Here is a 120,629-nt window from a genome sequence, read left to right on the forward strand (position 1 = left end):
CTTTATATTGTCTGCAATGTTCTGTATTCAAATAGCTTTACGGATTTGCCCCATGCCCACAAGAGGGCAGCAAGCACTATGGGGGCAATTGACTCGAGCTTACTGTATGTGGATATGCACACACCATGCGTGCCTCAGGGATGTCTAACTCACAGAGGCATCAAATGCTACATGGCCATTGAAAGAGTCTTTTAAAATACTGAATGTTGACATTATGAGGTGAATTACCTTTTTTGTGTCAATATATACACTGAAAACTTGTATTATTTTCTGAGTTTCTAAATGAGCATTCCATAATTCTGAAAAACAGCAGGCCTATCTGTGACCTCTGTCAGCAATACCTCTTTTTTAGATGCTGATGCATTTATTGTTCTTGCCATAAAAGATATTGATCCACAGAAATAGACAGACAAACAGACAGGCAGACCGACAGACAGATAGACGGATAGATAGAAATATTAGACAGACAGACAGACTTGTTTACAATTAAATATATAAAGAATATGCATTGCCTGAATATAATTTTTTTAATCTTTTATCTTCATTAATAAGATATCATTTTACAGTAAAATTGTATGCAATTTAAAATATTTTTCACCATATATGGTTGGTTAGGTAACATACAGTTAAGTATGCATGTAGTAGCCTATGTAGTTAAGTATGTATGTAGTACATTAATTACAGTAGCATTTTGCATTCCTCTCCCTTTTAAAAGTTTTTGCAGTGTAAGAACATGCGGTTTGCCCTCTGTAAGTCTCACAGATAAACCCGTCATCACGGGGATGGGGGACACGGGCGGGGCTTGCCTACAAGCCACACCCTTTAACTTTTGAATATTAAAATTACGCATGCGTTTGCCACCCCCATTAACTGAACTTGAAGTATTGAATGCGCAGTCAGTCAGTCGCGGACAAACGCTCTCATGGCTTCTGTGTAATGTATACCCGCCGCTGAGAGAGAGAAGCAGAATAAGAAAGATAAGAATTTCAGATACGCTTGGATAATAGGAGGCACTTTCCTACACATTGGAAAATAGTCTTCTGAAAGAAATAAAGTTGTTCTCCACCCGTGCATGTTAAATCGGGGAGTACATTAGAGCCGTGAGGCGGCTAGAACTTCTGAGTCTCAACGCAACACCAACAAGAAGGCATGATTGTGCGACGGAGTTCAGTATTTTCTGCTTTTTACCTTCATGCCTTTTTGTTATGCTTGCCGACGAAGGTGAGTCCGTTTAAAATCATTTTTAAGAAAATATATCTTTGCGTTATGTAGGCTATATAAATATATAAGTTATATATTTAGAAAATAGTATAAAGGCTATTGTATGTCTATCGTAGCCTATACTTTGTCTGATATAAAAAACAACAACCTTGTTTGGACTCGCAGCACAAAAGTTCAGTATTTTTCAATTTGTCATTGACAGATTGGCAGACACTTTGCAAACAGTTTTTGCGGTTGAATAAAACGAGACAAATTTGATTTCACTGTACGTTATATAGGCTACATGGATTTAAAGTTTGTTCTGCTCAACAGGTGTCTGACGCATCGGGGCACTTCGAGCTGGAAATCGTATCGATGCAGAACGCGAACGGCGAGCTGCAGAACGGCTCGTGCTGTGGCGGCGCGAGGAACCCGGCGGATCGCAAATGCACGCGGGACGAATGTGATACATATTTTAAAGTTTGTCTGAAGGAATATCAATCGCGAGTTTCCGCGGCCGGGGCTTGCAGTTTCGGAACTGGATCTACGCCCGTTCTCGGTGGGAATAAATTTTCGACCAAGGGAACGCAGAGTGAAAAGTCAAGGATTGTTTTACCCTTCAGTTTTGCGTGGCCGGTGAGTAACGTTAGACGCCCCTTCTTTCTCATCTCATGGCGATTTCTGGTTTTAGACTAGCATATTAATGAAGTCATAGCGTGTTATGATGACGCAACGTTGATTATACAGTACATCATAGCAATATTTCGATCCACGTGTGCTGTTTTCCCTCGAGTTTATAGCTGCTCGTTTTAGTCGTGTGCGTGCACTGCAAACAACAACAACAACAACCCTCTAAAATCGAGAACCTAGTTTAATCACAGCATTGCATTCAAGGGTGGTGCCAAAGTTCATTACACTTATTTGAATATATTTACTGATAAAGAAAGACGAGTTGAATGTTAAAATACAATTTAAATGTTAAACAAATGAAAACAAAGATGTTTTGGGTTATAAAACAGTTATAAATGTCTTGATTAGCACTTGTTGACAGTGCCTTGCAGTAAATTCACTCCTCATGATGATGATGAGCATCAGTGGCTCCTAGATGTTGTTTCTGGCAGTCAGCTAACTTGGTAAATAAATATGTCAAATAAACAGTAATCTTGCACCTACTCAACCTCTTAACTTGTGTCACTGCATTAGAATGCAAATAAAAGAAGATTTGTTTGGTGTGAAGCACATGATCTGAAGCTCCATAGAGGAGAGATTTACCAATGTTTGTCTTGCAGCTCTAAAGAATTTATGAGTTGACCGTGATCTCTTGAAATGGTAGTCATCTGTTTAAGGGGCTTTTATAACCTGTGTTATCAAGCTGGTGATTTGCAGTAAACCTGTGTGTTATGATATGCACCAGTATAATAGAATCCCTACTGTAGTATGTAGTGTGATGTCTGCCAATGTAAGGGTCACATAGGCCGTATCAACTAAAAAAAATTGTGGGCCTGTGGATCCCTGGAGGTCCCTGATCTTACTCCAGGGGGCCAATGGAGAATGTAAGGTAGATAAAACATAGAGAACTTGGACAATTCGAACTATTTCTAATGATCTGTTAACCATTAAATAATGCATGTCTGATAAAATCTAGCTATTTTTATACTGAGGGTCACAAGGTTGGCTGAGAGTCTGGTTGGGGATCGTACAATTTGAAAACCTTGGAGTAGTGTGACCTTAAACTGCTTATTTTGGTAACAGTACCTTAGTTGGAGTTATTTTAGTGGTATTAATCTATATAGTTTTTCAGGAATGCCTGCTCAGAAATAGCTTACTGAGATATGGTTCCCACGGTCCTGGAAAACATGAAAATGTCAGGGAAAATGATTTTGAGGCCTGTAAAAGTTATGTAAATGAGTCAGATCTTAAAAGTCATGGAACAGTTGTGAAAATACACTGTTCAGAAAGTGTGGGAACCTTGTATTCATGTTAATTTCTCAGGAGCTCTTGACTGTGGGGACGTTGAACTGTCCTTTCGCACGTTCTGTTGGCGTGTGCCTTCGTGCACCTGCTTGCTTGATGATGTCATTGTGGATACATTCTCAGCGGGGTCAAAATGATAAAAAAAAAAAATCAAAGGACAAACTGTCGGTCTGACAAAGCGAACGTGTCCCTGTTTGAACTGTTCGCCCAGTGAGATGCCCACCTGTCCAGTATGTGAACTAGACGGCCAATGGGAATGTGTTGATCATATGACACTTCAGCTATTTTTGTGATTTGCACTTCTAAAGCATACTGCGAATGGTTTCTTTTAATCATCCAAATTATGATTAAATCTAAAATGAAGTTATAGCACACTTCAGTCAGTCACTAATTATTTTTTCGGTTGGCAGCTGGGGATAGTTGAAGTTTAGGCTTTGTGTCAGTCACGGCTGACTGGAGACGAGGTATGGCACCTTTTAACTTTGCAACCCCTGGTAATTACTCTCAGCAAGTTCCCAGACACAACAGCCAAATCTCGTCGCCAAACGTTAAATGTTTCATTTACAGGAATGCCACCCATTTATTTCGCACCTTTTACTGCATTTGATTGCCCTGTGCTTTTAGTTTTAGAGAGGGGTATAGAGAGTAAAAGAGAGCGAGGGTTTTAGGCATGGCCCACCCAGACAGAGCCAGCTTCAGCGAACATGAAACAGGGGGTGACAATAGCCGGGCCAAACTGGCTACAGGGAGGATTACTGTGCATAATGGAGCCCATCCAGGAATAATGCCGGTCCAGGGCAAGCAACAGGAAGCTGCGCTCGACTCAGCAGTGATGAGATCGGCTCCTAGACAAACCCGCCCCAACCCTGACCTTACTTCTCATACTGGCCGTTTCAGCAAATTACAGCGCTGCTCTCTGGCCCCGTGGCCCTGAATGCACCTGGGGGCCTGTCTGCTCAGCATGAGCCAAAAAACTGGTTCACCAACAAATTGGATAATTCCTTTTTTCCTGTCCCATCTTCCATTCGTTTTAATGGTCTGTGAACCAGTTCCCTTTCCCAAAACCCAAACTAGTATTTATGTGTGTATTTAATGCATGTCCATTTCAAAGTAAATACAAAAGCAATCCAAACCAATTCATTTTGCTTTTCTGAGTGCGTTTTCTTATGCTTTTCGGATCGGATTCTCTCAATTTGCCTTATGCCATTGTACTGTGAAAGATGATTTATCGAATTTAAAACAAAGATTATTGGTGCGTTTTACAAGAAAATACTATTTTAGTCTTTATACTTCAAAATTTCTCATTTAATTCAATGCACTACTTGCCGATTCTTTGTAATTATGAGTGAAAATTGTTTCGACACCATTTTTTTGGTTTGTGTGGGAAAGACAGCAGGCTGAGGGTTGGTGTGAGAATAAGAATGCAGGTGAACCGTCCGAAAGCCTGAGGGAAAGCACTACCAACAGCTATGGGATAATGACATGTTTGCTTTATATGTTCCCCTCTGATGTGGCACTTAAGCGCACATTACTCAAGCCATAGAGTGTGGAAATGCATCGTTTGTCTTTTTTCTCGCCCTTGTTAAGGTCTTAAATGAGGTATTGTTAGGCCATTGTAAAGTAGTGGAGTACTGTGCTTCTAATGTTCTGTTTAGCTAACTTTACTCACACACCTCACACATGACTTACTCGGTTCAGAATCATGATGTTACCAGGAAACATTTTGTTTTATTGAGATATCTAGTCTTAAATACTCACCTTTCGAACTAGATATCTGACAGCCGATGTGCCGTTTGATCCGATTCTTTTCTGAGTCCCTGCCTGTGATCACCTTCGTGAGTGACAGGAGATTAGACGGCCGCCAGTAGCGCTTGTGTGCGCACAGGTGACTGACAGACCTTTTATCAGGGAAGCCTGTCTCATTTTCCACGCCAGAGAGAGCAGTGAAAGATTGCTAAAAGCTTTCCCTGCGAGCCCCGCTTATCTCTGGCCACCACTCCTGATAGGAATCTCCTGGAAAAAAAAAAAGTCTTCCTACTGTGATTGCTACTTCTGAGAGGCAAAAAAGGGTGTCTGCCTTCTTGGTCATAATCTAGTTGTCCGAGCTGCTAATGTAAACCCTGATGACTTTGATTGATTGGAATCTGGCGGAGTATTCAGAGCCATTGTTGAGACCATTTGTCACTCTCCATGTCAGCCTCTCCTTATTAACAATCACACTTTTACCAACGGAGACATCACTCGACAGATTCCCACAGCAAGTGGGTGTGATAAAAGCACAAAAAAAAAACAAAAAAAAAACACAATACTAGGAGCCTCAGCCGTTTGTGGAAGCCAAAAACATCAAATATCAGAGATCAGGTTGGTTGGGAGCAAGTGTAGACCTTTATCAGATGCAGGCCCCAGAGTGATAAGACAAATACAATGTAAAGTTTGGGAGACTGGTACCGGGGATAGTTAGGACTAGAGTTCAACGATGACACTGAGGTCAATGATAAGCATGGGAAAAATGAACCTGGCGGCAGCAGGCATTTAGAGCTGATAACCATATTGTGAGTTATGGAGTGAGATCCATTGCGGCCCCTTTCCCTTCTTCTGACCCCAAAACTGCACTCTTGTTATATGTGATTGTTTTTCATTCATTTAGCCTGTTTATTTCTTAATTACTCCCATTTTGTCCTTTTATTTTTGATGCTGTGGCATCAGCAGCCAGTGAGCTTGCAGCTTCAGCATTCAAATACTTTGCTGTTAGCAGTCTGCAACCCTCCACCTTCCCCAGCTCCACCTGTATAGATCTGCTGTGGGGGTTATTTCATGTATGTAACATGTCTTACATGCTCACAGCAGCATGTCTGTGAATGTATCGGCAGTAGCAAGTCTCCGTACTTGCAGAGTCTATTCCGCCAAGACCAAATACATGAACATTGCCACATCCATTACCATGCCAATCTCTCCGAGAGTTGTCATGACAGAACTACATATAGACAGGTAAAACAATCACTGAGGTTACTAAGTCCTTAACTTTTTTTAGTCACTGTGATGTTTCCCCTGGTCTTATGGAGGTTGTGCTAGCTCATGCCCGGACATGTTCGTAATATACAGCAGCGGGCACTTGAAAGGACAGGGCAGTTGAAATCAATGAGCTGTGCGCTTTGTATACATAAACTGGCAAGATTTGACAATTTAATGGGGGCTGTGAATCAACAGCATGTTTGTGTTCACAATGCGTTCAAGTATGGAGAAGGAGAGGAAGGACAAGGTGTATCTCAACAGCTTGCAGAGGTGACACAGCTTGCATCAAATAAACTGATATTTGCACATAAACATGGCAACTGTAAAAGATTTGTGATGGCTGAGTATTTGTTTAGTGAGTTTGGTATTGGGTATTTGGTATTTTTAATGCTGGTTCTTTAATTTGTGTGCTGTGCTTTAGCACAGTAAAATCTTAGAGAAGTCTTTTAATTCATGCACTTGAAGCTCCATTGCTTACACTGCTGTTACATGCAGATGGATGTCCTTGGCTGTTGCATCTTTACTTTTTATTTTATTTTTTTATTGTTTATTGAGCATCTCAACCAGAACCTTTTAGGGATGCACGATATTGTATTTTTTGTATTTTTGCCCATATCCAATATGCCGATATTTTTCATCTCATTTTGGCCAATAGCTGATGCCTATACCAATATACATTTCTTTGGTTCATTATGCAGACTGTATTTTTTTAATTCCGGTTTCAGAATTCTGCTTTCTCCTTACCAAAAGGTTGATAAAGTTATTTTTATAATGAGAGTACATTTGATCATTGCTGTTTTTTTCCAGACAGATGCAGTTGTAACCTAAACATATTATTTGTGAATTTAACATTTGTAGATGGTCAACAGCAATGCAATCGTCAACACATAAAGCACGGGTAGATTAACCTCAGTTGAAGGATGCCACCTTTAGCCTCGGATAAAAACACTACAATTCATTTAGAGCTCCTTGGATTCAAGTTATTTTCATCATCCAGTTGAAAAATCACTTGCGCACATGTGAGTTATTGCAGGCGCACAATCAACACATATTATCGGGTGGCATACCGGCATAATCAGGCCGATGATTACATTTTAAGTCTTTATTGGTGAATCCCTAATCGGCACCATAATGGTTGTGTGACAGTGATATTAGATATTCAATGATATTCAGATATTCAATTGTTAGTTTTACATTTAGATGTGTAAATTCATTTATAGCATTTCAAATGATTGATTTCAGCTTTTAGTGTTTCGTTTTTAAAATAGTATAGAATTTTAATATTATTGGCCATTTATCAGTTATTGGCTACAATTTTGATAGCTATTGGTGCATCTCAAGTGCCACTTGACATTTTCCACTTAAGGGGTTGCTTTGTTTTGGCGCGATGGTTATCTTGATATTCTTCAAGTCGTCGAGATCATGACTCAAACTAATTTTAGCTCTTTGTACAGTGAGAGGTGCTGCGCGTTGGTTTGTTTCAATGGTCTGGCGTGAGGAACTCTGGGTCCGTCGTCGCTGCGAATGGACAGTGAGAACCTTGGTGATGTTGGAAATTCCGTGGTGCCTCGTCAAGAGTACGAGAGTGTGAATCTGACAAGTGGGTGCCAGAAAAGAGACGCTTCAATTCTGGCACAGGCACGTTCACACACACGCTCGTTTTCTCTCATATACTTCTGTTTTTTTTCGTTCAACTTCTAACACTGAAATCTAGATATGGACGCACATTTTATTCTCTCAGGCGGAGTAATCTCTCTCTCCGTGACTCTTGTTACCTGATACCGGTGAGAGCCACGATGACCTTAAGTCAGACAAAGCGTTTCAGAAGTGCTGAAATGTAGCCAAGCCCTCCAGAGATCTCGGCCTGCATTGGAGTCATGCTAAAAGCAGCGCACCCCCCGCAACTCCCTCAGATCCTCACTCCACATTCCTCTCCGTGGGGAAAAAGAGGAACAAAACGCAGCACACAAAAGACCTGAAAGAGAGAAGTGAAAGGGGATTTTTGTGGGTTTTTCAAAGAAAAAAAGTCCACTTTCAACCTGCTGTTTTCTTCTCCTTCTCGTAACTCTTTCTGTCAGATATGTGAGGTAATTATGCAGAAATGGACATTAGCGGGAATATGTTAGTATGTATGCCCTTTACTGTAAAGCATTCAGTCTATATAATACCTGGAGAAAACCATTCCTTTTGCTCAACTGGTACAGAAAAGAAGCCTACAATTTGAATTTGCACTCAGATCTGCATGCATACATTAGCCAATAACCTGAACCATATATGTAATTTGACTAATCGCATGGTCTCTGCGACCGGCAGAAAAATAGGCTACATCACAAAATGGCACCACAAAATGATTGCACAGTTCTAAACCATTCACTAACTAATGATCCTGCTAATGGTGTAGTTACTACATCTACCAGTAGGGGGTCACTTGGTCGTGATAGCCAGCTAAACCTTGACCTCTTGGGTAAAACCATGCTATTCTTGGAGTACCATGTAAATAATGTAGTACATGAATACAATAGTCATTCAGCATCATGGTATATATTTAAGAAGTATGATGTCTCCATCCAATTCCATCAATGTGTTTCCCAACCATTCATAATAGTATAGATGTTTTCTTACAGTTTGTCAGTCTGCAAATTAAATGGCTGCTTAATATTGCATAATGCATAATAAAGCTATAGTTCTATGATAGTAGGGCTTCTTTGAATGTACAAAATGTTGGACCTAATGTCCTTACAATGACCGCTGAACTGATGCCACATAACTGTCAGTGAGACTAACAGTGATTCAACTCTACTAGATCCTCACACATAATAAACACACTTTAACGTCTGAGCTCTGTCATTTCTGGAAATTTCATTATTATTTAAGAAAAAAATTCAGAATGAAAAGGAACAGCCTGATGCTGCATTGTTCAAGAACAATGACAAGCCTAAATCTGTTCAATCTGTTGTTGTTGTTTTTTTTAATTATTGCTTGGTTTTAAATTCCATTTTTCATTAAGAAATTAGTTGATTAAATAATGTTATAAAGTGTCACTGCACTATAAAAATTATGGTTTGTTTACACGACAGCAATGTCAGAACGATCCCCGTGAAAACGACTAGAAACGCTGTATTATTCATGTCAGGCCAGTAGTTGGCTTTGTCACTTTGTAAAGAAATACATTTTTGCGCGTATTGACTGAACACATAATACTCAAGCGCATGACGTCAACGGTTTCGTGTTTTTGTAGTTTACACTGAGACGATAACGTTGTTTTCAAAAACTTGCACTTTAAAACCTGTTTTCAAAAGTTTGCGTTTTCAGGTCCCCAAAACGCCTTTGTCGTTTAAATGAACGACTAAAAAGCATACATTTTTTTCTGTTTTTAGTTGATAATGGTGTCGTGTAAAATGAAAATAATATATTTATGGAACAGATCTGCTTGGTTCTTTTGATTAGCTGAACAATAGTCTCCCACAGTCAGATTACCAAAACAAGAATGCTTGTTTGTCTATAAAGATCTATCTATAAAGATGGTGATACAGTATCTGACCAAAGTTTCAGGAGAGCACTGCCAGATAAGTTGAAGGTTGAGTTGTTCTTCTGATCTTTCACAGCACATTCCTCAGCGTGTCCCAATGGTCATATTTTGTCATTGGTGTTTATTGGTTACAAGTCAAGGTCCCCGACTAAAGCTCTGTTGATGTAGAATGATCTTTGATGTTTCTTTGTTTTGGTTTCATTGCTAACTGCATGTGTGTTTTTCTCTTGCAGAGGTCCTACACGTTGATAGTGGAGGCCTTGGACTTCAATAACGACACCGCCATTGAAAGTGAGTAGCAGGATTTTTATACTCACTATCTGTTGCTCTTTTTTGTTTGCTTGATGTTTGTTTGTTTTTTTGTTTTTTTTTGTTTCTCTTTAATATTTTGTTTGTTTCTCTCTTTTTTTTTTTTTGTTGCTTTGTGTCTATTTGTTTCATTTGTCTCTATTTTTGTTTTGTTTCGTTTTGTTTATTTTTTCCACTGTTTAAACAGTGGAAGAAAATGGAACAAATTGAAGTTTTCGTGCCATTTCCGCTCATAGCTCGCTAGTCTTTAAACCAAATGTGCTGACAGGTGTGTGTGACAGGACAGGGAAGAGAGAAGAGGAAGACTGTGTGTGTGTGTGTGTGTGTGTATGTGAGAAACATTGTTGAGGGGGCCTCATGCTTATGAAAATGTTTCCGAATACCTGATGACTAATGGCAGGTGTTGGCAGTCAAGGTCTCACGGCCTCTCTGTCACGGTGCATAGCTCAAGCGCAAGGTTATGTTTGCTATAACCTCTCTCTTCTTACACCTCAACAGGGCTTAACACTCCAGAAACAATCCCATTTAGACACTAAACTGAGTCTGGCGGAGTTCATTTGAATAGCTCTTCTGGGTTGTGTTACCATTAACTTTGATATAGCGACTTTCAGCTATGTCCAGATATCTTAAGTTCAAAGTGGTCGTTGCAGAAAAGCTTACATGTTGAAGTTGTGCTCATGTCTTGTGTGTATCAGGTTATATACTGCATATGCTAATGATTTCTCTGAGGCTGGATCCTGTCATTTTTTGTATTTTCAAATACTTCTCATGTGCCCCTCGAAAGTACATTTTAGAGGTATTTGTTTCTGTTTATTGGACTTTAAATCTTTGAATGAAATATTAGAATCTGGAAATCCCCAAATCTGCTGACAATTCAGCCTCACCTTCATTTGAGATTTTGCTGTGTTTTGAGAACTACTTTAGTTTTATAAATATTGTAAAATAACATTTTGTCCATCAAAGGCAGATTTAGGTCTAAGCTTTGTTTCACAGACAAGGCTTAAATCTAGTCCTAGACTAAAATGCATGTTTGAGCTGTTTTAACTGAAAGCAACTTGCACTGACATATCTTAAAATATGTCTTTATGTGCTATTGTTTTGTCTCAAGATGCACACCAGTACTGTTTTGTTCTAAGGGCATGTTTATAAAAGCTACTTAAATATCCTAATTGAACTCAGGCCTAATCCTGGCTAAATCTAAACCCTGTCTGTGAAACTTGGCCTTAAAGTTGTACCAACTCAAACAGTAGAACTTGGCGCTAGCAACACCAAAGTCATAAATCGGATGTACAGTAAACATTACCTTAAATGCATTATAAGTTGCAAATGTGTCTTTGGGGCTGTTCACACAGAACACGTTTTTCCATTTCAATGCGCTACTTTTCCATTGTTTTACTATGTAAACATGGAAGACGGTGCATGTTTGCAATGGCATTTTACGTCTTTTGCAGAATTTCAACTTTTACACGCAGTCACATTCATCAATGTCAGTTCCAAAACAGTGGACCAATCAGAAGACTGCGGAGGCGGGGCAAGCGTTGCAAGCTTTTGTTTACAGTAGCAAGTTAGCATGGCAACTGTTTTAATGGACATTACTCCAGTCTTCAGTGTCATATAATCTTTCAGAAATCATTCTAATATGCCGATTTGGTCCTCAAGGAAACATGTATTATTATTATCAATGTTGAAAACAGTTGTGCTGATTAATATATTTGAAGATAAACCTTGATACATTTTTTTCTGAATTCTTTGATGAAGATGATTCATGTGATTAGTCAAAAGTTCAAAAAGAACATGTAGGGCCTAATGGAAATCTTTTGTAGCATTATGTCTTTACTGTCACTTTTGATTAATTTAATGCTGAAAACCTTCTGACCACAAACTTTTGAACAGTAATATAACCATCCTTAGTAGAATACATTAAGTTTGCTAGCACGTCTCCTTAGTCTCTGCCCTGAGAGCGCAGAGGATTCTTCTGTCAGTTTAATGTGACTTCCTCACCCCACAGTGAAGTGGATCAGGCTGCAGGTAGTAAAGACGTGACACTTGGCTCTGGCCGCAGGGCTCAGGGTGCAAGTGAAATGCCACAACGACTCTCTGCATTCCAAAGTCATATGAACTATAGGCCCACCTGGCCTCCATAATATCATCTCTTTTCACTTATTCTGCCTCTGGGAATGAGAGTAAAATCCACCCATGATACATAAGTTTGCAGAGAAACTTTCTTGGTCTGAGAGGTGAACTTTAAAGATAAGTGTTTATGTGAAAGGGAGGAATAGACACTTCACAGTCCCTTGTCCTAGTCAGATTCGGGAGTGAAATGTTGAAAGACATGAGCTGTCAGTTTACCTCATCTTCTGTGGTTAGAAACAGCACAGCTGGGAATAGAGATGGGCGGTTCTGGTAGGAGAAATTTCACATCACTGTAACAATATAGATTCTTTTTTAAGAATTCAAGGATAAAATCCGTGTTTGTGTGTGAGTTTTGATTGTGGTCAGAGAGTTTGAGGAAATACAGGTCAGTTTATTTAGTTTACTAGTATTAGCATTAATCTTTTCCAGTAAGTGTCTCCCAGATGCTAAATTTAGTGTTACTCTTTTAATCCAGGGGTTTTCAAAATTGATGCCAAGGATGATCCCAAAGGACCGCCTTCCAAAAATATAAAAGCTGCTATATATTTTAAGAGGCCATTCACACAGAACATATTTTTCCATTCTAAGTGAATGGCTCTTTACATTGAAAAATATTAAGTGTGATGTTATAAAGACAACATTTTGTTTAAAAATTAAACATTTTGTCCCAAAAATTAAATAATTGGGATTACATTGCCATTGTAATAATTCGAAAATAAATAAAAATGTTACTGGAAAAGTTCAAACCAACTCAAAATGATTAATTATTTAATTAGAGAGAGAGAGAGAGAGAGAGAGAGAGAGAGAGAGAGAGAGAGAGAGAGAGAGAGAGTGAGAGAGAAATTGAGTGAGCAAGACAGTGTTTATTCACTGATGTCATGAGTGCTGGCTGCCAGTGGGATTACTTATTATATAATTACATTAAACTGACTTTAAAAAGGGGAATCTTGTATAACTTATAAAAAAAATTGAAAATTGCTTAACTTTTGGTGAGTTAAAGCAATGTAAAAACATATGTTGTCATAAATTATTGATCATATATTTTTTTACAGTGAAGACATTACAGTTTCCTGGTAATAGTGTGTGGTGTTGTTTTGTGAAACCCTTTCTGACTTTCACACACTGACTGTTCAGGTGGAAAGCTGATCGAGAAAGCGTACCACTCTGGCATGATCAACCCAAATCGACAATGGCAAAGGCTAACCCATAACGGCCCGGTCGCCCAGTTTGAGTACCAGATCCGGGTAACCTGCGACGAACACTACTACGGCTTTGGATGCAACAAGTTCTGCCGGCCACGTGACGAGTTTTTTGGACATTACACCTGTGACCAGAATGGGAACAAGACCTGCCTGGAAGGCTGGACAGGTCCTGACTGCAATACAGGTGAGCAAGTTGACTTTGTTATCCTGTTTCAAATACACATGGTTCCTATGGTCATGAAAAACCTGAATTAGGGAATTTTAAAATTGGATTTTTAGACCTGGAAAAGTCATGGGCATTTCTATAGTGAATATACACTAAATATATTTAGAAAGTTTGTGGTCCTAATTATTATTATTTTTTTTTTATGTTTTTGAAAGAAGCATTTTATGCTAATCAAGGCTACATTTATTTGATTAACAATACAGTAAAAACAGTAATATTGTGAAATATTATTACAATTTAAAATAACTGTTTTTGGCTTTAATATAATTGAAAATGTAATTTATTCCTGTGATGGTAAAGCTGAATATTCTTAAGTGTCTTAAGTGCCACATGATCCTTCAGAAATCATTCTAATATGCTGATTTGTTGCTCAAGACACATTTCTTCTTGTTATTATTAGTTTTTAAGGATTCTCTGATGAATAGAAAGTTCAAAAGAACAGCCTTATTTTTTACAATCATGAAGGCAGGAAAAGTCATAATATTTCATTGATTTGGGCATTCCTAAATACATCTGATAATTTAATAAAATGGTTTGTAAAATGTGCTTCATGTTGCTGATTTTGATTTCTATGTTAATTTCGCGATTTGAATGCTTTCAATTCAGACAGTTGCCATTTTAAGAGGCTGATGGGCGAGGGTAGTTTGAATAAGCTGTGAATGGAGAGTGCAGAACCCAAAGCCTGACGACAGGCCTCAAATTAGAGTAGGATTCAGTGAGCTGATCTGGGGTTTGAAAGATTCCCACCCCATACATTCCCAAAAAGTTTTCATGGGTGAACAGGGGACATTGAGGCCCACGGTGTTATTTTACACAGCCCAAACTTGCTGTTGTTCATCCTTTCCCTTTTCTCTGTTTTCCAGCTATCTGCAGACAAGGTTGCAGCACCGAACACGGATCCTGTAAGCAACCAGGTGGCTGCAAGTGAGTTATTTGCAAATGTATTCTTCATTCCTATAACATTTTGTGCCATTTCCTGCAAGAAAGTAAGTTTTACACTGTCAACGGGCTTATTTTGTCCTCAGCCTTACTCTTTAACTTTTTGAGCAACAAGTCAAGCCTTGTTAAAGAGTGAAAGATGCAACAGTGCAAGCTTTGACCGCAACTAAAGGCTCATGGTTAAATCTTGTTAGAATCCATGTGTCCCGTTTGACCTGTCAGGGTCTGATAGCTCAAGCTCAAGACAATGAAAGCACAGATTACAGACATTCACCTACAAGTATTCCAACATGGCTAGCGTTTTAGCTCTGAGATGGTGCAAATAAGGCCATGTTGTGGAGACAACTGAAGCACAAAGCTATTTATAGCTATTTAATGTTTTGCTTTTGTCTGGCAAGATGTCTAGGCCTTATCTACAAACCATAATCTGCCAAGTTGAACCTTTAATTGGCTTTTAAAATGCACTGCTTGTTTTACTAATGATGTATGAATTTGGCCACAGGGGAAGAGAAAGCGATGCATATCTTGTGTGTGTTCGTATACAGCTATAGCTCCCGAGTGCATCATAAATACTTTTGTTCTCTTTTGAAACACTGATGCACATCAAAAATAACTCATAAACCCAACTGGCGTGTCTAATATGAATTAAAATAACATGGTGGTTTTATTCTACAACTTGTGTTGATTCCAGAACAGAATTAAGCTATTTTGCATTTTTTTCATCCTTTCATAGTCAAATTTTCGCTAAGGAGCTTTTTTCTTGAGTTTTGTTCTTGAGTAATGTTTTGCTTTTGTAATATGTGCGATGTAAAAAAAAAAAAATGCAGAAACGAGGCTGTCCACAGTTATTTGCGTCGTCATAAAGGAATGCATCATGTGTAACTTATTTGTTTTGAGTAGGGCATCGAGTTAATGAAAATTTAATTTCTTTCACAACAAACTGATCTTCTATTGCTTGGAGCAAGTCATGGCAAGTTTTGGATTGAGATTTTTCTGTTTTTTTATTGACTCGTTATAGGTTTTTACTTGGGTCTGGTCAACAGCCTGACTTTGGTGATGTTTGGTTATGAAGTTCTTGTTTGTTTGACTAATTCTTGCCATTGTACCAGCTCTGATAGCATTCAAGATCAATGCTAGAAGTCTACAGAATTCAATGTATACTAAAACCTCAGCTCTTTGTTGCATTTGGCATGATTATATCCCATTACCTATTCATCTCTCACTAAAAGCTCGCCAGAACACACAACCATGCAATTGTGCAACTGTTGTAACAAGAGCTCTTACTGTGCTATATTGGAACCGTCAAGGCCTACAGGGTGAAAATGTCTCTCAGCCATACGGATTTAACGTTTCTGCTTTATTATCATACAAAGGCACTTCTAAGACCTTGCTAACCTGTTTTGTGAACGTTTCTCATAGTGAAATCTTCTCGCACGTTTAAGAATAGTTGTCTTTAATCACAGAGAGAGGTTTCCTCAACCACCGTGTTTATTTTTACAGCTGAACTGCCGCCTCAGGCTAATTGTTTTCTTTTTTCCCCAGAGGGCAGTCTGTTTTCCTGCGGCTGAGCACTCAAGCGACTTACTATCTCATCTGAGTCCTTCTTTAAGGAATAGGTTATCGCTTTGGCTGCTTAATTACTGCCATCTTAAAGGGGAAGTGTAGGGAAGAGTTATCTCTGAGCCGTTTTGGAGATGACTTTTAATTACAGGCTTAGAGATATTCTGCGGCCGTAGCTCTGACTCTCTTTTTTTCATTCCCGGGGCAGAGAATGGCTTCATGGGAACAGGCGTGAGAATGCAAAAAAACCCTGCCATAAATACATTGGCCAGTAGAGCAGTCTGCAAAAAACAATCCCCCTCCCAGACGGTCCGAGCAGTTCTGGGACCAAGCCGCTCCGCTTTTATTGAGACAGAGTGTCCTTCCACAAGCTAATGTTAGTCTCTCTAAAAGACCCAGTGGAGTTTTAAAGCTGCTGTTTGTTGTTTGCATGGTTTGGCATTAAATAATCAGACAAGAAGTTGTCGGCGGTTCCCTTTTCCCCAGTGGACTGGAGCGACCTTTTAAAACGCAGTTTATTCAGCATCGAATTCCCTTAAAAACTTGCTAAAAATTTTTTTCAAAGTACTTTGAGTAAATTATGGCAAATTATGCTTCAGAAAATCACTACACGTTGTTTTTGTGTGGTGTTGCCTTTATAACAGAACGCACTTCTTTACCACTGACGCCTTTTGAGAACATGAGAGAATTGGAAAAGCAAACTCTTTCTAAAAGAGATGTTGGTGAATATCATTTTAATTTTTCAGAGGAAACGAGACAATTTTCTGCTCTGTTTATCAAAATAACGTCAGTTATTGTTGAAAGTATGTTGTTTAGAAAATAGTTTTGTACTGTTAGTCTTGTCGTGAAATTACTGACTTCTTGTTATTCATTTTGTCCATGATAACTTATCTCATTTGAATGCATATTATCCACAACAAAGACAATGAAGTAAATGCACAGGTATATACTACTATATATGTATATATACTGGCATTTGGTGACAGTTTCAGTTACAAAATCTTACCTTAGGGTATATTTGGTGCTTTCAGGTGTCTGTATGGCTGGCAGGGTCCGTACTGTGATAAGTGCATCCCTCACCCGGGCTGTGTACACGGGACCTGCGGTGAACCATGGCAGTGCCTCTGTGACACTAACTGGGGTGGACAACTCTGTGACAAAGGTAAGCACACATTCATTTTAATTATTCTGACCCTGTTTTGCTTTCTAGCATTCATCACTAATACTGAATGTTCTTACCTCTCAGATCTAAACTACTGTGGAACGCACCAGCCGTGTCTGAACGGAGGAACGTGCAGCAATACAGGGCCTGACAAGTACCAGTGCTCTTGTGAAGACGGCTACTCTGGGGTCAACTGTGAACGAGGTGAGTCTGTCATGCTGTAGTGGTTCAGTTTGCAGATTCTGGACAAGAACGATCACACAGACAGCAAAGATATGTCTGACTGACATGAAAAAGCCGGCAAATTGCATATTGTTTTGTTTTTTTGTGCACTTTATTGGTGGATTTGTCTAAAATAGTTGATATCACAATAATAAACCAATTGGAAATGGTGATTCTTGCCATTTTTTATGCAACATGCATCAGTTAGTGAACAAACTGTTAGCAGTGCCGTCTAAGGCTGATACTGATTGTTTTGGGCAGCAAAAATGTCAGTATTGAGCTTTCTGAAGTATACTGTTTCTTTTTCTTTGGCCCTGGCCCAAATGGCACACTTCATATGCACTTACGATCGTATGCACCGACCGTAGGGTGTCCCATTTGCCATTTTAGGTTTCTGTCATTTTAGTTTTCATTTAAGGGTGTTTGTGAGCGTTCCCTTCGTGGTTTATATGCGTCCTCGATACGCACTTTTGGCGAGCCCGCACTGAAGCGAGCAGTCAAAGCGGCATTACGTCATGAAAGTGCAGACTCGTAGGAAGACCGCAAGTGTTTAGGGTGACATTTGGAACAGGGCCTTTTTTTCCATCATAGTTGTCATTTTCATTTCTAACAGTCCATTTGAAGGTCTCCCCTTTTGTATTATGTATTTAAATATGGTGTGTTTTAAGTTTGTAATGCTTTTAAAAAGCTCTAAATGAATTTTGATTTGAATTTAGAGTTGGTTCTGGTCATTAGATTTAAGTTTCAGAGAAAAAATTTAATTAAGAGTGTACTATAGCAAAGAGTATAACTAATTTTCTTTGTCATTCTATTGGAACTGAATAACTACAGCATAAAACTGTGATGTATAAGCTAGTGCACATTTTTTAAATATAATCAAAAATTGTACCTTTAGGGGTACAACAGCTTGTCAAGGGCAGTGCCCTTAAAGTTATGACTTATCTACCCCTAAAAGATTCATACTACTACCTTAGAGTAGTAACATGAACCAAAATGTACCATTAAGGTACTACTGTGAACATTTTAGGGGTAAATAAGATACAAAGTTGCCTCTTTGAAGATACTGCCCCTGTAACAAGCTGCTAAAGGTAGAATTTTGTAATTTCATTCAGCTTGAATTTGATTGTCTCATTTAATAAATCTTTATAGTCATTATGCGCTGCTTTCTGTGTTTCTGTTGGCACGACTCACAAGTTCCTTTTATACACATTGCCATTTTGCTATTGACGTCAAGTCAAATTACTGCAGCAATGTCATTGTATTCTGGTATAACTGTAGATGGGAAAGGGTGTAGAGAGCCTTATGGGGGATCAGATGATGTCAGAGCCTGGGCCTTAACTGTCTACAGTGTCAGGAAGTTCGCCCAGGTCTGCTAATCCTCTGTTATGATATGTCCTGCCAGTGGATCTCGTCTGTTTTGACAGTCAATGGCTGGATGGGTATAGTGATGAAATCTGCCAGATGGACCGTTATGGCTTTTTTTTCTCCCCTCCCCATCCCCCTCTCGGATTCATATGATCCACATTCAAGCCTTTAGGGTGGTGACAACCTCCTGGGGCAATGTGAAGAAATCTCTCCTATCCAAACCATTGGAGGAATCATTCAGTCTTGAGCAGGAAGATAAAAGCTAAACTAACTGTTAAGTTAATGGGGTCAGTCATGTGACTACTGTGCAAAGGTCAGATCAACATGCTCTGGTCACTGTAGAGGTGGACTTGAGAGCACATTAGACTTGTAGTTCACTCAAAAAGGAAATCTGTCTTCATTTTCTTATTTCATTATTTCTTCTTCATACTTATCCTGTGCTCACCAAAACTGCATTAATTTGATCAAAAATATAATTTTTTTGAAATATTATTACAATTTAAAATAACATATTTTAAATTTTAATACATTTTAAAATACATGCTCACATATTAATGTACAGGGATGCAAACCTGTCACCCTTCGGCAAAATTTGCTGTTTTTAATCCAAAATAGGTCATTTGTGTAGATACAATGTGTTTTTAAATGTTTTATTTTATTTAATTTACGGTACCATTAGTACCAACTCAATTCTGTACCCGCTGAAACGCATATTTTTGTTTGCAGCGTTGGGCATTGTAGCCAATCACAGGCATGTCTGTTGAAAGCAATGGCCAATTAGAGGTGTTTACTGTTTACTGTAGGTTAGTCAGAATGCGCTTATCGCTCAAAACACTGAAAGTTTACTGACTTCGACTGACGAGTTCTTCATGATCACAGATCGTGTCATCATAACAGACAAAGTGTAGCCTAGATAAGATGTGAATAAGAGATTAATTGATTATAACAGAAGTTTTTGCGTGAGTGAGCTGAGTCAGAGTTCAAAGCAAAGCATGAAAAGAAGTATATTAGGAAGTGGAAATGGCGTGCTGCAGTTTTGTTGTCTTCCGCTTTAAATGCTCGAGCTCTTTAAAGTCTGATTGGCTGTCATTGTTTTTATCATTCATCAGCTGAAAAAAAAAAAAAACGTTCTGAACGTGATTACAATTATATAGTTTCTCTGTGCCATTATCATTATAGCTGTGGTGTAGACTCTGCTAGTCTTTTATATTTAGAACGCTTTATCTTTATTGTTGTTGTTATAGTTACCGTTACCGTTCTTGGTGTGAACGGGCCTTTACTCCAGTCTTCAGTGTCACATGATCCTTCAGAAATCATTCTAATATGCTTATTTAGTGCTCAAGAAACATGTATTATTATTATCAGTGTTGAAAACAGTTGTGCTGCTTAATATTTTTGTGGAAATCTTTGATTCTTTGAATGAATATAAAGTTTAAAAGAACATTTATTTGAAATAGAAAGCTTTTATAACATTACAAAGTCTTTACCATCACTTTTGACCAATTTAATGCATCTTAGCTGAAAAAGTATACATTTTTTACCCTAAAACCATTTAAAAATGTTATTTTTTGTGTGATTAAAAATTTTGTTTCAATATAATCATTATATGTCTTCACAAAAGAGCTGTACTGTACGTGTTTGAAACTGCAGAACACAAACGAGTGAGATTATGTGCTTGCATTCACAGCTGAACACGCTTGTCTGTCCAACCCATGTGCGAATGGAGGGACATGCAAGGAAACCAGTCAGGGTTACGAGTGTGTCTGTGCAGTCGGCTGGAGCGGCCCATCATGCGAAATCAGTAAGGCGGCACACAAACAGTAATCCAAACATAAGATGCCAAACAACACTTGATGTGTCTAACCTGCTCTGTTCTCATAGATGTGGACGACTGTACGCCAAACCCATGCAAACACGGAGGCACCTGTCAGGATTTGGTCAATGGCTTCAAATGTACCTGCCCTTCTCACTGGACCGGCAAAATGTGTCTGATTGGTGAGAGATTACTTCATCATTTAACTATATTTTTTTCCTAAACGTGTGCATGCTTTTAACTTATTTACAAAAATTATTTTTAAAGATGCCAATGAATGTGATGACAAGCCATGTGTGAATGCCAAGTCATGCCACAATCTGATTGGTGCCTATTTCTGCGAGTGTCTCCCTGGCTGGATGGGTCAGAATTGTGACAAAAGTGAGTATATCTATGTTTTTCTTTTTAGCTCTGCTTGTGTTTGCAAAGATTTATTTCTGCACCGTGTTTATGGGTTATAAACTCAAATTTCTCTCATTTTTAGACATAAATGACTGCCAGGGTCAGTGTCTGAATGGAGGAACTTGCAAGGTAGGAGATCTCCTGATCTAACTTCACTTTCAGAAGTCTTTGTTGACAATCTTTGATTACTATCGATATACACTACCGTTCAGACATTTGGAGTCAGTAAGAAATTAATAATTTTATTCAGCAGGATGCATTAAATTGATCAAAAGTGACAGTAAATACATTTATAATGTTTACAAAAGATTTCAAATAAATGCTGTTCTTTTGAAGTGTCCATTCCATTCAAAGAATACTGAAAAAACTGTTTTCAACATTGATAATTAGAAGAAATGTTTCTGAAGGATCATGCGACACTGAAGACTGGAGTAATGCTTTACCATCACAGGAATAAATTACATTATAAAATATAAATATATATTTAAAAACATGCAGCCTTGCTGAGCATGAGAGACTTCTTTCAAAAGCATTACAAATCTTACCCACACCAAATTTTTGAATGGTAGTATACAATTCTTTCCAAGATCTGCCCACTCACAAGCAGGAAGGAGCTGGCATTTCAGACTGGCATGTAAAGTGGCCAAGTACATCTACTTATTTTGTACATGATGTTTAGGGGTTTATCTGAAATTGGATATAACTATGAACAAAGTGGAATGTACAGGTGTACTCAATGATATCCCCTATAATTGCTACTGTCTGCTTCAAACAAAATTCCCAAATCCCTTCAGAGTGAATGCCATGAACCTCTCAAACTTTGACATCCAGTGACTAGTTTGTCTTCAAAAGGGCTCATTGTAGAAGCCTGGAAGCTGTAAACATCCATAACAGAAACATGTAGAGTTCACGGGTGTGTCGTCTGAGCCTGACCTCTTAATACCATTGATTCTCAATAGTGTTGTACGAAAAAATTTAAAACAGAATAATACTTCTAAACAGAATAATAATTTTTTAGGGTTAGTGCCAGGAAAGTGTGTCTAGGACTATGGCAGAGGGCTTATTTGACCTTCGTCACTTAAGTACACTGAGTTATTGTAGCTTTTTTTCAGGGATTTTTTTTTTTAATTCTTGCTCTTTTCTTTAACAGGATTTGGTGAACGGTTACCGCTGTCTTTGCCCTCCTGGCTACTCGGGTGAACACTGTGAAAAGGACGTGGATGAGTGCGCTAGCAGTCCCTGTCTAAACGGTGGTCGGTGTCAGGATGAAGTCAATGGATTTCAGTGCCTGTGTCCTGCCGGCTTCTCGGGTCAGCTGTGTCAGGTGAGGGAATCTTTGTATATAAAATCTTATGTAACAGTAACTGTATATTTATTTCCAACCTCACATTATGTAATGCTTAAGTTAAAAACAAGACTCAAAATATAAATATGATTGCATGGACAAAGTTCAAAGTTATAAAATTGCTTCTAGTTGATTTCTGTATTAAATGTGCCAAATTGTGATGTTGCTCGTCAACCATAAACATCCTGCATATCTACAGTTAAACTGGCTAAACTGGACACTTGTCCTGATGCATCCAAACAAAATGGCTCTCATAAAGAATAAAATTCCTCTATTGATAAACGGTATAGCAGAATTTTAACAGTTCTATTGGTGGGTATACGCTACCGTTTAAAAGTTTGGGCTCTGTCATTTTTTTTAAATGTTTTTTAATGTCTCACCAAGGCTGCATTTATTTGACAGCAAACTCAGTAATATTATTAGAATTTAAAATAACTGTTTTCTGATAATAATTTGTTGCTCAAGAAACATTTTTGATTATTATCAATGTTGAAAACAGTTGTGCTGCTTAATATTTTTGTGGAAACTGTAATGCATTTTTTTCTAGATTGTTTGATGAATAGAAAGTTCAAAAGAACAGACAAATATCATTTTTTAACATTATAAATGTGTTACATTTAAATGAATGCATCCTTGCCGAATAAAATGATTAATTTCTTTAATAAAAAAAAATCTTTCTCAACCTAAACTTTTAAACAGCCGTGTATACCTTCATTCACCTAGCTCTAGTTGTACCCCAAGGAAAGAGACAGACAAAGAAAGAAGGGCTAGGTTTGAGACAGCCAGGGTTTGGCTAGCTCTTTAAAATATTCTTCTATTTGTTTTTATTCTCCTGAGCATTTTGGTACGCTTTTTCCTGGCAGACGCCGTGTCGAGGCTGTTGAGGGTTGCTCTGTTTTCTAAGAATCCAAAAATGCCTGGATATCATTTTCCCCTCATCATTGAGCTCTCTTTTCTCCTCTTGTAAATCTTTCTCCGGTGTAGCTGGATATCGATTACTGCCAGCCCAACCCATGCCAGAACGGGGCGCAGTGTTTCAACCTGGCCTCGGACTACTTCTGCAAATGCCCCGATGACTACGAGGGTAAAAACTGCTCTCACCTGAAGGACCATTGTCGAACCACATCATGCCAAGGTGAGAAATCTCAGTCTCCGGGACGGATCTCGTCTCAGTATCTCTTTGTAAAGCGCCTCTGAAACCCATAGTAAGCTGATCTGCTAGTTGCATGCCATTGTTCAGCTGCTGAGTAAAACGAGATTACAGGCCCGTGGACTCTCCCACCACCTTCAGGGGGAAAGATGAGAAAAAAGAACTCATATTTTGTTACATGAGGCTTTTTCAGCCCACAGTGAGCTATTTGACAGTAACCTCTCTGGACACACAGCTCACATACACACAGTCTCTCAAACACTTTCCCCATTCCCAAATCCTCCTGAACATTTGCCAGCTTCTTAACAGCTCTGTGTGTGTTCTCCGTGGTTATGACTTGGTGGGATTCTCTGCCTTGGATGTTTTAAAGTGTGTGTGTGTGTGTGTGTGTGTTTGAGGAGAGGCAAACCCCACAGCTAGATAAGCCCATCAAGTTTCTTTGTGAGCAGAGTCAGGGCTTATGTGCATTAAATGGCCTCCTCGCACATTCTTTCTGCAAAAGCAGATGTAAAAACTGGATTTGCTTTCTAAAGTGAACCAAAAAAAATATCTGAATGCATTGCCTGGATTGCTGTTAAGTGGAAGAATGGGTAGTGTCACACGCTTTTGTAGATTTTATGTCACTTGCTGTCGGTCTGCAAAGAACCCAGAGATTTAACAGCTGGACTTCGTTCTTTCATTGAAACCCTGACAGTGATTGACAGCTGCACTGTTGCCGTGGCATCCAACAGTACGCCGGACGGGGTGCGATATATCTCCTCCAACGTCTGTGGCCCTCACGGGCGCTGCAGAAGCCAGGCCGGGGGACAGTTTACGTGCGAGTGTCAGGAAGGTTTCAGAGGCACCTACTGTCATGAAAGTAAGACTGAACATATTATTGGATTATAGGGATTCATTGATATTGCACTTATTTCCAATAAGTCCGTAATTATTTTAACCGATAACTGATAAATGCCTAATATTAAAACCCTAGACTATTTCATCTAAATTAATTAAATATAAAACACATCAAAAAAATAATGCTACAAGTGACAACATTATAATATACGGTTTAAAAAATATATTTATTTGGAGATTTGCTAAAGATGGTCTTAGATTATCCTAAATTCTATGGTGTCTTTGGTCATTTTTCAGATATAAACGACTGTGAAAGTAACCCATGTCGCAACGGTGGGACTTGCATCGATAAGGTGAACGTTTATCAGTGCATTTGTGCTGACGGTTGGGAAGGAGCTCACTGCGAAATCAGTATGTTCACTTGAATAGATTTTTCTCTACTTATACTAAATGTTTGTGCTTCTTTGAGTTCATTTTCTCATTCTTTTCTCCCCGTTTTTTTCCAGACATAGATGACTGCAGCTTGAACCCTTGCCTAAACAAGGGAGCATGTCAAGACCTAGTGAACGATTTCTACTGTGAATGTAGAAATGGCTGGAAGGGAAAAACCTGCCACTCCCGTACGAAAGATTATTTTTATGACCCACCCAGTTTGTTAAGTTTTTGTTTTCGTGCTTGCGAGTACACAGAGTTTTAAACTACTATCGGATCAACTGTAATTTCAGGTGACAGCCAATGTGACGAAGCCACATGCAACAATGGAGGTACATGCCATGATGAAGGGGACATCTTCAAATGCAGGTGCCCACCTGGCTGGGATGGTGCCACATGTAACATAGGTCAGTTTGGATGATGCCCATTAACTTTCTCTCTCACTCTTAGAATGTGATACAGCTCACGTGCATCAAGTCTGTACAAATATACAGCAATCCCACAAACCCCTGTGGCATGCTTCTTGCTGCAAAGTCATACTTTTACATGAAAATGCACTTTGGAGCAAACAGTTGTAGCAAACCTATAAGCTACATATTTGCTGCAAGTATTTCTTGCAAGTGCTTTAGAATTTTTTTTTAAATTGCTCCTTTCTAGAATGTTATGGCCATTTAAATGTTCAAACTTTATAATGCCAAGGACCCCGGAATGTTACCACCTCCCTCCTAAAATTTGAAGGCTTTACATTTTAAAACCAATTTAGACAGTGTAAGAAAAATAGTAACTGTGATATTAGACATACTGAATAAAGACAACATATGAGGTCTATTAAAAAAAAATCTATCAATGTGTTGGCAGTAATTTGCTTCAAATAGCACGGTCTGTAAAAAAATTTGGACGAACATTTTTTTCACAAATTTGCTTGATGCAGAAAATATCATATCTGGCGTACGGTCGGCTCCAGTTCTTTGATGGGAAATTCAGTTGGAACGAGCCTTGGGAAATGTTGTACTTGGTAATACTTCAAGATGTAGCGGGTCTGTTTTAAATGTGGCAGTCTTGTTGTGGTTGCAGTCGTGTTGATCTGTTCAGTTCAAAGGGTTCTGACCTCTCTTGTGGTTCCTCTGCAGCCAACAACAGCAGCTGTCTGCCCAACCCATGTGAGAACGGAGGCACCTGTGTGGTCAACGGCGACTCCTTCAACTGCGTCTGCAAGGAAGGCTGGGAAGGATCCACCTGCACCGAGAGTGAGTCGTGTGTTAACTTCCTAGATAGATTTAAAGTTGAAGAGGGAGTCATTTTACTCATAAAGGTTTTCAACCCTCATTTGGTCTGCGAATAAAGCAAGGATCCATTTTCCTGGCTTTGTCTTGCTCGTTCTTTTCCATTCTCTTTCTCTAAACCCACCTCACCCTGGCTGGACATTGTTGACTGCTGCCAGCTATGAAGGAAAAAATTTAAATGAGGGAAAGTGGAGACAGATGTCCCCCCCTTCCTCAAGCCCACCACCTTCTCTCTCTTTTTCCCCACTTGATGTGCCTTTCTCATGTATTGTTGTACACCTCTCACTCTGTGAGAACAGAAATCTGGAGTCCTAAAAAATGAAGAGAGAAGAAAAGCTGGAGACAGCGAGTCAGTTAGTAACCGAGCAATCAGCGAGTCTGCCAAGCTGGACGCCCACGCGAGCACGCAGACGCAGACGCACGCACACACCGACACAAGCTCTGACATGTTCACTGTTGTGTTCGTTCTTATGTGCTCACATGGGTGTGAAGTGAAACAAACCCTCATCTCTCTCTCTCTCTCTCTTTCAGATACCAACGACTGCAACCCACACCCATGGTAAGTCCTGGCAAAACATTTACACACAGCCTGCCGCTGTAAACAGGCCCGTACAGCTGTGCCGCACTTTCTCACACTCTCTCAGTGCTGGGAAACAGGCACTCCTATAGCTTCTGTCATTCCAAGGGTGCGTTAAGCTAGCTGCCTATTGTGCTTTTGACATTTTGTCTGAGCAAGATTCTGAGCTGTCAGGAATCACAATAACATATCCCATCAAAACAGATTTTGTGTCATTTGGAATCAGGGTCCAAAATGTACTTTTGGTTAAACACCTGCCGATAGCAAGTGAAATGATCAAATTTATTGATAATTGAATTTACCTGTTGTTTTTTTTTTTTTACATAGTTGTAAACGAGTTGTTGGGATGTGCAAGCTGCGACTAATGTTTTTATTAGTAGACAGCTTGCATGTCTTTGAATCTTTGTGTCACTTTTATCAATGACAGTCAGACTTTACAACTTGAGTAAAAGATTTGTTGCAAAATTTTGTTGCAATTTACTCATAAAGTGACTATTCACTGGTGAGTTACAATTTTTAAGCCATTTTATATTTGACTTTAAATTTCATTTTTTTTATATGAAATTATTTTATTTTGTACTTATCTATTTTATTCGCTTTATTTTAAATAAAATTGGTTTATTTGGATTTGATTACTTTTTCAACTTTGGTTGAACTCGAACTTGAACAAACTCGAACCGTGAACCAACAGCTCTTATGCAGTATGTCAATATGCCAGCTTTTACTCTCCTTTGGCGCTTGGCAAGTGATCATTTTGGAGCCTGTTTATAGTGCTGTAATGGTGGCTGAATTGAACTGTGCCTGACCCTCCGTCTTTCTCTCTCTCCACAGCTACAACACCGGGACGTGTGTGGATGGTGAAAACTGGTACCGTTGCGAGTGTGCTCCGGGTTTCGCCGGGCCAGACTGTCGCATAAGTGAGTGTTAGATGACGCCTGATCCTTTTGGCTGTCAGCCCTGTTAATGTGCAACACATCTCTTCAAAAACAAACAGAGCTGGAGCAAAATGCAGTCTAGCCACCCAATTAGCCAGCCCTCTGGGCAGAATGCCAACGACACAGCGAGCACCGTCCTTGCATTCTGCAGCGCTGATGTTCACGGCCCCTCGGGAAAAACTTACTCTGAGTGACCGAAAGCCAATCAGCCTGCTTATCCAGCACTGATTACAGAGCTCGTTTTTCTTGTGGGAAAAGCTTTCATCTGGCTGCACAAGACATACCTTAGGCTTTACTGTTTGATGCATCCAAACCTGCAAATGAGCTCATGACTTTACTGTCAGCTTAGCTCAAGATGATATAGTCCATCAGGATAGGGTGTTTAGTCATACTTTATGAACTTAATGATGTATATTTATCTCATATGCAAGACTGCATGACAATTTTCTCTTGGTTTAAGCAAAAACAAATTATGATTCAAGATATTCTTAGAAAACAAGCCTTTAATATCGCTAGCAGACTTGCTTATTATATGGTAACACTTTACAATAAGGTTCGTTAGTTAACTACATTAGTTAACATGAACTAATAATGAACTGCACGTATACAACATTTATTAATCTTTGTTAATGTTAATTTCAACATTTACTAATACATTATTCAAATCTTGTAAACATTAGTTAATGCACTGTGAACTAACATGAACTAACAATGAACAGCTGTATTTTTATTAACTAACGTTAACAATGATTAACAAATACAGTAACAAATGGATTGCTCATGGTTAGTTCATGTTAGTTAATACATTAACTAATGTTAACTAATGAACCTTATTGTAAAGTGTTAACGGTAAATCTAGATATTTTATATATTTTTCTTGGGAAACAAGACTGTACCTGTTGCTATTCATGCTATTGGAATGCTTTTAGGACATTCGGAGTGTGATTCCTAACAGATTCTCTTCATTCCTTCAGATATAAATGAGTGTCAGTCTTCTCCTTGTGCATTTGGCTCCACCTGCGTAGATGAAATCAATGGTTACCGCTGTGTTTGCCCACCTGGAAGAACAGGACCAGAGTGTCAAGAAGGTGAGAGTCATATACTGTAAGCTTGTGCAAACTAGCTTATATGCAAACTACCAACCTCACTGTCCCCTCGGGAGACCATAATTTCTTCTTGGAAAAATCCAAGACCTGCATTAACAGCTCCAAAATCCTTAATTTCCACACCAATAACTTGACCCTGTCAAGTTGTCAAAAAAAAGTCTCATCAAAATTTGCCTTTGGGCTGCACGATTATGACTCAAAGACTCTTTTTACTCAAAAAGATCAAACAACCCCCTTTCTTGCCATGTCATAATTTTCTGTTGGTGTCGTTCACAGTCATTGGGAGACCCTGTATTGCTAATGGTCAAGTAACTGCTGATGGCGCCAAATGGGAGGAAAACTGCAACCTTTGCCAATGTCAAAATGGAAAGGTTCATTGCACCATGGTAACTTAGCTTCCACTTCAGCATATTCTTGATGCAATTAGTAATATTTCTCTTAATTATGCCATCAAAATGCATATTGTTTGACTTTCTTTTTTTTCTTTTTTTTAGATGTGGTGTGGGCCAAAGTCATGTCGGGCAGGAAAGACCAGAGGTGGGTGTCCTACTGGCCAATCCTGTGTTCCCATCAAGGAAGAGCACTGCTTCGTCAAACCCTGTCCTAGTCTGGGAGAGTGCTGGCCCCCTGCGCCCTCTCCACCCTCCAAATGCCACGCCAGCTTCTCTTACCAAGACGACAGCTGTGCCAACATCACGTTCACCTTTAACAAGGAGAACATGCCTCAAGTGAGTTATACTTCCAGAGGAGAGCCATTGAATTATGAGCTTTTGAGCCGTTTTCCCCCTTTTCCAAACGTCTCCTCCAGACCTCCACCCTTCTCTAATTCGGTGGAGAACCGAGAGCGCAGTGGGGCGTGAAATATCAGGTTCTCTTCATCTAGGATACAACGTTCCTCGTGGGTGAAGTTTTCCAGGCTAGTTGGATTCTCGCAAGCTTTGTTGTCATATCCAAACACTTTTTCTTTAGATGAAAAAAGCGCAAGAAATACATCATCTTGTACAATAAGCCCTGGCTCAGTATCCCTTTCCGAACCAAGGCATTCCTGAGCTAATATCCCGTAACGGTTTAATACTTAGGCAGTCATTGTATGAGAACAGAGTTTGAGAAACACCGCTGGCGGCTGCCCACCAGCGGGTCTGAATTGCTGAATGAGAGACAACTGATTGCAACACATGACAGCGACAGGCATAAAAAAAACACAGTTCTTCTTCTAATGTGCTACAGAAACAAGGGAGGAGTGTATAGGATTCATATTTGATAAGGGAAAAACCTTACCGTCTTTGTCTCTTTTTTACTTTCTCCCAACCGACTAAATCTTTCATTCTGGTCTTTTCGCCCTGCCCTCAATGTCTGCTTTGCTATGGGAAACAAACCTAAAAACTGAGGAGCAGATTTGGGGATTTGGATGCATATTGCACTAATTATTTACTTGGAATGGGTTTAAATATGAACAAACTCATAATTGATCCTTCTATTCTGCCAGGGCTTGAGTGTGGAACATGTATGTAATGAGCTGAGGCACTGGTACCTGCTGAAGAACCTCACGGCAGAATATGCTGTGTCCATCACCTGTGAGCCATCTTCTTCAGCTAGCAACGAGATTCACGTTAGCATCGTAAGTATGGCTTTTCAAAAGGTTTAAATGGATATAACATTACATTTAAAGATGCTCCTGGAGGTCCACCTTTAGCTCTAACACAAGTTTCTAGGTTTCTGGATGACCTTGCTAGTTCAGTTTTTAATTAAGGTTGCAACTAAACGCATCAGGAAGGTTTTAAGGAACCCCTTATTTAAAGGAACAGTTTACTCAAACATTTGAATTCATGTCCTTCCAAACCTGTTTGATTTCTTTGTACTCTGGAACACAAAAGAAGATATTTTGAAAAATGTATTTTTTTCTATTGTCCATGCATTGAAAGTCAGTATGGTCCAGAATTGTTTTGGACCCCACCGACTTCCTTTCCCCCCCAAATATTTTAAGGAAGTTAAAATAATTTTTTTTTGTGCAGTCCACAGAAGAGGCCGGGTTGGACAGGAGTCCTATTAAAGACATTACGGTTCAAATCATTGACTTGGTGAGCAAGCAAAATGGGAACAGCACCATCATCAAAGCCATCACTGGTGTACGGGTTCACCAGACACAAAGCCCCAAAACTGGTAAGCATCTTTCCATCATACTGGTCATTGGGTCCATCTTTGCTGAAAGTAGTCGAAAATCAAAGTATTAAGGTTTCCACAATCGAGGCCAGTCGTGTTGAACTGTCTGTCCTTGGTCTGTCTTGCTTGAGCAATGTTTAACTGTCAAAAGAAGCTTTAAGTCATTGAAGCCATGGAATGTTACATCAGCTCTGCCAGTTGGATGGAACTTCAATTAGACATCAGGGCCCTCTTTATGCATGCTGTTCATAAAAAATGGCGTCCGATGTTTCTGCCAAGCTGCTTAGTCTCTTCCTCACTTAAAAAACCTTTAAAACATGTGCGCCAGCCTCTGTAGATTGGGCCAGGGGACCCGGTATAAACAGGGTATGTCTTGTCCAAAACAGGAACATTTTGCTGTTAAGTTGATGTGTGGATTATTTTTTCCCTACAGCACTTCTGTATAACTCCAAGATTTTCCAATTTCCAATGCACAAATGTTCACCAGTAAATAGGAATAAACCGTGCAGCAGCACTTTTTAAGACAAGTTTCCATTGTAGTCTAGGAACAGGTCGATGATGACACTTTTTTTAAATTGCATTATTAATATAGTATAAAAAAAAAATTAAAGCATTAAAATTCATGAATATAGAGCCAGATTTACTAAACAGAGCAAATTAGCTTGAGAGCGCAATTCCAAAAAAGCACAGATTGGAGTGGAAAGTTCTGCGCATGATCTGTAGCCAGTGTTGCCACTGTTGTGAAACAACTGATTAGTGCAAAACAAAAAAACAGACAGTGCACATACTATTCTGTTGCCGAAATTTGCGGTACGTGGACCCTCGTATACTTTGGGCTTTAATAGGGTAGGGTGTAACGATACCCTCATGTCACGATTCAATACATATCACAATACTGAACTCACGATACAATGTTATTGCGATACTCCAAGACATATGATAAAAGGTTAACAAGAAATTTACTTTTGATTCAAATGCTAAATTTGATATTACATTGTGGATGTAAATGTATAGGCTCGGACTTGGTGCTGATAACCCAATGCACAGGACAATGGTGACACCAGAATAAAAATATTCATGAGTCTGAAGCTGAAAATACAGTATTTTTTAGATTTTAGATGAATATGCTTGCACTCTGTCACTGACTAGATATATTTAAAATAGTGTAGCCACTTTTTACTGGTAACAAAAGACATTTGGCACTATCAGGACCCACAATTTCCCCCACTGCATTATTAAACATTATATTCTCACACAGTAATTTTTATTTTGGGTGAACTATACACAATATATATTGTCACTATCCACAATACATGTTGTTGCATTTTTGTATTGCGATATATTGTGACACCCCTATAGTTAACCACTTGACATTTTTTTGTCGTTAAATTCGATTTTCATTAAACACAAACATTTTTCAAAAACAAAAGAAACCTACATGAAAACTGTCATTCTCCTGAACACCGACTAACTGTCCCTCTGGTTCTTCTTCTTCTTCTCCAGACTACCTGGTTCCTCTGCTCAGCTCCATCTTCATCGTGCTCTGGATCCTCGCCTTGGCCTCTGCCTTCATGTGGTGCATTCACCGTCGACGGAAACAGAACACCCACGGCAACACAACTACCTCAGCAACAGAGGACAATACCACCAATAACGTGCGCGAGCAGCTCAACCAAATCAAAAACCCCATCGAGAAACATGCGGCCCATGGCGTGGCCATAAAAGATTACGAGGGGAAGAACTCCATCATTGCCAAAATTAGGACGCATAACTCTGAGGTGGAGGAAGAGGAGATGGACAAACACCTGCAGAAAGCGCGCTTCACTAAGCAGGCGGCCTACACGCTGGTGGAGCGGGAGGAGCGCGCGCCCAACAAAAACCCAAACTGGACTAACAAACAGGACAACAGAGACTTGGAGACGGCACAAAGCTTAAACAGGATGGAGTATATCGTATAGCAGGCAGCTGTGTTGCCGTGCGACCGAACCCCTGTTGCACTTACCGGTCACTTGGCAGGGTCTCGGGGGGGAGGGTTGTGCTTCTTAAAACTGTTGAGTTGTGTTCTGGACTCCAAGGCTGTTATTTGCCTAGAATCCTGTGTTAATTTAAGTTTCGACAAGCTGGCTTCACACTGGCAATTGATAGTTGCTGTGGATGGCTAGAAAACCCAAATGCTGCGTTTCACATCCAGTGTTTTCCTTTGTAAAAGAGAGAAGAAAAAAAAAGTAAAAAAAGAAAACGTACACATTTCAAATGTCTATATTTTTGTGGATACGTTTGAGTATCTCAATGAGTCTGAAAAGTTTGCATAGTGTTTGCAAATAGTTTTAAGTGTTATTTTCGTTCATAATGACAATGCTCTCACAGCTAAAGTAGTTGTTTCTTCCTTATCCAGCGGCTGTGTGGAAACTCTCTCTAGTTGGTTTTATTTCTAGTTCTGAACTGAAAGTGCCTTCACAGATACGCACCACAGCAATTGTCGGAAATGAGTATAAAAAGAAAAAGAAAAAGAGCAAAAAAATTATTTATTTTTCCTTTCTTTGGGCGGGATAGGTCGGTCAGCATTTTGCTGCCAATATGAAGAATTGTCAATTTAGTGTAGATATGTATATTTTTTTTTAATTAATCACTGTGTATATTTGATTTATTAACTTAATAATCAAGAGCCTTAAAATATCATTCCTTTTTATTTATATGTCCTGTCTAGTTTTGAAGGTTTTGATAGCTTTGTCAGCCTATAGCTTTGTTCGGACGACATTTGTTTCATGTTTCACATACCAAAATTTCAAAGAGGAAATAAAGCAGTCTATTTTTTAAGAAACAAGACGGGCGTTTGTGTGCCTGATATGTTTTTTTCTTTCTTTTTTTATACATTGTCAGATATTTCAATATTTGTATTTGCCAACTCGTACTTGCTCAATGCAGGTAATGTCATCATCATGGCTGCTTTTTGTTTGGATACTTGGTGGCAGACATATTGCTTGCCGCGGATGAAAAAAAAAAAAAAAAAAAAAAAAAACAACATTAAAAACATAAAAAATAAAAGGGAACACGAGTCTTTTAGTTGCTTGTTGGTAAACCTGATTCACACAAATCATTTCTCCTCAGCTTCGGTTTGCAGTATGTCATAAGCTAGGCTGTGAATACTTGAACAGTAGGAGGCCAATGGAAACACTGTAGATGACTGCCTTGCTTTCAGGAGTCCATTTCTATTGCTGTGCACATGTAGTGTTCTTTTCGTAGTTCTTTTATATTGAGGCTCTCTAAAACACCAAACCGACATGCTTATCACATTTGTAAATTCTATGAGATCATGGCAATATTCAATGTTCATATTTGACCTTATTGTAAATTTGTCTTTGTTTCTTTTTTAGTTTGTTCCTGGCAATATTTTTTGAATGTTATATTTATTAAACATTTTGTATAAAAGGAAAATTAAATGTTTGTTTTTCGATTTGTGCTCTATTGTGCTGCTTTGGGAGAAACTGAATCCTCTTTTGCGCTGGCGTAATATTACGTGAGGCACAAGCTCCGTTTAAATGGTATAGCTGTGCAGATTGTAGACGCTGTGACTGAAAAACCTTCCCCACGTGATGAATGAGGTATTCAGAAAAATAACTGCAGGGCAAAAGGCAAAGATTATGGTGATTAGCAAACGAAAGGGGTTTCCCAATGTTTTTCAGTCATGAATCATGTAAATTGTGTCATTTACTCATCCTTGTGTTTTGTACACACTTTCTTTTTTCTGTGGAACGCAAAAGACGACATTTTGAGGAATTAGGTTGCTGTTTTTCAAGCACAATGAATGGGGACTGGAGGTTTAAAGGCGCAAAAAGAACACAAAGGCATCGTCAAAATGCTCCATACAACTCGTGCCCTATATTCAAAGTCTTCTTATGTCATATGATAGCTTTCTGTGAGAAAAAGAAGGACAAATCTTGAAATCTCTAGCTCTCCTTGTCATGAGTGAAGTAACAAGTCCAATTTGTGAATGATATATTCTTTTGAGTGGGATCTTTTCAGTGATTCATTTTATAAAACCTCTCTGAATGATTTATGAATCAGACTCAAGATAAACTCGCTGACTCCATTCATTCGCAGCAGAGGATAATCAGTGAAAAACAACTTAAACTTGTGTCTGTTTCTCACACAAAGGCTTCAAATAGCTTCTGAACACTTTGATGATAAATGTAGGGTGCATTGAATGGCGACTGATGCTTTCAAGCTTCAAAAATGACACATTGCAAGTGCATCGAAATGGCTGCCTAACACAGCTTCCAGAATTTCCCATTGTGTTCCACATAACAAAGTTAGTTGAATGGGTTGGTGACATTTTCATTTATAGAGGACATTTTTCTTGTTGGCATGAAATGCAAATTCACCATATCTATTTTGTAAATGCATGTTATTAATCTTATTCTGAACCTATCTATGTGCTCTTCATTTTTAACAAAAAAATATTTTTTTACCTCACAATGTTTACTCAAAATGTCAATTTAAACCCAACTGATCTCAAAATCTAATCAACAACTGAAATAGAAGTTCCTACTTTTTTTTTTCAATCATTCATTACACTCTTATGTACATCACAATACATAACATAATAAAATATCTGTTGCTACTTGTTACATTGCGACTTTAAGCTTAAATTTGCTCAATGTTAATCTCCAATGTTATGTCATTCTGAGGATTAAATAATCAAAAGTAAAAAAAAAAAATCCTAATTTCTTCATTATTAATGCTAAAATAAAGTAAAATATGAGTTCAAATTGCAAGGCAGTACAATAGATTGCATGAACAGTGATGATTTCAGTTTTTATTATTTCTTGGACATTTAGGTCACAAGGATCTCAATAGGAACATTGTTTAAGAATTTAATGATTTGAATTGCATTACAGAAATCAAAATATACAGTAAAATTACTTTAAAATTTGTTCTAACTCTAAACCAGAAGCATTTTGACTAACGTTATGGCATTATTACAGCACAATGTTTGTATATTCTGATACAATTTTTATGACACAAATCTATTATACTAAAGGCATAAACATCAAGTGATTTGTAAGCATGAGAATGCGACTCGAATTTATATCCATACATATATTTATCCTGCCATCACGCACTACATCAATGTCGACTGCACCCCTGATTAGCCAAATTTCGGCCACGAGCTGCACTACAGCGTTCCATAACGTTGTCAGTCATCCCACAGCAGACTTTTAGCTGTTATGAAAAGCAATAACACATTTACAAATAATAACCGCAGGGAGACGGCAGTCGGCTCCAACGGTGAAAACCCCTGATCGCTTAAGGAGCGTGGTGTATGTGAAAACACAGCGAAATCAATCATGTGCTCAGCTGAAGCTGGAAGAGTGGAGATTTCAGACGGATGGAGCCAGAGATTTGGGCTTGAAGCCACAGTGTGCTCGGAGGCTCCCGTTAGTCTGAAATACAAATCTTACGCAGAAAACGCAAACTACAACACGTAACCAAAAGCAAAGTTATTGTTTGCATGAGTCGCCTTTAAGCTGTTACTAATGAAGCCAAATATTTGAGAGGTTCTTGGTAATCTAATATAAGCTATTGAGTTTTTTACTTTGAAGGCAAAAGGGAAATACTGTAAAGACTGTGTGTGGTGAACTCTTGTGCAACCACCGCTGACAGACAGCATTACGGTAGAAGTGTGTACTGTAACATCCATCGTGGTGGCGTCAGATATCCTCTCTCGTTCTATGCCGCTGCGTCCCTCAGGACTTCTTGAGCCGGCGTAATCGGGATGTTCTGGGCTCGCCCCCCTTCCTTCCCTCTCTGGCGGCCAATCTGGAACTAATAGAAGAGCCAGAGGATACGGGCTTGACGGATAGGCCTCTCAGACTTGTGGCCAGCCCGCTTTGGTTAGTCTGTGAAATCTCAGGCTGGGGACTGCAAACGTCTGGAGAGAGCTTGTTGGAATCGCTCAATGCTGCAGGGTCACCAAGACGCAATCTTTTTGTCTTTTGGCGGTCAACGTCCTCTCCTGAGCTGCTTGGGGTTCGTGGTCGTCTCTTCGGACCGGTAGCATCAAGATGTGGTTCAGTGACCTCTTTATCGTTACTTAATTTAGATGACAACACAACTTTCCCTTCCTCCAATGACTCATCCGTGAACAAGACGAGGACAGGATGACACGTTTCGGACGAACCCTTTTGTGCTTCATCAACTTGCAATTGGTCTGATCTGGACTCTTGATTATCTTGGTGTTGTCGGGGTTGGACGTTAGCCTGCTTGGCACTGGAAGGATGAGGAAATGTTAAATGAAGATGAGGATAGATCATCACAAGCTATATAAGAACTTACATCTTCTGAAGGACAGCTCTTTTTGTTGCTGTGGAGTTGGGTAATGGATTTATGGTCTCGCCAGAGCTAGAAAAATACTTTGATCGGCTTTGTTCACTCTGTTCAGACAAAAAAAAAAAAAGTGAGAGATTAATTAAATTCAAGATGGCGGACAAAAAAAGAGAAATGTTGATTATAAATCAGCTTTTATCCAGTCATTTATTGTTTAGTTTCAGTTAGGATGCTGTCTGAGCTACTCTCTCAACACTTGACAGAACTATGAAGTACATTGTTTATTTCTTGTTTTTCCATTGCACTGACTTGAATGAACTATTTGGATATTTGGTGTAGCCATGGAAACGAATCCATGAAATGTTTTGTTTTGATGGCCATACCCAAGAGACCAAGCAAAAACACAAGCAAAAAGCTTGTGTTCAACTGCCAGAATTCAGAGAAAGCTCTCTTTTTTCCTTTTCTCTGGCTCAAATGTCTGATCATGTTCATCAGAATATAAAAATGTGTGTGGCTGTGCGTTTAAGGGAAACATACTTGTACATGTTGTATATTATATGTGTATGTGTGTTAGTATTATGCATGTCAAAACAAGTACCAATATAGTTAAATGTGTATACACACACAAATATGTATATATACTGTAAATATACAGAATTGAGACCTTATCTGAAGTCAAGACATCATAATTGGACACGTTAAGCAAAACATTACATTTTAAATGATAACTAAATCAAATTTAATTTCCAGAATAATATTCCAATTGTCTTTGATGGGTTGTGTGTGTGTGTGTGTGTGTGTGTGTGTGTGTGTGTGTGTGTGTGTGTGTGTGTGTGTGTGTGTGTTTATCAGGACCTGGCTTGACCACCTGAATAGTTTAACAAACACTTTGAAGTCCTTGTTTTAGTACTAGCCATGCTTAACTAGGCAGCGCTGAGAAGAATAAAGAGACGAGGCAGCTTATTGAATCCCACCAACATACACCTTCAACAGTCCTAATGAAGCTCTATCAACAGAACAATCCTTGACTGAGCAAGAACAGAGCGGGCGCTTGTGGCCGCCGTCTTTAGGGGCACAGGATCATTGAACTGCGATTAACCAACACAAAACAATCATTCCAGTCCAAACTGATTGAATTTCATAAAAGTGTAGGTTTACCAACCAGCCTCTGAACAGGTTTAAGATATATAGGCTATTAGTTCTATTTTAGGAGCAAACGGCCAGATAAGCACAAGGTCCGTCAAGTCATTAGAGCGAAATGAGGAAACTGCAGAGGGATGCGTTTCATATGAAGTGCAGACGCTGGCCTAAAGAAGGGGCCTCTACCCATATATAATGCCTTGTTTTATAAAGAGGGTTGGTGTGGCCTAGTGGATAATGGTATGGAATGGTAACCAAAAGGTTGTAGGTTTGAACCCTATAGTGCATGCAATGGTGAAGTCAACAGTACAATACAATCTAAAAGAAAGCATCAAAGATAAATGAAAACAGGGACAGACTGACTTGTTATCCATATTGCTCGTCTTTGAGCTGAGGCGTAGTGAGCAAGTCATGCTGAATAAGTTTTGAAACACACAAGGAAGGTCCACCTATTGCATGCTGCAGCATGTGATTGTGGCGCAACCTCAATCATGTGCTTTTTTGTTTAATATAATGAAGACAAAAAATATTACAAAATCTCACAAGATAAGTTCTTGGTTGCAAGCTAAATCTTAATTTACAGTATTTGTATTCCTGTATCTCAAACAGTATAGTATGGGTGCTAGCAGCCAATGGGTTCGCGAAAAGATTTGTGATTTGGGTCACGTGTTTCCACTTTTTTATGTGCATGTCTTCTAATTGAATAAAACAGTTATCCACCTCAAGCGAGTGTATATGTTTTTTTATGTGCATTTTGCACATTTGCATCAGTATTTGCAGTAAATTGTATTTGCATCGTTTAAATCCAGCATTTTTAATGTGACATTCTAAAATTCACACTCAGAGACAGCGATGTGACCAAAATGTATCACAATAAGAGTCATTTCATTTAAAAATTATGATATATATCATTATGTTGTTATTTTTGTTAGAAATAAGGTACTTACAATGCCAAAAACAATGACAGCACGCAAGTACAGAATCAAGTTCTCTTTCGTGCACTTGAATGGTTTAAAATCTCTTCAAACATTAAACTGGCACATGAACAGGATACATTTCTGTGATGATGCAACACTGCAACCTAACATGAGCATAATTGCCAAAAACAACGCCAGCGTGCACTTACCAAATTGAGTTATCTTTTGTGTCTTATCAGGCTTAAACAATTTAAAATCGTTTGGAACATAAAAGTGCCCCTATTATGCCTTTTCAGATATGACATTTCATGCAGTATGTAATATTGCTGTTTGTGAATGTAAAAGGTCTACAAAGTTTTTAAAAATCATAGTGCAAGATAAAGTTACTGTGCGTTCACACGGCCGCTGGCGAGAGCATCAAAGTGGCCGGAAGTCATTCATGTTCAATGTGAGCCGGCAGCGAGCTCCGGCGAGGGAGGCGCGGCTTGGACGGCGAGAGCGGCGAGGGGAGTTGAAGTCAGATCAACTTTATGGTTATGAGCTATGACGCGGTTCGGCGGCAACCAATCGGAATGTAGAAGTCCTCCGCTTGAGAGGATTCCAGAGAACGCAGTCCTGTAAACTTTGGTTTACCACATTAGTTCCCAAGCAAAATATAGGAGAGGTTGATCATGTGAATTTGATAAGAAGGTGCGCAACACTATTTATAGGCAACATTTTTGTAGCTAGAACGCTTGTTATTCAGCAGGAATGCAAATTAGATTAGCACTTAACCATGAACACAAAAGCCACACCACAAAAATGGCTTTTTCGTTAGCAAATATGTCACTATAATTGTTAAGTTCTTTCCATCTATCAATTTCTTACTTTCACATTCAAAAGATTCCATGAGGTTAACTTATACCTACCCTACTTGGTCAGTCTGCACAAATAACGATCAACATGCCTGTTTGCTTTGCGGCCCCTTTAAATAAAGTTTAAAAAAAGACCAAGCATTCGATCTACGTCAAAGCGTCCACGAATCTTTCTACGACGTCGTTGGCAGGGAGGCGAGAGCGAATTTTGCCGCTCTCGCCGGCGGCGGTGTGAATGCAGACAGTACATTACGCGTTAACAGGCAGCAGGCATCTTGGAAAACAGTCTCGACTAATCGAGTCACGAACGCCGCGCTACGTTATATTTCACAAACGTAATTCCTATCGACCAGCTCACTTAGCACGGCGTTCGTGACTCGATTAGTCGAGACTGTTTTCCAAGATGACGCCTGCCTGTAAACGCGTAATGTTCTGTCTTTATAAAGTATCTTCTTATTAAACTGTCTGTACACTTACAAAGTTCTCAATGCTTCGGTTTGCATGTAGGGACCCTCATTATGCTACCGTGTTAGTGTGAGGCTATTTTGAGCCTTGTTAGTAGTATTAACTAGCGATTTACTTTTACTTACTCTGTGCCCCATATACTAGCGTTATAAGCTAATCTGTTTTTAGAGATAAAACTCTTTACATTCGATTTTCATGAAAACGCATCCCAGGGAACAATCGACTCGGTAACCATGTGTTAATTACCCCTAGGTTCATTTTTCACCGGAATTGTCCTTTAAAGCTTTAGCACCTCATTTTTCTTTGAGATCATTCTGAGGTCAAATACAGATTTTTACATTTCCAGCACTTCGGGCAGGTTGTAGCCGAAAGCTTTCAGAGGCAATGTGGATTGATATAATTGGCAGAATTGGTCGGCTGCAAATTCAAACAAGAGCCAATCAAAGGCATCAGAATAGCATCGCTTTACTAAACAGCCTTTAAATGGCAGGAGGCATCGTGCACATCAAAAACAGGCGAAGCAACAAATTATTATTTAACAGATCCTAGCTTTTTACAGAAAATATTCAGATGTAACCCACTTTGTAATCGTTAACATTTTCATAAGTAACTAATTTAATTACACATTTTTTCTCAGTAACTGTAACGGATTACAGTTACATTTATTTAGTAATTAAATTACGTAACTCTGTTACATGCAACTATTTACTCCTCAACACTGATAGGGGCACTTTAAACTGGAAAATAAAAACTGCAACCTCATGTGAGCGCAACCGTGATAGAGACAATAATACAACATTTATACGTTATCAAGTTTCTACCGGTTCATCATGTCTAGTGTTGTGTCACCCACCCCTAAGATGGAATAGAAACCCAGCCACAGACCGAAAGGCCCAAATCAGTTAAAGCTCTGTTCCCACACGCTGTTTGAAAGAAACAGGCTTAGCAGGATTGCATATTGCTGCTTGACTCTAAATGGGCTGATCAATAGCTAGTAGGAAGGTTCATTTTAAGGTGCAGGGAAGGGTAATGCATGTGAAGATCTGAGAACACAAAGTCTATCAGAGCCCTAGAGATTCTCTGCAGTGTGTGTTCACTGTTCCCCCTCAGAGACAAGTATTCATAGGAAATCATGTAACATGGGCCACTAATGTTTAAAAACAATTAATTTCCAAAGTCAGAGCGATCAAGCTGCTGTCTCATCCGAAGTCTGTGCTCCATCCGTGACCACTGTCTGTCGAACTCTCTCTTACACACATACAGAAACTCCCCCCTGTTTACCACGTCCTTCAGACCACTGCAACCAAGACTGGATGGGTTTTAGGGGGATATCCAGACACACAAGCGCACAAAAACACACCCATACTCACTAACGATAAGTCCACTGAAAATAAACACACCCAGTGAGCGTGAACGGTACAGCGGACACACACACTTGACAAAAACATGGAGGACAGGGGAGGAAGAACATTTGAATTTCAATGCCTTCATATGCATTTTACAAACCTTTGGAAAATAGATGAAAGAGACAACAACAATGGAGCAGTGTTTCTTTCCCTGAGAAACACCCAAGAAGCAACTCTCTCATGTACTCCGCTGGTCTTCAAAGAAGAACAAGGGAAAGAGAAAGAGCGATAAGAAAAGAAATTTTGGTCAGAAAGTTAGTGGAGTGACTTGTTAGCTAAATAAGGAACTGAGAGCAGTCAATGTGTCTATGGAAACAAGGAATATAGTACGAAAAAAGTGCAGAAATTTAGTGCAGTTACACTACCGTTCAAAAGTGTGGGGTCAATTTTTTCTTTAAATAAATCTATACTTAATATATAATTAATTAAATTGATGTAAAAATGTGACAAGAAATGTATAATATTAAAAAAATTATATTTAACATATATATTCTTTTGTTATATGTTTTTTGTAAATATATTCTAAATATTTTTTTTATTAAAATATGTATTAGACCTGCCTGAGGAAAGTCTGTTTTCCGAAATGTTGCATATTAAAGCCATTAAGTGATTTAGCAAGTTCGAGAAGTGTGCAAGATTGTTTCATTTTTTTTTTTTTTTTTTGGTTGACATTGATTCATTACTTTTGGTTAACAAAATGTTATTAGAGCACCAAATCAGCATATTAGAAAGATTTCTGGATCATGTGATGCTAAAGACTGGAGTAATTATGCTGAAAATTCAGCTTTGCCATCACAGGAATAAATTACATTTTAAAATATATTAAAATAGAAAACGGTTCTTTAAAATTGTAGTTTTGATTCAATATTTACATTAAATATTTTCTCAAATTATTTTCGGGGCACAGTGTCATGACCTCTACTACAGTTACAAAAGCCATGACCATTGCATATAAACACTTAGCTAAAAGTGAAACAAATTCAAGCAAAATCCAGTAAGGAGGACTGCAGCCCACATACACTTGATATAAACACTTAAAAATAGCATCTATTTGTCTTTACACTAAATGATTAAGCTAAAGTGTCTTCTATCAACGATAAGTCATTTTTTAAAAGGAAATGAGTCTTCACAAACTCATTCACCCTTCACATTTCCATAAGCTCAATCATACTGTACATAATCAACCATGAAATGAGGTTGAGTTGATGCTATAAGTGCTGGCATGCTTAGAGGACACTCTTACAATGACTCATCTGTACTGGTAAACAAACAAATATGTGCCACTATTCACGTGATCTGGACTCATTAGCCGTTAGGCAGATCACCGTTACACAAGCACTTGAAGGCCCGCAATGTGGGTAGTGGAAGTGCAGTTACGGATCAGGACAAAGATCAGTCAAGTAGAGGTGATCCATGAACTGATTTGCCAGTGACCATAATGCCCTTGAGCAAAGCACTTAACTTAAGGTATCTCTAAAAGGATTGTCCCAACAAGTGTACCGTAGTCACTATGAGTAAATGTGCGGACACACTAGACTGCGTCTCATTCACTTCCATTCATACCTATTCGAATGCAGGAGATTGGGAACTCAAGCATAAGCATACACTCTAAAAAATGCTGGGTTGTTTGTTTTTTTAAACCAAATGTCAGGTTGTCTGTGGGGTCATTTTATTGGGTTGTTTTTAATATTTTACCCAGGTGCTAGATAGTTTTTGTGCAACTCAGCTGCTGGGCCATTTTTACTGTCATTTCTACATACAAATGATGAACCCCCTCACATACCCACTCAGTGCTGGGTCAATGTAACCCAGTGTAGGGTAGTCTGTGCCAAACCGGTTAAAACTTGACAAATTTGTCAATGGTCATTTTGTGTTCTGTTCTGAGAGAAAACATCCTGAGGGGAAATGTCCTGAATGAAATTAAGGGTTGTATTACATTGTATTCCTATAAAATTATTACTGTACTGAAGATCTGTAGTCTAACATTTTACCTTTTTTGTTTACATGTACATCGCAGCTAACGTCTGCTTGGAACTCTAGCCTTTTACAAAGCATACACCGAATCTACACTTACAGCCACCATGGAAGATGCTTAATATTGTTATTATATAGGCCTAGTTTTATTTATTAAAGCAGTAAGGCATTGGAGTTAAAAGTATTTTTATATCATGAATATAATTTTAGATGATTCATATAATTATAATTTATAATACATGTATAATAATAATACAAAATTATAATATGAATTTATATTTGAAGAAAATTATTATATATATGTTTATTTATTTATTATTTTTATATATAATGAATTTCAAAAAAAAAATTTATATCTCTCTCTCTCTCTCTCTATATATATATATATATATATATATTTTTTTTTTATTTTTTTTTATTCATTATATTTTTTATTATTCATTATATTTTTTATATAGTATATATATATATATATATATAATGTTTTTATTCATTATATTTTTTATTATTCATTATATATATATATATATATATATATATATATATATATATTATTTTTATATATAATGAATTAAAAAAAATATATATATTTTTTTATTCATTATATTTTTTATTATTCATACATTCATATATATATATATATATATATATATATATATATATATATATATATAATTTTTTATTCATTATATATTTTTTTATTATTCATTATATATATATATATATATATATATGTTTTTATATATATATATATATATATGTTTTTATATATATATATATATATATATATATATATATATATATATATATATATATATATATATATATATAATTTTATTTTATTTTTTGTCTTTTGTCATTTGTACCTTCAGTAGCCAAGAGATCCATCTATTATGAATAATGTGCTCTGATCATTTAGAACATTTGCAAAGCAAACCACAGCAGCACCCTCATCCTTTTTTTTACCATCATGGAAAGTCTGAACATAGTCATCATTGCGTAACATTGCTGTCATCACCAAGATGATGCCTTTGAGGAGACTTGCGTCTAATGTGACACAGGCTTGCTTACTTGGAAGCTTCGTTTCAGTTGGTTGTTTGAACTAACTTTCTTGTCACCACAGCAAGAATAATGCAAACAAACAAGAAATGGCGAGAATCTAGAGCTTAGACACCCTCACATACCTCAATGCCCGTCACCCTATACAATGAACTTGAGGAAAAGCATTTGCCTATTCGATGAATACAATTCAGAACATCCTTTTATTTCTCTTAGTGATAAAATACACAAATGATGTATGTCTTCTCCAAGTACCTGTCAGAACAACACTCCAGCCATCTAAACCAGAGCACTTACATGAAGAGCATCGATAAACCATAACCACTCCAGAAATCCACCTATTTTCTGTGAATACAAACCAGATTAGGTGACAATGAGTTTGGCCAAGAAGCCCTGAATGACAGTGTTATGCGGCTTGCTTTTGGAAACCGTGAGAAATTGAGATAGGAGAGGAACAAAGAAAGGATAAAGTTATGTCCATAAACACTGTGGCTCTCCCCAAAGGGAGAGAAGGCTGTAAAAACACATCTGCCCTGAGCTTTGATCCCCCGCTTCATTACAAGGCTGCTATCTGCACCGTTCTTCTAGCATACATCCAGAAGTACAGATGGGGCACCATCAAAATACTAAACTTACTTTCTTCTGTGGATCACAAAAAAAGATACTTTTAGTCAGTGGGTTCCAAACAATACTGTACAGCATGGGTGGCCAACTTCGGTCCTGGAGAGCCACAGTCATGCAGAGTTTTGCTCCAGCCCTAATCAAACACACCTGAACAAGCTAATCAAGGTGTCACACTTACTAAGCATGGTAAGCGAATGAGCACGGAGAAGAAGAAGAATATGACAGACTTTATTTAACAGAAGACTTCACAAAACCAAATTCAGTGAAGTATTTACAAGAACTGACCACAAGAACTAAAACAGTCAGAATATATACTGAGAGAACACAAAGATGATTTAATAAACACAGGTGATACCAACGAGGGACTAATGAGTAACTATTGTAACAAACTAGAAAGCAATAAATAACCTAGGGGACAAACAAGTGGCAGGAAACTGAGAACAAAGGAGACATGTGACTGAAGATAAACTAAGAGTCCATGAGGGTGAAACTAAGCATAATCGTGACAGTATCATAATCCCTCCAGGAAGGCACAACCTCGCGCCGTAACAGATGAGACGAGCGAGGGAGGGAGGGGGCTTTGAAGGTGGACGAGGAGCAGGTGAAGGGCTAGGAGTAGGCAGATTGGCAGGTAGTCAATACCAGTGCTGCGTTCCAGTCCAAAATTGTCATGCCCTTCACTCGCTAACTTCCCTCTGTCTCGTTCACTTGGATGTACGTCATTGCTTACGTTGCACGAGTGCCCACTACTGGCGGAAACTGCGGCGGGCTGAATTGGAACGACCTAAGCCCTTGATCACTTGGAATCAGCTGTGGAGTTTATTTATTATTTTAATTTTTTCCCTTTAAGAATTTGTTTAATGCAGCATCCAAATGTATATAGGTGTGTTTGGGTTGTTTTAAATTTAAAAATATATAATTAATATATCATAGAGTTGTTTGTTGTGGTGGTGATTAGACGAGATATGTGGTGACGTCACAATTGTACTGCATTGTGGGACATATAGGTACCTGAAGTGTACATATGAAGTAGACTCGCTCCCTCGGTCAAAATCGAGGGAACGAGGGTCTGTCCATATAAACTTCCCTCGTCCACTTCACGAAGTGGAATGCACTTCAAAATGGCGGCAGGGATTCCCCCGAGGGGAAGTGCTTAGGGAAGTTCGCAAGTGCGTGTCTAAAAGTGGACTGGAACGCAGCCCAGGGAGTAGTAGATGTAGATAGCAGATACCAGGGAGTAGTACAGGGTGGGCCATTTATATGGATACACCGTAATAACATGGGAATGGTTGGTGATATTAAAGTCCTGTTTGTGGCACATTAGTATATGTGAGGGGGCAAACTCCTCAAGATGGGTGGTGTGTACTAATATATACTAATGTGCCACAAACAGGACTTTAATATCACCAACCATTCCCATGTTATTACGGTGTATCCATATAAATGGCCCACCCTGTAGATGTAGGTAGCAGCCAATGGCCTTGATCAGGAGTGAACGGATGGAGACCCAGGCCACAGCCAGGACTGCGCTCCATGGCGGAGTCACTAGAGGGAGGAGCCTTGGTGTCTCGACGCCACCCTGGGGACGACTGGAGGCAACGATGGAGGTGGAACCCACCACGCAGATGGAGAGCCAAGGCAGTGGAGAGACATAGAAGACCTAGGCGGCCGCGACGGAGCCGCAACGGATCCCCCGAGATGGAAGGGGGGATCCGGAGGGCAGAGGTGAAGCTGGAGCGGCTGAGGGCAGAAGTGGAGCCTGAGGTAGGGTGGAGCTACCCAAAGCCAAAGGGGTGTAAAGCTGGAGAGCAGCGAATGCGTGACGATGTCCGCCCCAGGTGGAGCCGATGGTCCGAGGGAGCCCAGCAAGGCCGAATGGCTGACTCACTTTCAGTGGCGGGAGGGTGGGTAGGGCACACTTCCATTCCCTCGTACTCCTCGGCGATGGATGGTGCAGCCGGCTCACACACCTGGTCAGACGGGGTCCCCTCAGGCTCTCAGGTGACAAGGTGTTAAGAGTTATTACAAAGCTACAGAAAGGCGAGTTTTTATCAGGGTGCAACTCTGGTAAAACTCTGCATGACTGTGGCTCTCCAGGACCGACATTGGCCACAATCTTCTTTTTTTCTCCCACAGAAGAAAGAAAGACACAGGTTTGGAACAACACGAGTAAATGATACATTTTTGGGTACTATCCCTTTAAATTAATGTACTGTATTTATTAAATGAGCAGAGTCAAAGATCACATATTTGGAACTGTTTTATTGTAACAAAAGGTACTTCAATTTAAGAAAAACTGTTAAGAAGAATCTAAATATCCATATATTTCCCATCCCCAGCTTAGATTGATTTAAAAGTTAGTAAGATTTTTTATTATATTTTATTTTATTTTATTAAAATAATATTTTATTATCCTTGCTGGATATATAGCAAGGATGCTTTAAATAGATCAAAACTGACATTTGTAATGTTACAAAAGACTTCTATTTCAAGTAAATGCTGTTGATTTGAACTTTCTATTCATCAAAGAATCCTGAACAATGTATCAGTTTCTATAAAAACATTAAGCAGCACAACTGTTTTCAACATTGATAATAATAAGAAATGTTTCTTGAGCACCAAATCAGCATATTAGACTGATAATTCAGCTTTGCAATCACAAGAGAACAGAATAGAGAACAGAATAGAAAAGAGTTATTTTAACTGTGATAATGTTTCACAATATTATGTTTTTATTGTATTTTTGGTCAGGCTTGGTGAGGGTAAGAGACTTTTCAAATAAATCTTTCAAAAAATCTTACAGAGCCCATTTTTTTAAAAGGTTGTGTATAGTATGTGCGAACAAATACAGACCCAATTTAAGCTAGACACCTTCTCAAGGTGTTTCAGAGAGTACATTAAAAGGAAATGGAAGATATGTCTGCCGTCTCAGTTGTGATGACATGATGCTGTGCTGACTCTGCACCCGCAACGCTTTTTTTCTACACAACAATGAAGGATCCTTCCCGCTTGACTAACATCAGACCACAGCACAGGATGTGAATCACTCAAGGAACCGTTAATCTTGCTTTGACAGAGGATACAAGTCACCTTCCAGTTCATGAAACACCCCTTCCAGGGTTTGAACCGGTGACTTTCCAAATAGTACCAAAAATCTTTTTCACGCTCTCTCTTGCTGCAAGAAACCACGTGTTACATCACCGCTCGTTCTTAAAGCCTAACCTAATGACCTCTGGATAGGTGTTATGGCAGCTCTGAGCGGCTGATATAAACTTTGTTTTGCAAACTGAGCACTAAATCAAATGGAAGGACCACAGACAAATTCCCAAACTGCCTCAAAACATGTGGCGTCATTCAGACTCTCACTGTCAAGCTCTGCGGTGTGAGAAACTCACCATAAACATATGACAACACTGGAAGAACAAATTCACTGAGCCATTATCATTTTCAAATAGAAATTCTACTTTGCATGTGACTCATACAGCTGAGCTGCATTTCTTATTATGATTATTTAGATTCTTATTAAGACATAACTTTCCTGGCTAACTTCAAGCTAAAAAGAGAAAGAAAGAAACTGTATGAAAAGGCTCCCACTGACAAATTAGAGTGGAGCAACTGAAATAATTGTTTTGTCATGAGAGAAACTGCAACTCACTCTCCTGATGCCTCTTTCCTCCAATCTGCCAAATAGCAAGAGCACCACCGCAAGCTCCTGCTAACCCTTCCTCGCAGCATATACAAGCACAGAGAACCACATCCTGAGGAGGGGAATGCAAAAACAAGGGCCCTTGCTTCCATGAACTGGAAAAGCGGTTACACAATGTGAACTTTTCACTGTCGAACTGGATAACTTCACTCAAATTATTACAATTCATGCTTTCATTGAAAGCCAAAGCAACGCAGGAAAAAATGTCTAAAAAGAAAAGGTCTCAAAGAAAAACAACGCCAAATGATTCAACTCGAAAAAGTACCGACATTAATGGCAGAATAGATGGGAGACTGTCTTCGTCCTTGATGTCCACCCAAGGTGGGCGGCTCTGTGCAGATTTCCCAGGATTCTATTGGGAGATGGAGTAGAATCAACCAAGAGTCTCAGAGGGAAGAAGTGGACATGAAAAGATTTGAAGATGATCTGATTGGGGCGAAGATGATGACAGATGATGACTCGGGACACACAGCAGGAAGTCAAACAAAGACACTTTCACTTGGACATTTGTGGCTCCGGAGATCCTACCGCTGAGTTTCCTGTTGAACCAAATCACAGTCTTCATACCCACACACAACTGTTGCCATAAAAGTGGGTGAGTAAGAGGGCATGTGTGTGAGCCAAGTAAAACTGTGGTCTTGTTTCCGTGGCAAAATACATAGTGTACCAGTGATGCAACTTATGATTTCAGAATGCGAATCCTGGATTAAATTTTCTACTGCAGCTTCAAGATGAATAACTCTATAACATCTAGGGATGTATACAACTACATATTTTCAATCAACTCATCAGTGCATTCCCTGAATGACCTCTACAAATTGGTCTTAAAAGAATAAAGGGATATTTCACCTAAAAAATATATGTTCATGTTGTACCAAACCTGTATGACTGACTTATGGCGCTTTTCCACTACACAGTACCAGCTCGCCTCGGCTCGACTCGACTCGGCTCTGTTTGGTTTTCCACTGTGTAAAAGTTGTAACTGTACCGGCTTCCAGGTACTTTTTTTCGTACCACCTCCGGCGAGGTTCTAAGCGAGCTGAGGCGAGCTGAGGCGATACTAAAATGTGACGTGAAAACACTGCAGACTGCTGATTGGTCAGAGAGAATCGTCACTATTCACTGCGTCATCATTGCACGCGCCAGACGGAGTATCCTGAATAAAAAAACAGCAAAAACAAAAACATCCAAAAACAGCATACACTCGATTTCCTCCATTGTCCTGTGTGTGTGGGTAGCGGGTGTGTCTCGCGCGTCTCGCGTAAAAGATTAAGTCACGGCAGTTCCCTGCGGCGTCGCTATGACGACCAGGTACTATTGTGGAGGTACTATCTGCAATGGAAAACGGAGCGAAAAGCGAGCCGAGCCGAGCTGAGGCGAGGCGAGGCGAGTCGAGTCGAGCTGGTACTGGTAATGGAAAAGCGCCATTACTTCCGTTGAACATTAGGCTGATCTCAGCTTCACCTGACCCTGATTGGATGCGTTTCTTTGAGGAATACACAAAAGATGCATAATTCTTGTTTTCAATACTAGCTAGATGAGGGCAACAGAATAAAACAGAAACTAGAGGTCATAAAACATGAGAAAACTAAACCTAAAATTTACTGAACAAATTGTGTCTCTGTCATTAAATAAATACAATTATAACTAAAATTTCTTAAGGATAAAAAATGATCTCTGCTAATGCTGTAAACTATATAGGTAGCCCTTACTTGCGCATTATTTTACCTCCACCAGCATTTGTATATATACACACACACACACTTACAGAATTTCATATCAGGAGCGTTTTCTATAGATGGGTCAGAAATCTTTAATATATTTTTATATATTATATATATATTTTAAGATATTTATATCTTTAATCAGTATTTTAATATATTTTTAGTACTTTTTACTTTAGTAAAATTACAACACAATTGCCAATATTTAAACAGCGTGTACATACTATTTTTCTTCACAAAGTTTACAAAAAAAACCCTGCTATAAACTGTCAATGTATGCGCTCAGTGGTCATATTTACATGCTGCACTCACTGATGTGTAGAACCCAGTGCTCCATGTCTTAGGCCAAATGCATTTAGTGGTCCACCTCAGAGAGCAGTATAGAGCCCAATCAGCCCTTTCCAACTACTCAATTGTCGCCCCATAATAAGCGAGAGGGGAGAACAAAACGCATAGGAATTAACTCCATCCAGAGTCCAGAACCCAATTCATGGTATTTGCAGAGAATGGGTTCAAGATTGGGAAACACCATACATTAAAGACACATGTTATATATAACATAAAGAGCTGGAAAATAACTAGTCACCATCTCAGGCAAGCCCACAGACTGTGCACAGGATAAAATCAGTTTACCCCCTCAATAATAGTTAGACAGTTTTGTTAACTTATAGTGTAGCCAACTGTTTTTAAAGAGGGTCACTTTACTGTAGCTTAACTACATTTATTAAGTAAACTGTAGCTTGGCAAGCTAGTTTCAAAGTAGCTTCTCCAACACTGATTATAAACATTATTTCATGACATAAGCAGCTCTTACCACATCCAGGTTCAGATTTCCACTGGGAAGTGCAGAATTCTCTGGAGGACTGGCACACACTACAACACGCTCAGGAAACACACGCAACTCTGTGAAGGTCAAAAAAAATTACTGATGAAGCTGTAGCTAAATTGATGTGGAAACCATTTAGCAAAATATAATATACAGTAAATGTTCTGTTTGAAACGAAGGGCGAAATGGGAAAGGAAGGTGAAAATATGCACAAATAAATTCTCACAGACATCTGAAGTAAAATAAAGATGACTAAGATGAACAGCATAAACTGACCTCAATGCCCTCTTCATGGGAAATATCGAATACTGTTGAAAAAGCTTTATTTGTTTTTTTTTAAAGAAAATGGCAAAGTTAAATGCCATAAAGTTGAATGTCAACACTTGGCGACTTCACGTCCCCACTGCCCCTCAGTCAATAAAGTTTCAAATATGTAACTCGATATAAGTAAAACAAACCACATTGTTTGATGTATTTTCCGGTTTATTTCCTTCAAACTTGGCCAAATTTAGCTTAAAAAATGAAGGCCAAGCAAATTGTTGGTCAGCTACATTTTCTTCTTTTTGTTTTTCCAAGATCACTTAAAATAACCTATACCTTATTAGTCATATTAGTCTGTACGCTCCTACTTTGTTTGTATTTCTTTGAGCCATGTTAAACATATATCATGTACAATGATGATTGTAACTTGCTTCACAGAGTCTGACATGCCATACCTCTAAAGATACAGTGAAACTTTAGACTAAACTTGTTTACTATGATAAGCACACCACATTTTCCCTGTGAGCTGCTGTCAAGCCTGGCTCGGGTGGACTTGGCTTTAGTCTCAAATATTTTTTGAGCTCTGCCTCTATTAGGACGGAGTGCATTCGTCTCTTACTGTCTAGCCAGATATAATGGGTGGTTTCGTCAAAGAAGTTTCTCTTAGATCTGTATAAATTTGACTTGAAACCACAAGTTCAGCACAAAACGTATTTTGAATCATTTTCTGAGTTGCCAGCTAAGTGAACATATTTCAGTCGACTTTTTCCAAAATAAAAACGATCCGGACAGTGACCTCCGACTGAGCCTGACAGCTGTATGAACTAATAACAACACAGGTGCTTCTGATACAATCATCTGTTTCATGAGGAAACTTAATGTGGAAAAAAATACTCAAATCAGTTTTCTTTAGTCTAGGAGGAGAGGAAATAAACTACCTCTGTAGTGCTGCCTGACTATGCATCTCAAGTTGACATGTCGTTTCATGAAGTGCACCGTCAGACGAACATTCCCACCTGCAAAAGAAAATACATTTTATGGTCAAAACAGTTAAACATCAAAACACATTTAGAACAGGTAATATTGAAACAGCGAGGGCTTGACATGTTAGGCTAATCATGAAACAATCGTATTTGGGACTGCCTGTTTGTTTAAACAAATCCACGTTTATGCATGAGGAAACTAAATGCAAATCAGCACTGCATTAAATGATAGTCTGAGTCACGTCTACTGTACTGAACATGGACGTTATCAATTATATGTGGCCAACATGCAAAAGGCCAGAACAAAGGCTTCAAATGTCTGCCAAAAATGACACTGCTCAAAGGCGGTTTAATGTCTGAAAAATAACAAAGCATTTAAGCAAATGATCAAGAAGCCTCATCATAGTTCAGGCATGAGCGTAAGCAGTGCCAGGGGCTTCTTGGCCTTTGAAGTCCACTGTAACAAGACTGACTGAACGCAGAAACTATTTACAGCCTCTACTGGTGGGAGAGTTTTATGAATTCATCCTTCATTCCTTTGAAAACAGCATATAATGTGCCACTTTGCCTGCATAACCTGTATTTTAGACTGCAAATCTCTCTAAACACTGGATGAGTGGCTGAAAATTAGCACTGAAGACTGTTATTTATTATTCTTACACAACTCTCTGAAATACTCAATTGTGATTGGTCTATCTCTGCATTTTGAGGTCAATTTTTTTTTTTTTTATAATATATAAAGAAAGTGGGATAATGTACAGTCAGCAGGTAATTACCACAAAATAAACCTCTTCATTATGATATAAGACCTGATCACTCTGTCAGCGTTTCTTTTGCAAAGGTAAGATGACAGGTGAATAAAATAAGATTTATTATAAAATTTTCTGTTTGCACAATTATGTTCACACAAAGGAAGAAGTGAATAAATAGGGTGTATGCAAAGGCCAATCAAACTGATGAATGACATCCTTCAAAAGGAATCAGAACAGAACAAGCATTCTGGATATTACCAAAAAATCTATTCAAAGCTCAAACACTCTTTCAAAAAAGGACATTTTCATTGTAGACCTTCTGTTGTGGACTCAAGTTAGTTTAAAGGGTTAGTTCACCCAAAAATGAAAATTCTGTCAGTAATTACTCACCCTCATGTCGTTCCAACCCTGTAAGACCTTCGTTCATCTTCGTGGGCCTCGAGTTTTTCCACGTAGTGTTTTAGCGCAGCGCGTCTGTGTTGCACGTCACCACGTAGGCTCACTATTGGCCGACGCTGGTCATGTGTGTGATACGTGTGACGTGCAACACAGACGCGCTGCGCTAAAACACTACGTGAAAAAACTCGAGGCCCAGAGAGAAGGAAATGAAAAGTGGAATAAAGTCGTTATTTTTGTTTTTTTTGCGCACAAAAAGTATTCTCGTCACTTTATAAACTTAAGATTGAGCCACTGTAGTCACTTGGACTATATTAAGGATGTCTTTAATACATTTTCTGGGCCAGCAAATTATAATGTCTTAGAAGCCTATGTAGGAGTGAGCCAGCTCTCAGATTTAATCAAAAATATCTTAATTTGTGTTCCGAAGATGAACGAAGGTCTTACGGGGTTGGAACAACATGAGGGTGAGTAATTACTGACAGAATTTTCATTTTTGGGTGAACTAACCCTTTAATGCCATTCAACTGGTCTGAAAGCAGTTTCTAATCTGAGAATATTATACACTATATTAAGCAATTTACAGTCCATATATGTAATAATAAAAATATAATAAAAACTTGTAAATTGGCCGAACCATAGGTATTGCTTATATATATATTAGATTGCATGTAATAATATTAATTTAAAAATTATTTTAATTATTTAATTTAATTATTTTTACATTTTTATTTATTATATTATATACACAGCACTTTTTTTCAGTATCTATCAAAATAAAATTAAGTGAGACGCTTTTAATTTTTAACTTAAACCTTCATTATATGAAGCATTTAGTGATGTCAACATTATGTGTTCATTCACTTTTACAGTTGCTGGAGCAACCATACCCACTCACAGTTAACATGCCAAGAAAACAAGTTCACTTAACCCTCCTATTGTTGGAGCAACGACACAACCATTCTGTTTTAATTTAAGAGACAGGAGGCAAAGGAAGAATGCAGCCTAGATCTGTTTGTCATTGTCCAAGGAATGCAAGATCCACTAGACGCGAAGGCAGAGCACTGTTTCTTAATCTGGGAGGAATTTGACGTCAAGAGAGGGGGCCTGGTGAACATGCTAGCTATCTGCTGGTGCAGCTGTAAACAAGAAAACAGGCATGGGAATCCATCAGCTCTCACTCTGTGCCCTGAATAGACCCCTCAGCCTCTTCGTCTGTCTGTGAGAGACTGCCATAGGCTGCCACAGGACCATAAAATACACACAACTATCCTTTGACCCCAAGTGCTAAAGCATATCGGTTCAGATCATAGAAACCATAAAGAAAAACAAACTCAATGTGTGCACTCTAAAATAGCCTCACCGTGATCCCTCACATCGAGAGCATTTGGCTATCGTCAGAGTGCGTTGTTAGATGTGTTAAATGAGCAGAAATGCATTAGTGAAGACAGATTTACCAGCTGATGTCATTGCAGGCTCCACTAACAGATAGCTAGGTCCTCAAACAGGAGCTTGGTATGCTTCTGCAGGTAATAATATGCAATTACAGTGTCTGCCAGCCACAAAACTGTCATCAGCAACCCCAGTATGTGATTGATGGATCTACCTCTTACTTTCTTCCACCTCACAAGTACTGCTTAACAGCAGCTCCTCTCCAGTTGTTTGAATTATTTACAATACCTTTATTCCTCCATCGGCAGTCAAAACTAACTGCACTGTAGAAACGACGGTACAATCTGTCACAGTAAAGAAAGAAGGTAGATTAGTCAAACTAGGTAGAACTTCCTGCACATACTTGCTTTGAAATAACTTCTGTTGAAGGAACAAACATGATCATAAACACCGATAGAAACAACAAACAGAGCATTTAAACCCTATTAAACCCCAAACTCAAGTCACTGTATCCAAGATACAAACTAATTATCACAAATGTTATTTTATCCCACCTACGAGAATAATAGGCTATGGTAAGCATCTTGTTTGAAACCCCGGTGAGCCTGCCAAACTGGCTCCTGAAGTTGATATACATGTCAAGGTTTCAGGCGATTGGTGCTATTTTTTTATTATTTTTTTTGCTTAAGGGAAGTGATACAAGACTAGTGGGAACAGCAACACCTACATTCACAGAACTGTTCATCTAAGAAATGCAGGTTAATATGACTAATAATATGAATCAGATGATCCCTTGGGGTGTTCCTCTCCATCTCAAAGAATTAACCGAGGAGGATTTCGATATCAGATTTATATGCTTTTGAGATGGCTTGGACCTTAAAGCGCTTAAGGGAGAAAGGCAACACCGCTAGAGAGATCAAGATGCCACATGGAACTCTACCAAATTCAATGAGGGTGAAAAAAAGTGTGCGTGGACAGTATCAGCATCTTATCTTTCCTGCTCCTAATCATTCAAGGATGCAACGAGCCGCCCAAAAAGCTTGGGAGAGTTATGGGAAAATAAAACTCTTTGGTCATAACATAAGTCTCTTTGCTAAGCATCAAGAGCCTAGGGCATGTTCTTTCCCTTTTTAACTCTGGTGTTGATGGATAGAACAAACAACAAACTGATAATCTGCATATTTCAGGAGATAAAAAAAAAACATTTAATTCATGTCCATCCCAACTTAAATTGACCCATCCTCCTGCCTCCTAACCAAAGAAAAAAAGAAAAAAAAAGTTTAATAGCATTGGTGTTTCTTCTTTTCCTTCACTTCAAAGAGGCAATTCCCAGGACAAGGCCGACAGAGGACCACAAAAAGGCTAATTTTGAGATATCAGCTGTTGGTTGATAAAAAAAGTTCTTGCAGCTCCAACTCTTCTGGCCCAGGCCAGCATGCTAAATGTGAATCTCAGTGTCTTTTTGCAGATTAAGCACTTCTAAAGCACCCCTTCTTTAAGAAAAGAAAATACTGGAGTTATCTAGATAAAGACTGATGTTTACAGCAATGGTTCTCAACTGTCTTTGATTAAGGACCCAGATTTGTGGCGACTCAACACTTTATCAAGATTGCTCATCATGCAAAAGTAAACAAATGTGCCCATAAAATTAAGCATACTAAAATTTGCTTTTAGTAAATCTTCTTCTTGTAAAGAAAATAATATATTTTCTGAAGAAAAAAAAGGAAAACTTTTATAATATTATTCTACCAGATCTGTATCACTAAATTAAAATTGAAAATGTTTCATGTAAGTAGCATGTGATGTGAGACGATTGAGATGCCCTCAGAGGAAAAGTGTTCCAACAATCACAACATCCATGTAAGGCTTCGCTGACACTAAGCCAAGGCAGAAATATATACAGTACATCAGTACACACGCATGCATGACCCCTCCTGGAGCTTTTACCACTTCCTTGGAAAACAATAGAGAGAACAAAAAGTCAACAAACCAGAAGAATGTAAAGAGGAATGTGAAATAAAATGGAAGAGTGGGGTGAGTGATCCCTTGTCTCCGACTAGAGCAATTCTTTCCATTGATTCAGAGTTCAAAGAAGAACACGAGCTATAAAAATCTCATCAGCTCTAAACAAATGGAGAGCACAGACAGCTCAACATGCGAAAGAATAATAATAATAATCTCTCAGCACCACAGTCTAGATCTTGACAAGCCAGAGAGGTTGTACAATCTAAACACGTCAAGCTCTAAAAATGGACAACATCAGATACGATTTCTGATACGATCCGTGATATCTGAGCATATAGCTACTGTGTGCAACGGATGATCTCGAAGCAATCTCACATACGTGAAAACCGGGGACGGCGGGTGGAGAGCGGGTGTCTAGGTGACCGAGTTGGAATTTGTAGAAATATTTTCTCTCACTCCTCACTTTGATGTGAATGATCACCCTCTAAGATCTTGTCCTTCGCTCTTACTGGGTCAGGGTGGGGCTCCCAGGCGATTGTGCATATGTGTGTGAGTGTTTCACGGGGGTCGCCACATGGAAGGGCCGAGCGGGGTTTTCCTGGAAGCACATCACACCCGGCTGCGTAACTGTAGCCTGGGCCGAGCGGTCGGTGTGTCTTATCACTCTGTTCAACGTCCACCTGAAACAATATTTGCACATGAGTGTTCAATTTAACATTTGGGTGACCCCTTCAGCATGGTTATGAAATGCTGCAATGTGGCCCAACAGGAGGATGCAACACATGATCAAAAGGAGAACTGTAAAGATAAGCAAATGGACTAAATCGCCTTCAGAAACCTCCTTCTATAGTCTTCACAAAATAATCAAAACCGAGACCAAAACCTAACATGGTGACATTTATCAACCAAAAGCCTATAATAAACTTTAACATGACACAACAAAATGAACAAGACTGTGATCAGTCACATTCAAACTGAACATCCCACCTCTTGTCCCAGCAGATGTTCCCTTTAATTAGAGCTCCTAACGCAACACTTAACCTAATTGCCTACACCTGCACTATAAACGTATATGACATCATCATTTCTGTGAAAACGGGTGAGAACATCTAATGATTTAACACCAGCACAGCATTCTTGAATGAAACTTTAAATACTACAATGTCTCTCTAAGACGACATACTTTTGGCTGACATTTCTCTTATGCTCACCAAGGCTGCATTTACCCAATCAAATATACAATAATATCATTAAATATTATTACAATGTAAAATTACTGTTTTACATTTAATACATGTAATGTAATTTTTTCATGTGATGGCAAAGTTGAATTAACAGCAGCCATTATTCCAGTCTTCAATGTCACATGATCCTTCCGAAACATTCCAATATGCCGATTTGTGTTCCAGTAAATTGCCTGACCTTCTCAGGGAAAACTAGTCCTGTCTGAACAGACAACAATTAGAATGAAATATGGTTGTATAACCATTTATATAAGCACAACTTACACAGCATATACATACACTCACCTAAAGGATTATTAGGAACACCATACTAATACTGTGTTTGACCCCCTTTCGCCTTCAGAACTGCCTTAATTCTACGTGGCATTGATTCAACAAGGTGCTGAAAGCATTCTTTAGAAATGGTGGCCCATATTGATAGGATAGCATCTTGCAGTTGATGGAGATTTGTGGGATGCACATCCAGGGCACAAAGCTCCCGTTCCACCACATCCCAAAGATGCTCTATTGGGTTGAGATCTGGTGACTGTGGGGGCCATTTTAGTACAGTGAACTCATTGTCATGTTCAAGAAACCAATTTGAAATGATTCAAGCTTTGTGACATGGTGCATTATCCTGCTGGAAGTAGCCATCAGAGGATGGGTACATGGTGGTCATAAAGGGATGGACATGGTCAGAAACAATGCTCAGGTAGGCCGTGGCATTTAAACGATGCCCAATTGGCACTAAGGGGCCTAAAGTGTGCCAAGAAAACATCCCCCACACCATTACACCACCACCACCAGCCTGCACAGTGGTAACAAGGCATGATGGATCCATGTTCTCATTCTGTTTACGCCAAATTCTGACTCTACCATCTGAATGTCTCAACAGAAATCGAGACTCATCAGACCAGGCAACATTTTTCCAGTCTTCAACTGTCCAATTTTGGTGAGCTCGTGCAAATTGTAGCCTCTTTTTCCTATTTGTAGTGGAGATGAGTGGTACCCGGTGGGGTCTTCTGCTGTTGTAGCCCATCCGCCTCAAGGTTGTGCGTTTGTGGCTTCACAAATGCTTTGCTGCATACCTCGGTTGTAACGAGTGGTTATTTCAGTCAAAGTTGCTCTTCTATCAGCTTGAATCAGTCGGCCCATTCTCCTCTGACCTCTAGCATCAACAAGGCATTTTCGCCCACAGGACTGCCACATACTGGATGTTTTTCCCTTTTCACACCATTCTTTGTAAACCCTAGAAATGGTTGTGCGTGAAAATCCCAGTAACTGAGCAGATTGTGAAATACTCAGACCGGCCCGTCTGGCACCAACAACCATGCCACGCTCAAAATTGCTTAAATCACCTTTCTTTCCCATTCTGACATTCAGTTTGGAGTTCAGGAGATTGTCTTGACCAGGACCACACCCCTACATGCATTGAAGCAACTGCCATGTGATTGGTTGATTAGATAATTGCATTAATGAGAAATTGAACAGGTGTTCCTAATAATCCTTTAGGTGAGTGTATTTTGGTACAAACTATGCATAATGATATGCAGGTATGGTACAGTAAATGCAGGAATCTGAGACCTTTAAGGATGTCACAAGGACAAACAGGGAAATGTGGTGTGAATGAGGGCAGAGAAACACATTCCTCCTGTTTGATTCCAGCAGATTAACGACGTGGGGAAGGCTTCTGAAAACTTGACTTATGTGCTGTTCTGCAGCACTGAAGGTTTTGAACCTGAGCTAGGCCTGTCATTGAAACCAGACCTCCTCATCCCTGTCTCCTAATAAATCTATCCCGCTTATGTGTGCATTAAAACTGACTCACCTGGACAGCACACTGGTGCCTGCAAGGCCTTAATAACGAAATATGCCATTTAGTTGAAGAACGATCAAACTTCCTTTACCAGGCAAATATGCACATAGTTATAACAGTGGCCAAAAAATAATGATGGATTCAATGGAGAAAGGCACCATTAACCCTGAGCACATGACCTGCCATTTGATCCGCTCTTGGACCTTGAAATGAAAACGTTGAGTGGGAAAAAGCAGGGTGATCCTCTAAAACGATTTAGTAATTCCTGAAGTGAAGTTTGGTCAGGCGGCATGAATAGTCTGGGTTCACGGAGGCTGTGTCTGTATGTGTGTGTGAGTCTGCCTGACCAGATTGTGGTCGAGAAACAGTCCCATGAATCCCATACTGATCAAGCTCTCTTTCCCCAATCCCTAATTACATACAGAGCCCTGTGGTGGGACAGCACCAGAGGAACACCGCTGACCCCGGACGAAAGACAGGGGTGTGTGTGGTGAGATCGAGTCATCCTGAATGTATAAACATCAGTTTCAGGCCAAAGGTGGGTGTGTTAAAGCGGTGTAGATTTGTGTACTTGGAAGTTTGTGTGTGAAAGCGTGGGAGAAAGGTCTGCGGAAACAGTCCGGCTGTCCAGGGGCTTTTCTGTACAGTGAGACGTGGGACTTAGGAGGTGGATTTGCACAGCAACTGCAACATGACAAAGCATCAAGGGCTAATTCTAGAACAAGGAGACAGACAGACTGACAGGCAGTCAAAAAAGCCCAAGGAATTTCGACAGCTCCTGCTCCCAGCTCTCCATTTCCCATGCTGGTAATCCTGCCTAGTCCCTCTCACATGTTCCAGGGCAGGTAACTGCTGCTAATGCCACCACATGCTTTATATTTAAAGGCTACGGGGCACGTGGGCAGAAACAGAACGCTCTTATTGCAAACTGTTGGCGAGGGGGAACAGATAGAGGGAGACAGATAAAGAGTGAGATTTTTTTCTCTTTACACATGAAATTTGAAATATATATATATATATATATATATATATATATATATATATATATATATATATATATATATATATATATCTTACTGACCACAAATTAGAGTTGCCAAAAAGTACAGACTTCGGTACCAATGTTACTGAAATTTTAAAATTGTTTGTGACGCTTTGAGTGCCGTTGAGCGAAATCGTAAACACCTCTGGCTGGCCATTTTGTTCATGCGCTCATCGGATATGTCCGATGACGGAAGTGTTTGAAAGTTTTTTTTTAAATCGGGAGAGGGAGCGTTTGAAAGCACAAGCAGGCATCTGTGTAAGTGCTTGGTGAAGAGTGTCATTGATGTATATTTACAACATGTTTCTGAAGCGCTGATCATTGTAGCCAATCACAGACATATCCGATGAGCGCGTGAACACAATGGGCAATCAGAGGCGTGTACGATTCAGCTCAACAGCTCTCAAAGCGTCCCATTTTTTTAATTTCAGTATCGACTGATTTGACAACTCTACCGCAAACCTTTGAACTGTAGTGTAATTCAATATCTACTGATATAGAATAATTTTGAAATCTTTCACATCAGCTGATAACCGATATGTTATAGATATATCATGCATCACTAGATCTTTTTTTTAAAACAATCCAAATCAAAACACCAGTCAATTTGTCAAATCTTAAATTAGCTGACAGCATCAAATTCATTTCACAAGGAAGTGCATGTGAACGTAACCATATTTAATCACTCTATACCAGCACCGTAATCTGCTGCTGCTGTGTGAAAGCAGCCAGAGAGAATCAGAAGTGAATGGAGTGCCGCAGCCGGTCCCACATCCCTCCACTCACTGAGTGAGATCTCACTCCCTCTGTGCCCTTGTAAACACATTCTCCAGCGGTAAGGCTATCTGCTGCAGTGCACTTGCGCTGGCTATAGGGCTGGGTCACAGGCAGCCAGCACTCCTTTAAGCCCTCCTCACAGGGCCTGCCAAGAGGAGTCAGCCTGGTACACTGTGCAGCGCTCGCAAAGCCCTCTCCCACGGCTATTAGTGACCATTCATCTGGGGAGCCTGGGAAAATGCATCTGAACCCCGGCAGGCCATCAGGGGGAACAGCCTGCCAGGTGTTCCCTCCCCCTCTGCCACACCAGCACTGTAAGCCATGGCACCTGTGGGAAAGAGGAAGGGGCTCGGCGAGGAGGAGGGGTATGAAGCAGCCACCCACCTCTTTCCTCCTCCCCCTCATCCATTAAGACCTGCTAATCAGATCAAACACACTGACGTGGGGGAACGTGCACAGGTAGATGTCAGAGTTACCAAAAATGGGCGAAAGTGCAACAGCTGCATTGTAACTGCAATTGCCTCAGCGTGGCTGAACATGATGGAGGGCTACTTGAAATGTATTATGTGTGATACTACAGCAAAAGAACATAAGAGCTACTTCCATTTGGACAAATAACCCTTACAATCTGTAAGCTAATGAGAAACGACCAGCAAAAAAAAGTATAGTTACAATAGTTTACCTTAATGTCCATTGCAATCAAACTGTCCATTTATAATATGTTTAATACATATGCAATATATTTACACTACTTAATTTTTTTTATATCTATCGATATCTTCAAGGTTGCATTTATTTTATAAAAAAAAAAATTCTTCAAAATATTGAAGAAATATTCAAATATTATTACAATTTAATTTTCTATTTTAATATATTTTAAAATGCATCTTTTCCTGAATTGGTGCTCAAGAAACATTTCTTATTATTCAATTCACATTTATTTGTCACATATATTAGTGCTGTCAAACAATTAAAATATTTAATCGCGATTAATCGCATTAATGTCATAGTTAACTCGAAATTAATCGCACATTTTTATCTATTCTAAATGTCCCTTGATTTCTTTTTGTCCCATAATTTTTTTCTCATTTGAATAACATGGAATAGTGGATCGGCTTGCTTTGTGCAAATGTTTTTTTATTGAAAACAACATTGGCATATACTGTAGTGTTCAATTTCACACTAACATTCTCACTCGGAGCAAATAATCGCATCAGAGAATTCGCATCAGCTGTGTGCTTGGCCATCAAGTGGTATTTCAGACTGGACGTGCTGCGATGATAGCTCAGTTCACAACAACAAAACACACAGATCACTTTGGTCTTGTCAATGGAACCATTTGGCAACTTTTTAAAAGTAAACTTTCCATTCAGAATCTTATTGGCATCCATTTCGGCGTCTCGCGCTCGCCATCCACTCAAAGCATAATGTTAGCCTACTACTCTTTGGCCGGCTCGCAAGCCCAAACAAGTGTGTGCGGTGTGCCGGTTGTTTTGTTTTCCGGTCTAGCTAGATCCGGTGTGGTATTGTAGTTTTTCTAACGTTACTAGTTGTTGCAACGGCAAAGTTTGCTAGGCCAAAAAGAACGTTAATCTAATATATATTATTGTTGAAAACATTGAAAACTAATTTTTTGCAGGATTGATAAACAGAAAGAACAGTATTTATTTGAAAACACTTTTGATCAATTTAACATGTCCTTGCTGAATAGAAAAAAAAAGAAAAAAAAACATTAATCTTGAAAAACACTACTATTTCAACATATATATTTTTTTAGACAAAATAGTAAAGAATGTTAATATTGGTGAGAACTATGATATCGATGCATCCCTAGAAAGTACCGAAATATATGTACATGGTTTTAAAGAGAAATTAGGTTCACATACCAAAAACTGTCACGTTTTCGTCAAGCTGATATAAAAGGAGGAGTGCACATTGAACGATGATGGTCCTTTTTAACAGTTATTATCGGAGAAACATACTTGGATTTCGGTCCTGGCATATTATACAAAAATGTTGTTTATAAATGCCAGTGGTGCTTTCATGTGTAACCACATAATTGTGTTGCAAGAAAACTGAGTCATCAGAGTCCCGATGTTTAGTCAATCAAAATCCTTGCTAGTGCCCAAATTCGATACACTGATTCACACAAAATCGATTTCATACAAATTAGTTACATTCCAATCTGAAAGAATGCAAAGTAATTCATTCATTAAGTTCTCAAATGTGTGTGTGCTTGCTTGAAATAGATGCAATAGAGTTCACAAAAGCAATCCAATTTCAAGAGATTGATCTTTTAAGTTATGGGTTTTCCCAGAACAAAATACTCCTGGAAAAATTAGGTCAGAGAAAGTTAAGAAAAAGAAAACAAGCATCTCTTATGCTGTAACTCTAGCAATGAAAGACACTGAGTTGATTTAGCTTCATCTTTAAAAAAAAAAGAAAAAGAAAAAAAAGAAAAGTTATTTGGCAGAAACTTAGAGCAACAATCTAATTAGCTCATGTTCTCTGTTTAAACCTAATAACTCTATTTTGAATCTGCAGCATCAGATATTAGGTTAAAGCACTTGAAATGTAGCAGCAAACAGACTCTCTGGGTGACATACATAGTCAAGCAGGGGCTGCAGTGACTTCTTTCTTAAGATTAGGGATTAATCGAAAAAAAGAAAAGTAATTTCCCCTGAGAGCAACAAGCATACCGTTCATCTCACTCCAAAAATCATTATTTCTTAATAAGGGGGAAAAGTCAGAAAGAAACCTTACTTTTGCCATTTTCAGGGTAGATATGCTTCAGCAAATGGCTACATAAAACATTGCAATCTGCTGTCCTCCAGCAAAAAAAAACATTTTCTTGGTTAGTGTGCCAAGAGTCCGGCTCGTGCTTCCACCAAGCCAAGACATTTGGTGGGAAAAGTTCCCCCTTTCCCGCCCTCTCCAAAGCATAAATAAATCAACTCACTATGAGCTAATGGGGAAGCATGAGGTAGCCAGTCAGAGAGAAGCTACAAGGGCTGACATTTGAAAAATGGCCTTTGCAGCTGAGAGCAGAGCAGACTGCTCAGGAAATGTGTCGGCATGTGACACGCTCACTGGATATGATAAATGTGACATGGACGTTCAAACAACCACACAGAGGTTGACAATAGACACATCTAAGCTGAGACTGAACACAAAACGCCATGCTTGATGCATGCATGATGAAATCATGTAAGCTGACACATACAAGAGAGGGAAAAATATCTCTAGTGCATAAGTGAGTTCACACAAAAGGATCTGGGGAGAGTTAATAGCTGTTGATAGCCGACAGCTGGAGTGGTCACATGTTCTGTGACTGGGAAAAATCGCAGAACTCTTTGGGTACATTCCAATCGCCTGAAAGTGTGTCGCGAAGTGGACTTCACAAGGTATTTGGACAATTTAATTGGAATTACAAACCATAGGGAGTGTGCATACTCTGTCCAGCAGACTGCAAACAATATAGGAATCAAGGATACATTGAATGTCACCGCCATACATATTATAAATATTATAACCAAATCACATATAAAATTTTATATAAATATTTATCATTAAATGTAGGGGTTGAGTATAACCAATTATATTAATTTACTATAATTCCAATATATAATTATACATACAAAAAACAATATTTCTAAATAAATCATGTATATTTTATATACATTAAATAATCAAGACATCACTAACAGATTAAGTAAAATATAATGAATATATAGGCTAATATAGTGCATATATTTAGCGAAAGAGTTCATTTCTCTAGCGAACTAATAAGCTGTGGACACTGAATGACTTGCCTGAGGTAAATTACATAAAGATACTTGTTTACAAGCTGCTTTAATGATGTCTTTCTGCCGCTGAAACACTAATTGAGCGATTACACAAGATACGTTTCAGTCAGTTGTACTATATCTTTCAACATACCTTCAGATGTTCATTCACGTTTATTAGGAAGAGAATCGTGTTCCGCACGTGCAGCTGCTTAAGCTAAGGCCCCTATATAGTGATGTCACGCCACATTAATGAGCGTCAAAACGGCATTTATTGTTTGAATTTCGTAATAAAATGGAAACAATTTGAAAAAATTCTTATCGAAAATGACAAAAAGCGAGCTTATTGCGATTATTGATGGTTAATGGTGGTTAGGCTACAACGCTGTATTCGTCTTGTACACATACTGTAAGACACACGGAAATTCGCGCGACGAATACGTGTACCGTTACACCCCAAATACCATTTAATCAAATGTCAGAAGGAAGAAAAAATTGTTTTGTCACACAAGGTAAAGTGAGTTCAACCTCAACAATAGGCTACGGCTGGGTGCATTCGGGTCGGGACACCATTAGAGTATCGCAATACGTACCATGGGTGGTGTATCGTGATTTTTGGTTCAGTCTGAATATAGTTACACCCCTAATATATATATACACACAATGCTGTGCAAAAGTCTTAGGCATGTTAATACAGGCTACTGTACCAAATATTAACACTGATTTTCTCAGGTGTTCAAATACTTATTTGCAGCTGTATCATACAAATAAATAGTTAAAAAATCATACATTGTGATTTCTGGATTTTTTTTTTTAGATTATGTCTCTCACAGTGGACATGCACCTACGATGACAATTTCAGACCCCTCCATGATTTCTAAGTGAGAGAACTTGCAAAATAGCAGGGTGTTCAAATACTTCTTTTCCTCACTGTATATATATATATATATATATATATATATAAAAATACATAGAATATCACATAAAATAATAAAAAACAAAATATACATATTTAATATACATTCTTAAAAGATACTTCATATCTGCTGAGTGAGCACCCTGTGTGTATGTTGCACTAGAAAAGGAGATCAGCTGGTTTTAGTTTGACCTCAACACTGAGCATGTGACCCTTGCATTTATTTCCCAGTCACAGTTCAGCTCCATTTCTTGCCAGAGGCCTAAAAAATACTTTTAAACTTCAAGGTTTATGGACACAAGTGAAGGAGACCATCTGGCCATGCACACACACCCTGTGAGTGCATTTCCTCATTTGTTATGCTTATCTGTCAGAGATAATGAGTCAGTCTTTCTGATATATTAGACAATAACCCTGTTCTCACCTGGACCAAGGGCGAGACTCACAGCATTGCATTTCTCACAGCTGTTAAATACACAGTGAGCAGTGATTCATGATATGCTCTTCAGATCTGAAATCATTCTCTAATGAGAGGTAATGGACACATACACCGTGTCATGAGTGAAAGTTGAGGTAAGTCAATCTTTATCTGGGAAACCAGCTACTGACAGACAGATCCTAAAAACCCTAATAGCTAATGCCAGACTATAAAGAATCTGCCTCCTTTTTTTAATCTTGATGTCTGACTTATCTCACAGCAGCAAGAGGAGAGTAAAACAAGCAAAACTGCATGTAATACTAACACTGAACAACAAGAACATAGAAAGATGAGCACCTCTGCAGCGGTGCAGCCATTCCTTGACGTGCCGTGAGAGGGGCAGCAACTTCTAAAGAGGAGAAATTTCTTTTTATGAGCTTAACTGCCCTGTAATCTACCTCTCTCAGCGGGACTTGGCCCATGCAGTGAGTCAGCCTTTTACAATCTTTAAGTGCTACCTGTGTAGAAAGAACCGCCTCCCTTAAGGCCCCAATACACATCAAGCGAAATCGAAGAATGAATGGGAGTGATGTCATTTTAAACTAAATCCGGCTAGAGTTTCAGTGGTTTGAAACAGCTTGCTTCTTCTTTTGCATACATTTAAAGTTCGTTTTTTTTTCTTGCTGGCATGCAGGTATGGCCTCGATTTCTCCACTTTGTTTTGAAACCTTTCCCTTCCAACTGTGGGACAGCCGTGTACAGAGTGCCCAAGCTGTGAAGCAGTGTGACATGTCTCATGTTTATGAAAGAGAGATCGTTTCTAAAGTAGGTGAGGGAAAGACATAGGTCTTTACTTGCAGCTTCATCACGGGTAATTATTTATTTCAATAGCCTATAGCAAATTGTCAAATATTCAGGTTCAACATACCTTGACAGGTACATTCGTAATTGTATTGGAATACCACAGTGGTATTTGTGGTTCAAATAAGTAAAAAGACATAAATCAATATATTTAAACATTATTAGACATTACGGACATGAGGAACGGGTCTGTACGTCACCATCTTCTGAACACATGCCAATGACGTAACTAAAGAAAGCCGTTAAATATCAAAAATTGCCAAATAAACAGCAACAACTCTAAAATGTTTGTTACAGTCATGTTTTTAATACAAGTTTAGTGCAGAAAAATGACCAAAACATCATGGCTCTGTTCTAAAAATCTAGTGAGCTGCCTTGCTGTATACTGCTTAAATGCCTTCTGACATTTAACAAAGGTGACATCCAAATTGAAAAGAAACCTCTTTTTGGACAAAATTTGGGACATTTTGGAACAGAGCGCATGTGTGCTGTACCTTCAAGACAGAGTGGTGCAGTGGTGAAATCTTTCCTCTGTTTGGGCTGAATCTTCTGGTATCTGGCCTCTTGAAACTGCCTCACCCTCGGCTCCAACGTATCTCTTATCAGAGAGCCGACTTCCTGTAAATACAAACACGTGTTTGCGCACATATTTGCAATCTTGACAAAGACAAACCTCCTAAGGTGACATTTGTCTTAAAACTTTTATATGGAGCTCAAATTTAACTAGAAGTGCTGCATGTAGCGTTAAACCTGGGAGGGAAAATCATTCAAAGTCTTTCGGCTGTGTGGGCCAACAAAAACATATCTTATAAAGGCAGGAGGAGGATGGGGGGGATCCCCAAGAGTAGATCCAAATTCCAGATTTCTGCAGTATCAGCCAATTGAAGTGTAAGAGGACAAACACAAACAAACAGAAACACACCCTAATTCCCATACCTTCCTGTGCTCTGCAGAGAACCAGCTGGCATTGTCTCCTTTGCCTAAGGGCAGTACGTGAAGATCCACTAGCACTGCGAAATTCCCACACTTTGAGAGAGAAAGAGAAAAAAATGGGGGTCTTAAATACAACAAAAAGTCATCACTGAGCTGATTAAATGACACCTTTAAATCCATAGCTGAAGGCAAGTCACACCATCCTCTTCCATTTTATCTTTGTGCATCTGCTTCCCCCCTCTCTGCCCACCACGTTTACAAGCTTTGTAAACGCACCTCATTAGCATCATGTCAGTAACCAGATACACTTGATCTCAGAGACGATGGTGTTAAAACTAAAGACGCACAGAGGACTGACACAGCAAAGGATTTGCAGGCTTTGCTAAAGGATGACCTCGCTAACCTGTTAGTTTATGGAAATGTGACGAGAAGAGGGCCAGATTCAGGGAGGCTCCAGAACTTCGTCCGAAGAGTGGAATTATTGGAGCGCTGCGTCAGCACGTCAAGGACAATAAGTCATAGCGAAGTAGGAGAGCCAGAGCAGTCGCGGCCGTTTAAGCACTTGTTACATCTCCACTCCACACTGGCCTGATTATGTTTTACACATGAGCGCAAGAACGAGCCTGTCACTGTGCTCCGGTCCACTCACACAGGCCTTTCCCGGACCACCCGCAAGAGGATGAAGAGGAACCGGCGCTGAAGCATGTCAACACCTGAGCTCAAAGCTAGATGTGGCCGCATTGATGCTGCGGGGACGCAAGCTGGATAGACTATAGGAGAAACGAGCTGATGACATCAGAGGGGAGCAGACAAGAAGAAATTCCCCTTTTCAAGACACAGTCCAGAACACATTCTAGAGCACTTCCAGAGTGCCTGATAAAATCCTGATAGAACACGAATGAGCGAGTGTGTTTTAGTGGGCCCTGGAGAGGAGCTAAAGTGGCTCGGGCCAGGCGGTAATGCTCTAGGTCCGTGTTTCTCCGAGGCCAGCTGGGAAAGGATGACGTGAGAAAGTGAATTAGAAGGGTGTGTTGGGTAAAGTTGGGTAAAGCCCATTGTTTAACACCGCTCTATGGCTACACTAGTTTTCTCTCTCTCTTTACATCTTTCTCACTCTTGTCTCTTTCTCACTCGTCACATAAGCAATGATTTATGCCTCTCCATACCGGTGGAATCTACAGCGACTGAGTAAATAAAACGTCTCCAGCATTCTCGTTTGGCTTCTAACCTCCGAATTCATCTCCAGTCAAGCAGGATTACGGCACATTATTAGCACACAGACAGGCCAAATCGTGCTGCCAAATAGCTTTGTTTTTGACATGAAAGCATATTTTCCTCTAATTGCTGCTTTGTGTACATGAGGGTTGGTTTGATGGCGGCCGTGTTGAACTTGAGGGACAGGCTGCCCCCTTGTGTCAGCCTATGGAAGTGTGTTTTTTAAAGACAAGCAGCTATATATAGGCGGTGGTGACATATGAGACAACTCTGTTAGGATCTGTGTCAAGGTTGTTTTCGTTTCATTGAGATCCTTACAGATACATTCATTCCAATATCCGTGATAAATCTCATCCGATGCAGCGTTTGAAGCCAAGTTAATCCTTTGTGGGCAAGCGGAGACAAGAGCTAAAAGAAGAAACAGAGGAATCTTTATGTATGCATGTATGTGGAGGACAGCAGATCCTTTAGAAAACACTGGGCGGCTTTCTCCTCACGTCTTTGTGCTGTGCCTATTCTGACACTGACCAGTGGTTTCGGCTCACTGCCTTGCACAATTACCGTGGCGTGGGAAAGCATAGGAGGGAATGGACAGGAACTGTCAATCAGGCGGTGAAAAGGAGCTTGGCTTCGATGATCCCATAATGCATCTTCTTACGCTGCCTCTGGAACTGCCACACTAATCGCATGCTGTTCTGTTTTTCTCCACTTTCTTTTTGAAATCCAAAATATGCCATTACAGAAGACTGTAGGAATTTTCCCAGTGTTTGAGAGGCATGTTCGCTTGGCTTTTCCAGGCCCTGTGTGACTATGGGACAGAGAGAAACAGTAAAATGGATTTGCCTAATATGGGGGTCTGTCTTTAAATTGAGACAGTTGAGTCAATTTGACATACAGTGATTGGAAAGAATAATGAGGTTCGGTTCGTGAAAGGATTAGTGCCATTGGTACTAATGAGATAGTTCTCCCAAAACTGAAAATCATGTCATAATTTACTTCACCCTCATGTTGTTTCAAATCTGCATGCATTTCTTCCTTCTATGGAGCACAAAAGATGATATTTTGCTAAACTTTTTTTTTGTTTTGGACCTCATTGACTTTCGATGCATGGGAAAGAAACAGTTGAAAGTGAGTAAATGATGACAGATCTTTTCATTTGTGAATGAACTATCCTTTCACACCTGGCTGTTTGATTGGATGAAAGGATTTTGCACATTTAACAATTGTACTGTTTGCATGAATAGAAGCAAGTTAAACAGAACACTGTTGCATTACCAAGCTAGAATGAAATAATCCAGAAGATTTGGAAATCTAAAAATAGTTCTTAAGCAAAATTTCACAATAACTAATACTACAGCCATCCAAAGTCTTTTAGTATGCCAGTAAACAAGAAAATCATTGGCTGTATTTGCAGAGAATGGTATTAAAACATAAGTTTTGCAACAGATAGGCCTACTTTTGCAACGGTTTTGTTGAATGCCTTAAAGAAAAGCTTTTTGGGGGGACCTAAGCCGTGACCTAAGCCGCTAGCCCGCTACACAACCTCTGTTAAACAATCCCTTGGCAGATACATTAAATTTATCTGAAATGTTATCTAGGTTTGTTTGCAGAGTTTCTTTTGTTTGCCGAGTAAAAAAATCCTTCACTGTTGTGCAATGACAGTCTTGACAGCTCTGTGTCACATTCTAGAGGAAGAATGATACTGTCTTCGGGAAGTTCTTTTTTTTTCAGTCTTCAGTCTCTTCACTATATTATTGTATATAGGGCTTGAGGCAAAGAACAGCTTTTTCTTTTTCTACATCCTTTCGTTTGTTGATCCTCGTTGAATACACCTGAGGCTTTCTGTAGGCCAATAACCTCCTGATTAAACTCGTTCTTACCTTTCACTCTTTATCTGATCAGCATGGCCTGCCAAAAACACACTACACAGGCCCTGAAACCAAACAAACAGTAAAACAGAACAGTACCAAATCAGTCCCTGCCGCTCTGACCAAAGTCCACGGCTAAGCTGTGCTATTTTCTACTCCCAATCGCTAAGAAAACACATGAGGCAAACCGGGTTGCTTTCGGCTTTTTGGACTCCTGGCTCTGCTCTGCATCACTTGCAGTTCCCAAGATGCTCCCTTGTTACCTTCTCTTATCAGTTTCACCCTCCCTAACTGAGATTTCTCCTGCCCTCACTCTGATTAGTGTCGGGCAGTCGGCCCAGAAGCGTTTGTGCAGCAGTTGCCTGTTCACCACCACACATCCCTGCCCTTTTACCACTGCTATCGCTGGTGTGAGAACCAGACCCCCTTTCTCTGCACTTAGCTCCAGGGCTAACATTAACCAGCCACAGATGTTTTATGCTGGGAGAGAGGGAGAGAGAAAGAGAGAATGAGAGACAGAGGGCAGCAGAAGCAGTCTCACTCAATAAAACTCCCCCCTCTGTCTAGCTCCGTCTTTGTCTTTGTAAGAGTGTCGCAGGTCGACGAACAGTCTCCGGAGCCTAAGGGAACTCTTTAGATCTATGGGTGTTGCCTGTTAAAAGTTAACATTTTTGGTCTTGACTTGCTGATTTTGTATGGCGTGAGTCACCTGACGTTCCTTCAAGAGGGTCAACATTAGCGCTGTCAGCAAGAGATCCATGAGGCACAAACAAGTTTAACTAGATTTTTGCATGCAAAACTCAGCGCACTGATGCTAGTGTGATCCGGGTGGCTGCTAGGGTTGCTATGTGGTTGCTAAGGTGTTCTGCGGTGGTTTCTTACTGGCTCAAGGAAAAATTGCCCACCCCCAGCTCTCTAAGATATTCTGATCTCTAGATATGGCTCAGGCCTCTCCTTCAATGAAGGTCTATGGCATTTGACATAGCAGCACACCTCTCTTCAATAAGCCAAACGATTTGAGACATCGTTCAAATTCGCAGCATATCAAATCTAATGTGGGATGAGTTATGAGCTTAAGTTCTTAAATATAGCAGCAGGGCTCCAGACTGCAACTAAAATAGTCAAAAGGTGACTAAATCATTTGAAATCTACACTGCAAAAAAAAAAAATCCTGTTAAAATTTACAGTAAATAAAAATAAAAAAGGCAGCTGTGGTTGCCTGAAATTCACAGTAAAAAAATACAGTAGTTGCTTGAAATTCACAGTAGAAAATACTGGGGTCAGTACACAGGGTCAAAACAATGTCAGGGTAACACACATTACACTAAAATAATGCAATAAATATTAACTAACCATTACTGATAACAAAAACAAGAAAAAAAAATATATTTATATAAACGCAGGGAATGTCTTTTCACCTTTTTTCCACTATAAATTATATGGTAATTCATTGGAAAAACCATACATTTGCAGCATTTTACAGTAAAATTACATATAACGTGATGTTAAACCATTTAAAAAATAAATAATAAATAAATTTGAATAAGAAAAATAAAAGGTAATGTAACAAAGTTTTTTATAACAGGTTTTTACTGTAGCATTTTTATTTTTTTCCTGTAAAAATAACAATGCAGACAAAAAAAAACTGAAAACGTATGGTTTTGTCATATATCTCATGAGGCGGTGTTCTTTAATTAGATCTTTAAAGTGTATGCTAGTGTTTGCTCCATGCAACAATGAGCACATTATATGAGTTATGATTCACATTTCATGAACAAATGACTCTTTTGAACTATTTTTATATTATTTTTCATTTTATTACTCAGTCAGCCAGTAAATCGTTCAGTGGGATTAATGCGTTCTGAATTATGATATTGTAAAAAAGAAAAGAAAAAAACATCAATTCTGTATTTTTTCTACCCCCCCAAAAAATTGGTTTAATTAAAGGTGTTTTTTATATATATAATACACACTCACCTAAAGGATTATTAGGAACACCATACTAATACTGTGTTTGACCCCCTTTCGCCTTCAGAACTGCCTTAATTCTACGTGGCATTGATTCAACAAGGTGCTGAAAGCATTCTTTAGAAATGTTGGCCCATATTGATAGGATAGCATCTTGCAGTTGATGGAGATTTGTGGGATGCACCTCCAGGGCACGAAGCTCCCGTTCCACCACATCCCAAAGATGCTCTATTGGGTTGAGATCTGGTGACTGTGGGGGCCATTTTAGTACAGTGAACTCATTGTCATGTTCAAGAAACCAATTTGAAATGATTCGAGCTTTGTGACATGGTGCATTATCCTGCTGGAAGTAGCCATCAGAGGATGGGTACATGGTGGTCATAAAGGGATGGACATGGTCAGAAACAATGCTCAGGTAGGCCGTGGCATTTAAACGATGCCCAATTGGCACTAAGGGGCCTAAAGTGTGCCAAGAAAACATCCCCCACACCATTACACCACCACCACCAGCCTGCACAGTGGTAACAAGGCATGATGGATCCATGTTCTCATTCTGTTTACGCCAAATTCTGACTCTACCATCTGAATGTCTCAACAGAAATCGAGACTCATCAGACCAGGCAACATTTTTCCAGTCTTCAACTGTCCAATTTTGGTGAGCTCGTGCAAATTGTAGCCTCTTTTTCCTATTTGTAGTGGAGATGAGTGGTACCCGGTGGGGTCTTCTGCTGTTGTAGCCCATCCGCCTCAAGGTTGTGCGTGTTGTGGCTTCACAAATGCTTTGCTGCATACCTTGGTTGTAACGAGTGGTTATTTCAGTCAAAGTTGCTCTTCTATCAGCTTGAATCAGTCGGCCCATTCTCCTCTGACCTCTAGCATCAACAAGGCATTTTCGCCCACAGGACTGCCACATACTGGATGTTTTTCCCTTTTCACACCATTCTTTGTAAACCCTAGAAATGGTTGTGTGTGAAAATCCCAGTAACTGAGCAGATTGTGAAATACTCAGACCGGCCCGTCTGGCACCAACAACCATGCCACGCTCAAAATTGCTTAAAATCACCTTTCTTTCCCATTCTGACATTCAGTTTGGAGTTCAGGAGATTTTCTTGACCAGGACCACACCCCTAAATGCATTGAAGCAACTGCCATGTGATTGGTTGATTAGATAATTGCATTAATGAGAAATTGAACAGGTGTTCCTAATAATCCTTTAGGTGAGTATATATATATATATATATATATATATATATCTCCAAATGTGTATTACAGGTGCAAAAAGTCCCTAATCATTTTTTTTTTAGTCTGGAGTCCTTGCTTAGGGTCAGGGGATTTGAAAACCTTAACTCAAACCACTAATAAATCAGCATGATTATGACTAAGCTGGCTTTTATTTCTAGGGACTCTGTGAGTTAATCTCTGGCTGTAAGCACACCTGAATGGAGTTCTTTTCTTTTTTTTATAAAGACACAACCCAGAAGCAAAATTCCAACTACAAGAACAGGCAAGAATATCACCTGGTAAAGCTCTACAAACAATTGAACAATATCAGAAAGATCCCAAGATTTCTAGTAAAAAGGAAGTAGGCTATCAGGAGACAAAAAAAAAAAAAAAAAAAAACATTCCTCCACTTCTTTACACTGTGTTTTTTTAAATAAATGCTGCTAAACTACCAAGCTGGTGAATCTAAACATCTTTAACAAACTGAAATATTTCTTGGACATTTCCAAAAAACGACATGATTAGAATCCTATTACATCCTCCCATGTCTGTTAAGCTGCATCCATCCCATTTTTCCCTCTGCGTTTCAGAAATAACAACATATTTCCTTGATCCGATGACAGTAACAGGATGCTTGGAGGTCCAAGTGTGTGGTCCGTATCTACCAGGGAAGTCGACCTAGCACATAAACCAGAGCCAAGACATCTGTCATACTACCCAGCACTTAATGTTCATACTCAAAAACAAAGAATCACGCTCTCCCATCATCTCCTGCACCAAATGGGTATAACAGCAGAGTGGCGTGGCAGGTCTTGTGTAAATATTCAGTGTCTTCTGAGGCGTTAAGTCAGGGCCTCGACTTGAAGCATGAGTCAATTTACGTGGGAGTATCTCATCTCCGACATTAACTGCACCGCACCGTGGAAACATGACATTCAACTTAATGTTGCTGTGTCAGGATGTTCAAACAATCAATCTACGAGTGGCTTATAAAAGTCATTTTAAAATGTAAAAAATAGGGCACAATGTACAGTGGTAATATGAAGGAATTTTCTGTATTGATTTTTCCCAGGTAATGTCCTACCAGAAAATTACCAGTACCTTTTCTGATTTTCTACAGATTTGTTTGTACTTACAGTTTTCTTAATAGTTCACCAAAAAATTACATTTTGTTATCATCTACTCACCCTCATGTCGTTCCAAACCTGTATGACTTTTTTTATGCATACAATCAATGACTTTCATTTTGTAGACTAAATCTTCTTATAAAAATTCTTCTTTTGTGTTCCACAGAGGAAAGAAAGGCATGTGGGTTTGGAACGGCATAAGGCTAAATTTTGAGGGAATTTTCATTTTTTGATAAACTATCCCTTTCAGCTGGGATAGAAAAGAATAAAAGTATTGTAATATCTTGACACAGGTCTTCTGCTCGCCTACAAGAGTTTAGCTGAGAACTGGGCCAGTTGATGGTATTGTTTGCCTCCCCGTTTTAAATGTCTCCCTGTGGTCACAGTGTTGGGCATGACAGTTCCTTTCTCAGGGAGAGCAACATATATAACAGTATCATTATGTGCAGACTGGGAGGGTGAAGTTGGTGAGTGGTGCTCTCCCACAATGAAAAACAGAAAGACGGGAGAAATGATGAGTGAGAAAGAAAGAAAGAGAGAAATATGCAGCCAAAGTCTGGCACTAAACACGGATGTGAGTGATCCACAGCAGCGTCCAGGAACTAGAGTTAAAGCCTTCACTATATGAAACATCAACAAAGACAGAGACCCAGAGCTTTTCTAGCACTTAATAGAAACATCTGACATGTATTAGCACTGACATTCATTGACATTCATCTGGCCTGAAGATGAATAGACAGGGCCGGTCCAGCATGATCTGTGCTGCCGAGAAACACGGCCCGAGGAGACATACAGCTGGATAGATGCATGCATGATTATAAACATCAAACTAATGTATTGTAAAAGAAAGTGACTGAGGTGGTATGGAAAATATAATACAGCGTAACGCTATGTTGAAATCTGGACGTTTTCTTTTTAGCATGGTTTGTCACAAAACATGTAATGAGCACACACAAAGAACATGAAAAAGTGGGAGCTGTTCTGTAAACTACTAACTTAATACATTCAGACAGCTGCATGCTGATAGCGTTCATTTGCTGAGGCAACTACCCCCTCTAGTGTTTAGAAATGAGGTAGTTACATTTATTCAACAGCTCTGAATTTTAAGTTGATCTTCTTGAGACTCTACAAATCCCTTTAGGTTTCTTATAATACGGAAGCCCATTTCCGCCACATAAGAAAAAAAAATCATGCTTTGGTAAATCACAAATAAGAAATTAAATTAAGTCATTGTTATGCATTAAAAATTAGAAAGTGCCCGGCTTCACAGACAGGGCTTAGATTAAACCAGGATTAGGCCTTAGTTCAATTAATAATAATAATTCATTGCATTTATATAGCGCTTTTCTCAACACTTAAATTGCCTTATACATGGAAGGGGGGAATCTCCTCGAACACCACTAATGTGGCAGCCATATCGCACACCACACACCAGCTTATTGGTGGAGAGGAGACGGAGTGATGAAGCCAATCAGTATGTATGGGGATGATTAGGAGGCCATGATGGACAGAAGCCAATGGGCAAATGTGGCCAGGATGCCGGGGTTAAACCCCTACTCTTTTTCAGAAGGACATCCTGGGATTTTTAAAGAGTCAGGACCTCAGTTTAACATCTCATCCGAAGGAAAGTGAAAAGTGTCCCCATCACTATACTGGGGCGTTAGGACCCACACAGACCACAGGGTGAGCGCCCCCTACTGGCCTCACTAACACCTCTTCCAGCAGCAACCTGGTTTTCCCAATAATAACCGACTGCAGAACCGCAGAACCATACGTCATAGCAGTGTGAGGACGACAGCGCCAGCCTAACAGTCTGATGCCGGAAGTGTACGGAGTTCAGGTTAGACAGTAAAAGGACAGTAAAAGGTTTAACTTGTTTGTTCATAAAAGATTGTGACTGTTAATTGTTTTACATGTTCAATATATTTGTTTTATTTGTAATAAATGATTATGGCAGTGCAGTATTGTAGAAGTGGTTAGGTATATCGCTGGTTTGAGGTGATAAATATTCTACTAAAGTGTCGTCTTTCTGGCTCCTTCAGACACAGAAACCGCTGATTAAAGAGATTAATATATGCTGTGTGTGCATACTCTGTAGTGAAAGTTTATCTAGCCCTGTACAGCCTCCTTTTTAGCATATGAAATCATTAATTACTCAGTCGGCACATACAGTTGCATGGAAGGGCATATTCAGGTTACCATATTTCAGCAATAACACATCAGAAAATGTTGTAATGCAGGATTTCGTTCAAGAATTAACTTATCTATACCTCTACGTGCTTGTTTTTTTTTTTGAGAACTTGTGAAACAATAAACAAAGGACACCCCCAGTTTGCTTTGTAGGCACATACCGTTGCATATTCAGGTTACCATATTTCAACAATAACACATCAGAAAATGTTTGTAATGCAGGATTTCGTTTAAGAATTAAATTATCTATACCTCTACGTGCTCGTTTTTTTGAGAATTTGTGAAATAATAAAGTAATGACATCTACAGTATGCTTTGTAGGCACATAAAGTTGCATGTTCTGGGTAACATATTTCAACAATAACACATCAGAAAATGGATTAAAATGTGTTTGTGTGTATTATATATATATATATATATAGAGAGAGAGAGAGAGAGAGAGAGAGAGACCTATATAAATTATATATATATATATATATATATATATATATATATATATATATATATATATATATATATATACACACACACATACATACATACATACATATATCTTTAATCTGTTAGACTGGAGTAATGGATAACTTCTAATAAAGAACAAAAATGACATAACATTAAATCTCATTAAATTTCTCCATACTTTTAAAAAGACATTTAGTAAGAAATGGAACTTAAATACAAAATGAGTACTCTGGTTGAATTTACCACGTAGCTTACACCATTTATAGAAGCAGACAAGATAATTTTTACAGGAGCATTTTGTATTTTTATTTAATTAGAAAACAGCCAGTGTGTGATTTATTTTTATATTTCAGAGGGGAAAAATCATTTTATTTAAATTAATATTTTTTTGTGTGTTTTCAGTCCATCATATTATTGTGTATGGTCCATGTTGGTTGACTATTTAAAATTATTTTCAACTAAGTAAAATGTTCAAACTCTCAAGCTTTATTTTTTGTTTTAAGCTTTGTTCAATTTATAATATTATTAATAAATTTTAATTATATCTTTTCAATTAAATCGTTTAAAACAAAGTCTTTATAATAACGTTGTTTTAAACTTTAAAACGTTCCAAAACACGGAAGTAGCGCAATGCCTTGCCGCGCCCACTTCCGGCACCAGACTGTTAGGCTGGCGCTGTCGTCCTCACACTGCTATGACGTATGGTTCTGCGGTTCTGCAGTCAGACCTATCTCGGTTTTCCCAGGAGGTTTCCCATCTAAGTACTGGTCAGGCTCAACCCTGCTTAGCTTCAGCAGGCAACCAGTCTTGGGTGATATGGCATAGAGCATTTTAGTAGTCTTTTATAAACGTGCCTTAGAGAAAAAACATTACTGGTGTGCATCTTGAGACAAAACAATGATACTGACATATGTTAAGATATATGTCAGTGCAAGTTACTTTCAGTTAAAACAGCTCAAACATTTATTGTAGTCTGGGACTAGATTTAAGCCTTGTCTGTGAAACCGGACAAGATTTCATTTTGTCATAGAAGGTCGAAATAAAAATATAAAAGACATAAATTACATAAAAGTCATAGTTATGACATAAAAGTTGAAATTATAACACAAGCCATAATATGGTTGTCAAAAATAAAAGTCAAAACTATGACATAAAAAGTCCAACTGATTAGATAAAAGTGAAAGATAAAAAGTCACAGTTATGACATAAAAGGTTGAAATAAAAATATAAAAGTCATAGTTATGACATAAAAGTCATAGTTATGACATAAAAGTTGAAATTATGATATAAGCCATAATATGGTTAAGTCAAAAATTAAAGTCGAAACGATGACATAAAAAGTCCAAATGATTAGATAAAAGTAAAAGATTTTGAATTATGACATAAGTAATGCTGAAATAAATGACATGAAAATGTGAAATGATGACAAAAAGGCCATTTAAAAAGTCTAAAGTGATTAGATAAAAGTCAAAATTATGACATAAAAAGTTTCGACTCTATAAGGAAATGTCAAACCTTGGAACTCAAAGGTTTCGAAAACGTATAACATCCTTGAGTCCTTTAATTTTTCATATTGACAAAATGTTATATTGTGGTGTAATTCTTATAACCTCTTGTGATGTCCGTATGCCCCTCTTAATAATTAATTATTTTATTTTATTTATTTATTACTGTTAATATCTATAAATTTTCATTTGCAATAAAAAAAGTTTCGACTTTATAGGTAATAATTATGACAAGCTTGAATTTTTCTCATGTGGCGGCAGAAATCACATTTAATAACACTAAAAACGATCAAGTTAAACTAAAATACTGCAGCAATGACCAAAAGATTAAAGAAATACGTCCACATACCTTAACCACAAATTTAGAGGACTGCATTCTGATGAAACTGCAAAAAAAATCAAAGAGAAAGCGCTGAACAACCACAAACAACAAAGGAACTGGTCGAAATCTCCACATCTAATGAAACTTAAATCATTTTTAATGCTGAGAACATACAGTGATGAAACCCAAATCAGTAGAGTGAAATACGCACGTGTTTGTGACAGAAGCAGCTGGATGGAGCTGAAGAAAAGCCCAAATCAAAACACAAAGCAGGAATGGTGGTAAAATAGCGCTCACATACTTTTCTTATGACATTCTGGGTCGATTAGATATAATTGGCAATATATAAAATTAATATTTGTAATTAAAATTTGTCCAAAATAACGATAAAATAGCGGTAATGAAAGAAGCTTGAATCAGTTTCTCCCGCCGATGGTTTGAAACTTGCCCTGTCACGTTAGGACCCCAGCGCGTACAGTTGTCATAGAGACGCAGTAGGATATAGGAGGTTACATATTTTGCCGGACAGTCATGATCGTTATTCGTAAATTGCGAAATATCCATGATGTTATATATCTTAACAAAATTATAGTTCCGCATTGAATGTGTAATGTTGGCGATGTAAAAGCCAATGGTTATTTTATTGGTTTCTGTCGTTAAATAATTTTTAACTGGCACGTTTGGTTACCACATAAGAGCATGTGTTGTAAGACGTAAACAAAATCTGCTGCTCGGCTATTGTCGTACGGTTTGGTTTTTCTTTCTTATGTTTTGGTTAGTTCGTTGAACAATAAGCTTAACTTTGGGGAATGTACGAGCCTCGTAAAGTAAATTTTACACGTCTCCTCGCGTTTTATAATCTATTGAGTTTGTTTTTAATTACAAATCAGCAACAAGAGTTGTCATATGAAAGAATTATATAATGCCATCAAGTAATTTTAGTATGATAATGTTTATTAAGATTATGTTAAAAGGTTGTTGACGTAAAATACTTGCTTAACTCCAAAACAGCATTTTACTAATTGTTCTGTTACTACGTAAGCAGTTTTTATGACCTCATATTATTTGTCTACGGACTAATTATTATTTATAAAATAATTAGTCACGCCACAGGGCCATTTAAAATGAACTATTAAAGGTAAAAAGGTTGAAAAACTAAGAGAAACGTTGACCTTAAATATACACTCTCATGTATGCTTTAATATACATGTTAACCTAAAATCTTGATGTTGGTTTAAATTAAAGATATTATGCTACTACAATATTGATCAATCATTACATAAAATCATAATATCGTACTATTACGCATGTGATCTATTAATTTCTAAGTGTTATTACAAAGCAACTGACCTGTATCGATAACCTTCTGTGAATTTCTCTGAATGAAACCACAGTATGTCTCGCATTTGTAAGAAGAAACCTGCTGTGTGCACAGATGAACCACTTTCCGACAGTAACATCTGCCAAAAGATAGCTCTGTTGAGAAATATACTCAGTACTGCCTATGGACCTACTGGCAGACTGAAACAAATACACAACAATGTTGGGGGCCACGTCTTGACCACTTCAACCTCTACAGCGCTGCTCAAGCGAGTAGATATGTCTGAGCCGCTTCTCAAACTGATCTCAACTTCTGTTCAACATCACACCGCACGTTACAGTGACTGTGGGCTGTTTATGGGGATTTTCATGCTGAGACTTATTGAAAATACTCAAAAATATAACCTAAGAACAGTTGCTGCAGCCAAGTCATACAAACATCTTGTGGAAGAATGCAACATGTATCTTAAAGGAGACTCTTGTGGTTGTAAGGTCTCGGTAGACTTCAGCAGCTGTGACTCACTCGTTGCCCTGGCCCGCAGCATGATCACCAGCAAACCAGCCTGCATGTTGAATAGCAGGGAGACACAGCATATCAGTTCACTGATCGCACAGGCCTTTCTGTATTCAATCCCTTGCAACTCTCCCGATGTGGCCTGCTTTGGAAGGACAGTTACCAACGGCATTGAGGGCCAACCGGTGAGCGATTCTTCTGTTTTCCCTGGACTGCTGGTGGATGTCCCTGAGATGCTTCAACCTGCAGATCTTAAGAGACTGGGATCTGGTCCATTTAAAGTGGTGGTTTTCAGTGCATCACTGTCAGGTGATATGTCTGAGGTTGGAGATGTAACATTGGAGATCCATAGGGGAGTGGACCCAGAGCTTGATCTCCTTCAGCAGCTCCTGAAGCTTGGGGAACAAGTTGTTAAGGACAAAGTGAGCTTATTTGCTTGTCAGAAAGTAGTGCATCCAGTCCTTCTGCACTACTTCAGGGAACACGGAGTGGTGGTGATAGAGAGGCTTGGACTTGCCCTAATGGAGCCATTTATCCAGATATCAGGTAGATATTTTTGAATATTTATAGAATTGAATATGAATTTATAGCTGTTTTCTAAATTGTTTAATATAGTTTTAAGTTGTATTTCCAGCTCTGACTGTATATTTAAAACCTAGTCATTTTTTCTGAATAAAACATCATTCAATGAAAAAGGTTTTCTATGAAAATACATAATACGCATTTTCAAGTACGTTAAAAAACATATTTGAAAACTAATTTCCTAAGAAAATAAACACAATTTCAACTTAGCGTTCTTACTTATTTAGCAAAGACACTTTAAATTGATCTAAAGTGACAGACAAATTTAATGTAAACAAATATTTCTATTTTAAATAAATGCCATTCTTTTTGTACTTTCATCCTGAAAGAAATTTCAACTTTTTAAAAAATATCAAGCAGCCCACCTGTTTTCAACGTTGATAATAAGAAATGTTTCTTGAGCAGCAAATCAGCATATTAGAATGATTTCTGAAGGATCATGTGACACTGAAGACTGGAGTAATGATGCTGAAAATTCAGCTTTGCCATCATAGACATAAATTACATTTTAAAATATAATAAAAATAGAGAATAGCTATTTTATTAAAATGTAATGATATTTCACAATATTACTGTTTTGAATGTACTTTTGTTGAACTTTTCAACTGTAGTGTATGTATTTACTTATTGTTATTATTTAAAGCCATGCCTTCTTTGAATCATTTATTGGTTATAATCAGTGTTGGGTAAATTACTCTAAAAAGTAATTAACAAATAGCTACTAATTACATCTTCACCAGTGTAATTATATTACTGTACTAAATAATCTCTTAAAAGTATTGCATTACAAATCCAAAATCAACCTCGACCAGTTGAACAATACAAGGATAGACATGAAACTGCTCTTTTAATTCTTTAAAAATAAATATAAAAATTGCATAAATTATTATTGAACTGACCAAAGTATTTAAAGTGATAAGGTTAAATTAAAAACATACATTTTATAATTAGATGTAACATTTCGAAGTTAAATCCACTATTGTTTGGTATAAAATTGTAGTCTGTACTGTATTTAATGCAATTACACCAGAAGTAAATGTAATTAAATTAAGAGTAATCCCTTATTTTACTTTTTCAAGGGAAAAATAATTAAATTACAGTAATTGCTTAGTAATGAGTAACACCCAACAATGGTTATAAATATAATATCATTGTGCAATACAATAGTATTGAAAAGAAATGTCAGTCTACATTCTTAGAGGCTTCATTTTATTTTAATTTCAGGTGCTCAGGCTGTTGCTTCTCCTTGCTCTCCAGTCCCGGCTGAAGCTTATGGGCTGGTTAGAGGGCTCTGTTTCCAGTCATGTGGATCCAGAGAGCTGCTCCATCTTCTTCCTTCTAAAGATGCTGCAATTAGCACCTTGGTACTTTGCCACAGAAATGAAACTATGCTTGAAGAACTGAAGGTTCGTCCAACATGTTAAAAAGTCAAGATTTTTATGTGTTCATTTAATTATTTTCATTTAAATGCACCAACACTGAAAAAAATTTGGAGTAGGATTTACTTGAAAAAAGCTAGGCAACTTTTTCCACTCAGAAAATGCTAGTAAATTTACAAAGATTTGCCAAGTAAAAACCTAAACATATTTATCAGTAGCTTTAATTAGAAATCTTTACGTTAAATTTACTTGGAATATGGAATTAAGTAAACTTTACTTAACCTAGTTAAGTGAAAGTAACAAAGAAAATAAGTAATTTTATCTTGGCTAGTTAAAGGTTGATTAATATCGATTTAGTTGAAATTTCCTTTGCATTACATTTGACTCAAACAATAATATTGAATTATACCAGTCATTTATAGTATGTGCTTTACTTAGATTATCTAAGTAATTTATACTATATCATGTCAGATGTTAAGCATCATGTGAATGCAAAGACCTCAATACTTGGTAGACAATACACAATGACGGTAACATTTGATGGATCATTTTTGTGTTTGAATGTGTCATTTTGAGCAGAAAATTTACTCGAAATGTCACAAATTGGCAAGTTACTAATCCTGACAACAAAAGCAATGATAAAACAGTGTAAATACAGCTGGAAACCAGTGAAAAATGAACCTCATTAATTATTCAAGGTCCAGTGCATGATGGGAACCCCAGTATCAGAAAAGTTGAGTAATTTTTACTTAATTTTATTGAGTTGATATTTACGCTTTCATTTCTACTCGCTTGAATTAAGTACTGATATGGAATTTACTTAGTTTTTTTAATTCTTGCCTGAACTAACTTTTTCATGTAAATTACATTGTTTTTTTTTTCAGTAGTATTTACTTCACCAAAAAATATTTTTTTACAGTGAATAACCGTTTTTATACCAATTCAGACCTGCCAACATGTACGCATTTTGTGTAGCGGATACGCATTTTGACTTCAAAGTACGCTGGTACGATTTGTTACTCTAAACTACACAAAAACCTGGTGACGCCTCTGCACGCGCAGTCCTCAAATCAAGCAACAGCAAAAGAAGAAGAGTTCGGCCTGGGTAAACGGTAAAGGTAAACGGCCTGGGCTCGATGAGGAAAGTTGAAATATTGTATTGAGTTAACTTAATCCTATGGATCCTTAATCCTATGGATTCGATGATCACATGGACCCCCCCCCCCCCCCCCCCCCACAGGTTTCAAAAAATCCAAGGTTGGCAGGTATGCCAATTAACTTAAACACAATTCACCAAATTGAATCAAGCTTACAAAAACATCTGTCTTAGATGTGTTTAGAAACATCTGTTTTAATGCTCTCATTATCCCTAGTCATGAGACAAAAAAGAATCTTTAGGAAACATAACGGGCAAATAAAAGCTGCATTAAAATCACAATATTCACAATGCACAATTTTATATCGGCAGTCAAATCATCACTGATACACTATTATTGCCAAGAGTTTTAGGACGTCTGCCTTTACATGCACATGAACTTTAATGACATCCCATTCCTGATCCGTAGAGTTTAATATGGAGTTGGCCTAGCTGCAAAGGGTCCTAGCAGCTTCAACTCTTCTAGGAAGGCTTTTCACAAGGTTTAGGAGTGTGTTTATGGGTGTTTTTGACCATTCTTCTAGAAGCGCATTTGTGAGGTCAGGCACTGATGTTGGATGAGAAGGCCTGTGCCCGGTTGCATAAAGCACCTTAAGTGTAATTTTCCCTTAAGAACGCACTTAGGTTTCCGTTATACTTAAGAGTGTTGCAAAAACACGATAAGTGTTGCATTAAGCCCCTTAACTGTCATTTTCCTAAGTATAACATAAGGTTTGGAAAACCTCAAGTTCAGTGTTTCACGGAGCGAGCAAGTTCAATCCAAGTCTTCTAACGAGATGCGATCGGCCGCTTTATATGATAAACAAATTTTAATTTTGCCGGTTTTTCACATATAAACACATAAAGCACATCTTATATGGTTAACGGAAGCTCAAACGTGCGTGCAAGCGCAGGAACCAATGAGGTTTGATCTTGCGCATGACGCACACGTTTGAGCTTCCGAAACAGCTTGAATCATATGGATTACTTTTATGTCTTTCAATAAATGGACAGAAATAATAGGTGAATATTAAAAATATCTTTATTTGTTTCTAAAGATGAATGAAAGTCTTATGGGTTTAGACCGACATGAGGGTGAGTATGACGACAGAATTTTGAGTAAACTATCAATTTGAGTTTCTGTCTCGTCTGGTCCTTCTTTTTTATATTTGATTTTCTTTTTTGTTTTCCTTATCCATGTTATGCTGTTTTCTGTGAAACTTACTGCTATCTGTATTAACAAATAACATGTCCATACCAGCAATAGAATTTTATAGCGGAAAAACCTTTGTCACTGTCGTGAAACACTTAACGGTTTCCCTTAACTAAGAGAACTATTTAAGGGATTATATGCAACATCCTTAAGTCATTCCCTTAGCTGAGGGGAAATCACGCCTTAAGTCTCATACTTAAGGTGCTTTATGCAACCGGGCACTAGCTCGCAGTCTCCGCTCTAATTCATTCCAAAGGTGTTCTATCGGGTTGAGGTCAGGACTCTGCAGGCCAGTCAAGTTCCTCCACACCAAACTCGCTCATCCATGTCTTTATGGACCTTGCTTTGTGCAGTGGTGCGCAGTCATGTTGGAACATGAAGGGGCCATCCCCAAACTGTTCCCACAAAGTTGGGAGCATGTAATTGTCCAAAATGTCTTGGTATGCTGAAGCATTAAGAATTAGAGGCCAAGCCCAACCCCAGAAAAACAACCCCACACCACAATCCCTCCTCCACCAAACTTTACACTTGGCACAATACAGTCAGGCAAGTCCCGTTCTCCTGGCAACTGCCAAATCCAGACTCGTCCATCGGATTGCCAGAGAAGCGTGATTCGTCACTCCAGAGAACACGTCTCCACTGCTCTAGAGTCCAGTGGCGACGTGTTTTACACCACTGCATCCGACTCTTTACACTTGGTGATGTAAGGCTTGGATGCAGGGGCTCGGCCATGGAAACCAATTCCATGAAGCTCTCTACGCAGTTCTTGAGCTAATCTGAAGGCCACACGAAGTTTGGAGGTCTGTAGCTTTTGACTCTGCAGAAAGTTGGCGACTTCTTCGCACTGTGTGCCTCAGCATGCGCTGACCCCGCTCTGTGGTTTTACGTGGCCTACCACTTCGTGGCTGAGTTGCTGTTGTTCCCAAATGCTTCCACTTTGTTATAATACCACTAACAGTGGACCGTGGAATATTTAGTAGTGAGGAAATTTCACGCATGGACTTATTGCACAGGTGGCAACCTATCACAGTACCACTCTTAAATTCACTGAGCTCCTGATGATTTGGAGGGGTGTCCCAATACTTTTGGCAATATAGTGTATTTTATGAAGGTTCAATCTATTGCCCCGCTCTACAATCCCTGGTTGTGCCGTACCATTCTGTCAGGTTTATTTTGGGTGCATTCTTCCCTCTCAGTTCTCCAAGCTTTTTATTTTGTTCCTTGTATTTTTAAGTTCCACTTTTTCTAGACTCACTGGACTCACATTTATTTATTCAAACTTACTGCATGAATCCCCTCTTTCACTTCTCTCATATGATGAACATTTCATTTCATTTGTTGGACAGATGACATGTCAGAGAGCAGAACATGTGTTGCGACTGACTCTGAGGGAGCCCTACGCCCTGCTTGGAGGAGGCTGCACCGAGACACTGCTGGCCACCCACATCACACACATGGTATTCTGTTCCACTGAGTTACGCATCACATTCGGTTGCATTTCTACAGTATTAATTACTAGATGACTAAGTTTTAGAATATTACATATTCATTTTATCACATTAACATTAGTTGCCAGAAATAGAAAAATGACATAAAATCCAGTGCTTTCAAAGCATTACGTGTTTTCAGCACTTTTTTGTTTGTTCCAAAATATTTACATATAATTTAATGTCATTTTTAAAATGTGAAAAATTTGGTTTGCATTGAGCCCACTTCTTTTTATGTATATAGTATTTTCCTAACAAAAATAAATAAATAACTCTATAATATGTTGTTCTTTTACAAATTGTCATTCTTAGTATAAAAAAAGCACATCAAATACACTAATTTCTATCATGCACTTCAGTTTTCTACTAATAAAGTTTTCTAAATCTTTCCAAAATAATCTTGAGAACATACAGTGAAAAAACTGATGCAAAATAGCTTATTTTTCTAGTGCACAAAATTCAGAGGTATATGAAATATTAAGCTTAAATTGTAAGAATATTAAGCTTAAATCGTTTGAATTGTAAGACACTTCCTTAATTTTGTTAACACAAAACTTATTTGGCAATTTCCATGCTTTGACCCAAGAGATATTACCAAATAAAGAAGACCAAAAGAATATTGCTACAGGAAAAGACACAGAACAAAGAGCATTTCTTATATCCTTATTGCTACATTTTTGTTTTAAAACATTAACATTATCAATGAAAACGTTACCACAAAGATCATCCATGTTGATTTCCACTCCATTAGAGTTCTTTAAGAGTAACATCACACTCTTTGGAATCACGTCAAGAACAATAGCAAACTCTTTTGGTTTAACTGATAATTTAAGTTTTTGTAGAAATTCAGTATATGATAACAAATATCCATTGGAATTAAACAACTGTTTTACTAATATAATCCCTTCATTGAGCCAAGTATGATTGAATAGTGATTTGTTTTTAAATAATACGTCTTTGTTATTCAATATTAAATAATTGTGCGGTGAAAAATTGTGCTTACACACCAATTTCCATGCTAGCAGGGCTTGTCTGTGAAAGCTGGCCAATTTAACAGGAATTTTGTCAACAGAAAATTTGCATTTCAACAAAAAGAGTATTAAAGGTCCCGTATTATGCCCCTTTTCACAAGATGTAAAATAAGTCTCTGATGTCCCCAGAGTGTGTATGTGAAGTTTTAGCTCAAAATACCCAACAGATCATTTTTTACAGCATGTTTAAATTGTCATTTTTTGGGGCTCAGAAAAACGCGCTGTTTTAGTGTGTGCCCTTTAAATGCAAATAAGCTGCTGCTGGACGGCACAGGGGGCGGAGCTTCATGAGCTGGCGCTCAGGACAATTGACCTATGGCTAAGCCACGCCCCCAAACGCGATGAGCCTATCACAGTGCGCATAGCTAACCCAATACACTCGGACATTCTCTGCTTCCACATCCATTGAAATGCATTGCAGTTAGTCAGTTTTCATTCGTTTTCATTCATTGTTTTTTCTTGTCATTTTTGCTTTTAAACAGCGTGTGTGTGTGTGTGTGATTTTGGTTGGGTGACAGTTGTAGGTTACAGTTTGACAAGAGTTTACAGTTTGACAAAAGCACAATGTTGTGTTTTACACAAATACAAGTAGGCTAAACACTTTGCAGTTTTAATGATGTCCTGTATGAACAAAATGGAGTATGTTTTTGTTTCCACTGTTCCATCGCGCCTGCGCCTCTCTCTCTCTGACACGCACACACACACACACATATTCCAGCATTGCAATCTTGACATTGCAGCCTTTTCATTATGCTGCGTTCACACCAAACGCAAATAGAGCGCCAAATTCGTGCATATCGCGTCTAGTTCGACGCTTGAACATTTTGAATCCATTCGCGCGTCCAAAGCGAATAGGACGCGCGTATATAATAATTATTAATATAACCCTCCAATGCATAGTTAAGGCCCCTTTGGTGACTTCGAGATGATATATAATCTTTCTGTCTCCAAAAATCATCAATTCCCTCCTGTGAAATGTCTCCTACTGTGACAGCTGCCATAGCGCCTGTTACCGAATGTTGACTGTTTGTCCGAGTGAGTGGAGGGGGCGTGGCTTAGCCATAGGTCAATTTCATCTCACGGAATGATGATAATATCACAAACTCTCAGTAATGTTAACGGTGTTCATTTCGAGTCGGACAATAATGCCTACAGAGTCAGAGTGCTGTATAGAGATGGAACAGGTATAGTTTAGTAGTTTAATTACGGTTATAACGTATTTGTCATCTGCTTGTATGTATCCATTATTAATAGCCTACAAGTCTGCTGTTTCGGACCAGGTCCGAATAATGATCAAACATATACTGATGAGTTTAATAAAGTTTATTGTACATCACACAAAAGATGAAGCGTCAGTTTTACTTCAGAAAATCACCGTAAGAGCTGAGTAAACACAGTAAGTTATAAGAAGTGCGCAAGTACATAAACGAATTTCGGTAGAGTTGAGGGAGCATTTTCTTTAAAAACAAAATAATTCCACCTCGTCTTGGCTGCCTCAGATTTGCACTTCCACACAACACCTACAACGCTTGGGAGACATTCTCGTCAGTGCAGCAGCTGTGAACTCGATCAGGGCGGGTGTATGTTGAAACGGCAGTGTCTGTCAACACTCGTGGGCGGGGCCTGTGGCTTTAGTGACGTCACTAAAACAGCATTCTGAAAACAGGTCGTTGGGAGACACTGCTGATGATTTATGGGGATTAATAAAAAAGGAGTGAGTGGATTTTTATCACTATTGGCTGGTTGTGTACACACACTGCCAACACACATTTATGTCCAAACAGCATGCAAAAGTGAATTTTGCATAATAGGGGACCTTTAAATCTATAATTAGGAAATGCATTGCAAATACTTTCTCTGTTCTTCAAAAACTCTATCAGCCATTTAATTTTAAAGGTGTTATTAAGTGTACTATAATCTAAGACCTCAAGTCCCACCTGCTCTTTGGTGTTACATATGCTCAACCTTACAATCCTCATGCCACAGTGTGGATGACGTCAAAACCTGGAAGACTAATTCGCCAGTGGTTCCCTCAAGATTTTCCACATTACACATTAGTTTTTTATAATTTATGAGTAAAATAAGGTCTGTGGTAAACATAAGTTGACGATACTTGGACATTTTTTCTACAACATAAATTAAACACACCCATATCGAAAACGTGTATTTTGAAGCTGTTATGTTGATTTCATTTTTTAAAAAACTTGTTTCTAACAAGTTACTAGATAAGAATGTTTGGGGAGTAAGTGTGTTTTACGCTGTAAAACAAAACGTCCAAGTATCGTCAACTTAGGTTTACCACAGACTTTATTTTACTCATAAATTTAAAAACCTCATTATAAAAACACAGGAAAATGTCAAGAGAACCACTGGTGAATAAGTCTTCCAGGTTTTGACTATTGGTGTGTGCCCAGTAATTTCTGCTTGCTGCTATATTAAATGTTTTGTCATTTTACTTTACAGAATCAGTCCACAGCTACAACAACAGCTGCAGCTCTGGGCGTCTCTCACTCTGAGTTTCTCATGGCAGTCAAGGCATTCTGCAGCTCTCTGCATGCTGTGGCTCTTTCCTTAGAGCATGACGGGCAGGACTGTCTCATTGACCTGACATATGCTCACCGATGGGTTCCAGATATTTACCCCCAAACCACTGCTAGGCAAACCTGTGGCTGTGGTCTGGTGGAAGACAGATCCGACTTGGAGAAGACCCCACTAAATACAGCGTGCCACACTTTCTCTCCTGTTTTCCTGGAAAACACTGACAATCAGCCCATAATATTAGATTCGTTTTCTGCCAAGCTCAATGCTTTGAATGTGGCGGTTGAGATGGCTAATTTTGTTCTTGATGTAAAATATATAATAAAGGATATCAATTGAATTTTGATGAATGAACTGTGCTAAAATAAAGATTCTAGGTTTGATATATTTTATAATCAAATATTTATCCGAGACTTCATTTTTCTTCATAACTCCATGTGGCAAAGTACACGTTAAATATATATTAGATCTCCAAAACCAAAATATGAAGAACACAGAGTTATAAGTCTTATTTGATGCTGCTGGAGTCAGTGACCTGCACTTTTTGCAAATATTCAAACGGCCAAATCTGCAAACTTTTAAATGAAGCAAAATAAAGTTTTGTGGTTACTAAGAAGTACTTAGGTGTGGCAAAAGGTCCTGCGTCATCGTCATTGTGCCTTTGGTAGTGTCAGGTTTGCACACACGAAGCAGACAAGATGGTAGGTTTGATATTTTAATAGCAGAATGGATTGGACACAGTGTGAAAGGTGAGTAAACAGGAAGTAGATAATCAGATGAAGCTTAACTGAATGATAACCAAGTCTATCTCTCTTTTGCAGATGAAGATGATGAAGTTTCTCTGAAGAAGATCGGGATCGACGGTGAGTATGCAGGTAGGTAATGTAGAAGGTCTGAGTGTCATGAATCAACGAGACCAGACGATGACTGAAGGGTGAGTGCTGAATATAAAGGGTGAGACTGATGAGGGAGTGCAGGTGATGCTGATGATTGATGATGAGAGAGTGAGTGCAGGTGTGCGCCACGGAGGATTCTGGGGAGTGTAGTGCACACACACAGGTGAAGGCAGATAAACGTGACAGGTAGCTTATGGGGTAATGTTCCTGTAATTAATTCCTTGCAGTGACTGAAAGGGTAACACAATCTGCTAGATTACTACATAGAACCATCTACTCTAGGAAATCATATTTTGCAAGCAAGAACAACGAGTGTGTGTTTTGTACGTGTAGTTCCCCACACTAATTGTAGTCTTTGATTTCAGATCCTTTCCAGTATAAACATTACTGCTGTTGATTTGGCTATTAAATACGGAAAATTGTTTCTGACAAGGAAAAAAATAAAAATAAATTAAAGATAATTTTGACACTTTATCTCACAATTCTGAGGGTTTTTTTCTCACAATTGGGAGTTTACATCTCACAATTCTGGCTTTTTTTCTCACAATTGAGTTAGTTGCGATTGTGATTTATAATATCAGAATTGTGAGTCTGCTCAGGATCATGGAGCATGCTTGGAGTGAAGGGGCTGGCCACTGCGTTGAAAATGACCTCAACCTCGATCATTCAAGAACGAAAGGCCACTGTGGTGATCGGAGACGCAAATGTTTTGCTGTGACTCTTCCAGTGGTGAGGAGGAAAAGAGCTCTGATATTGAGGTATGTTTGTTTTTGTGTTTATTACAACCCTTTGCAGTGGTAAAACAACATTCAAACATTTCTCTGCACTCGCTGCAACTCATGGGGGGAACGGTGAAAAGAAACATGCTCTCTTGGAAGGCAGTCCGCCTCTCTCCACGGACATTGCTCTCTTTCTCCGAACAGAACCTTCAGGAACTTCTGGTCCGCAAAGCTTCTGGTCCGCTGGGCGCCTGGACTGGCGGGTAACTTGCTTTGCGCCATAACAGGACTTCTTGTTAGGTCTCTGACGCATCGGCGGCTCAGCATCATGGAGCATGCTTTGAGCGGAGGGGCTGCCCACTGCGCTGAAAATGACCTTGATCTTGCCTGAAGGGTAGCATTGCCCGCTTGGGAAGGAAGTGGGTAATAATTTTAGACTGTTTTTGCGCCTCCGCAAACTTCTCTGAGAAAACCCTTACGGCATCACCAAAGAGGCCTTAGGGGTTCACTGGGGCGTCAATCAGCGTTGATTTGTCTGAGTCACACAATTCTGTGAGCGTGAGCAACACATGCTGCTGCAGCACTACCAGGTTGCCCATGCTGCGCCTGACTCCTTGGGCGAGATCTGCTGTGCACAGCTTGCTAAATGACTCCAGATCCGGGACTTCCTCATCCAGGGACTTCAGGAGTCTAGTTTGAAACACCTGCAGGATCGCCATTGTATGAAGGGCAGATGTTTTGTGTCCAGCCGAAATGTATGCCTTCCTCGGCGATGTGGGCTGTAGTCCTACTTGGCTTAGAAGGCAGCAAACTCGACTTCCATCCGCGGGACGGACACAAGTGAGCCGCAATGGCCTCTTTAACGGGAGGCGACCGGGCGAAACCAGGGTTGTCCGCCCCATCCACCACTGAGAGGAGGTGGGTCTCTTGGGCATGGTCTCGGGCTGAATGAGGGGAGGGCCATGACCGCGTGAGCTCATCGTAGAGCTCATGGAAGAAAGGAGCTGGTCTCTGCGGGGCATCCGACCGGCAGTCTGCATTGAGACCCGTCCATCCACTTTTTCACCGGCTGCTCTGGGACTGACCATTCCAGGGCCATATTGGCCACGGCCTCTAAAAGAATATTCATGACATCCTTGTCCAGAGAAGTTGGAGTGGGGCTCAGACCAGGCACGTGGGTTGGAGGCGTTGGTGGACATTGTGTCATTTTCTCCATAGCCAAAAGAGACCAGGTCCTGCGCATCAGAAGAAGGGCAGAGGCTGTGCTTAGTGTAGGAGACTGGGGGTTCTGGTGGGCGATGAGAACGTGGGTGCTGCGCTGGCGTTAACTCTTCAGCAGAGCTTCCCGAGGGAGCTGTTCGCGGCCTCTCAGGAGTGGGAGGCGTGATTGCTGGCAGGCTGCCGTTGAGCACAACAGCTCGCGCTGAGAATCTTGATAGGCAGATCCTCGCAGGAGTGCAATCAGATCCTCCTAGCACCACTTCGCCGTGGGCGAAAGCACAACACGGAGTCGTCGTGCGAGTCCGGGAACTCTATAGGCCCGTCCCACAGGCGGCATCCTCTTGGGGAAAGGAGTTTCCCCAAAGTGTAAGCTATTACGCAATGTTGAGAGACCGACTCGAAGGGGATCGTGCAATGCTTTAGTGGACAATTTTTGACATCTGCTGGAAAACAAACACTTCTGAAAAGAAATGACAAAAGTACCACTACAACCAGTAGATAGCTGCAGAGGACCACTCTAGCTCATTTGCCGTCTGTTGCTACTTTATCACTTTCAGTCATATCAATTTGATTTCAGGAAGAATTTTGCAGATTCTTTCCCGTATTAAATGCCTCTGTCACTTCTAAAACTTTGCAGTATACGTGGAAGTTGGTCCTCTGCATGGCAAACAAAACCTTTTTCAAATTATTAAATGATTATATAGCCTACACAAAGTGAGCCTGAGCTCACTCACACGATAACATACAGTTATCACCTCTGATTGGCCATTCTTTTCAACAGACATGCCTGTGATTGACAACCACCGCTAGTAAAATATTGGAGAGTCATAGATTAACCAAACAAGCACACAACAAACTCACTTCAGACAAACCATCATCTCTGTCTCTCACACACATTCAAAACTGTGTGGTAAATTTATTCATCGTGCAGACCTACTTTTTTGTAGCACGTACAACATGTCTCACTGCAAAGTCCTGGCACAGTCATGCAGATCCGAAGCAAACCCAAAACAATGTTCTTCTGCAAAATGCATGCAGTTTTGTTGTTTAACCAACAGAGGGCCATAGTGTACCTTAAACTGCTTTAGATTAACTGCATTTTATAAAAAAACACATATGGTTTCATTTTTCTGTTCATTATATTTTCTTCTTTAAATATGAAGTGAAATTATGCATCATTTGCATCACCAAAATTATGATTGTTAGCAAAATAATTATTGTTTTCAATCAACAATTGGTGTAAACACCAAACATGTCATTGTTCAGCAAACAGATAATCCTGTAAACACAAAATCATGCAATTGTCTTGAATGGCTGAGATGTTCATGTTTTAAAGCACCACAGAGTCATACAGTTTACACTTTTTGAGGAAATCAACTAACTTACAGTTGTCTCTACATATTAAGCTGGGATAGAGGGAGTAATATAACATAGTAACATACAAATATAGGTAACCCTTCCTTTTACAGTCCCCTAATTACTAGGTATTTACCTGGTAAATATATGGTAAGTTATAGTTGGTTATTGGTAATTACCACAGGTAACAAGAATGTAAATGCAGAGAAACTACAAACTAATTACTAGGTATTTACCGGGTAAATATATGGTAAGTTATAGCTGGTTATTGGTAATTACCACAGGTAACAAGTATGTAAATGCAGAGAAACTACAAACTAATTACTAAGTATTTACCTGGTAAGCATATGGTAAATTATAGTATTTTAGTGTGTAATTACTTAAGGTGATTAGTATGCAATTACAGAGAAACTACCAGGGGAAAAAAACACCACTGTTAAATATCAACTCATCAAAGTACTGTGTACTTGTTACCTGTTTAGGTTGGTAATAACTCAGATTTAATTGTGTACTTCCTCAGAATGTAGGCAGACAATTTTTAGAAACACCTCCAGTATTACCCATCAATTCAAGTTAGGTTTGTAGTTATCCTAGGGCTATGTTGGTAACAGTCCATGTTTATTTTATTACTATCTTGAAATTAAGACGGTAGTTTCCAATAAATTACCTTGTCTTACATAGTTGTTGTTCATTGCTACACCCATTTATAGAGGGTTTATCAAATAATTTACCTTACACTTACCTGGTAACTACCCCGCAGGAACAGTTTTCCCTAATGTCATAGCACATCTTAAATACTGGGTATGTTCTTGCAGATGTTTTTACAATTTACTCAGTAAGTAAAGTGCAACTGTACTGTAAAATGAAGCCTTGTTTATTTCCATGGTATTACCGGAATTGTACCATATAACCTGATCATTCCCTTTTCCATATAGTCACACTTTTTTACCTTGTACGTCCTGCAACGTTACCAAGGAAAACATGACAATTTACTCAGTAAGTAAAGTGCAACTGTACTGTAAAAGGAAGCCTTTTTATTTCCATGGAATTACTGGGATCTTACCCTATAATCTGTAATAGCTACGTAACTGTAGCTATTACAGATTATTGGGTAAGATCCCAGTAATTCCATGGAAATAAAAAGGCTTCCTTTTATAGTACAGTTGCACTTTACTTACTGAGAATGTTCAACGTGATCTCATGAGAATACGTGTGTATTTTTACGTAAAGTGTAATTCTACCATACGTACATTTACTTACGTTTTATACACACAGAAACGTATAATACAGACGTATTTACAGCACTAAAATGTAAAATGTTTACGTATTAACAGCACAAAAACGATTAGCCTACATGCAGTTAAACAAGAATACACTTTAACCCTTGTGCATTGTTTAAATTTACTACCTTTCGTTATGTTAGTGGCTGAAAACAGCCACTACTTTAAACTGCTGTAAAAATGTATCAGATAAATATTTTTTTCAATTTTTTTTGCATAAATCTATTAATCAACCTCAGTCCTGCTCAAAAATACTAAATGTTTAAAAAAAATTCAGGATTTTAACTCTTTAATTGCCAAATTCGTAAATGATGTCACTGATTTGGGGGAAAAAAAACACAAAATGACTAATTTTCAATATAAAATGTGATTGTGGACTGGATTTTTTTTTACCTTTTATCACAGTCTTGGACATGTCAAAGATTAGAAACAACATTGGTTTTGATGCATTGTTAGTTTTTGTGCAGCATGAGATTTTAACTTTTTCTCCCTCATTTACTGTTCGTGGCTGTTTTTGCCCCATTGACTTCCATTATAACCACATTTTTTGATTGCAAAGCCATGACACCATATAATCATGCATTTTTGATTGTTGGTGGTTTTCCCTGTTGGGAAGAGGTAAAATTTGTAATTTTTACTGTTGATAACTAGGTGGAACCATTAACCCTTTAGATAGGCCTGTGCAAAAAAAAGCTTAGTTTCTGGCTTTTACATGGAGTATTATGGAGTTTATATGGAGTATAAAAGCATAATAAAGTGTGTGTGTGTGTGTGTGTGTGTGTGTGTGTGTGTGTGTGTGTGTGTGTGTGTGTGTGTGAACTCACCTTGATGCATCTGAGAAAATCAAAATATGCACCTCAGCTCTCAGAACTACATGGAGTAAACAAAAACAAAGTAAGTGTATTTATGCATCTGCTGCCTTTTGATGGTGAGAAATGCAGACTAAACAAAAACAAAGCAAGTGGATTTAAACGCGTGCATGCAAGCCTGCTGCTCATTTGATGGTGAGAAGAGCAGCAAGCAACATGAGAAAGGGCTTGACTTGTAGTGAAGTTTTAGAGATGATTATGCAGCCTGACCCCTCCAGCGAGCTGCATGATGTATCGTCTTCCCCCTCTGACACCACAGACTCAGGAGAGTCAGATCCTGATTTGGATGTGGCACCCTCATCATCCTCTCTAGCTTCCACTGAAGGCAAGGAGGATTCGGAGGATCCTGGATCTGGGTGGATTGGGAGAAACGGCGAAGTGTGGTTTTCCACCAACGCGGAGACAACTCCCTTTCTTCAGCCTGCCAGAGGCGTGACTCCAGGGCCGACGCGCTATGCCATCGCAAAGGTCCAGAACATGGATTCCGTGTTCAATCTGTTTTTTATGGAGGAGATGATTGACCTCCTTGTCAGCATGACTTGCGTCAACACATACATGTTTGTACAGTCATACAAACATGTATGACTATGCTTTGTGATGGCATAGCGCGTCGGCCCTGGAGTCACGCCTCTGGCAGGCTGAAGAAAGGGAGTTGTCTCCGCGTTAGTGGAAAACCACACTTCGCCGTTTCTCCCAATCTACCCAGATCCAGGATCCTCCGAATCCTCCTCGCCTTCAGTGGAAGCTAGAGAGGATGATGAGGGTGCCACATCCAAATCAGGATCTGACTCTCCTGAGTCTGTGGTGTCAGAGGGGGAAGACGATACATCATGCAGCTCGCTGGAGGGGTCAGGCTGCATAATCATCTCTAAAACTTCACTACAAGTCAAGCCCTTTCTCATGTTGCTTGCTGCTCTTCTCACCATCAAATGAGCAGCAGGCTTGCATGCACGCGTTTAAATCCACTTGCTTTGTTTTTGTTTAGTCTGCATTTCTCACCATCAAAAGGCAGCAGATGAATAAATACACTTACTTTGTTTTTGTTTACTCCATGTAGTTCTGAGAGCTGAGGTGCATATTTTGATTTTCTCAGACGCATCAAGGTGAGTTCACACACACACACACACACACACACACACACACACACACACACACACACACACACAAACACACACTTTATTATGCTATTATACTCCATATAAACTCCATATAACTCCATGTAAAAGCCAGAAACTAAGCTTTTTTTTGCACAGGCCTATCTAAAGGGTTAATGGTGCCACCTGGTTATCAACAGTAAAAATTACAAATTTTACCTCTTCCCAACAGGGAAAACCACCAACAATCAAAAATGCATAATTATATGGTGTCATGACTTTGCAATCAAAAAATGTGGTTATAATGGAAGTCAATGGGGCAAAAACAGCCACGAACAGTAAATGAGGGAGAAAAAGTTAAAATCTGATGCTGCACAAAAACTAACAATGCATCAAAACCAATGTTGTTTCTAATCTTTGACATGTCCAAGACTGTGATAAAAGGTAAAAAAAAATCCAGTCCACAATCACATTTTATATTGAAAATGAGTCATTTTGTGTGTGTTTTTTCCCAAATCAGTGACATCATTTACGAATTTGGCAATTAAAGAGTTAAAATCCTGAATTTTTTTAAAACATTTAGTATTTTTGAGCAGGACTGAGGTTGATTAATAGATTTATGCAAAAAAAATTGAAAAAAATATTTATCTGATATATTTTTACAGCAGTTTAAAGTAGTGGCTGTTTTCAGCCACAAACATAACGAAAGGGTAGTAAATTTGCCCACAGTGTACTGTTGAGTTTTTGAAAAATTTCAAAGCATTTTCCCAAAATATGTGTCAAAATAAGATTTGTCACCAAAAATCATTCCATTTGCTGAAACACAGAGAAAGTTATGGCCAAATTTAGACTAAAAAATACCCCATAGTGGATGAAAACATCCCCAACAGCACATAAGGGTTAAAACCTTAAAAATACCTTATTTAATCGTTTAACCATTTTAATATTTAGTTTATTTACAGTGAGACACAAAATGCGTTCTCCAATAGAACAATAATACACCAAAACCCAACATAAATTCACAAAAGACATAAATTGTATTATACTTGATATAATCCAAATCTTTAGAATCCATACGTTTGCAAGAAAGAGATCCAAATTCAGCCCTTTATCCAGTGAGTGATCTTCATCTCCATTTAGGCTATCACAGCAGCGCAGTCCGTAACTGTCAAATCCCGCGCTCGTGATGAATTCAAATTCAAAAATTGCGCCCTCAAGAAGCGTTACGACATGTTTTACGACAGTGATATCAAACGCTCATTGGCTCTCTCGCCTGTTCGTCACAGATTGCAACATGCTGTATTTCAGTCGGTAAACTACATTTGAGATGGAGAAGCGCGCGCGCCTTCACACAGAGTGAAGCCGGATTAACATTTTCATGGATTAATAACTTAAATTCTGATCTGTACCTCATTCAAAACTATTATATACTGAAAGAGAGGACTGTGACTGCAACACATCGTCATGTGAACGACTTTTGGTACCGGTTTTGACATTTTCGCAATAAATAAATTATTGTGATTACACGTATGTTGTTTTTCTTCATAATTGTAGCCTATGTAGTTTTCTATCTTTGAAAATTACGTATTAATACTACGTATTAATGAGACCAGGCTGGAATGTTTTAGTTAAGTTGCAGAACACACATGGTAAAAGTTTGTGATTTCAAAAATGTTTAAGCAGTAGCAAAGGATGTGGTAAGTGTCTGGTAATACAATAGAAATAAACAATTTTTTAAAATAAAAAATAAACATATTATTATTATTATTATTATAAGTGGTTACTTATTTTTCATTTCTTGTTGTTTTCTGATACCATTCATTTGATTTGGCTATGCAAGTAAAATACGCATAGCCTATATGTTATTAACAGTGTTTATAATGTTAATGTTGTATTTTATTTGCAGGTCTTTTACACTATTTTTGAATAGACTAGCCTAATAATATAATGCGTATTCCCTCTCAACATGACTGAGTGCGCCACGCACAAGCGCGCATCCTTGAGATATAAATTATAGGCCGATAAATTTTAATAAAAAAGGCCTACATCATAAAACTCAGAAGAGTATGTATTTTAATATCTCTGATGTTCTCTGGTTGTTAGACAGTAAGTCTGAATGACAGTTCATGCATGAACGTTAGGACTATTACCTTTTTGTATTATTTTAAAATATTTAATTTACAACGAATTATATTGATTTATATCTTAATTTATTATTATTATTATTATTTAAAACTTACTGGACGAGGGCGACCATGGTAGGCCAACAGTCGTCATTTACCCTGTATACAGTATATCTATACAAAAGAAAGACCTGTCTAGGCTCTTCGGTACGGGTTGTGTCGAACCATTCGTTAATCTGGTTGTTTGATGAGAAAAAGATGAAATGTAGTTGCAATAAATGCGTTAAGAATCCGTACAACTGCAGCAGAGGATGACTATTTTATTCTGCAGTGCGGAACGGAGGAAGAGCTGATGACGGAACAGTTTGATCAAGACAAATAGCAATCTTGTGAACTTTACTTCTTTAAAAAAAATGTTTCCTTCATCTCAGTAGCAGAAGATTATTAGCCTATTGTTTATTTTTTATCAATACGCATACAAATACAAAGTTTATTAAAATTATATTCAAAGTTAATACAATTATTTGAATTGTGACTAAAATATGCCTCTAAGTCTTGTCTTTAATAGCACCTTGCTTGAGATTTTTGCTAAAATATACACTTCAAAACATGTCAAACAACAACATAAATGATATATACATCATCCATATTTCCACATTTGTATTAATGACGCTATAACGCAAACCGAAAGTTTCTCGTGCGCACGCAAAAGTTTCGCGTGCGCACGCGATAGTTTCTCGTGCGCACGCGATAGTTTCTCGTGCGCACGCGATAGTTTCTCGTGCGCACGCGAAAGTCCTATTTTTTTTATTTATTTTTTTTCACAGGTCCCCTCAGGGTGGTAGGTTTGTGTTTTATATTTTGTTTTTTTTTATAAATAGGCAAACGTTATGTGCAGTGAATATAATCAATACGCGTTGCCTGAACCACATTTGTGTGGCTATAATGTTTAAGATTTCTTTAAATGAAAACGAAAAGAGTTAGTATGGTGTTTTATAACATATTTCGTTGCCTAAAATATACACAGAGATAACCGGAGTAGCAGAGCGAGCTGAGTGACGCGCGCTGCGTCAGAAGGTGGGCGGGGTTAGGATTTTCCAAGATGGCGCCGCCCATACCCCCCCCATAAACGGCTTTAAACCCGTTCTTCAGAAAGTCTATGGGTGACGTCACAGACGCTTTGTCCATATTTTTTACAGTCTATGGTTATTACCAACCTAAACAGGTAACAAGTACACAGTACTTTGATGAGTTGATATTTAACAGTGGTGTTTTTTTCCCCTGGTAGTTTCTCTGTTATTGCATACTAATCACCTTAAGTAATTACACACTAAAATACTATAATTTACCATATGCTTACCAGGTAAATACTTAGTAATTAGTTTGTAGTTTCTCTGCATTTACATACTTGTTACCTGTGGTAATTACCAATAACCAGCTATAACTTACCATATATTTACCCGGTAAATACCTAGTAATTAGTTTGTAGTTTCTCTGCATTTACATTCTTGTTACCTGTGGTAATTCCCAATAACCAACTATAACTTACCATATATTTACCAGGTAAATACCTAGTAATTAGGGGACTGTAAAAGGAAGGGTTACCGTTGTAGAAAAGTGTCCTTTTATATGATTAATCCTTTATCATACAGGAAGTCAAAACCATTACACACAATCTGGTAACATATTCAAGTCATAAATGTTCCTATTTGTGCCAATAATTCCCACTTACATGCTAAATCAAGCAATGAAAACAAACCAAAAGGACAGGTGTACAACACTGTAGCAATTAAGAAGATGAATTATTTATTTCTGTCAGAAGGCAACTACATTTATCTGCTCAGAAGATGAAGGGTATGAGAGATCTTCTTGATCTGGGGAAATCTTTGAACTTCTCATGATAATACCTGGAACACATTTGAGAAACCACATGTAGTTTTCTAAATGTTGAAGACGTACAGTTTAATAATTCTGTAAGTGATTTGTGAATTTTGGTTTACTTACCTGTGATGGTGATAGGCTCTTGGGCCTATGAAGCAAGTTGTGAAAAAAGCAAAAGCAAATGTGGGTAAGGACCTGGTAGCAACAGCGTAGCCCAGCCACTGTACTATCTCCCCAAAGAAATTTGCACCAGACACATACTCAAATAAGCCGCCTGCAGATAAAATAAACACATAAATCAGCTCAGCATTTATTCAGCGAAGCTAATTGCAGTTTGCTTACAGAGACAGAAATAAAGACAGTGAATGATGAGTGTTGCTAACATTAAAGGGGTCATATAATGTCATTTTTGTACAAGCTAATATGATTCTTTAGGGTCTAAATTAAAAGTTTGTAATATACAGGGTGGGCCATTTATATGGATACACCGTAATAACATGGGAATGGTTGGTGATATTAAAGTCCTGTTTGTGGCACATTAGTATATGTGAGGGGGCAAACTCCTCAAGATGGGTGGTGTGTACTAATATATACTAATGTGCCACAAACAGGACTTTAATATCACCAACCATTCCCATGTTATTAGGGTGTATCCATATAAATGGCCCACCCTGTACTTTAATTAAAAATTCTCATTAGTATTGTAAGAAAACACTAATTTTACCTGGTCAAAAACAGCTCTGTTTTCAGCACGCCGTTTCAGTGCATGTGTCTTTGATAATGACACATCATGACACATAATGACACAAATGATAATGAGCTTTGCTCACCCCGCCCCTCTGTTCTGTGCGTACACCGTTTAAAATAATAATACAAAAACCATAACGCGTTGTTCATTATAAACGTGGGATTATGAATTATATTGAGAACGTCGTACATAGAAAACATGCCATAATGTACCCTGAGTGTAAAAATAGCCACATTCATCGTGGCAAGGTCAAGGCGAAGCGTGCAAGGTCGGCGCGTGCTATGATTGACAGCTCGCTCACGAGGGCGGGTCTGTGTTTGAAACGCTGCTGTCAATCAGCCATCGTGGGAGGGGCGTCGATATTGTGACGTCACAATATCGAACAGCTTGATTTGAGACAGGAGGAAACATAAGAAGATTAAAAAAAAAAACACTGGATGGATTTTTATCATTTTATGATGGTTGTGTACAGGCACTGCCAACACACATTTCAGTACAATCAACTTGTAAAAGTGCATGTACCATTATATGACCCCTTTAAAAAGACTCTCAAATACCTCTCGGGATTTTATAGGAAATTTCTCCAGGTTTTCTCAGGCTGCGAAGAATGTGGTCACTGTGAATATTGACTCCCATTCCTATGAAAAATATGATCAGGCCTAGAGAAATACAGTTTAAAAAATGAGTTTAATAAACGTACAACTTTATATAAACATTGAACAAGCAATTTATCTAAAGTACTTTTTTTTTCATTAATAATACGATAAGCAAAAAATTATTTATATATATATATATATATATATATAATTTTGAAAAGCACACAATTTTATTATAATAATTATTTCAGTAAACGTGTTTTACCGGCTAGCAAACAGGCATCAGAAAACCATGTGTTGTTATATGTAGCACAATGCAGCAGATAGTGTGCCTGCAGGAAGCCATTAATAGAGCAAAACACCATCCCTAACAGCATGATGTTGAATGGATACGGCCGCCCTTTGGTCAGCAAAGAGTAGATGCAGCTCCTGGAAACCAGAATGTTATTTGTATGTTAGGTCATCTGCCAACAGTGCATTACATTTCGACTGTTATTGTGTGTCTGCGAACACCTGCTCACAATCCTAAATCCAAGCATTTCTCACGTCATTCACCTGCTTTTGATTCAGTTAATTACTCAAATCAGATATTATGTTACATTTCCGCAACCTCAATTTATTGTCAGCACAGTATGATTGTTAAAGAAACAGGAATCCAGAACATTCCACCCAGTCCGTTCCCAAACAGGCATCAGAAAACCATGTGTTGTTATATGTAGCACAATGCAGCAGATAGTGTGCCTGCAGGAAGCCATTAATAGAGCAAAACACCATCCCTAACAGCATGATGTTGAATGGATACGGCCGCCCTTTGGTCAGCAGAGAGTAGATGCAGCTCCTGGAAACCAGAATGTTATTTCAGCCCGTTCTCATACCCAAAGCGTCACTTTTTCGTCACTTTCTGACATTCGTCAATATCCGACGCACAAAGCACCCTTTAGCGTCCATATGAGACGCATAACCCTACCACATACCTAAACCTACCCATAACCGAAGCGTCACATATGGACGCTAAAGGGTGCTTTGTGCGTCGGATATTGAAGCATGGTTGAAAGTGACGCTTTGGGGTGAGAATGTGTTGGTTATTTGTATGTTAGGTCATCTGCCAACAGTGCATTACATTTCGACTGTTATTGTGTGTCTGCGAACACCTGCTCACAATCCTAAATCCAAGCATTTCTCACGTCATTCACCTGCTTTTGATTCAGTTAATTACTCAAATCAGATATTATGTTACATTTCCGCAACCTCAATTTATTGTCAGCACAGTATGATTGTTAAAGAAGCAGGAATCCAGAACATTCCACCCAGTCCGTTCCCTTTTGTCTTCAAATTAAGGGTTATTTTTTCCTCATTTGTTCTGGGTGAGCTATTACATCCAGGTTTGTGAAATGGCTTAACTGAACTTTTGCATGCCAAAAAAAAAAAGTGAATGGAAGAAAAACCTCTCTGACGACATGCCAATGACATTATAAAGTTGCTATGATTTATATGCAGTCACCCGCTCTGGCCTATAATATCTGCATTTTATACTTAGTGATCTTTCATTAATGTTGTAAAATTGTTTGTAAAAATGTTTGTCCCATCAGGCTTACCTTTGGAAGTAATGCAAGCAGAAGGTCCAGAGCATCAGGTGTTTCCCAGTGCTGTGTTTTCCATCTGTGATCAGCATCAAAAGCAGGGGCACCAAGAGAGCGGGAAGCTCCTGGAGGAACCAGGCTAGCCTTGCGGGCACCATCATGGAGCTGTCCGAGGTGTCCACGTAGCGGCCATAGGCAGCGTGAGACTTCCTGAGACATATAAAGTGCATTAACCCACCCAGGATCATCCCCAAACTCAGGCCCTGCACGAGGAGCTCCTGGCACTGCATGGAGGTTGAGTATCTGTCCAAGTCCAGACCAGGTTTGAGCCTAATGTTGTATCTCCCCTCTTAACCCCTCACCAGAGCTCTGCAAACACAGCGTCTCAGAGCAGCTCCTCCCCAAAAGCAGAGGGAGAGCCAAATCCTGATCATGCGACAGTATGAACCCTGCTGAAATGTGAGATTGCCTTTTTCAAACCGATTTCCTTTTTTAACATATTGCAAGAGATTTTTCCACTTATGCACTGGGGAGCATCGGTTTTCATGTGATGGAACACAAGCATGTATGTGAGGCTTGGCTATTGTTTTTTTTCATCAGTAAGAAGACCATGTTGTTGTTAATAATCCTGTATATTTTGTGTTCAGAAGGATGTAACACAATGCTTTGATAGCATTAGCATATAGCAATAAGTACAACAATATAGAACATAACATCTGTTCTCAAACCAAGCTCATGCTCCACTCGTCATCATGATGGTAACCCTAAAAAAATAAAAAAAATATAACAGAAACTCTTCTAAATTAGCATAGCTAAACATTAAACACTACTAAATCACTTAACATTGGTCTTGCACAAAAAACGGTAACACTTTACAATAAGGTTTCATTTGTTAACATTAGTTTACTACATTAGTTAACATGAAATAACAATGAACGATACCTCTACAGCATTTATTAATTGTAGCTAAAGTTAATCTCAGCATTTGCTAATACATTTTTAAGATCAAATTTTGTATCTGTTAACATGAATTAATGCACTGTGACTAACATGAATATGAGCATTTTTGTTTACTAACCAATTTTAATAAATGCTGTAAGATATAGCTCATTGTTAATGTGTTGCCAAAAAAACACATCATATAGCACTTAATTTTAGCATTTATTCTCCCTTTCGAGTGTCATGACACAGCATGCTGGGAAATAGAAATCCCAGCCCAATTTCAGTTAAATTTAAGTTTGTCTAAATTAATTAATTAATTAAAATGTGTCAGTTTTGTGAACTCAAAAGAAAAAGAAAGTTCTAAATACTTATAAAAGTTAATTTGATTGAACTAATTTGTTTAATTTAAGTTTACCCTAAACCAATTAATTATTTTGAGTTCAGTGTTTACAGTTACAGTGAGTTAAACAGGGGGGTATTCCAGAAAGCAGGTTATGTGACATACCCGGGTATGTTCTCTGTTCTAAGCGCAGACCCGCGGTTTGTGACATTTGCAATATGTGGTCTCAAGAGATGTGTTAAATAAATGAAGAAAAAAAAAACGAATCTTTTGAAAATCGATAACGCTCTTTCAAATAATCATTAGGAAATGAAAATACATCAATTTGCGGTCTTATAACTCTCTCCCGGTGAAAAAAACCTTGTATAATTTGTGCCTCCACGTCCACAGGATCGTCATCAAAAGGGCACGCCATGCTCAGTAACCTTCTGAAACAAACTAACCCTGGAACATAACCTGCTACCGAGCAGGTTATCTTCAGAGAGTAAGTTCCTATGGTTACATACATACCCAGAAAGTTACCTCCGTTTTTGGAACCGAAAGTTGAGGTTATCCACTAACTTACCCTATATCACTTCGGTTTTTCGCGTCAGGGCATTTTTTGTACAATGTGGGCGATGCAGAGCATGTGGGAAAGGCAACTGTGTGTAGAGCCGTTCGCACAGTCTGGCACTTAAACGATTCTTACACACGTTTGTACAGTTCCCTGGCCATAAACCTCTGCGTGTTATTAAAGAGGAATTCCACAGAGTGGCAGGTTTGTCCTTTGTAGTAAAATCTATGACGCATATTAAATATGTAGTCATACTATTTATATCTATACATGTATTCATCCTGCACACACACACACACTTTAAACTTCCATATATGACTTTCTATTTCAGGATTTCCAAATGTAATTGGGTGCATTGATGGCACACACATTCCTATTAAAGCTCCTTCAGTAAATGAGGGAGACTATGTTAATAGGAAATCTATTCATTGTATCAATGTGCAGGTAACAATTTAATTTTGTGTTCCTAATTTTTTGTCTTGTTAAAATCATTAAACTCATTACTTTTTCCCACTAACTATAGGTAATATGTGAGGCAACCCACATCATTACTAATGTGGAGGCAAAATGGTCAGGATCTGTCATAATGAGAACAAATCACAGTGGCAAACTTACATTTCACCATGTTACTTGTGGTGCATGGTGTGTGTGATGAAGTGCCCCCTGGAATGCCAGCAACCACTGGTTGCCCTTTATTAAGGGACAGAGCCAGCTCCTCAGATGGGGTGAGGGGAGGTGGTGGTGGGCCCCCGCCAGTTAGACGGGCTTCAGCCTTCTTTCTATTAGCTACATGACAGAAAGAATATACTAAATCGTGTTTAATAAATAGTTCAGTAATTGTGTAATCAAATATTACCTTTTTGCAGAATGTTTTTGTGTTTCATTTTGACTTGGCTCAAAGTTCTTCTGGCTCCAGAAGGATTACACCTTATTAAATAAGAAACCATATATTCCTAGTCAATATACACTGGTATTTTAATCTAAAGAAATGAATGGCAGGAAAAGTAAATGCTTTCGTAGTGATTTAACAGTCAAAAGGATGCGGAAGGGGTGTTTAATTATTGTGCACTAAAAGGGGAGGCAATATCAAATTTGCAATTTAATACACTCACGCATTTACTCTGTCCGTTATTTTTTGCCAAGCCAACTCTCTTTCTTTAGCCCATGCAGCCGTATTGCTTTTTTTCATTATTGGCTTGAATTCTTCGTATGCGTGCATTAAAACCTCCAACTCCGCCTCAGTAAAGTATGCCGCTCTCTTTTTTTCGTTGTCATTTTCCATTTTGACTCGTGAAATCGGCGATCCATTGAAAATGCCTTTATGCACGCGCATTAACTCTGGGTAACCAGTAGGAGGTTGATTAAACTCAGGTGTTTTGGAACCGACATACTCATGGTATGCGGGTTTGGGGTAAATCAACCCAGAGGTTATGATTTACCAAATGGTAAGTTAACCAAGCTTTCTGGAATACCCCTCAGACATTTTTTCCCCCTTTTTGTGTTTGTTTTGGCATATGTATTAATACTTTTCAATAGGAAATCTCCTCTCAGACTGTAAAAATAAAAAGATGCTTGAGGCACCATTTGGGTTTCCTTACATTTCCACTCTGGCTAAACCATTCAGAGAACCTCTGGGCATCTTTTGAAGGTGCCTCAAATGTGCACTAAAGGACTAACACATTTAAATATTTACATTATATTATTAGGGGTTCAAGCACGTAGCGCTGAAACATATTGTTATTGTTAATTTTCCCATGATGCAGCATTCTTCATCTAAAACTAATCGGGCAGACCGAACAGTAAGTTGTAGAGACTTGAAACTTTGAGGGCTGGTAGTACTCACACCGCCTACAACGTCACCAAAGGCGCCCCCCGAACGGCCTGACGGGGGCGCTACATCGGTCAAAAGTATGAAATGGCTCATAACTCCTAAACCATTAGGCGTAGGCTCAAGTATCTTATGTCGTTGGAATCCTTGGCTCAATGTGGACAAAATGCATGCCTCGGATTTCATGCGCCATTTTCGAGTAAATTGAGTTTTTTGAAAAACCTACTTTTGCGAATTAGTCCAAGGTTTTTGGCCTGATCGGAACCAAACCACTGCAGAAGTATTCTCTGGAGAGTGACTATCAATAATCATCAAAAAAAAATTGATGGTCGCTAAGGGGAACCAAAATGTTCGATGTGACCAGGGCCACTTTTACTAAAATGGCTATTGTGAACGGAAAGAGATATTTTCACTAAACTCGGGACACATGTTTATGAGCTCAATCTTAGGTCACTTCAAAAAAATCGTGATGATTGGCCACTTGGTGGCGCTATAACAGGGAACAAATCATGAAAATGGCTATAACCGGACCCAGCCGTTAGTCCGATGAAATTGGCATGCAGTGTCTTTGTCCAGGGTGCCAAGATAGTCTATGAGAACATTGGCATATCTCAAAAAACTCAGCATGCGTCATCGGCACAATGCCCTGAAGGAGCTTAAAAAGTTTCAAGCCAGCGTTTTTCACGAAAGTGACCTCCTTAGACTCCTGAATCCTTGCCGAGTCCAACGATACCAAACATGCCAGGTTTCGCCTTATGGTTTGTGTAACGGTGTCATTTAGTGTTTAAAAAACCTTTGATTATCTTCTAAACCGTTAGTCCGATTGAGACAAAACCACCAGAAGAAATTTGAAAACATAGGTCAATAGCTAAACAATAACGCCCAAATGTCAAAATTATGATAGGAACTGACAAAAAAATCCAATCTATGTCGCCCATGGATCATTTTTATGCTCTCATAAATATAAGTGTCTAAACTTCAAAATGAAATGAGATATTTACAACAAATTTGACACATGTATGGGCACACTCTGAGGACACCTAATAAAAGTGGTGGAGATCAGGCAAGACATGGTGCTATAACTGTCAAAAAAAACTTTAAAAAACATTTTTCCTTAGTAAATTGCCTGTATTGGCTGTAAATGGTCTTTTCCATCTATGATCTAAGTGTATTTGTTTATTTGGATCCCCATTAGCCACTACCTAGGCATTGGCTACTCTTCCTGGGGTCCCAACAAGTAAAAAATACAAAACTACATTTAATCAACAACAATAAAAAGTCAAGTCAATGAAACATAATAACCCAACATTCATTCCAAATGTCAAAATCAACAATTTACTATATTGTGCCATTAAATGTTCCTTTAAATATTTTTTTAAAAGTGATGGGTCCCAGCTTAGGACCCCATTAGTATGCAAGTAGTATGCCTGATCTAAATCTGTTCTCGTGATAACATATAGCTAACGTGAGCTGTTTTAGCGTTATGTGGGAGCTTTATTTAGAATGCTAAATCCCGCTGCTATCAAGGCCTACAGCTAAATCCCGCTGCTATGTGCAAGATAAGATAAAAATAAAAGATAAAAGCTGTTTGTTGCCATCAAGTAATACATTTATTTGTATAGCGCTTTTCATAGTAGGTACACGCAGCTTTACAGAAAGACAGACTGCTATTGTATAGTAATTAAATTGTATATGTATATTATATATGTAAATTGTATATATTCTGTAGCTAATATTTAAAATCTCAAGTTGTTGAAAGCAAAATATAATTTGATTAACATGTCAATTTTTTTTATGGCTTTAATTCAATTATTATATTACAGAACAATATTCACTGGTGTTTGTCTTTTTCTTTTATCTATATTCAATATCCAGGTAAATCAGTTACAAATATAAATCAGCAACCTCTCTCTCTCTCTCTCTCTCTCTCTCTCTCAAAAGATTGGTTTAGTAAGGGTCTTGTGGAATAGGATTCGGAATTATTGTTAGCAGCTTGCAACCACAAAGCAACATGCTAAAAATGACTTAAAAATGAATTTCATATCAAGTAGGCTATATCAAATTTATTTATTTATTAATTTATTTATCTTGATATCACCAACACGTCATGTATTTTTTCATGTATGGGATGGGAAGTATTTCAGAGTATGTTGTCTTGAAAGAAATCAAGCATCACTGGCAAAGGCTCAAAAGAGACCATGCCTTTCTTACAGATCTTTTAAAAACAGGTTGCTGTTGATATAGGTAAAAAAAAACATTTTTTTTGTTCAGTACTTAGCCAATATGTTGTACTGCAATATTATTTGCAATAAATCTGCAGGACAGTTATATACTGGTTATATAATATAAAGACAGGTTATATAATATAGTTATATAATATTGGAGTTTAAATACTCCAATATTTAAATGTGATTTAACAAAGTTTGTTGTCCATGATGAAGACGAAGTATGGTTAGCATAAAATTGGCAGGGCAACTGCTTTTGCTATGTTTACTAAACAATGTTGGACACAGTTTTCAGACATGAATGGTCATATGCTATATATAACCACGGTTTTGTTTTGCATTTTAATGAGTTTATGTCTTGTATAAAAGCCCTTAAAGTGATGAAAAAGAAGAATGCAATAAATATTTTTTTGCTTTAAAGAATATGATTTACAAAATAAAAACACAAAAACCTAGCCCCTTTAACCTTTTAATCTTTTTTTGTTTATTACTATGATTATTACTTTTTTCTTGTTATATTTGTATTTCTTTCATGCACCTGTTCTGTATATTCTAATGCAAAGATGTAATGATAATTGCCATGCCATTTGCCATGACAAAAAAAAACGTATTAGATGTTACACAGGTTTTTAAAAACTATTTGTATTATTTATATAATATTACAACGTAGCTCATCAATAAAATATTGTCATTTTTAAAGACACTTGAAAATGGCCAATGAGAATGTCTCTCATAATTTTTTTATTTTTTCGGGGCTATATATACGATTGTCATGTTTCACAGGTATAACATAAAGTATCTCTGTGAAAATTTAATCTCTGGACATCTGTTCGTCTCTCTGGACAATTTCATCTCTGTGACCAAACATCTCTGGACAATTTCATCTCTGCGACCAATACACCTTACTTAATTCAAAAATACAATTTAATTATCAATTTAACTTAACATTAATTATTGTTCTTTCTCTTCATCCAACATCTCAGTAAGTATTCATCACCCGGTGTATTTTAATAATGTTTAATTGTAATTAAATTGTTAAATTAAATTAATGTTTAATCCGCTATGTTTGCTTATGATAAAACAATTAATTTTACATATTTTTTTCTTCAATAAATAACATTATTTAAATATTGTGTGTTGCGTTCACTCACATTACCTTTTTATGTCTCTAATACAGATGGACATCTTTATTATAAAACTGCAAACGGATCAAACCGTCTGGTTGTCATGGATGAGAAACAGAAGGAACGAGTCCTTCGGGACTGCCATGACAACCCAGCTACAGGTTGGCATCAAGGGAGAACAAGGACATTTAATAAGATTGCAAGCGCATACTACTGGCAAGGTATCTTTTCGGACATCACAAAGTGGATACGATATTTGTAGACTCAAACTCCCGGCCCATGAGATGGTTTCATACAGCCCCTCAAGTGTAAATAATTAACTCATGGGTACGTTATGTAGAGGCCACCACATATTAAATTGGGACCACAAGATCATACTACATACTTATGACGTGGCCATGTGGTGTTAAGTCGTGTCCTCAAGATCCTATGTTGAGTTTGAGACCCCTGATGTAGTTGTACAAAGTAATGTGTTTCTGTTGTTTGCAATGTTACAAACACCTATTTTTTTATATTTTAGATTGCCCATTGTCCACAGTGTCATCTTAATGATACTATTAAAACAGTGGCTCCAGTGTTGCACCCTATCAAGGTCACTAAAGCCTGGAATGGATTTGATGGGACCATTTCCAACCAATCCTCAGGGGAACCTTTATGTCCTTACAATGATTGACCTCTTCACCAAATGGGTTTCCGCCAATTCCTTGAAGTGTAAGACCGCAGTTGAGGTGACTACAGGGGTCTTAAAAGCATTTAATGCATACGGACTGGTTGAAAGAATAATCGCAGACCAGTGGAGGGAGTTTGTGAACCAGGTTATTATTATTTAGTTAAGAAGATTTTATTATTTAAATTTTTGGCTATATGTTATAATAATCTACCATGCCTTGCATACCTTTTTGATAACAGCTAAATAAGGACATATTTAAGGTCTTGGGTGTAAAGCAGTGTGTCACATCAGCTTACCACCCTCAGCCAAATGGACTGGATGAGAGGACTAATCAGACTATAAAGAGGGCATTGTCAAAGTACTGCAATGACATGCAGAATGACTGGGACAAAAACCTGTAGGATGTGGTGCATGCCATCAGCACCTCAAAGCAGGTGATTGGAACTGTTTAAAAAATAAATGATTATAATGCAATTGATTATGTAAATGTAATTTGTTGAAACACTTTTTTAAAGTATACACCATTCTATTTGATGTTTAACCAGCATCCAATCATGCCAGAGGTTCTCAACACAAAGGCAGTATCTGAGGCAGATTGCTTTGTAGCAGAGAATCCGAATGTTGTCATGGACACACGGATTGCAGAGGTGACTGCACTAATAATTAGTGACTGCAGTTATAATTCAAATCTGAAATAATTTGAATTATAACTGCAGTCACTAATTATTAGTGCAGTCACCTCTGCAATCCGTGTATCCATGACAACATTCGGATTCTCTGTATAAAACCTATTCAGTCTTTTTATTATACATTGTTTTCATAAGGTGCTGGATTCCATTGAAAAAGCACAGGGGAGGCAAAAGGTGGAGTCCCGGAAAAGAAAAAATGTGAAATCATTTCACATCCACGAAGGAGAGGAGGTACTCAAAGCAAACAAAAGAAAAGAGGGATGCAAAGGTGGACGTTTAGAGGGGAACTGGACAGGCCCTTTTCTAGTCAAAGACTGGCTACACTTGCAGAATCAGGCAACATTCTCCGCCAGAAAACCAATGTGTCCCAACTCAAACCATACCTGCGGCGTGACATTATCCTGGATGGTGAGAAAGGCTGTAAATAACAGTATACGGTTTGCTTTTTAGTTTAGATGTAAATGTTTATGCCAAATTTAAAATATTACATATACAACTGTGTTTATTGCATTAGATGGCAGAAATGGAGGTGAGGGACAAATGGACCTCTGTGAAAAACGAGGTGATACAGGGAGAAGATATCACGCATCATCAATGGCAGTATATGCTGTTCAGCATATAACGTATAAAAGGTATGTGTAAAATGTTTGTCCTCATTCATATAAATCAACTTGTAAGTTTAAAGGAACACTCCACCCATTTGCATTAAGCTTTGCAATGTTAGAAACCCAGTCATACTATTGAATGGTCGTGCAACATTTTCAGACGAGACGAGAGAAATCTGTATTTACCTCTTTACACTTCCTCCTACAATGACGCAAAAATCGTCATTTTGCGTCATTGTAGGAGGAAGTGTAAGAGGGGGGGATTTCTATTAAGACTACAAGCACTAGTTCCCACCCTTTCAAACCCGCCCATAGGGGGTTGGACCTAATGCGCTAACAGACCTATCACAGATCAGTGCCAGTGCGTTTGATTTCACCGGCAGAAACCTGCATGTCCGGCCGTCGAGATCGTCCAAAATGTCCGGGATTCGGCTTTGCTTTCTACGGTCGCCATTCATTGTTTACATGCACACCTTTTGTTTCATTTTAACTGAATTCATTCCGATTGGTGAATCTGAATGTAGTGTTTATATGAACGCTAAACAAGTGATCGGTTGATGTGCGTTTTACCATTGCTAAGAAAATACCCGCTCCTCAATGAGAGATAGCCCACGAGACCGGTGCATCTCACAGGCGCCGCTCATCAGTAATCACGCCACCGGCTTTTGCGTTCTACAGTCGCCATTCATCATGTTTACTGTGGCGAGCAGGATGAGGCTAGGGCCGCGGGAGAAAGACGCGAGGCCGGTGGCGTGATCGGTTAATGTGCGTTTTACCATTGCTAAGAAAATACCCGCTCCTCCGTGAGAGATACGAGACCAGTGCGTCTCACAGGTGTCGCTCATCAGTAATCACGCCACCGGCCTCACGTCGTTCTCCCGCGGCCCTAGTCTCGTCCTGCTCGCCACAGTAAACACAATGAATGGCGACTGTAGAACGCAAAAGCCGAATCCCGGACATTTTGTGCGATATGCGATCTCAAAAACCCAGGCAGACTCACGGAGACTACTAGTAACTTAGCTTAGCTTTATTGTTTACAACTGCTCTCTAACCGGTAGGCGTGGCTTGGGAGTGGCCTCGTAGAGCAGCGAAGCAAGTGCATTCTGGGAGTTGTTGTCTTTCATCCACATGAGCCAAAAATACATTTTCTGGCTTTTCTCAGTCTAGAAAGCTCCAAATTCAAAAATAATTTCACATTTCTTCTACATAAATGACCCAATTTAAATACACATTCATCTTTCCAGAGGTGGAGTGTCCCTTTAATAATTCAAGTAAATCGATGATTTTTTAAATATAGGACAGTTGAGGAGGTGGGTAAAAAAGGAATTTGTTCTCTTGTCAGTGACACTGAAATTCAGGTACATATAAGATTTTACGAAATTAAAAATTGCTATACTAAAAAAAAATTTCAAGAGTTGTTCCAAGGAATTGTGAAAGGCTCACTGAAACCCACGTGGAACAAATGGTGGCAAACGAAGACTGGGAAAATGTCAAAACCAAAGAGCTTTCATCCAGTCTTGTCAGCACATGTTGAGGAACGTCTCGGTTACGTATGTAACCCTCGTTCCCTGAGGAGGGAACGGAGACGTTACGTCAGTGACTGACAAATTGGGGTTTCGCTTAGAAGCCTATTACCTTCGAGTTCTTACAAAATGAGCCAATGGTAAAACAATGCCATGGGTCTGTGGAATTTGCATAGTGCAAGTCAGCCCCACCACGTGGGAATAAAAGGAGCAGCGTGGCAATCTTGCATTGTTATGCTGAGGAGCCGAGACTGAACTCCCGGCTGTTCCAGCGGCACAGCGGTTGTAACAGGGGGACGTAACCCCCTCAGGGAACGATGGTTACATACGTAACCGAGACGTTCCCTTTCATTCAGTCACTCCGAGTTACATCAGTGACTGACGAATGGGGGTCCCAATTCAATCACGCCACAGCGGCTGTCTTCCAGTGCCCTGTGCAAGTCTGAGCTCCCTGTCGTGAGACTAGCACGGACAAAGGGATAGGCTTAACGCAGGAATACCAAGGTACACTGGGTGGCAGATCCCAGGTGGAATATGAAACACAGCACCACAGCACAATACACATATGACCCGAGAGCGGGATGCATATGGAAGCTCAGAGGTATCCAGCCCGCAGGGTGGAATGTTTCAACCTCGAGATGGCAAGAGGTCTTGCCAAGGGAAAACACGTGCTCGGTGGAGGCTTACCGTGGAAATACACATGTGGGGGTTTCCCAGCGGGGAACCATGCACATGGAGCACCTAGCCAATCACGAGGGCTGACCAACCGGGCATGCACTCTGGTGATGGCATCGACAGTGCAGGAAGAACTCAAGGTCTAAGGAGAACTCATCAGAGTGAAATAGCAGCAAGCGATGACACCGAGTAGGTCCTACTTACTGGCTAATGGAAGCAAGTACATGAGAGGACACTGGCTCTACCCGGAGATTATAGAATCTTGCAAAAGTGTTGGGTGTCGCCCAGCCTGCGGCTCTACAGATGTCTGTTAGCGAGGCGTCATGCGCTAAAGCCCAGGAGGAAGCCACACTCCGGGCGGAGTGTGCCTTCACCCCTAGGGAGCATGGATGACCCTGCGTCTGGTAAGCCAAGACAATGGCATCCACTATCCAGTGAGACAACCTTTGCTTGGAGAGAGCCTTTCCCTTCAGCTTCCCACCAAAACAGACAAAGAGCTGGTCTGAGGTCCTGAAACACTGTGTTCTGTCTACGTAAGCACGGAGGGCGCGTACTGGACAGAGCAGTGCCAAGGCTGGGTCTGCCTCCTCCGAGGGCAGCGCTTGCAGGTTCACCACCTGATCCCTGAAAGCGAGCTAACTCCGCCTGCTGCGTTGTGCCTTCCAGTTTGCCCATCTCAGTAAAAACAGTGAGTGATGTTACATAGCACAACAGACTTTGTAAGTATACAAATGCACGTTACAGCATGTTTGTATGTTTTGCAGGTCATGACCCCACCTTTCCAAGGGGAAATGGTGACAAGGTTCAGTTTGCCCATCTACAACCCCAAATCAGAAAAAGTTGGGACACTGTACAAATTGTGAGTAAAAAAGGAATGGAATAATTTACAAATCTCATAAACTTATATTTTATTCACAATAGAATATAGATAACATATCAAATGTTGAAAGTGAGACATTTTGAAATGTCATGCCAAATATTGGCTCATTTTGGATTTCATGAGAGCTACACATTCCAAAAAACTTGGGACAGGTAGCAATAAGAGGCCAGAAAAGTTAAATGTACATATAAGGAACAGCTGGAGAACCAATTTGCAACTTATTAGGTCAACTGGCAACATGATTGGGTATAAAAAGAGCCTCTCAGAGTGGCAGTGTCTCTCAGAAGTCAAGATGGGCAGAGGATCACCAATTCCCCCAATGCTGCGGCGAAAAATAGTGGAGCAATATCAGAAAGGAGTTTCTCAGAGAAAAATTGCAAAGAGTTTGAAGTTATCATCATCTACAGTGCATAATATCATCCAAAGATTCAGAGAATCTGGAACAATCTCTGTGCGTAAGGGTCAAGGCCGGAAAACCATACTGGATGCCTGTGATCTTCGGGTCCTTAGACGGCACTGCATCACATACAGGAATGCTACTGTAATGGAAATCACAACATGGGCTCAGGAATACTTCCAGAAAACATTGTCGGTGAACACAATCCACCGTGCCATTCGCCGTTGCCGGCTAAAACTCTATGGGTCAAAAAAGAAGCCATATCTAAACAGGATCCAGAAGCGCAGGCATTTTCTCTGGGCCAAGGCTCATTTAAAATGGACTGTGGCAAAGTGGAAAACTGTTCTGTGGTCAGACGAATCAAAATTTGAAATTCTTTTTGGAAAACTGGACACCATGTCATCCGGACTAAAGAGGACAAGGACAACCCAAGTTGTTATCAGCGCTCAGTTCAGAAGCCTGCATCTCTGATGGTATGGGGTTGCATGCAGTGGCGGTCTTAACATAGAGGCATAGGTAGGCGGCTGCTTGGGGCCCCCTACCAGCAGTCGTAGTAGGGGGGCCCCCAACCAACCTCAAAAAAAAAAAAAAAAAAAAAAATCCCCTTATCATCATGAACGTTTCAAAAGCATGGTAAATTGTATTAATATTCTTAAGAAATACGTTGAAACGTTGAAGTAGTAGTTAAAATGTCCAGTTCATGGTTATCCGTCTCTACACATAAGGCATACATACATACATACATACATACTTTCGCCTTGGGCCCCCAATTTGCTAAATCCGCCACTGGTTGCATGAGTGCGTGTGGCATGGGCAGCTTACACATCTGGAAAGGCACCATCAATGCTGAAAGGTATATCCAAGTTCTAGAACAACATATGCTCCCATCCAGATGTCGTCTCTTTCAGGGAAGACCTTGCATTTTCCAACATGACAATGCCAGACCACATACTGCATCAATTACAATATCATGGCTGCGTAGAAGGATCCGGGTACTGAAATGGCCAGCCTGCAGTCCAGATCTTTCACCCATAGAAACATTTGGTGCATCATAAAGAGGAAGATGCGGCAAAGAAGACCTAAGACAGTTGAGCAACTAGAAGCCTGTATTAGACAAGAATGGGACAACATTCCTATTCCTAAACTTGAGCAACTTGTCTCCTCAGTCCCCAGACGTTTGCAGACTGTTATAAAAAGAAGAGGGGATGCCACACAGTGGTAAACATGGCCTTGTCCCAACTTTTTTGAGATGTGTTGATGCCATGAAATTTAAAATCAACTTATTTTTCCCTTAAAATGATACATTTTCTCAGTTTAAACATT

At 38.8% G+C, this 120,629-nt stretch overlaps 4 protein-coding genes across 5 annotated transcripts; 2 read left to right on the forward strand and 2 right to left on the reverse strand.

Annotated features, from left to right (window-relative positions):
- The first annotated feature begins 864 nt into the window (after positions 1 to 864).
- Positions 865 to 34,327, forward strand: jag1b (jagged canonical Notch ligand 1b). Its single transcript, XM_084093572.1, has 26 exons — positions 865 to 1,221; positions 1,534 to 1,836; positions 9,949 to 10,006; positions 13,292 to 13,543; positions 14,449 to 14,509; positions 17,116 to 17,246; positions 17,331 to 17,450; positions 20,521 to 20,634; positions 20,715 to 20,828; positions 20,914 to 21,027; positions 21,131 to 21,177; positions 22,199 to 22,372; positions 23,378 to 23,528; positions 24,238 to 24,402; positions 24,678 to 24,791; positions 24,887 to 25,000; positions 25,106 to 25,219; positions 25,943 to 26,059; positions 26,627 to 26,654; positions 27,504 to 27,589; positions 28,582 to 28,695; positions 28,990 to 29,099; positions 29,208 to 29,441; positions 30,200 to 30,331; positions 30,726 to 30,873; positions 32,377 to 34,327. The coding sequence occupies exons 1-26, from the start codon at positions 1,150 to 1,152 to the stop codon at positions 32,829 to 32,831; spliced, it is 3,642 nt and encodes a 1,213-aa protein (XP_083949698.1). The 5' UTR covers positions 865 to 1,149; the 3' UTR covers positions 32,832 to 34,327.
- Positions 34,328 to 35,664: 1,337 nt separating this feature from the next.
- On the reverse strand, positions 35,665 to 81,767 carry slx4ip (SLX4 interacting protein). 2 transcript variants are annotated; one of them, XM_084093573.1, is made up of 8 exons: positions 81,505 to 81,767; positions 81,321 to 81,357; positions 69,419 to 69,508; positions 68,977 to 69,100; positions 53,095 to 53,172; positions 51,884 to 51,972; positions 37,210 to 37,307; positions 35,665 to 37,143 (listed from the first exon to the last, which is right to left on the reverse strand). In XM_084093573.1, exons 2-8 carry the CDS (start codon positions 81,345 to 81,347, stop codon positions 36,621 to 36,623), a joined length of 1,029 nt encoding a protein of 342 aa, XP_083949699.1. In that variant the 5' UTR covers positions 81,348 to 81,357; positions 81,505 to 81,767; the 3' UTR covers positions 35,665 to 36,620. The 2 variants fall into 2 exon arrangements, with proteins under 2 accessions (XP_083949699.1, XP_083949700.1); XM_084093574.1 differs by lacking the exon at positions 69,419 to 69,508 and having other exon boundaries at positions 35,676 to 37,143; positions 81,505 to 81,640.
- Positions 81,768 to 81,909: 142 nt separating this feature from the next.
- On the forward strand, positions 81,910 to 92,892 carry mkks (MKKS centrosomal shuttling protein). Its single transcript, XM_084093707.1, has 4 exons — positions 81,910 to 83,673; positions 84,934 to 85,115; positions 88,783 to 88,893; positions 92,418 to 92,892. The coding sequence occupies exons 1-4, from the start codon at positions 82,689 to 82,691 to the stop codon at positions 92,829 to 92,831; spliced, it is 1,692 nt and encodes a 563-aa protein (XP_083949833.1). The 5' UTR covers positions 81,910 to 82,688; the 3' UTR covers positions 92,832 to 92,892.
- Positions 92,893 to 103,854: 10,962 nt separating this feature from the next.
- srd5a2b (steroid-5-alpha-reductase, alpha polypeptide 2b) lies at positions 103,855 to 107,261 on the reverse strand. The gene is made up of 5 exons (XM_084093924.1): positions 106,871 to 107,261; positions 105,541 to 105,704; positions 105,237 to 105,338; positions 104,055 to 104,205; positions 103,855 to 103,957 (listed from the first exon to the last, which is right to left on the reverse strand). Exons 1-5 carry the CDS (start codon positions 107,143 to 107,145, stop codon positions 103,891 to 103,893), a joined length of 759 nt encoding a protein of 252 aa, XP_083950050.1. The 5' UTR covers positions 107,146 to 107,261; the 3' UTR covers positions 103,855 to 103,890.
- Between the last annotated feature and the right edge of the window lie 13,368 nt (positions 107,262 to 120,629).

The sequence above is a fragment of the Abramis brama genome (genome assembly GCF_963993115.1).
Source record: "Abramis brama genome assembly, chromosome: 19".
Classification (NCBI taxonomy): Eukaryota; Metazoa; Chordata; class Actinopteri; order Cypriniformes; family Leuciscidae; genus Abramis; species Abramis brama.

Coding starts and splice junctions, on each gene's coding strand:
- slx4ip (XM_084093573.1), bottom strand. CDS start 81,347: ATGCAGTCCTCTAAATTTGTGGTTAAG. Junction 69,101..69,418: donor TCTCTGCAGAGCACAGGAAG/GTATGGGAATTA, acceptor TTGTATTTACAG/GAAGTCGGCTCTCTGATAAG. Junction 51,973..53,094: donor AGTCAGGCAGCACTACAGAG/GTAGTTTATTTC, acceptor TGACCTTCACAG/AGTTGCGTGTGTTTCCTGAG.
- jag1b (XM_084093572.1), top strand. CDS start 1,150: ATGATTGTGCGACGGAGTTCAGTATTTTCTGCTTTTTACCTTCATGCC. Junction 17,451..20,520: donor TGGGGTCAACTGTGAACGAG/GTGAGTCTGTCA, acceptor TTGCATTCACAG/CTGAACACGCTTGTCTGTCC. Junction 30,874..32,376: donor GACACAAAGCCCCAAAACTG/GTAAGCATCTTT, acceptor CTTCTTCTCCAG/ACTACCTGGTTCCTCTGCTC.
- srd5a2b (XM_084093924.1), bottom strand. CDS start 107,145: ATGCAGTGCCAGGAGCTCCTCGTGCAGGGCCTGAGTTTGGGGATGATC. Junction 105,705..106,870: donor TGCTTGCATTACTTCCAAAG/GTAAGCCTGATG, acceptor TCTGGTTTCCAG/GAGCTGCATCTACTCTTTGC. Junction 105,339..105,540: donor TGATGCCTGTTTGCTAGCCG/GTAAAACACGTT, acceptor GTATTTCTCTAG/GCCTGATCATATTTTTCATA.
- mkks (XM_084093707.1), top strand. CDS start 82,689: ATGTCTCGCATTTGTAAGAAGAAACCTGCTGTGTGCACAGATGAACCA. Junction 85,116..88,782: donor CTATGCTTGAAGAACTGAAG/GTTCGTCCAACA, acceptor TTTGTTGGACAG/ATGACATGTCAGAGAGCAGA. Junction 88,894..92,417: donor CCACCCACATCACACACATG/GTATTCTGTTCC, acceptor TTTACTTTACAG/AATCAGTCCACAGCTACAAC.